The following is a 144,179-nucleotide window of genomic DNA, read 5'->3' as shown; positions in this document are numbered from 1 at the left end:
TCCTCTTGATTTTTTCGACTTTTCCGTCGTTTTTCTTCGAGCTCGGCTTGCGTGAAGGCGTCGCGACCGGTTTTCCGCGACGATCGCGATTGGGCGCGGGGTGCGTTACGCGGAAAAAGGTTTTTTCCGAGCAGTGCGGTTTTCGAACAGCGGCCAAGATGGCGGATCTTTGTTCCGCAAACGAGTTTTTTTGAAGAAGTGAAGTGGAAGGAAAAGAAACAAGAAGATCAGATTAAGAGCATAATTGCCGAAGGAGAGTTTTTGTGAAGGGGTTTAAAAAAAAAGTGAAAAGTGGGGGAAGTCTAGAGGGGGGTATTTTATAAAAAGGGCAAAGGAAAATCTAACAAATGAGCGCAGGAAAAGCAAAGAGCCAGCCAGCTGGGAGCACAGATAAACAGACCATGGTGACAAGATCCAGAATCCGCGTTCAACCTGGTGTCTCGAATGGCAAAGGAACGGTTGGGCAGCAGAGTTCATCATCCGCTGGTGCGAGTGGAAAAAATTCGGCTGCTAAGGTGATTGCCACAGGGAGCGGACCAGCTGCAGGGCAGAGCGGGCGTGGCGCCAAAGGAGCGGCGTCAAAAGTCGCCTACCTCGAACCGATCGACTTCGGGAAGGAGATTCCAACACAGCCCGCTGCTGTCGGCAAGCTGTTGCACGGAGCCGGTTTCGACAGATGCGAAGAAATCACCAAGATTGGGAGGTTCCGATACAAGGTGGATCTCAAGAGCGGGGAGGACTTCACCAGATTGTCGAAATTGAACCTGACCTCTGCCAACTTGAAGTTCTTCATGCCGGCAAGCCAAACGGAAACAATCTGCTTTGTGCGGAACGTTCCTTTGGACTTCGGAGATGAAGAGATGAAAGAGCAGATGGAGTGCGAGTTCCCGATCACCAAGGTTGAACGCATCATGCGGATGGGAAGGAATCAACAACTCGTCAAAACATCAAGCCTCAAGGTCACCGTCCAAGGGAAGGAAGTTCCGCGCGCGATAAAGATCTACGGCTGTGGCTTTCGGGCGGAACTCTACATCTTTCCGGTGAAACAGTGTTCTCTGTGCTGGAAGTTCGGGCATACCAAGAAGGTTTGTCGAGGGGAAGCAGCGTGCCAAAATTGTGGTGCTGTTGATTGCACCGATGAGTGTCCAAATCAAGCACGCTGCCGAAACTGCAAGAAGGGACACGGAGCTGCCGACAGGAACTGTCCAGAAAGAACCCGGAGGAAGGCAATCGTGCAGGAAATGGTCAAGAAGCGTATACCTTTTGCGGAGGCGGAGCAGGCCCTCGTCAAGACATCCAACGGGTTTGCGGCTCTGACGGAAGTGACGGCTCCTGGGATCACGGAAACGGTAGAAGCTGGCACCTCGTACTCGAGCGCGGTCAGGCGGCACGAGCGGCGTCAATCCATCTCCCGAGACTCTCGTTCGGACTATGATGACAGCTCGGCATCAGCCATCGGCGCAACCAAACAAACAGGCGAGGGAAGTCGATCTGTGGTCATGTTGGAGAATGTCCACAAAGCCACAGAATTCGAGGTCTTCATCGATCAGCTAAGGAAGCTCTTTCTCCAACACCAAAAGACCAAGGCGTGGCTGGCTCCTTTGATCCACCTACGAGACAAGATCACCAACACACTGAAAAACGGCACAACAGGCATCGAGTTAGACGCACTCCTAATACAAATCAGCACAGAGCTCAACAACATAATCGAGAACGAATCCAACAACATCGACGAACACAGAATAGAGAACCACAACAACAATGGGTAATAAAGTCCTAAATATCATTCAAATCAACATCCAAAGTCTGAGACCAATCGACAAAAAGGAAGAGCTCTACGCAAAAATAGTAAAGGATAAGGTCAACGCAGTTCTACTACAAGAAATCTGGCTGAAAGAGGCGGAGAATTTCAAGATGAAGAACTTCAAACTCGTCTCCAAAAGGCGTAAGGAAGGATACGGAGGAGTAGGAATTCTGCTGGAGGAAGACTTCCGGTACGAGGAGATCGACTTCCCGGAGCTTGGTCCCATGGAAGTTGTTGGAGTCAAGATCAAAAGTGGGTTTGATCCAGTAAATCTTGTTTCCGTTTACATTCCCCCAACAAGGGCTTTTTCCGGGGAAGTCAGAGATTCGCTCACGGGTTTCTTCGAGTTTCTTTCGGATCTGGAGGGAGAGTGCATTATCGGAGCAGATTTAAATGCACACCACGAATCTTGGAGCCCTAGCTTCCCACCATGTGCCAGAGGGCGGTTCTTGAAGCAGCAAGTTGATTTGTCAGATCTCGTCCTGAAGAACGACAAGTCGCCAACAACCATTCGCGGGCCGAATGAGAACGACTCTGCTGTAGACATCACTTTGGTGTCACCAAATCTGGCGTGGAAAACAACGTGGGAAGTCTTGAAGGAGGAGAATTTCGGCAGCATTCACTGTGCCATCGGAATCACTGTCAGCAGCAACATCCCGGTTGCTAATCGGACCACAAAGCGCATTAACAAATCAAAATTGGTGGAGCACCTGAGCACCATTCGGCCCCAGTTCATCTACTCCCCCGAAGAGATGGTGGACATACTCGATGAGGCGGTGGAAGCGTCGTCCTTCGTTGTGGCCAACAAAAAAGTCAATTTTTTGAAAAAATGGTGGAATGACGACATTAACAAGCTTTATGAAATCAAACGCCAAGCCCTGGCCAACTACAACGCGAACAAGACCCGCACCAACTACATCCAGGTCCAGAAAACGAGAGCGGAGTTCAAGAGGGAAGTTCGTCGAGTAAGGCGCAGGTACATCGCAGATCTCACGGACAAAATTGACGAAACAACGCCCTCCAAACACCTGTGGAACATCATAAAGGGTATCGACACTTCGCTTTCTGGATCACCCAGTAGGGCAGGAGTGCTGACGCTGACTAAGGGGAAGGAATTTATGAATCACTATTTTGGAGGTAAGCTCAAGTCCGTTGAAATGCCCGCAGCTGGGACCCCAGAGCTTCTGGAAGGATACGGCATGGCGCTTCAGGACGGAGAAATCTTTGGTGCGCTCCGAAGAACGAAGAAGTCCTCGGCCCCGGGAGAAAACAAGATCTCCTACGACGTTTTGCGACAACTTCCCCTCGACCTGCAGCTGAAGATCTCCGAGATGCTGAGCCGGGTGTTCGTGAGTGGGGAAATCCCGCCAAGGTGGAGAATAACGGACGTTAAACCCATACCAAAGAAGAACGCGGATCCGGAACTCCCAAACTCACGAAGGCCAATTGCCCTCATGAACGTGGAGATCAAGCTGATAAACGCGGCGGTCAAAAACCGGCTCGTGGAGATTGCAGAAATCAACAACCTCATCCCGGAGCTCTCTTTCGGTTTCCGGAAAAACAGGTCCGCCTCTACGTGTGTTGCGTACGTCGTCAACTCGGTGCACGAAGTCAAAGAGAACAACGAGGAGGTCATCGTAGCTTTCCTAGACGTAAAAATGGCTTACGACTCCGTCAACACTGGAAAACTGCTGCAGATTTTAGCTGAGATGGGGATACCTAGGAAGCTGGTGGCCTGGCTGTACGAGTACTTGAGGCATCGGGTCATGCGACTGGAAACTGAGGAAGGAGTAATAGAAGAGGTCGTCTCGGAAGGGCTTCCCCAGGGTTGTCCGGGTGCGCCGATCATGTACAATCTGTACACCGCGGCCCTCCACAAACTCAGCGGCGAGTCGTGCAAGCTGGTCCAGTTTGCGGATGACTTTGCGGTAATCGCAAAGGGAGCATCACTTGAACTAGCCGAGCAGCGTCTGAACACGTTCCTGAACCAACTAGCCTCCAAGCTGAGAGAGCTCGATCTCGAAATAAGTGCCCCAAAATCGGCCGTGATTGCGTTCACGGGCAAGCGCACCGATCACCTGAGGTTCAAAATTGAAGGTCAAGCAATCGAAGTCGTCAACACTCATGTCTATCTGGGCTTCACCATGGACCGGGCGCTCAGACACCGAAAGCACATTGAGATGGTCAGAGACAAAGGCGCGGAGAAACTTGGCCTGGTGAAGATGCTGGCTAGGAAAGCGGATGGCGCGAATCCGGAAACGCTGATCAAAGTGGGGAACGCGATGATCAGAAGCAGAATGGAATACGGTGCTTCCACCTACGGCAATGCGGCGAACACACACCTGAACAAGCTTCAAGTGCTCCAGAATTCGTACATCCGAGTGGCGATGAAGTACCTAAAGAGCACTCCGGTCCACGTACTGCTGGCAGAGACGGGGCAGTTACCGATGAAGCTACGGGTCGAAGCCTTAGCCAAAAAAGAACTGATCAGGAGCCTGTATCACCGAACCCCACTGCTGAAGATCTTGAGCGGTACTTTGGACAGAGAAATTCCAAACGGATCGTACCTCACAGAACTGGCTGACAAGCACGTTGACCTCGTGTACCAAGTTCACCCAGCCGACCGAGCGATTTCGAGAGAGACAAGGATGCGGTTCTTCACAAACTTCAGTTTGCGAGACGTTGTCTTCGCCGACCTCGGTGAAAAAAAAACGAAAAAGAACGAAACCAGCAGAGAGCAGTGGCAGCAGATTTTCAACGAGGTCGCGGCGACAAAGTACAAAGATCACAAAAAGCTCTACACGGACGCATCCAAGTCAGCTAGTGGCACTGCTCTGGCTGTTTTTGACGCTGAGGACAACACAACAACTGCGGAGAATATCAACAACAACTACTCGATCACGAACGCGGAACTAAGGGGAATACTGGATGCAGTGGTGCTGGCTAAGAAGAAGAAATACAAGAAAACCGTTATATTCACTGACTCAAAAAGCGGGTGCCAAAGCTTGACTAACAGCAAACTTCTACACGAAAACTTTATCATCTGGGACATCTACAAAGAAATCGAAAAGGCTCCTCGAGGCGCGATTAAAATCCAATGGGTTCCCAGCCACGTGGGAATCCGTGGGAATGAAGCAGCAGACGCAGCAGCACAAGGAAAATGTAACGACAAACAGACTGAGTTTATGGGCATAACGATGGGCGATGCTTGCGTCGCCAGCCAGAAGGAGATCTGGGAGGATTGGTCGCGAGAGTACAAGACAGCTTCTGAAACAAAAGGTCGATGGCACTACCAGCTGATGGAATCTCCAAGCCCCAAGATCTGGTTCAAAGGCCTCCTGCTAGGTCCCGCCCAGATCAAGCTGTTAAGCAGAATCCGCAGCGGACACACACTAACCAAAGATCGACGAGCGCTGTGGCGCTTAGAGGATGACAACCTGTGCGAACTGTGTCTTGAAGTTGAAGATCTTAAGCACTCACTATATTACTGCCCAAAGTACAACAACACACGTAGCAAGCACCATGTACTGGAGTACATGAAACCTTTGGAAGAAATATTAAAAGAACGCTGTGAAGAGAGCATGAAACAGATCTACAATTTCATCAAAGAATGCCGAATCCAAACATAACCAACTCAACCGACGACGCAAAACTCTGACACAAACCAACAACAACTAACAAGCCAACGGCGGCCAGATGGACCAACTGTGGTCTTAGCCTGTCTTTTGACAACCACAAAAAAAAAAAAAAAAAAAAAAAAAAAAATGTCAAAATGTTAAAATGTTCTGGTTTTTTTTGGGTATTATTTGTTATGTCACATTTTGACATTTTGACATTTTGACATTTTGACATTTTGACATTTTGACATTTTGACATTTTGACATTTTGACATTTTGACATTTTGACATTTTGACATTTTGACATTTTGACATTTTGACATTTTGACATTTTGACATTTTGACATTTTGACATTTTGACATTTTGACATTTTGACATTTTGACATTTTGACATTTTGACATTTTGACATTTTGACATTTTGACATTTTGACATTTTGACATTTTGACATTTTGACATTTTGACATTTTGACATTTTGACATTTTGACATTTTGACATTTTGACATTTTGACATTTTGACATTTTGACATTTTGACATTTTAAACAATTAAATTTAATTTATTTTAATTTAATTTTTCAAGCAATTAAACAATTAAACAATTAAACAATTAAACAATTAAACAATTAAACAATTAAACAATTAAACAATTAAACAATTAAACAATTAAACAATTAAACAATTAAACAATTAAACAATTAAACAATTAAACAATTAAACAATTAAACAATTAAACAATTAAACAATTAAACAATTAAACAATTAAACAATTAAACAATTAAACAATTAAACAATTAAACAATTAAACAATTAAACAATTAAACAATTAAACAATTAAACAATTAAACAATTAAACAATTAAACAATTAAACAATTAAACAATTAAACAATTAAACAATTAAACAATTAAACAATTAAACAATTAAACAATTAAACAATTAAACAATTAAACAATTAAACAATTTAACAATTAAACAATTAAACAATTAAACAATTTAACAATTTAACAATTTAACAATTAAACAATTTAACAATTTAACAATTTAACAATTAAACAATTAAACAATTAAACAATTAAACAATTAAACAATTAAACAATTAAACAATTAAACAATTAAACAATTAAACAATTAAACAATTAAACAACTAAACAATTAAACAATTAAACAATTAAACAATTAAACAATTAAACAATTAAACAATTAAACAATTAAACAATTAAACAATTAAACAATTAAACAATTAAACAATTAAACAATTAAACAATTAAACAATTAAACAATTAAACAATTAAACAATTAAACAATTAAACAATTAAACAATTAATTGTTAAATTGTTAAATTGTTTAATTGTTTAATTGTTTAATTGTTTAATTGTTTAATTGTTTAATTGATTAATTGTTTAATTGTTTAATTGTTTAATTGTTTAATTGTTTAATTGTTTAATTGTTTAATTGTTTAATTGTTTAATTGTTTAATTGTTTAATTGTTTAATTGTTTAATTGTTTAATTGTTTAATTGTTTAATTGTTTAATTGTTTAATTGTTTAATTGTTTAATTGTTTAATTGTTTAATTGTTTAATTGTTTAATTGTTTAATTGTTTAATTGTTTAATTGTTTAATTGTTTAATTGTTTAATTGTTTAATTGTTTAATTGTTTAATTGTTTAATTGTTTAATTGTTTAATTGTTTAATTGTTTAATTGTTTAATTGTTTAATTGTTTAATTGTTTAATTGTTTAATTGTTTAATTGTTTAATTGTTTAATTGTTTAATTGTTTAATTGTTTAATTGTTTAATTGTTTAATTGTTTAATTGTTTAATTGTTTAATTGTTTAATTGTTTAATTGTTTAATTGTTTAATTGTTACATTGTTACATTGTTACATTGTTACATTGTTTAATTGTTTAATTGTTTAATTGTTTAATTGTTTAATTGTTTAATTGTTTAATTGTTTAATTGTTTAATTGTTTAATTGTTTAATTGTTTAATTGTTTAATTGTTTAATTGTTTAATTGTTTAATTGTTTAATTGTTTAATTGTTTAATTGTTTAATTGTTTAATTGTTTAATTGTTTAATTGTTTAATTGTTTAATTGTTTAATTGTTTAATTGTTTAATCGTTTAATTGTTTAATTGTTTAATTGTTTAATTGTTTAATTGTTTAATTGTTTAATTGTTTAATTGTTTAATTGTTTAATTGTTACATTGTTTAATTGTTTAATTGTTTAATTGTTTAATTGTTTAATTGTTTAATTGTTTAATTGTTTAATTGTTTAATTGTTTAATTGTTTAATTGTTTAATTGTTTAATTGTTTAATTGTTTAATTGTTTAATTGTTTAATTGTTTAATTGTTTAATTGTTTAATTGTTTAATTGTTTAATTGTTCAATTGTTTAATTGTTTAATTGTTTAATTGTTTAATTGTTTAATTGTTTAATTGTTTAATTGTTTAATTGTTTAATTGTTTAATTGTTTAATTGTTTAATTGTTTAATTGTTTAATTGTTTAATTGTTTAATTGTTTAATTGTTTGATTGTTTAATTGTTTAATTGTTTAATTGTTTAATTGTTTAATTGTTTAATTGTTTAATTGTTTAATTGTTTAATTGTTTAATTGTTTAATTGTTTAATTGTTTAATTGTTTAATTGTTTAATTGTTTAATTGTTTAATTGTTTAATTGTTTAATTGTTTAATTGTTTAATTGTTTAATTGTTTAATTGTTTAATTGTTTAATTGTTTAATTGTTTAATTGTTTAATTGTTTAATTGTTTAATTGTTTAATTGTTTAATTGTTTAATTGTTTAATTGTTTAATTGTTTAATTGTTTAATTGTTTAATTGTTTAATTGTTTAATTGTTTAATTGTTTAATTGTTTAATTGTTTAATTGTTTAATTGTTTAATTGTTTAATTGTTTAATTGTTTAATTGTTTAATTGTTTAATTGTTTAATTGTTTAATTGTTTAATTGTTTAATTGTTTAATTGTTTAATTGTTTAATTGTTTAATTGTTTAATTGTTTAATTGTTTAATTGTTTAATTGTTTAATTGTTTAATTGTTTAATTGTTTAATTGTTTAATTGTTTAATTGCTTGAAAAATTAAATTAAAATAAATTAAATTTAATTGTTTAAAATGTCAAAATGTCAAAATGTCAAAATGTCAAAATGTCAAAATGTCAAAATGACAAAATGTCAAAATGTCAAAATGTCAAAATGTCAAAATGTCAAAATGTCAAAATGTCAAAATGTCAAAATGTCAAAATGTCAAAATGTCAAAATGTCAAAATGTCAAAATGTCAAAATGTCAAAATGTCAAAATGTCAAAATGTCAAAATGTCAAAATGTCAAAATGTCAAGATGTCAAAATGTCAAAATGTCAAAATGTCAAAATGTCAAAATGTCAAAATGTCAAAATGTCAAAATGTCAAAATGTCAAAATGTCAAAATGTCAAAATGTCAAAATGTCAAAATGTCAAAATGTCAAAATGTCAAAATGTCAAAATGTCAAAATGTCAAAATGTCAAAATGTCAAAATGTCAAAATGTCAAAATGTCAAAATGTTCTGGTTTTTTTTGGGTATTATTTGTTATGTCACATTTTGACATTTTGACATTTTGACATTTTGACATTTTGACATTTTGACATTTTGACATTTTGACATTTTGACATTTTGACATTTTGACATTTTGACATTTTGACATTTTGACATTTTGACATTTTGACATTTTGACATTTTGACATTTTGACATTTTGACATTTTGACATTTTGACATTTTGACATTTTGACATTTTGACATTTTGACATTTTGACATTTTGACATTTTGACATTTTGACATTTTGACATTTTGACATTTTGACATTTTGACATTTTGACATTTTGACATTTTGACATTTGGACATTTTAAACAATTAAATTTAATTTATTTTAATTTAATTTTTCAAGCAATTAAACAATTATTCAATTAAACAATTAAACAATTAAACAATTAAACAATTAAACAATTAAACAATTAAACAATTAAACAATTAAACAATTAAACAATTAAACAATTAAACAATTAAACAATTAAACAATTAAACAATTAAACAATTAAACAATTAAACAATTAAACAATTAAACAATTAAACAATTAAACAATTAAACAATTAAACAATTAAACAATTAAACAATTAAACAATTAAACAATTAAACAATTAAACAATTAAACAATTAAACAATTAAACAATTAAACAATTAAACAATTAAACAATTAACAATTAAACAATTAAACAATTAAACAATTAAACAATTAAACAATTAAACAATTAAACAATTAAACAATTAAACAATTAAACAATTAAACAATTAAACAATTAAACAATTAAACAATTAAACAATTAAACAATTAAACAATTAAACAATTAAACAATTAAACAATTAAACAATTAAACAATTAAACAATTAAACAATTAAACAATTAAACAATTAAACAATTAAACAATTAAACAATTAAACAATTAAACAATTAAACAATTAAACAATTAAACAATTAAACAATTAAACAATTAAACAATTAAACAATTAAACAATTAAACAATTAAACAATTAAACAATTAAACAATTAAACAATTAAACAATTAAACAATTAAACAATTAAACAATTAAACAATTAAACAATTAAACAATTAAACAATTAAACAATTAAACAATTAAACAATTAAACAATTAAACAATTAAACAATTAAACAATTAAACAATTAAACAATTAAACAATTAAACAATTAAACAATTAAACAATTAAACAATTAAACAATTAAACAATTAAACAATTAAACAATTAAACAATTAAACAATTAAACAATTAAACAATTAAACAATTAAACAATTAAACAATTAAACAATTAAACAATTAAACAATTAAACAATTAAACAATTAAACAATTAAACAATTAAACAATTAAACAATTAAACAATTAAACAATTAAACAATTAAACAATTAAACAATTAAACAATTAAACAATTAAACAATTAAACAATTAAACAATTAAACAATTAAACAATTAAACAATTAAACAATTAAACAATTAAACAATTAAACAATTAAACAATTAAACAATTAAACAATTAAACAATTAAACAATTAAACAATTAAACAATTAAACAATTAAACAATTAAACAATTAAACAATTAAACAATTAAACAATTAAACAATTAAACAATTAAACAATTAAACAATTAAACAATTAAACAATTAAACAATTAAACAATTAAACAATTAAACAATTAAACAATTAAACAATTAAACAATTAAACAATTAAACAATTAAACAATTAAACAATTAAACAATTAAACAATTAAACAATTAAACAATTAAACAATTAAACAATTAAACAATTAAACAATTAAACAATTAAACAATTAAACAATTAAACAATTAAACAATTAAACAATTAAACAATTAAACAATTAAACAATTAAACAATTAAACAATTAAACAATTAAACAATTAAACAATTAAACAATTAAACAATTAAACAATTAAACAATTAAACAATTAAACAATTAAACAATTAAACAATTAAACAATTAAACAATTAAACAATTAAACAATTAAACAATTAAACAATTAAACAATTAAACAATTAAACAATTAAACAATTAAACAATTAAACAATTAAACAATTAAACAATTAAACAATTAAACAATTAAACAATTAAACAATTAAACAATTAAACAATTAAACAATTAAACAATTAAACAATTAAACAATTAAACAATTAAACAATTAAACAATTAAACAATTAAACAATTAAACAATTAAACAATTAAACTATTAAACAATTAAACAATTAAACAATTAACAATTAACAATAATAATAATTAAACAATTAAACAATTAAACAATTAAACAATTAAACAATTAAACAATTAAACAATTAAACAATTAAACAATTAAACAATTAAACAATTAAACAATTAAACAATTAAACAATTAAACAATTAAACAATTAAACAATTAAACAATTAAACAATTAAACAATTAAACAATTAAACAATTAAACAATTAAACAATTAAACAATTAAACAATTAAACAATTAAACAATTAAACAATTAAACAATTAAACAATTAAACAATTAAACAATTAAACAATTAAACAATTAAACAATTAAACAATTAAACAATTAAACAATTAAACAATTAAACAATTAAACAATTAAACAATTAAACAATTAAACAATTAAACAATTAAACAATTAAACAATTAAACAATTAAACAATTAAACAATTAAACAATTAAACAATTAAACAATTAAACAATTAAACAATTAAACAATTAAACAATTAAACAATTAAACAATTAAACAATTAAACAATTAAACAATTAAACAATTAAACAATTAAACAATTAAACAATTAAACAATTAAACAATTAAACAATTAAACAATTAAACAATTAAACAATTAAACAATTAAACAATTAAACAATTAAACAATTAAACAATTAAACAATTAAACAATTAAACAATTAAACAATTAAACAATTAAACAATTAAACAATTAAACAATTAAACAATTAAACAATTAAACAATTAAACAATTAAACAATTAAACAATTAAACAATTAAACAATTAAACAATTAAACAATTAAACAATTAAACAATTAAACAATTAAACAATTAAACAATTAAACAATTAAACAATTAAACAATTAAACAATTAAACAATTAAACAATTAAACAATTAAACAATTAAACAATTAAACAATTAAACAATTAAACAATTAAACAATTAAACAATTAAACAATTAAACAATTAAACAATTAAACAATTAAACAATTAAACAATTAAACAATTAAACAATTAAACAATTAAACAATTAAACAATTAAACAATTAAACAATTAAACAATTAAACAATTAAACAATTAAACAATTAAACAATTAAACAATTAAACAATTAAACAATTAAACAATTAAACAATTAAACAATTAAACAATTAAACAATTAAACAATTAAACAATTAAACAATTAAACAATTAAACAATTAAACAATTAAACAATTAAACAATTAAACAATTAAACAATTAAACAATTAAACAATTAAACAATTAAACAATTAAACAATTAAACAATTAAACAATTAAACAATTAAACAATTAAACAATTAAACAATTAAACAATTAAACAATTAAACAATTAAACAATTAAACAATTAAACAATTAAACAATTAAACAATTAAACAATTAAACAATTAAACAATTAAACAATTAAACAATTAAACAATTAAACAATTAAACAATTAAACAATTAAACAATTAAACAATTAAACAATTAAACAATTAAACAATTAAACAATTAAACAATTAAACAATTAAACAATTAAACAATTAAACAATTAAACAATTAAACAATTAAACAATTAAACAATTAAACAATTAAACAATTAAACAATTAAACAATTAAACAATTAAACAATTAAACAATTAAACAATTAAACAATTAAACAATTAAACAATTAAACAATTAAACAATTAAACAATTAAACAATTAAACAATTAAACAATTAAACAATTAAACAATTAAACAATTAAACAATTAAACAATTAAACAATTAAACAATTAAACAATTAAACAATTAAACAATTAAACAATTAAACAATTAAACAATTAAACAATTAAACAATTAAACAATTAAACAATTAAACAATTAAACAATTAAACAATTAAACAATTAAACAATTAAACAATTAAACAATTAAACAATTAAACAATTAAACAATTAAACAATTAAACAATTAAACAATTAAACAATTAAACAATTAACAATTAAACAATTAAACAATTAAACAATTAAACAATTAAACAATTAAACAATTAAACAATTAAACAATTAAACAATTAAACAATTAAACAATTAAACAATTAAACAATTAAACAATTAAACAATTAAACAATTAAACAATTAAACAATTAAACAATTAAACAATTAAACAATTAAACAATTAAACAATTAAACAATTAAACAATTAAACAATTAAACAATTAAACAATTAAACAATTAAACAATTAAACAATTAAACAATTAAACAATTAAACAATTAAACAATTAAACAATTAAACAATTAAACAATTAAACAATTAAACAATTAAACAATTAAACAATTAAACAATTAAACAATTAAACAATTAAACAATTAAACAATTAAACAATTAAACAATTAAACAATTAAACAATTAAACAATTAAACAATTAAACAATTAAACAATTAAACAATTAAACAATTAAACAATTAAACAATTAAACAATTAAACAATTAAACAATTAAACAATTAAACAATTAAGCAATTAAACAATTAAACAATTAAACAATTAAACAATTAAACAATTAAACAATTAAACAATTAAACAATTAAACAATTAAACAATTAAACAATTAAACAATTAAACAATTAAACAATTAAACAATTAAACAATTAAACAATTAAACAATTAAACAATTTAACAATATAACAATTAAACAATAAAAAAACAATTTTGCATAATTTATCAAATATTTAATTGGGTAACGTAATTTTTGAATGCCCTTTTTCACATAATCGCTGAATGCGAGGCTTATGCCGATATCCGCCGCTTGGGGCGCAACGATCTTTGGATGAATTTGGGGTGAATTCTCGTGTACGATACAATGTTGAATTGAGAGATTCGACAGAAACGTGCACGCATCCTGGTGGCGAGTAGAAGCACTACGCAACGATGTTCGGAATGACAGCGTGCTTGGAAATATTATTTTTTTTGCAGTTTTTGATTTTTATTTCCTTCAAATATTTTTTAACGTCGATGGAAGTTATTGTAAAGTGTTGCAATCGCATAAACGAATCGAATGATGTATAAATCATAGAGGCTGAGTTAATTTTTCATGTTTTTTCCTCAAATTTACCAAAAAGATCTTTTGAAAAATTGATTTAAATAAGATTTATTTGATTGATAATGCTCCTTATGTTTGTATTATTGATCGAACAAACTATAAGAGTCATATTACAGCATAATTACAATAATTTTCTCAAAAAATTGCTAGTTATTCGAATTTTTCCAAAAATTTCCAAAAAATCACCAAAATGCCTTTTTGAGGTCAATATTTTGGTCAAACGGGAAGAAAAGTAAAGTTTAAACACTTTTACATAATATTTCATCATTACTTTTAACTTTTGCAACATTTAACTCAAGTTATCCAAAATATCGATAATCTTTTCAGAAAAATCGTTTAAATAAAATACCAGTCACAATTAATCACTACAAATCACCACGCATTATGATCGTTAGCGAAATTGCCACACTTTGCAATACCCCACTTTTCTGAAAATGCTTGATTTTTCATTATAAACGCGATTTTTCCCTAAAAACTGCTCAAACTGTATGGGGGCTGTCATTCCGAACACCGCTGGAACAACAGCGAACCTAGCGGAAAAAACGTCGTCGAATTCTTCAATTGTGTATGGTAACTTTGGTTGCCTTTCCACCGAATCCGACTCCAAAAACAACTCCTTTACCAATGTTGATGAAAATTCGCCGACTTCGATTCGATATTTTGAAAAATCAATTTATTTCACATGAACAATAAACACGAAATTTAATTCTAGCATGATTTTTCCATGATTTTTATTCGTTTTGATAGTTTTTAACATATACTTAAATCACAGTTGCTAAACTTACTCTAATGTAAAATCACGTAAAATATCTTCTATTAAGAGAACTTAATTTACACGGTGATTGTTTTGTTTGTATATGGGTGGTAGTTTTTATGCTCTGAATTTTTGCTCTAATTTCTCTTTGTTATAGTATAGTGAGACACGCTGATTTAAAACCTGTAAATGAACTGAACATAATAGTTGCTTATACTTGATGTTGCGAGCGATTTTGGTTTTCGCTATTGGAGCTATCATGAGAGGTTGTACAATGTACATGCTTTAAATTCTAGGTTGTCATTTAATTTGCTATGTGAGTTATCTACACGTTTAGACATAATTAATGTTATTTTTATTGAATGAACTTGAGCTCATTTCGAATAAGTGTGTGCTTCTATGTACAGAAAATCTAGACTAAACAATCTTTTCTCTTATGTAGTTTATTTTGTATAATTATACAGCAATTCCCCACGAAAACAGTATGATCCGAAAAAAAAATTCTCCGATCGGGCTCATTTTTTTTCTGGGAGTTCCTTGGCCGAAATTATTAGACTCGTATTTTTTTGTTTGGCCATTAGGGCGACCAACGCCGAGTTAGGGTGGTCCGAAAAATGGCTATTTTTGTCGATTTTTGCAAAAACCACATTTTTTTATTCAAAAATGAAAAAAAATGAAAGGGTACCGTCAGTGGGGTGACATTGGGTCAAAGTATTTTTTTTACGGATTTTACCAATTCTTAGGTACTTCTCAATGAAACTAAATTATGTTAAAAGGGACAAGGGACACTTTAAGATGACTTTGCTGAAAAATTCTCGTTCCTAGTACAAATCCTGTCATTTTAGCAGCTGTCTAAAGATGAGGTACGTTTTTGACCAAAAATGACCTCTCGAAAACCCAACTTTTTTAAATCTTTGTTGGAATTGATCTAAGAGTACAGTCATCCCACATATTCGGAACACCCACAAATTCGGAACACTTTTGTGGTAATTTGTCAATAACAAGCCAAATGCAGCTTTTCTGTCGACCCTACTATTTTTAGGACCATTATTTGGACATTCTCTTGCTATTTCTCTAGTAAAAGTAGTACTTTTTGAACAAAAAACCTTATTTCAAGACTATGTTATCCAGAGCAGAAAAACTCTGCCTCCAAATTGCCTGTTCCATGATTGTGGGATGTTATTGTGCCTCCCACAATTGTGGAACACCTGAATTTAACTGATATTTTTTTACAAAAAAGTTATCAGACCATGGTTAAAACATCACTAAGCTTGAGTTTCATTGGTTTCAGTGTGTGAAGACATTATTTTGTTACAAATATGGACTCCTGGAGAGAACTAAAGTTTGTTTACATCCGTAAGAAAAAAGTGTTCCGAATTTGTGGTTTTCAAGGGTCAAAGTTTTTCTTCAACAGCATGATTTAAAAGTAAAAATACTGCAAGTTTGATACAGCATTCGAAAGATCGCAAGAAAAGCTTTCAAATAAAGGTAGAAGCGAATCATTAAGTTAAATTATCGATTTTCTATGATTTTTTGAACATTGGCCGATCTGTAAACTGTTCCGAATATGAGGGATAACTGTACCCAAATGATTGAAAATCTCTACTTCAAACATTTTAGCATGTCAATACGATTCTCTCGAACAAGAAACACTGTTGGGTGACTTGTTTTTACAAAAAAACAAAAACAAAAAAGAAAAACAAATTATTCGCTCTACAGCATAGCCTTGGCGTTCTCGATTGCGAGATTCCTTTTCGGAACTAGGTGTCCGAAGAATGTTGATTGTTCAGACAATTGAAAACCTTCTTTTACACCTTAGCTTCCATCCACCCCGGGATTCGAACTGACTTTTGGTTTGTTAGTCCAACTGCCTACCAGCGACTCCACCGAGGCAGGACTCAGGGAGACGACTTCTACACCTGGAGTGAGCTAACGACCTAACCTTTTTTAGGTTAGTCCGGGGCCAACATGTACATGTGGGTCTCGTGGCGCAGGGGTAGCGGCTTCGGCTGCTGATCCCGATGATGCTATGAGACGCGGGTTCGATTCCCGCCTTATCCACTGAGCTTCTATCGGATGGTGAAGTAAAACGTCGGTCCCGGTTTCTCCTGTCTCGTCAGAGGCGCTGGAGCAGAAATCCCACGTTAGAGGAAGGCCATGCCCCGGGGGGCGTAGTGCCAATAGTTTCGTTTTTTCATGTAGGGGAGAGTGGGGAGACTTGATCCCCTTTTTTTTGTATCGCACATAACTCTGTCAATTTCTGACAAAACTATAAACTTTTTGCATGAATTGAAAGCTTAAACATTCATCTATGTTTGGCTAATAAGGATATTTCATCAGATGAACTCTTCGAATCATGCCAAGCGTTTTAAAAAAATATTTTAAACCGGCATTTTAAAAATGTTAGGGGTAACTTGATCCCCCTTTCAACATTTTGAAGAAATCTTAAGCAAAATGTTTCTTATTCATCCAAACTTTTTATTTTCTATAAATTACAGCAATTTCACATAAAACCTGTACGTTTGTGTTCAAAATATAACAAGTTTATTATGTTAAATATTTAAAAACTTAAAATTTTCTTTTTTAGACCAAAATTGAGCATGTTTACAAAAGCTGGTCATTTTTGTTTACAAAAGTTTTGAAAAATGGTTCAAACTGCAGTAAGTTATGTACAACTATACTAAAGGAAACTATGTATGAAAACCCAGCTCAATTAATTAATCTTGAGGCTGATTCCAGTGACTGTAAAAATGCAGGAACCAAGTCTCCCTAAACGCACTTTTTTAAACAATTGATTGTAAAAATAGTATGACGATAAATTTAACATCAAATGCGTAAGGGTTTTGGAGTTGATAAGTTTATCAAACAATTCATGTATAAAAAATATTTTTTTGAATAATTTTTGAGTGTTTTCTATACATATCAATACAAAGAAAAAGAGATCTCTTGGAAGTTTTTTGCAGCTCGTTTTAGAAAAATGTGTGTAACTGAATCTAAACATTTTTTAAATTTTTTCTTTGTTTTCTACAATGAGTTTTAGTTGATTTCGCACAACTTTCTAGAACAAAGCTAATTGTTTTACCCACATGCTGACGAGATACAGGCTTGGGATCAAGTGTCCCCGGGGATCAAGTCTCCCCACTCTCCCCTACTTCCCGTCCGACGGAAGGCGTGATCAGACAAATCTCGTCTCGGAAAATGCCACCGGGACCTTCTGGGATCGAACCCAGGCCGACTGGGTGAGAGGCAATCACGCTTACCCCTACACCGCGGGTCCCGGTTTTTACACCCAACCGGCGGTCGCATGATTGTGATACATGGCGGCATGAAAGTATATCAGAATCTGCATGAAATCTGTCCTCGTGCACTTTTTGCGATATAGGGGTATGACATTTTTGCCCGTTACCGACAATTATCGACATTACCGACGGCTGAATGATTGTATTGCAGAAAAAAATCTTAACAGAACGAGGATTGACCCATCAACTTCTAGGTTGCTGATCCGACACGCTACCACCGCGCCATGGACGCTTGATGAATTGTGAGAGACAGAACGCGAACATATTGTTCTCTCTGGAGTGTTGCTCGAGGACGCGCCAGCGTTATATGCAATTAACTGCAGATCGCTGACATGTTTACACGCGGGCAAAATTGAGCTTTGAGCTTGCTGCAAAATCTGTTATAAAATGTAACAATTTCTGCAGCAAATCCACTGTTGCAGATTTTGAGATATATTTTTCGTTTGGGTGTAAAAAAGTAGTAATCCAGCTGCGTGTAAAAGGCCTGGGTGTAAAATAAATATTGCATTATTTTATGCAATTTTATGTAATTTTACACCCTAAAATATGTAGCCCATCAGTATGGGAAACATACTTGACCGAAATGTCAAGCCCATATATGCGTTCATCCTTTCAGCTTTACATCGGTCTGATGGCCGAGTGGGCTAAGGCGCCAGTCCTTACTGTTGGTGCTAGGTTTGAATCCCATCGGTTGCAACTTTTTTTTTGCGTTTGCAAAAGTTGTACATGTAGTGTGTAATATTAAGTGTTTATTTTGACGAAGGTGATGTGCACGCTTTTGTATGCGATTTTACCATCGGAATTTTTGCTGTGTAGCAAGCGAGAACCTGTATATCGCTTGTGCGTACTATTATTTTTCAACACAGTTTAAAATTCAAGTGTTTGGCTATTGAAATTATTTGATGGCAAAATACCGCAATTTCGAGTGTTTTGCGATTGATATTTGAGTGCTCTGTACTGCAGGGTCAGATCATGTGCGAAACACTTCGATGCGCTGTGTGAGTTTTGCTCAGTGTAATTCATACAAACTAGTGACAAATCAGCTGGGAGCAAACCGGGAAACAAAGTTTAAAGGTTTAAACTGCCGTTCTACGTATAATTGTCCCACGTTCAAAAAAGTGCAACTGAGAAAAAAGGATTGAAATTTTTCGACCGATTTTTGTGTTTCTACGCATACTTGTCCGCATACTTTTCACATATGGGTCATTCCATCTAAAGCGGAACAGAATTTGAAAATTATTTACTCCGATTCTGCTCAAATTTGGCAGGGCTGTTGATACTATGAAAAACATGCAAGAATCTCGAGTTTTCTACAAATCACCTCCTCAAAAAAAAAAAAACGATTTTTTGGCGATTTTTGAGCGGCGATAGCTCAGTAACCACAAATCTTAGAAGGACGAAGACTCAATTTCGAAGAAAATTGGACGTAGAATCCATTTCTTAGATTAACATATGTTTTCTACCTGTATTGCGCAATTGAAAACTTTAAATGGACGAAGCTCGGGACGTGGAATTGCAGGTCTCTCAGATTTGACGGGAGTATCCGCATACTTTCCGACATATTGAGGGTCCGCAAGTTCAGCATCGTAGCGCTGCAGGAGGTTGGCTGGATAGGCGCGGAAGAGGTACAAGCGTACCCAAGGATTGGCTGTACAATCTACCAGAGCCGCGGCGAAAAAAAGAGGCTGGGGACAGCCTTTATAGTGCTGGGCGAAATGCGCGATCGCGTGATTGGGTGGACCCCGCTCACCGACCGAATGTGCGTGCTGAGGATTAAAGGCCGTTTCTTCAACATTAGCATCATAAACGTGCACAGCCCGCACTCAGGAAGCGAAGATGACGACAAGGACGCATTTTACGAGCAGCTGAACTGGACGTACAACAGCTGCCCAAAACATGACGTCAAAATCGTCATCGGAGATTTTAACGCTCAGGTTGGCCAGGAGGAGGAATTCAGACCGGTGATAGGAAAGTTCAGCGCCCACGTACGCACGAACGAAAACGGCCTGCGACTGATCGACTTCGCCACCTCCAAAAACATGGCCGTACGAAGTACCTGCTTCCAGCACAACCTCCGAGACAAGTACACCTGGAGATCACCGCAAGGAACGGAATCGCAAATCGACCACGTCGTAATCGACGGTAGACACTTCTCCGACATCATCGACGTCAGGACCTATCGCGGCGCCAACGTCGACTCGGACCACTATCTGGTGATGGTGAAAATGCGCCAACGACTTTCCCTGGCGAAAAGCGTTCGGTACCGCCGCCCTCCGCGGTTGGATCTGGAGCGGCTTAAGTTACCGGAAGTCGCATCCCGGTACGCGCATTCGCTGGAGGCTGCGTTGCCAGGGGAGGGTGAGCTGTTGGAAGCTCCCCTCGAGGACTGCTGGAGGAGCGTCAAGGCAGCCATCACCAACGCAGCGGAAAGCACCATCGGATTTGTGCAACGAGGACGACGGAACGATTGGTTCGACGAGGAGTGTCGAGCGATTTTGGAGGAGAAGAATGCAGCACGGAGGGCAATGCTGCAGTACAATCTCCGTGATTACGAGGAGGCGTATGGACAGAAGCGAAGGCAGCAGCACCAACTCTTCCGAGCAAAAGTGCGCCACCAGGAAGAGTTGGAGTTTGAGGACATGGAGCAGCTGCATCGCTCAAACGAAACGCGCAAGTTCTACAAGAAGCTCAACGGATCCCGCAACGGCTTCACGCCGCGAGTCGAAATGTGCCGGGATAAAAATGGAGCTATCTTGACGAACGAGCGTGAGGTGATTGACAGGTGGAAGCAGCACTTCGATGAACACCTGAATGGCGCAGAAGCAGAGGCAGGGGTCCAAGGCGGCAGGAGAGAGGACTTCATCGGTACAGCGGGAGAAGGAGAGGAGCCAGTTCCCACGATGAGGGAAGTTAAGGATGCCATCAAGAAGCTGAAGAACAACAAAGCAGCGGGTAAGGATGGTATCGGTGCGGAACTCATCAAGATGGGCCCGGAGAAGCTGGCGTCCTGTCTGCACCGACTGATAGTCAGGATCTGGGAGTCAGAACAGCTACCGGAGGAGTGGAAAGAGGGAGTAATATGCCCGATCTACAAGAAGGGGGACAAGTTAGATTGTGAGAACTACCGTGCCATCACAATCCTCAACGCGGCCTACAAAGTGTTCTCCCAGATCCTCTTCAGCCGCCTATCGCCAATAGCGGAAGGTTTTGTTGGAAGTTATCAAGCCGGATTCGTCATGGGGAGATCAACAACCGACCAAATCTTCACTGTGCGACAAATCCTCCAAAAGTGTCGCGAGTACCAAGTCCCCACGCACCACCTTTTCATCGACTTCAAAGCCGCGTACGACTCAGTCGATCGCGAAGAGCTATGGAAAATTATGGACGAGAACGGTTTTCCCGGGAAGCTGATCAGACTGATCAAGATGACGATGGATGGGGCTAGGTGCTGTGTGAAGATATCGGGTGCGGAATCGGACTCGTTCACTTCACTTGGGGGGCTTCGGCAAGGCGATGGGATCTCTTGTCTCTGTTTCAATGTCGTGCTAGAAGGTGTTATGAGACGAGCGGGCTTCAATATGCGGGGCACGATCTTCAGCAAGTCCAACCAGTTCATCTGCTTCGCCGACGACATGGACATTGTTGGCAGAACGTTCAAGGCGGTTGCGGATGCGTACACCGACTTGAAGCGGGAAGCAGAGAAGGTTGGGCTAAGGGTGAATGTGGCGAAGACAAAGTACCTGCTGGCAGGAGGAACCGAGTCCCTTAGGGCTCGCATTGGACCAAGCGTTACAATCGACGGGGACGAATTCGAGGTGGTGGAGGAGTTTGTATACCTCGGATCGTTGGTGACGTCGGACAACAGCTGCAGCAGGGAAATTCGGAGGCGCATCATCGCTGGAAGTCGTGCCTATTTCGGCCTTCACAAGAGCCTAAGGTCCCGGAAATTCTCCCTACATACGAAGTGTTCCATCTACAAGTCGCTGATAAGACCGGTCGTCCTCTACGGGCACGAGACGTGGACAATGCTCGAAGAGGACTTACGAGCGCTAAGCGTCTTCGAACGTCGAGTGCTAAGGACCATCTTTGGCGGCGTATATGAGAACGACGGATGGCGGCGGAGAATGAACCACGAACTTGCACAACTCTACAACGAACCAAGCATCCGGAAAGTCGCGAAGGCTGGCCGGTTGCAGTGGGCGGGTCATGTTGCAAGGATGCCGGAACGAGCCGACCAATTGAGCCAACGGAACCAGAAGATCAATCCTGCGAAGTTGGTGTTTGTGTCGGAGCCGGTAGGAACAAGACGTAGGGGGGTGCAACGTGCGAGGTGGGTGGACCAAGTGGAGAGCGATTTAGAAAGTGTGGGTGCGCCGCGAAATTGGAGAAATGCAGCCATGGACCGAGCTTGTTGGCGGAGAATCGTGCAGCAGGCCAAGCTAATGGTGTAGCGCCAATAAAAGTAAAAAGTAAAAAAGTAAAGTAAATGGACGTACCGCTAACTGGGGTCAATCGGAACAAATGGGGCGAATTGGGACAGCAGTTTTAACCATGTTGGAGCACAATATTTTGATTTTTCTGATTTTTGAACGGCGATAGCTCAGGAACCACAAATCTTAGAAGGACGAAGACGCAATTTCGAAGAAAATTGGACGTAGAATCCATTTCTTAGATTAACATATGTTTTCTACCTGTATTGCGCAATTGAAAACTTTAAATGGACGTACCGTAAACTGGGGTCAATCGGAACAAATGGGGCGAATTGGGACAGCAGTTTTAACCATGTTGGAGCACAATATTTTGATTTTTCTGGTTGGTTTCGGTTAGAACAGACTCAGGCCAACAAAATGTGTACATCCGTTTCCAAATTTAAAAGCTTTAAGTGCTCTAAAAACTGCTGTCCCTTTTCAGACTGTAGTCCCGATTCACCCCAGATTACGATATCTCAAAACAGCCCATTTTTTATTTGACCTCTCCATCGTATTCCCCTGCGTAACGTGATTTTCGAAATATCCCACTTTGTTTACATCTACAAAGTAGGAGTATGTTCAAGCACAAGCATGACTTTTTTCTTACTGGTAAATGAACTGTTTTATAATCAGTAGTATGTGTTTTATTTTGTCTAGTTTCTTACATTTTTGCAGGAAAATTGTCGCGTTTCGATCGGTTAGAAAAGATTTTTCTTTTTACGGGTGACGAAGAATTGCGGCGAGACTGTAATTCTGCGATGTCGCTGATATATTCCCTGGCTAATTTTTTAATCCTGCAGCTCTTCCTGATCCAGCGAAAAAACATCGCTAATTCTAGCGAAGCTGATCCAACAAACAGAAAGGATTTTCACTAAACCAGGTTTTCAAATGGAATAAAACAATCGAGACAGCTTCTGGATGGATACAACCGCCTCGATTACATAAACAAACTTCCATTCATAATTATAAAAAAAATACGATCTCGCCTTCAATTTTCTTAAGGTCTCTTGACTTCAACCCCAGGTCCTCAAAAGCCATACATTTTGGTGAGATTTAGAAAACTTCAATTTTCGTGTTTCTTTTTTTTAAGCGGCTCTATCTCAGCAACCCGAGGTCCAATCTTCAATGTCTCTTAGACAATTTTATAGTAAATTTTCTGAACTTTAAAAAATAATATTTTTAGAAATGGTCACTCATGGTCACTATTTAAAAAAATTGAAAACCTGCAAATATTTCGCTAAAATCAAACTTTCGGTGGCTATATCTTGAAAACGGAGCCCTTTATCAAAAAATCTGTTGAGTTCTTTTCGATTGCAAATTCAATTTTGCATTAAATAATAATGTCAAATTTGTTTTTGCATGAAATTTCGATTTTTTTTCCAAAAATCACTATTTTTTCAAAAAATCATAACTCGGCGGTAGCTCAAAAGTTGCGGGTTTTTTGTCCCCTAAAACATATAAAAATATCGAAAATCAAAAAATACATATTTTGGGAAATTGAGTTTCAGTAAAAAAAAGTTGATTAAAAAATCTGCAAATTTTTTTCCGTGTACCTATTTTTTTTTCTCAAAAGTCCTCAGTTCTCTAGGATTTCGGTCATTCGATTTTATTTGTATTTTTTAATCCGACTGAAACTTTTTTGGTGGCTTCGGTATGCCCATAGAACCCATTTTGCATCATTAGTTTGTCCATATAATTTTCCATACAAATTTGGCAGCTGTACATACAAAAATGATGTTTGAAAATTAAAAAATCTGTATCTTTTGAAGGAATTTTTTGATCGATTTGGTGTCTTCGGCAAAGTTGTAGGTATGGATACGGACTACACTGGAAAAAAATGATACACGGTAAAAAAAATTTGATGATTTTTTTATTTAACTTTTTATTACTAAAACTTGATTTGCAAAAAAACACTATTTTTAATTTTTTTTATTTTTTGATATGTTTTAGAGGACATAAAATGCCAACTTTTCAGAAATTTCTAGGTTGTGCAAAAAATCTTTGAGCGAGTTATGAATTTTTTTATCAATACTGATTTTTTCAAAAAATCGAAATATTGGTCGCAAAATTTTTTCAACTTCATTTTTTGATGTAAAATCAAATTTGCATTTGAGGTTTTGCAGCGCGACTGCGTTTCAAATGTAGGTGGCGCCAAAATGAGGTTACTTGCCTAAAGTCGTATGCCTTTCTGTCGATTAAAGAACAAAATCGCTTATTTCTCATGATTCCCTGCATCAATCTTCATGAAACTGGTTGCAAAAGACGAGAAAAATTTTTTGCTTTAAAATAATGAACATCAACTTTTGGGCGCGCAAAAATTTGTGACCTTTTTCTTTAAAAAACATGTTTTGGAACACGAAAAAATGAGTTTCTCCGTATATATCAATGAAATAAACAGTTATATAGTTGATAACAGATGTGTTAACGTATATTCAACAATTTGTATTGATTTTTGACAGACTTTCTTGCCAAATAGTCCAAATTACTATCTTTTTCTGAATCTACAGTTTTCTCATAGAAAAATCAAACAAATATTGGAAAGTTATACACCAAATTGTTGGAAATAATTTTTCTCATCCGAATCCGGCATAAGTTTTATAAAAATGTTGATTAGGAAGGAAAAAACACATTTTTTCTAAAAATCATAGGTTTACGCTATTTGTTCATAGGTGGCGACACGCGTCTTTTAGCTTTGCTGCAAATTCTCTATCGAAAAGTACTTTAGTAAAATTTTGATTAAGTGCACCGTTTTCAAGATAAATCCATATTTAGGAGACTTTTTTGAAAATAGTCGCAGTTATTCATTTTTTTAATTAGTGCACATGTTTGCACACTTTTGGAAAAAATATTTTTGAAAAGCTGAGAAAATTCTCTATATTTTGCTTCTTCGGACTTTGTTGATACGATCTTTAGTTGCTGAGATATTGCAATTCAAAGGTTTAAAAACAGGAAAATTGATGTTTTCTATGTCTCACCCAAACAACCCACCATTTTTGAATGTCGATATGTCAGCAACTAATAGTCCGATTTTCAATGTTAATATATGGAACATTTGTAAAATTTTCCGATCTTTTCAAAAAAAATATTTTCAAAATTTTTAAACCAAGACTAACATTTTAAAAGGGCGTAATAATAAATGTTTGGCCCTTTTGAAATGTTAGTCATGGTTTAAATTTTTTGAAAATATTGTTTTCGAAAAGATCGGAAAATTTTACAAATGTTTCATGTATTAACATTGAAAATCGGACCATTAGTTGCTGAGATATCGACATTTAAAAATGGTGGGCTGTTTAGGTGAGACATAGAAAACATCAATTTTCCTGTTTTTAAACTTTTGCATTGCAATATCTCAGCAACTACAGATCGTATCAACAAAGTCCGAAGAAGCAAAATATAGTGAATTTTCTCAGCTTTTCAAAAATATTTTTTCCAAAAGTGTGCAAACATGTGCACTAATTTAAAAAAATGAAAAACTGCGACTATTTTCAAAAAAGTCACCTAAATATGGATTTATCCTGAAAACGGTGCACTTTATCAAAATTTTACTAAAGTACTTTTCGATTGCAAATTTGATTTTACATCGAAAAATGAAGTTGAAAAATTTTTGCGACCAATATTTCGATTTTTAGAAAAAATCAGTATTGATAAAAAAATTCATAACTCGCTCAAAGATTTTTTGCACAACCTGAAAATTTCTGAAAAGTTGGCATTTTATGTCCTCTAAAACATATCAAAAAATAAAAAAAATTAAAAATAGTGTTTTTTTTGCAAATTAAGTTTTAGTGATAAATAGTTAAATAAAAAAATCATCAATTTTTTTTTACCGTGTATCATTTTTTTCCAGTGTAGTCCATATCCATACCTACAACTTTGCCGAAGACACCAAATCGATCAAAAAATTCCTTCAAAAGATACAGATTTTTGAATTTTCATAAATCATTTTTGTATGGACAGCTGCCAAATTTGTATGGAAAATTATATGGACAAACTAATGATGCAAAATGGCTTCTTTGGGCATACCGAAGGCACCAAAAAAGTTTCAGACGGATTAAAAAATACAAAAATTAAAATTGAAGAAAAAAGACCGATTTCGTAGAGAATTGCTCACCTACAACTTTGCCGAAGACACCAAATTGATCAGAAAATTCACTCAAAAGTTACAGCTGTTAGAATATTTACATATCATTTTTGTATGGACAGCTGCCAAAATTGTATGGAGACTTGTATTGGTGAACCAATAACGCAAAATAGTCTATTTGGTCAAAGGGAAGGCCCCCACAAAGTTTGAGTCAAATAAAAAATACAAAAAATAAAAATAGTCGAAATCGGCCGATTTCGTAGAGAGTTGCTCTCCTTCTTAATTGATTTCAACTCTGCAACTAAAAAAGAGGTTTTCCGATGACGAAGATTTATTGTAAAAAGTTCGTTTATAGAATTGAATTAAAAATAAGTCAACGTGTTATCGATTATTTCCTTTTGTTGGGAATACTAATCAAAACAGATGTTTTTATTGCTTTAACTTGAAAATTAAACTAAATAAATCTGATGTTTTCAATGTAAACAGATTGATTAAGTTTAATTTTTGTTAAAGCAATAAAAATATATGTTTTGATTAGTATTGAGGTTTTGCAGCGCGCCTGTGTTTCAAATGTAGGTGGCGCCAAAATGAGGTTACTTGCCAAAAATCGTATTCCTTTCTGCTGGATTGAAGAACAAAATCGTTTATTTCTCATGATTCCCTGCATCAATCTTCATGAAACTGGTTGCAAAAGACGAGAACATTTTTTTGCTTTAAAATAATGAACATCATTTTTTGGGCGCGCAAAAATTTGTGACCTTTTTCTTTAAAAAACATGTTTTGGAACTCGAAAAAATGAGTTTCCCCGTATATATCAATGAAATAAACAGTTATATAGTTGTTAACAGATGTGTTAACGTATATTCAACAATTTTTATTGATTTTTGACAGATTTTCTTGCCAAATAGTCCAAATTACTATCTTTTCCTAAATTTACAGTTTTCTCATAGAAAAATCAAACAAATATTGGAAAGTTATACACCAAACTGTTGGAAATAATTTTTCTCATCCGAATCCGGCATAAGTTTTATAAAAATTTTGATTAGGAAGGAAAAAACACATTTTTTCAAAAAATCATAGGTTTACGCTATTTGTTCATAGGTGGCGACACGTGTCTTTTAGCTTTGCTGCAAATTCTCTATAGAGAATTTGCAGCAAAGCTAAAAGACACGTGTTGCCACCTATGAACAAATAGCGTAAACCTATGATTTTTTGAAAAAATGTGTTTTTTCCTTCAGATTCAACATTTTTACAAAACTTATGCCGGATTCGGATGAGAAAAATTATTTCCAACAGTTTGGTGTATAACTTTCCAATATTTGTTTGATTTTACTATGAGAAAATTGTAAATTTAGTAAAAGATAGTAATTTGAACTATTTGGCAAGAAAGTGTGTCAAAAATCAATAAAAATTGTTGAATATACGTTAACACACTTGTTATCAACTATATAAGTAGTTATTTCATTGATATATATCGGGAAACTCATTTTTTCGTGATCCAAAACATGTTTTTTTAAGAAAAAGTTCACAAATTTTTGAGCGCCCAAAAATTGATGTTCATTATTTTAAAGCAAAAAAATTTTCTCGTCTTTTGCAATCAGTTTCATGAAGATTGATGCAGGGAATCATGAGAAATAATCGATTTTGTTCTTTAATCGGCAGAAAGGCATACGATTTTAGGCAAGTAACCTCATTTTGGCGCCACCTACATTTGAAACGCAGTCGCGCTGCAAAACCTCAATTGGAAAAATGTACACCAAATTGTTGAAAATATTTTTTCTCATCTGAATCCGACATAAGTTTTATAAAAATGTTGATTATGAAGGAAAAAACACATTTTTTTTCTAAAAATCATAGGTTTACGCTATTTGTTCATAGGTGGCGACATGTGTCTTTTAGCTTTGCTGCAAATTCTCTATACTCTCAAACTATTTAATTTGTCCCCAGAATACTCATTGAACAAAAAAAAAAAAATAAAAAAAAAAAAAATACTCATTGAACAGAGCCTTCCCGGTCAAAACTATCCGAATTCTTAAACGGAATCTAATTAGAATCGTACACAAATCCCGTTTCGAACGCAACAACCGGTTCGAATACAGAACCAGTTGTTGCGTTTGAAACGGAATTTGTATACGATTCTAATTAGATTCCGTTTCAGAATTCGGATTGAGTTATTTGGGTTCTAGTGACAAAAAGCTGCACTGTCCCAGTCAAATCAATCCGAATTCTGAAACGGAATCTAATTAGAATCGTATACAAATTCCGTTTCAAACGCAACAACCGGTTCTGTGTTCGAACCGGTTGTCGCGTTTGAAATGGAATTTGTATACGATTCTAATTAGATTCCGTTTCAGAATTCGGATTGATTTGACTGAGGTCTAGCAACGGCAATGTATGGTGGCGCCGCCAATGTTGAATAGAGTAAAAAGCCAAAAAGCTGCGCGTGGCAACACGCACACAATCAAACGAACTGTAAAATTCCATTCAAAGCAAGATGTAAAGGATATGCAGCAAGGCAAAACATGTCGCCACCTATAAACAAATAGCGTAAACCTAAGATTTTTTGAAAAAATGTGTTTTTTCCTTCATAATCAACAATTTTATAAAACTTATGCCGGATTCGGATAAGAAAAGTTATTTCCAACAATTTCGTGTACTGTCTGTCCAATGTTTGTTTGATTTTTCTATGCGAAAACTGTAACTATAGAAGCAAAAAATTGTGAACATTTTCTTTTAAAAACATGTTTTGGAACACGTAACAATTAGTTTCCCAGTGTATATCAATGAAATAAACAATTATATAGTTGATAACAGATGTGTTAACGTATATTCAACAATTTTTATTGATTTTTGACAGACTTTCTTGCCAAATAGTTCAAATTACTATCTTTTTCTAAATTTACAGTTTTCTAATAGAAAAATCAAACAAATATTGGAAAGTTGTACACCAAATTGATGGAAATATTTTTTCTTATCCGAATCCGGCATAGGTTTTATAAAAATGTTGATTATGAAGAAAAAACACCTAGTGTTGAGTAGAAGAACAGAGCGAAGTATGTCGATTGAAATTTTTGCCCTTTGAGGTTATGTATGCGAATTTCGTTTTGTTAAATTCCAGCGTTCAAAACAACATTTGAGCAAAAATTTGAGCTGATTGTTTGTAATCTTTTGATGCAATATTTTTTTTCAACATTATTTTTTTTTTCAATTTTTTTCAAAAGCATCGAAGAATGATGATTCAAATTTTCGCTGTTCGGTTATGTAGGAATGCAAACTTAAAATTGAATTTACAGCTCTTAGAACAACCTTTGAGAAAAAATCAAGTAGTACGAGTGTAAACTTTTTGCCCTCTATTAATTAACGCAATAAAAAGGATTTTGAAAAAAAAATATTGAAAAAAAATTGTTTAAAATGATAGAGCACCTAAAGTGCCAAATTTGAGCTGATACTTTGTTAACTTTTAATGCTCTATCATTTTATACAATATTTTTCTTTCAAATTTTTTTTTCCAAAATCTTTTTTATTGCATTAATTTATAGAGGGCAAAAAGTTTACACTCGTACTACTTGAACTTTTTCTCAAAACTTGTTCTAAGAGCTGTAAATTCAATTTTAAGTTTGCATTCCTATATAGACCCCCAAAACCAAAGCTAAAAACACAATACGCCATCTACATTCAAGTAGGAGAACTTTGGTGGAAGGTTACGTTAACGTTTTTGCGCGATAAGTGCAAAAGGGAGCTTAAACATTTTAAAGATTTTTTCATGAAAAATGATCTTTTGGATTGAAATAAAATCAACAGGAGGTAAGAAATAAAACGTATTATCATAAGACTTTTCGAATTTTTTGCTAAGTTGCCTTTTATTGAAAAGTTTGAGATCGGATTGAAAACGCGAGAGTGAGGTTAGATTGCTAATTTTGAAAATCAATAGAGAATTTGCAGCAAAGCTAAAAGACGCGTGTCGCCACCTATGAACAAATAGCGTAAACCTATGATTTTTAGAAAAAATGTGTTTTTTCCTTCCTAATCAACATTTTTATAAAACTTATGCCAGATTCGGATGAGAAAAATTATTTCCAACAATTTGGTGTATAACTTTCCAATATTTGTTTGATTTTTCTATGAGAAAACTGTAGATTTAGAAAAAGATAGTAATTTGGACTATTTGGCAAGAAAGTCTGTCAAAAATCAATACAAATTGTTGAATATACGTTAACACATCTGTTATCAACTATATAACTGTTTATTTCATTGATATATACGGGGAAACTCATTTTTTCGTGTTCCAAAACATGTTTTTTAAAGAAAAAGGTCACAAATTTTTGCGCGCCCAAAAGTTGATGTTCATTATTTTAAAGCAAAAAATTTTTCTCGTCTTTTGCAACCAGTTTCATGAAGATTGATGCAGGGAATCATGAGAAATAAGCGATTTTGTTCTTTAATCGACAGAAATGCATACGACTTTAGGCAAGTAACCTCATTTTGGCGCCACCTACATTTGAAACGCAGTCGCGCTGCAAAACCTCAATCCAATTTAAATTTCTGAGACAGAGTTTTGCTTTTATGATAAAAGTGACTTAAAAAACATTAGTCCACTTGAATAACTTACTTTCTCAACTAATTAATTAGGTTTTGGTTGATTGTAAAATTTCCTAATTTTGTATCAAATAATAAACAGGCCATCACAAAAATATTTTTGTTTGTATCAATTAAGCTCTTTATTTCTTATTGGTTTAATGTTTTACAAATTTCGTTTTGACGATAAAATAAATCAATTTCAAATTTTAAACCAATTTGCTCTCTTTAGGATACAATGTGAACATCACCCCAAGTTTCAGCGCCCTCTAGTGGAGGGTAATTTTGATGTTTGATCGCCTATAGGCAATCAAACGTCAAAATTACCCCCCACTAGAGGGCGCTGAAACTTGGGGTGATGTTTTCATTATAACCTACAGCGAGTAAGTTGGTTTGAAATTTGAAATTGTTTTATTTCATCATAAAATCGACATTTATAGCAAATTATACCATTTTCAGGTAAGAAATAAATAGCTTAATTGATATAAACGAAAATATTTTTGTGATGGCCGATTTACCCTCTTCATTATCTGATTCAAAATAAGGAAATGTTTTAATCAACCAAAACCTAACTAATCAATTGAGAATGTAGATTATTCAAGTGGACAAATATGTTTTAAAGTCACTTCTACCATAAAAGCAAAGATCTGCCTGAAAAATTATAATTGGATTGATTTTCAAAATTTGCAATCTAACCTCATTCTCGCGTTTTCAATCCGGATCTCAGAATTTTCAATGAAAAAGGCAATTTTGCAAAAAAATCAAAAAGTCAGTCGATAGAACTTTTTATTTCTTGCCTCCTGTTAACTTTATTTTATTCCAAAAGATCAATTTTCTTTTAAAAAACCTTAGAATAGTTTTCACTCCCCTTTGCACTTATCGCGCAAAACGTAAACGTAACCTTGCACCAAAGTTCTTCTACTCGAATGTAGGTGGCGAATAGAGTTTTCAGCTTTGGTTTTGGGGGCCTATACGCGAAAATTTTAATCGCCATTCTTCGATGCTTTGCGCCATCTGCCGGAATTATGGAGCTTTTAATTGCGAATTGAGAGATTCGACAGAAACGTGCACGCATCCTGGTGGCGAGTAGAAGCACTACGCAACGATGTTAGGAATGACAGCGTGCTTGGAAATATTATTTTTTTGCAGTTTTTGATTTTTATTTGCTTCAAATATTTTTTAACGTCGATGAAAATTATTGTAAAGTGTGGCAATCGCATAAACGAATCGAATAATGTATAAATCATAGGGGCTGAGTTAATTTTTCATGGTCTTCCTCAAATTTACCAAAAAGATCTTTTGAAAAATTGATTTAAATAAGATTTATTTGATTGATAATGCTCCTTATGTTTGTATTATTGATCGAACAAACTATAAGAGTCATATTACAGCATAATTACAATAATTTTCTCAAAAAAATGCCAGTTATTCGAATTTTTCCAAAAATTTCCAAAAAATCACCAAAATGCATTTTTAAGGTCAATATTTTGGTCAAACAGGAAGAAAAGTAAAGTTTAAACACTTTTACATAATATTTCATCATTACTTTTAACTTTTGCCACATTTAACTCAAGTTATCCAAAATATCGATCATCTTTTCAGAAAAATCGTTTAAATAAAATACCAGTCACAATTAATCACTACAAATCACCAAGCATTATGATCCTTAGCGAAATTGCCACACTTTGCAATACCCCACTTTTTTGAAAATGCTTGATTTTTCATTATAAACGCAATTTTTCCCTAAAAACTGCTCAAACTGTATGGGGGCTGTCATTCCGAACACCGCTGGAACAACAGCGAACCTAGCGGAAAAAAACGTCGTCGAATTCTTCAATAACCGAACAGAAAAAATTTGATTCGTCATTGCCGTTCAAGAGCCAAACGCCATGCGACACCTAGCGTCGAGTAGCAGAACAGAGCGAAGAATGTCGATTGAGATTTTTGCCCTTTGAGGTTATGTATGCGAATTCTGTTTTGTTAAATTCCAGCGTTCAAAACAACTTTTGAGCAAAAATTCGAGCTGATACTTTGTTAACTTTTGTTGCTCTATAGAGAATTTGCAGCAAAGCTAAAAGACGTGTGTCGCCACCTATGAACAAATAGCGTAAACCTATGATTTTTAGAAAAAGTGTGTTTTTTCCTTCCTAATCAACATTTTTATAAAACTTATGTCGGATTCGGATGAGAAAAATTATTTCCAACAATTTGGTGTATAACTTTCCAATATTTGTTTGATGCTTCTATGAGAAAACTGTAAATTTAGAAAAAGATAGTAATTTGGACTATTTGGCAAGAAAGTCTGTCAAAAATCAATACAAATTGTTGAATATACGTTAACACATCTGTTAAAGAACAAAATCGCTTATTTCTCATGATTCCCTGCATCAATCTTCATGAAACTGGTTGCAAAAGACGAGAAAAATTTTTTGCTTTAAAATAATGAACATCAACTTTTGGGCGCGCAAAAATTTGTGACCTTTTTCTTTAAAAAAAATGTTTTGGAACACGAAAAAATGAGTTTCCCCGTATATATCAATGAAATAAACAGTTATATAGTTGATAACAGATGTGTTAACGTATATTCAACAATTTGTATTGATTTTTGACAGACTTTCTTGCCAAATAGTCCAAATTACTATCTTTTTCTAAATTTACAGTTTTCTCATTGAGGTTTTGCAGCGCGACTGCGTTTCAAATGTAGGTGGCGCCAAAATGAGGTTACTTGCCTAAAGTCGTATGCCTTTCTGTCGATTAAAGAACAAAATCGCTTATTTCTCATGATTCCCTGCATCAATCTTCATGAAACTGGTTGCAAAAGACGAGAAAAATTTTTTGCTTTAAAATAATGAACATCAACTTTTGGGCGCGCAAAAATTTGTGACCTTTTTCTTTAAAAAACATGTTTTGGAACACGAAAAAATGAGTTTCCCCGTATATATCAATGAAATAAACAGTTATATAGTTGATAACAGATGTGTTAACGTATATTCAACAATTTGTATTGATTTTTGACAGACTTTCTTGCCAAATAGTCCAAATTACTATCTTTTTCTAAATCTACAGTTTTCTCATAGAAAAATCAAACAAATATTGGAAAGTTATACACCAAATTGTTGGAAATAATGTTTCCCATCCGAATCCGGCATAAGTTTTATAAAAATGTTGATTAGGAAGGAAAAAACACATTTTTTCTAAAAATCATAGGTTTACGCTATTTGTTCGAAGGTGGCGACACGCGTCTTTTAGCTTTGCTGCAAATTCTCTATAGAAAAATCAAACAAATATTGGAAAGTTATACACCAAACTGTTGGAAATAATTTTTCTCATCCGAATCCGGCATAAGTTTTATAATAATGTTGATTAGGAAGGAAAAAACACATTTTTTTTCAAAAAATCATAGGTTTACGCTATTTGTTCATAGGTGGCGACACGCGTCTTTTAGCTTTGCTGCAAATTCTCTATATTATTTTTTTTTCAATTTTTTTTATTGCTGTAATTTATAGAGGGCAAAAAGTTAAAACTCGTACTACTTGAATTTTTTCTCAAAAGTTGTACTAAGAGCTGTAAATTCAATTTTAAATTTGCATTCCTATGTAACCGAACAGCAAAAATTTGAATCGTCATTCTTCGATGCTTTGCGCCATCTGTCGGAATGTTTGAGCTTTTAATCGCGAATTCTTCGATGCTTTGCGCCATCTGTCGGAATTATGGAGCTTTTAATCGCGAATTGGCGTTCAAGAGCCAAACGACACGTGACACCTAGTTTTTAGTAGTAGAACATAGTCGAAGTATGTCGATTGAAATTTCCGCTCTTTGAGGTTATGTATGCGAATTCTGTTTTGATAAATTCTAGCGTTCAAAACAACTTTAGAGCACAAAATCGAGCTGATCCTGTGTAAACTTTTGATGCTCTATCATTTTTCACAATATTTTTTTCAAAATTATTATTTTTAAATATTTTTATTGCGTTAATTCATAGAGGGCAAAAAGTTTATAATCGTACTAATTGATTTTTTTCTCAAAAGTTGTTCTAAGTGCTGTAAATTGAATTTTAAGTTTTCATTCCTATGTCTCAGTGGAAATTTTAATCGGCATACTTCGGTGCTTCGCGCCACCTGGTGGAATTGTTGAGCTTTTAATCGCGAATTCGATGTTCATAATTACGATAACAATAATCATAGAATTCGCATTGGTTGTTTTGCGTGTACTAAAAACCCTGCCATATTTGAGCAGAATCGCAGAACGTAATTTTCAAATTCAGATGGAATTACCCATTAGGTAATATGGTTGTATGGAAAAAAATAAATTTGTCCAAATCTAATGGGCACAGCAACTTTTTAGTTCATTTTGGGGTCCTAAACAACTCCCCAAAGTTTGGGAACGATTGGTTTAGTCCTCACTTTGCGCAAAGCGATTCAATTTTCTATGGGAATTTGTATGGGAAAAATCATTTTTTTGGTTTGTGGTTTGGTTGAGCGTTTTAGCAGAATGCATTACTATGAATACAAAGAGACGAGTTGTTCCTTTTAATTCCGCTATATATTTTTAATATATCTTGACAGATACGTGTTTCGTCTACTACTTGCAGACTTCATCAGTGTTCTGTTCTCGATTTTTTTGGATTTTGATGTTTATAAATTTCACGTATTTAAACCGGATTCATATGTGGCAGTTCGTGGCCGAATGGTTACGCTGTCCGCTTTGTAAGCGGATGATTCTGGGTTCGATTCCCATCTGCTGCAACCTTCCATCGGATGAGGAAGTAAAATGTCGGTCCCGGCCTTGGTTGTTAGACCGTTAAGTCATTCCAGGTGTAGGAGTCACCTCCATACCATAAGAACAAACAACACACCTAACCAAGCCTACTCCGGTGGAATCGCTGGCGGCGGTTGGACTCGCAATCCAAAGGTCGTCAGTTCAAACACTGGGGTGGAAGGTTCCTTGGAGTAGAAAGAGGTTTGGGTGCTCTCCCCATTCAAGCCTCCGGACTCCTAGGTTCGAGCAGAAACTTGCAATAGAGACCACAAAAGACCCGGGAGTCGTTAATGTAGATGGTTTGATTTTTCATATTCGAATACTCTGAAAGATGCTCTAAAACTTTCCCGTAGAGAGTATGAGTCCTAAACAACTCTCCAAAGTTTGGGAACGATTGGTTTAGTCCTCACTTTGCGCAAAGCGATTCAATTTTCTATGGGAATTTGTATGGGAAAATTTTTTTTTTTGGATTTTGATGTTTATAAATGTCACGTATCACGCTGTATTTAAATCGGATTCATATTCGAATACTCTGAATGATGCTCTAAAACTTTCCCGAAGAGAGTATGGTGTTAACTTGTTCCTATAAAAAGATACAGCGTGTTCGTAACTCGTCTAAAACGTGTTTTTTGCTCGAAAATCACGTTTTAGACGAGTTTTGAGGACGCTTTATCTTCTTTCTGGGGAAGTTAGCACCATACTCTCTTTGGGAAAGTTGTAGAGCAACCGAATATGAATCCGGTTTTAGTACAGCGTGAAACTTGGATTTTTTAAATATTAAAATTCAAAAAAAAAATATTTTTCATATGCAAATTTATAAGGAAAATTGAATGGCTATGCGCAAATTGAGGACTAAGCCAATCATTCCCAAACTTTGGGGAGCTGTTTAGGACCCCAAAAGGAACTGAAAAAATGCTGTGCTGGAAAATCGATTTTGATATTACACCCTAATGACCCATATTCAAGTATTGCGATATTATTTCAATTGAAAAGGGCGAAATTTTCTTATGAATTTTCCCTGCATCAATTTTTCTTGTCACCTTACTGTCCACTGGTCATCTGGGAAAGCCCAGCGACCATTCAAATTTGGAATCAGTTCCGAATCTGCCCTAAACATTTCGTATAGATTGGTACATACATTGTTTTGAATTTAAAAAAAAAAAAAGGTTTCAAAAAACGTTTTAAAAGGCGTCGATTTTTACGTTCTAAAAACAAAACCGACGCTTGTAAATCTAGTGAACTTTTCCGCACTCTAGCTTTTTGTTTTGAAAAGCAGGTTATTTCGTCGTTTGAGATTGACAGGAAAAGTATTTTTTGCGAATCCGTCGTGAAACTACATACTTTTCCTGTCAAACTACTTACTTTTTCTGTCATTCTTGAACGAGTCTACTTTTCTTTACCAAAAATAACAGAATCGCGTTGAAAGACTTTTCAAAATAAGCACTGCAATGGATGCTGAAAAGTTGAACTTTCCAGCACTTGTTTTGAAAAGTAGTACTTTTTAACATTATTTTGATTTAAATTAATCCATCGATTAAATACATGGACATTTTATTTAAAATTCCTTTCAAAGAGTGTTTTTCGGAGCTGCAAAATAGTAGTTTATGCAACAAGTTTCAAAAAGAGGATTTTTCCAGCACGAGCCGTACGATGTTCATCGAGTTGGATAAATACGAAGAATGCTGAAAAAATCAAGTCTTGCAACGATTTCCATACAACATTTTTTGTAATTCCGAAAAACACCCATTGAATGAAATTTTAAGTCAAATTTTCATGTATTTTGTCTATAAATCGTTTAAATCAAAAAAATGTTGAAAAGTGTTACTTTGCGAAACAAGTGCTGAAAAGTAGAACGTTTCAGCATTTATTTTGTAAAGTGTTGATTCTGTTATTTTTGGTACAGAAAAGTAGGCTATTTCGTCGTTCAAGAATGATAGGAAAAGTAAGTAGTTTCACGACGGAATTGCAAAAAATGTTGAATGGAACTCATTGCAAAACTTATTTTTTTCAGCACTCGTCGTATTTATCCAACTCGGTGAACCTCGTTGGATAAATGTTAGAGTCGTGCTGAAAAAATCTACTTTTTGTCCTTATTGCATTAACTTCTATTTAAAACGCATTGCATTGATAGCACCTGCTTTTAAACACGGTTTGAGGGCATATTTTCGCATGCCTCGTTTCTGATCTTAAAAAAAACAGCACCATCTGCTATTCTCATTATTTTTGAACAGTCTCATATAGATTACGTCAAGAGCCTAGCTAAGTGCCAGCATGTAGTCACTATCCGCATCTGAGATCTTTGCTGTACTTGGAATTTCTGTAGTGGAGGTGTTTTGAGTTATTTTCTGTTTTTTACTTTTTCTTAACTTAAGCTTCGTTTTGCTAAGTTTTGATAACTTTTGCTCATCATCGATAAGATCCAGTTGGTCTTTGATGTTACGAATTCGATTATTCTTTTTTGCTATTGGTTTTTGATTTTCTGTCAAAACTGGAGAAGTGTTATTTTTATTTGCATACACAACATATAACTCAGAGTACTGGCCAGCGTCGTTAGATACATTGATGTCAGCGAAATCGCGGAAATTAGAAAATGGATCGCTGGAGTCTGAAGAGGGATACCTAAACTTTTGCACGAGTGGTGATGCAAATGGCCGCTGGTGTCCGTTGCCTACTCCGTAAAGTTCACTGAACGTACGAACCGGATGTTGATCAGTGTCTTGATAGAAGGTTCCGCCCTTTAGAACGCCAAAATCGCCTGAGCCCAGCAGTGATTGCTCGGCGGTAAATTTAGCTCGTCCGGAAGTCGGTCTAAATCGGTCTGCCTCGGAGTTTGGGAAGTAATGCCTGGAATTCCGAAGAAATTGTGGATAGAAGCTCTCGGAAGCGGAAGCTGTGTTCACATCCTCTGCCTCAGTTCGTCGCTTTGTAGAAGCAATGTACAATTGATGGTAAGGATTTACAGAACTCGAGCGCAAAAAGGTCGCTTGAGTAGCAGCATCGCCTGTTTCTCTTTCCAGATCGTCTATACTGATATTTTTATCTGAAATGAGAATACAAGTAGGTTTGAGTAAAATTTGTATCTAAAAAAGTAGTATATGAGTTTTGTAATTAGAGGTTACACACACTGATTAAATTATTCATGTTATTGAACTTGTTGATTATTGGTAGTCGTTGGTTGGTAATAAAATGTCAACATATCGACGTTCCGAGAAAAACGCGTTTAATGGATAAACAAAAACTAGAGCACGCAATTTAAACAATAACAAACACCTTTTGTTTGGCTGACCATTCTGTGCATTGTACCGAAGTTTGGTTGAAGTTGGTTGGTGGAGTCCCGAGTTATTAGCATTAGCATTTTAGGACGCCCTATCCACGGATAGCTCCACAACGCTTATCCCACTGTTTGGTGTGGTTGTGTTAGACCCTCATCCGGAACAATAATCCAACACGGGAGATACCATGTCTTCATCTTTTGATGAGTGTGTAATACAGCCCAGGGCATAAGGGGGTCCTTGCCGGGTCTAAGCTATCCTTTGGGGAGCGGGAGGAATGTTAGTAAACACCTATCTAAAGTGCGCAAGGATCCCTGCGTCACCTTAGTGGTATAGATGTTTGTAGGGAGGTTTTGGACTCAATGTTAGTAGAAAGGTAGGACCCTAGGATATACCTCGAAAGGTATTGCGGGTTGATAAAAAGTGGTTTATGTTTTATGATATTAAACTCATACAGCCGGCTGTAATTAGTAATGTGGATGATTTAAAGATTTATGATTTATAAGTTTATAATAATAGATTATTATACTCAGTCAGCCTGCTGTACTAAGGAAAATAATGATTTATATATTTTCAATTTTACGTTTAAGTAGGTTTTAAACTCATACAGCCGGCTGTATCGAGTAAATAGTAAGAGAAAATTTGGTGTTAAATTAAAATTGATTCATTCTTAGACAGCCGGCTGTGGAAGACTGAATCGCCGGGAAAATATACTGTGCATTTATTATTTTCAGCAATATCTACATTGGTGTCTCTAGCCGAACAATTAACCGAAGAAAAGCAAAAAACAAACAAACACGAGGTAAAACCAGCCTGATGGCAAGATTGTCAAATTATATGTATGGGCCACGATACTCACATTGGTTGGACCGTGGACCCCGCTATTTGGTCGCTTTACCCCTCTGACGCTAAATATAGGGTAAAGGAGCCGGCATATGTGCAATTGAAAAAAGTTTTTTTTTTGTGAAAAATTATTTTAAATTTTGTTTTTGGTGAATAATTTTGAATATGTTTTGTCAAAAAATAAATAACTAGAAAAAAATAAATATTATCCAGCCTTTTGAGGACAAAGTCAATCGTTCACATTTTTTAATGATAACTTATTAACATATTTTAGTGTTAAATGTCAATATTCGAAGAGATAATGTACAGCTTGTAACGATAAACTACTTTTCCTTTACTCAGAAATCGAATCCAGAAGGGAAACGATAACCAGCTATGTTGGTCCGCACCGGGTTCTCGACTCCCATTTACGAGGCGGAAGCGTTACCGCACGGCTCGGTCTTAACTAAAAAATTAATTAGACAAAAAATAACAATTTCAAATTACAAACCTAAATATTAAATAAACTTATTTTCTGATTTACTCATAAATGGCCTGTATACCCTATTTTGTGCAACCAGTTTATGGAGCTTTCACCCTATATGGACTGTCAAAAGTGAGGTTCACTTTTTGACAAGCTTGCCACCAGTCTGGGTAAAACCAACCCTCTGGCACCACTGTAAATGGTTAGAACGTTTGACAGTCACCAAAACCTCGAAGAGCCCACGTAGTAGTATTAGTGTTACGGAAAAAGGTGAGAACTGTTGCTTCCGATTGACCGGGAAGATTTGCCGGGTAGCACTGGACCGGGGACTGGCCAAGTCCCGCTGTTGATCCTTCCGAACAACTCGCTGCAATCTCCGGCAGGGAGTAACCGACCAAGTGCAGAAACATCCGTGATTCCGGTGATTGTGGCGGAGCTGGTCTTTCCGAGCATCATTCGATGACCTTCTCCGAGGACTGGCCCACTCCCGCTGTCGACTCGCACAGGGAATCGAAGGAATCGAAGTTCATCGCGAAGTGGTCCGAACAAATCTGAACTTTGAACTTGCAAAACCGTCTTCATCGCCACTTCGCGGGGCTTTTATCCATAGTCTCTGGCGGATAGGGTCTAGTGGGGGGGGAACTAGTGTTTGGAAATCCGTCCCGTGTCGTTATTTTCTAATGGAAATCATTTCAACATTATGAAATTATGCCTTTTTTTACCACGCGGTTTGTTTATTTTCAAATTTTGACAGCAAATGCGTTCTTCATCTTTTTTGTTGTCTTCATGTTTGCGTCGAACATTTAGGTTTCATAAACATGGCCGTCGTGACAGAGGGCTGGGTAAAACGAATGACGACAACGGAAACCTTCCGCGACGAACGCGACGTGAACTGTTAAAAAGCATAAAAAATAAAAATACAAAAGACGCGGCGTAGTTCTACTTCAAAATACGGGTCATTCCATCTGAAGCGGAACAGCATTTGAAAATTACCCTCTTCGATCCTGCTCAAATTTGGCAGAGCTGTTAATACTATCAAAACATGCAAAAATCCCGAATTTCATCCAAATCGGACCACCCCCTCTATTTTTGTACCTCCCCAAAAAATCGACTTTTTGGCGATTTTTGACCAAACCTCCTAGTTTCAAACGGCGATAGCTCAGGAACCACAAATCTTAGAAGGTCGGTCATAAACTCAATTTTGAAGGAAATTGGACGTAGAATCCATTTCCGTGATCAAAATGTTGATTAATTTATTTGTTCTACCTGTATTGCGCAATTGAAAGCTTTAAACGGCCGTATCTCAAAACACCCCAACTTATTTTTTTTATTTGACCTCACCATCGTGTTCCCCGGCCAATTTTACATAAGAATCACTTATCGACAGAAATGAATATGTTTCGTTCCAGAGATATCGAATTTTAAAGTTTTGTGTTTTCGAGATTACCTACATCAGCTTCATTCGCCGCATCTGCTAAGAGCACGCAAGCGGGCTGATCAATAACTGCTACCTGGTCATTTAATGAAATAATATTTCATCATAAAAAATCTTTATCAAATTGGGCAAAGATTAACTGTATAACACTGTAGGAAACTGGAGTTTAATCACGAATGTTTATCTGCTCAAAAAATGAATGAAGTGACTTTCTGTGCTAACCCACAGAATAGAGCAAAAACGACACACAGTAAAGGGCAGAATTGGATTCCGACGGAGCGAGCAGGAAAATGCAATTAATCTTGTTAGTAACACTGAACAATAAGTGCACTATACATTATTGAGTAAAAAATATGAATTAAAATTTGTTGATACGTTGTACTCTAGTGAAGGACGATCACAAGGAGTAGGAAAAGGATTTCTGGAAAGTATAAAACTGAAAAAAGTTAGAAAATCACAAAGTTTGATCTGCTGCAAAGCGGCTAATTCCCCAAATTTAGTTGCGATGATTTCGACACCGTCCGAACAACTGTGCTTTTTTCTTCTATCATTCTTGGAACACAATAACTACGGCTGCTGTCCTCACGTATAAGGATTTTTTTTTTAATTGAATGTACCTTTACCAAAATCATCTTTTAATCAAATGGAGCTGGCTCACAATATAAAAATTGATTTAATATGGTAAAGTGACAATAATAAACTATAATAATAATAATAATAATAAAGCAGGTTTTGGGGTTTTTGCTGAATGGCACTATTTTGCTACCGCCCATGATAAAGGCCCTAGTCATGGCCTCGGAGGTACTCTAAAATGGTTAGCAACACGTAAAAAAATGGTGCATTCAAAATAACCCAATAATTATTCCTTTCACAAAAATAGATTGATCAAGGTAGGGGAACAGCATCTAATTCCAGCGTTCCTCTAATGTTGCCATATCAGCGCTTTGGCATTCAATTACAGCTGATTAAAAGCGGTTTCAACTGAAATCGAGTGATAAATAGCTCAATAAGAAGTGAACAAGCAAGTTTCTATCAAAAGTTTTGCAAAATTTGTTGTTTAAATAGTGAAAATGAGCAAATTGGACGGAACTAGGAGCGAGGACTTAACCTGCCAAACATACGAGAATTTCCCCTACTAGCCATTTGAATAAATATTTGCGTAAAGTTCTAAAAATATAAATTAAATTAATCTTCTCCCAAAACACCAGGTAGCAGTTATTGATCAGCCCACCTGTGTGCTTCTAGCAGATGCGGCTAATGAAGCTGATGTAGGTAATCTCGAAAACACAAAACTTTAAAATTCGATATCTCTGGAACGAAACATATTCATTTCTGTCGATAAGTGATTCTTATGTAAAATTGGCCGGGGAACACGATGGTGAGGTCAAATAAAAAAAATAAGTTGGGGTGTTTTGAGATACGGCCGCTTAAAGTTTTCAATTGTGCAATACAGGTAGAACAAATAAATTAATCAACATTTTGATCACGGAAATGGATTCTACGTCCAATTTCCTTCAAAATTGAATCTAAGACCGACCTTCTAAGATTTGTGGTTCCTGAGCTATCGCCGTTTGAAACTAGGAGGTTGTGTGTGTGTGTGTGTGGTCCAATCCAATACCCGCTGGCCGGCAGCGAAATTATGGGAAAGAATAGTTTGTATCAGACTTGGTTTATGCTGATACAACATATCTCAGTCCCGGGTATTAGGTGGTGACAGCCCTCGCGCTGCTTCCAATGACCCATTTCAGAATGGCAGAGATCCTAGCGGCCCAATTCCGAGGTCATTGGGCATTGTCTGGCCCCGCCTAAACATAGAACAAGAACCAGACGAGTCCTCGAACTATCTTTAAACTTCCAATCCCATCAGGCAAAACAGGGATCAGCGCGTATTTAATAATTGTTGAAAAGTAGGCAAAATGTGAAAATTTCAGTTTGGATAGATCTCACCAAGTTTCTGGTTTCTAAGCACCCGGGAGTTGTCCCATATTTAGGCCGTATGCGTCCGGAATTCCAGTTGCGCTCACGAGCCTCTATCACGAGCAGCTTGATCCTATTTCTACCGACACGACTCACATCCTCCGCCGTTTGAAACTAGGAGGTTTGATCAAAAATCGCCAAAAAGTCGATTTTTTGGGGAGGTACAAAAATGGAGGGGGTGGTCCGATTTGGATGAAATTCGGGATTTTTGCATGTTTTGATAGTATCAACAGCTCTGCCAAATTTGAGCAGGATCGAAGAGGGTAATTTTCAAATTTGCACTTTTTCGTGCACAGTTGAGATGGAATGACCCATACGAAAATTGAATTTGACACGGATTCGATCTGTGAGTTTGTGACCTCTACTGTGAGTCAACTGTGGTATTCGGGAAGAGAAGCACACACACATACAGCCAATCACTCATTCTCTCACATCGTAATCACGATCATTCGCTTGCTCACACTAACACCATTCAAGACGAGAAACGAGGCAAAACATAAAAGGAACGCTCTCACCGGGTACGGAGCAGTAGCGCCATGCGGGTTTCAAGCTGCAACTTCCTCCGAAATCGCGCCGCCAAGTCAAGCTGCTGTTGTTGGCCGCCTTCGTTACACCAACACCAACACTGTCATACACGCCAGCCTGTTCTCTCGGCTCTCAAGTGCCTTCTTTTCCGGGAAGAGCGAGGAGCCAGGAGCGCGCGGCAAAAAAAAACTGTTTCTCTCTGTACTCTGCTTTTTCACAACCATTTTCGCGAGAGAAAATTATAGATACACTAACACCACTAAGAATTCTCTCTCCGGATGGCGTAGCCCAACAAGTGCTAAAACATGACGACATTTTCCTCCTGCTCCAAATTGAAACAAAAATCACAAAAAATTGCACTTTTTTCTCAAGAATCACTTGAATTCCACATTATTCGTACGTAGAAACATTTTCCGCGACGGATGGATAACTTTTCACTGTTAAGGGTGCACAGCAACGAAGGAAGTTGTTGTCTTCTTATTCCAAAATTGTCAAACTTACGAACCCAATCCTGCAATAACGGGATTGTAAAATTAATCAAACTTTGTTGTAAATTGCTTTGTGGACAGTACTTCAGGGGATGAATAAAAAAATATGTCGATAGTACCCGTAGTTTTGAAGATACTAAAATGTCTGTAACAAAAATCTGGGTGCAAAAGCTCTGGTTGATGTGCACCGTTAAACTTAATATTTTTCACATAGAAATCGTAAAAAAAATATGCCACGACCGACCCGTAGCAGTGCCACTTGCACACTCCGGTTGCTGGAGTCCCGAGTTATAATTACAAATGTTTACATGAGCATGAGCATGAGCATGAGAGATCACCCATGGTTGCCCCTCCGTTGCTGAACAGAACCGTAATATCCTTTCAGCACTACTGATTATAGGCTTCGACGATCTAGTGGTGTTTCCCTTATCAACAGCATGTATGAATGCGCTGAAAAGGTAAAACACCATGATTGCTAAAGCTAGATCAGTTGCGAATAGGTAACAGTCATTGGCCACCAACGGCGCCCGCCATGTCAGTTTGTAGACCTCGATTTTAAGGGACGGGAATGTTAGTTAGCGCAGGTTGCTACTAGGGCAGCTGATTTACTCTGTGCTTACACCCCACGAGCGCCAGGAACCTGAAAACTTGTTAGTAGGATAGGGTGTTTGGTCAGGATTCATCATAGAAGATGATGATGCGACCCAAAATCATAGTGTTTGTTGAAAGGTATTATATATTATTCTCAAGGCAAACAATCGGATGCTGCGGATGAGACATTTCCCGTTTATCGGTTGTTAAATTTTGTTATAATTACAAATGTTTACAGTAGTCTAACTTGTACGTGTGACAAACGCGTTCTGACATGATATCCCTTTGGCCAGTTGTCTCAATTACATCAATTTACAGGGAGTGACAAGATAGCACTACAAGATTGAAACTACGTTCATATGAAGAGCGACAACAATGCAAGAAGTTTTATTTTTGGTTTTTATTGAATATCTCAGGATTGAAATCGTATTTTGGGGATCTGTAAAGGTCAAAAGGTGAGGCGGTATGCTACTGGGACGTGTTATCGATTATCGACGATGGTTCGAAAGCTATGATTCATATTTTTTTAGATTTAATCTTGATTCAGGATGCATCAATCGAAAATGGTTATCAGATTGTTTCGAGAAGCATTTTACGTATTGTGAAACAAATTATCTGGTCTATCTGGGTGTGCAAAGTCTAAAATGATTTTTTCGTTCGTCATTGTAAAGAACAATTTCAAAATATTGGTGTGTCAATACAGTCAAATAAGGAAGTGATCGATCAAGCTTCTATCATAAATTGGGCAAATAATTTGTTTATATAGTGAGAATCTGCAAACTCATAATGTAAAATTCTCAGTACATACATAAATTTTGGCCTGTCGAAATTAGAACTTAGGAAAAAATCTGTTCACTGGTATTGGTTGCACTTTGGTCGTGATAATAATGGTTGCTCAGTTTATTGAAAAGTGTGAATAACAACACACTCGAGGTATCTCTGTGACCTAAGGTGTTACATGACATCTGCCTAGCGATAAAAAAAACCTCAGGTCAGTTCACTGCCGTTGCTGCTGTGACACGGTTTTCTCGTGCAGCTATCATTGAAATCACTGTCCGTTATATACTTCTTTGAAGCTCTCCAAGCTCTCCAAGCGCGTACGCGACCGCGTATTTTACATAATCACTCATTTTAGCTTCCACATTAGGGTGCCCAGAAAAAATGACCCCCTGCTCCACAAGCGGAAAACGTTTTTCTGGGTTATTTTAAGCATCTGTGCAAATTTTGAGCGAAATTGGTTGATATTAACCCATTGATACCCGAGACTAAAGTTGGTGAAAAGAATGTTTTTCATACAAAAATGACTTTTTTAAATCGCTAATAACTTTTCAGGATCAAGTTTTACAGCTTTGGCATGTTCTACAAAGTTGTAGAGCATTAAATTTTCAATAAGAATCTCACTTTTGGGAACATTTGGATGGAAGTAGCGCACCGTGCAGATCAAACCGTAAGAAAGTTGAGTTTTCCATACATTTTTTATTTTTTTCCCATACAATTTCACCTTCGAGTACTAATGGGTAAATGTTGACCAATTTTGCTCATATTTGGCCCAGAGTCCTAAAATAGGTCAAGGAACAATAATCGGCTTGTGGAGCGAGGTTTTGAGAAAAAGTCCCATATTCTGGGCACCCTATTCCACATATTAATCGAGGGGCGCTGATGACGCTTGTTAGGAACCGCTTAAGCATTACATAATGAAAAAAATGACTTTTTTTAAATCTCTTGTATACTATCCTTGTTGCTCCAAGAATATTGTTAATGTAATAGGTAGACTAGTGCATTCAATAAAGACCTTATATCACTAAAGACCTGATAATGATGATTGATGTTATTGAACGTGGAACCAACAAATACCTTGCTTCTGTTCACCGAAAGAATTGCATGATTAAAAAAAAATAAACTTTACATAACTTACTACTTTATTTATATATTTCTTCTATTTCTCATGATTACTTATTCAAAAAATAACCTTAAACAAGCCTGCGGTACAAATATGTGCACTAGTGAGTGAGATACTCTTTTCGTTTTACACTGCGAATGAGATAAAGTTCAAACGTTACGTCACATCGTATAGATAAATGTTGGGCAGCATAACTTGGATGTTTTTTTTGCAAGCGGGACAGCGCGGTTTTCGCGTCAATTGTTTTTCGCGGGAAGGTCAACGCACATTGTGTGCATTCTATGCCTACACAGCACTTTCAGAATAGAACTCAATGAGTTTTTTTTTCTCATCCGTGATTCATTGCCAAGTTTTCTTGGCTGCGTGTAACTGCCATGAATTGAATTCATGAAGAAAAAAGTGACAAATGCAGAATGTAAGGCCAATGCCGGTCTGATCGTCTTGAGGACTAGTACAGCATCGGTACTTCTCACTGAGTTGTGACAGGCATTCAGACCAAGGTTCAAGGTACCGAATGAGGCACTAAAGTAAATATAAACCATGAGTTGTGATACCCATATTGCCAAAACTCGTTGGTTCAGTAAATGTCTTCCCGGGAAAACTTTCTTTTAGGGCACCGGCCACTTTAGGTTTTGGCCACCTTTTTTTTTTCTAAATTGTCATTTTAATTATCAATATCAAAAACCATGGATATTGATACCAATATTGCCCAAAATCGTATGGTTCGGTAAATGTCCTCCCGGGAGAACCTCCCTGAGGGCACCGGCCACTCCAGGTTGTGGCCATTACTGTCAAAATGGCCATTTTCATTACCAGTATTGAAAACCATGAATTTTGATACCCATATTGCCCAAAATCGTATGGTTCGGTAAATGTCCTCCCGGGAGAACCTCCCTGAGGGCACCGGCCACTCCAGGTTGTGACCAATACTGTCAAAATGCCCATTTTCAAACCAAGAAGTTTGATGCCCATATTTTACAGTCTCGTATGGCCTCCCATCGGAACACCCCTGAGGGATCTGGCCACTCCTGGGTCTTGTGGCCAGAATATTCCGGTGGCTCTCAATAATTACGGCTGGCCTGCCTCCAATTGGTCTGCTCCTAGCTCCAGACCAGCTGATTTTCGGCCAACTGCTTCTGGGCCTCCACGCCATCTGCTTCCAGGTCTAGGTTGTTGTTTACTCCTCGGCGTCCAACGATAGAATGATTTCCCAGGGTTGATCGAGCGGGGTTATATTGGCTCAAAATGGAGACGGATGTCGCGCCCCTTCGCGCCAGTTATCCCATTTCTACGTCATTCGCTTTTTGTTGCACTGGTGGGGATGGGAAGTCGTAAAGGCAGCATTTTTGCCAGGTTTGTTCATTCCATCGTCATCGTTCGAACCAACAACATCGTAGCTGCAGCAGAAGTAGCGGAAAAACAACGACTGAAGGAAATCAAAAGCGAGCTCCGAGAAGAAGAAACACGCCAGCGCCAGCGTGTGCGTGAAATTGCTGCCAAAATGGCGTCGAAGGAGAAAAACAAGGCCTACTTGGATGGACGCTCGAGAAGATCGCCTCAAGAATCAACTTCTGCTGCAATTTAACAAAATGGCGCTTATTAGGGCTAACAAAAAAAAATCACGAAAGAGTTATTGCTTCAAATCATTCATGCACTGCTTTTGGTGATTTTTTTGGAATGCTTTTGATGTTTTGCGTATAAATTAATTTTAATATTTCCCCCCAAATTTCCATCAAAATAAAACCCCAGGAAAGGATCATTTCCGTGGATGATTTAATTGGTTGCCACAAATCCATGACACAACACAAAAAACCACCAAAAAGTCTTTTTCAAGTCTTACGAAATCTCACGAAAGAGTCAATCTTTTCGAATTTTAAATTCCATTTCGCCTTATTTGCGCAATTCAATAAATTATTTATTTTCAGGGTTGTTAAAATATCAAAATATCAGCTCTCAGCAACTACAATTATCCCGCCTGAATATTCATGCCTCAAATATAACTGCTCTTCTCTCTTCATTGAAACTCTCAGCGCCGAACATAGCCGAACACGTTTTCGTGTTTACCCACTCGCGATTGACATTTTCCTTTTCTCTCCAATTCCCGATTCCACGTTCATCCTACCACAACAGCGTTTAACCACAAAAGCCGCCACAAAACCAATTTCGCAAACGCAGTTTAACGGGACGTCATGCGTGGTCGGCTCCTAATCGCCTTCTCGCGTTCTCTCATTGCAGTTTTCGGAGAGATTGAGAGACTATGCGGTGAGAGGGCATAGTCGAGGAAAAGGGAAAGAGTGATAGAGAGAGAATGACATCGCTGGGAATCACGAGGCATAAGAAGAGATCTCACAAGCTATAGTGACGGCCACTATACTCTCAGATATTTTTGGAGCAGAGATAATCTATTGATAGCTTTTTTATCACTCATTTGCAACACTGTTTATTTTCACAGCGAAAATTTTCTTCAAGAGCAGCAGACCACCATTTTGTTTTGAGTGTTGGTATTGCAAAGCAAAAATACCCATATTGCCAAAACTCGTTGGTTTCGTAAATGTCTCCCGTGACATGAATGAACATTCCTTAGGGGACTGGCCACCACTTTCAAAATTTCCTTTATCATTTTCAGTATTAAAAACCACGAGTTTTGATACCCATATTGCCCAAAATCGCATGGTTCGGTAAATGTCCACCCGGGACAACCTCCCTGAGGGCACCGGCCACTCCTGATTGAAGCCAATACTGTCAAAATGGCCATTTTAATGGTACTTGGTCTCTGTTGCAAGTTTTTGCTCATTTCTAGGCGTCCGAAGGTTATGTGTGGTGAGTCACCCAAACCCTTTTTGCGCAAATGGACCGACGTTTTACTTCCCCATCCGATAGAAGGCCAGGAGGATAAGGCGGGAATCGAGCTCGCGCCCCATAGCAACATAGGGATCGGCAAAAATCGCTAACCACCGCGCCACGAGGCCCTCAGTTTGATACCCAAAATCGTATGGTTCGGTAAATGTCCATCCGGGAGAACCTCCCTGAGGGCACCGGCCACTCCAGGTTCTGGCCAATACTGTCAAAATGGCCATTCGGATTACCAGTATTGAAAACCATGAATTTTGATACCCATATTGCCCAAAATCTATGGTTCGATAAATGTCCTCCCGGGAGAACCGCCCTGAGGGCACTGGCCACTCCAGGTTGTGGCTAATACTGTCAAAATTGCCATTTTCATTACCAGTCTGAAAACCATGAATATTGATACCCATATTGTCCAAAATCGTATGGTTCGGTAAATTTCCCCTCGGGAGAATCTCCCGAGGACACCGGCCACTCCAGGTTGTGGCCAATACTGTCAAAATGGGTATTTGCATTACCAGTATTGAAAACCATGATTTTTTTAATTTATTTACCGTCTTTTCAGACTTGATTTTATCTTACTAACTAAGTAACAATATTTTACTTCTAAACACAGACTTACTGCACAAATTAAAGTCAAAATGTTCTAAAATACTCGGATGATTAAACTTCCTACAACAAGCGTCAAGAGGGTTGTGATGTCCATGGTCGTGTGTCTCGGTATAGAAAGTAGCTGGTAGTTACGAAATTCTCTTGACGGCACCCGGATGTGTACCTCTTCCGGCAGCTCACTACAGTCGATATTGTTCCGCAAAACGCCAAATACAAACAGTCGTTGAAGAAGATTCCTCCTGTGTTGAAGTGTTGGCAAGCCGACCAGCGCGCACAGATCCGAGTAGAGTGCCAAAGTGCCAGGGTCGTTCCAGGGCAACACTCGAGCAGTAAATCTCACGAACCGACGCTGGATGCTCCCGATCTTTTGCTGGTGGACGGCGTAATACGGTGCCCACACCGGTACGGCGTACTCCAACACACTGCGGACCAGCGAAAGGTACAGGGTTTTCTAGACTCTAAGGTCAGTGAAGCCAGCTGCATTTCCTCGGAGAAAACCAAGCATAGCGTAGGATTTGGCCACGGAGATGAAGACGTGCTTGTTGAATTCCATCTTGCAGTCAATCGTGACGCCTAAGTCCACGATGGATTGAACTCGTTCAAGTGCTGATTGATCCATGTTGTACTCAGCTAGGATTGGCCTCCGGATCCTGTAGAACGAGATCAGTTTGCACTTTTTCTCGTTCACTTCCATTCCATTCTGAGCGCACCATCGAAGCAGCGTGTTGATGTCGTTCTGATGCGCACGAACGTCACCGGCATCGCTAATTTGTCGGAAGATTTTGAGGTCGTCGGCATAGAGTAGCTTACTCGACTGAAGACGGGAGCACAAATCGTTGATGAACAGCGGCCCGAGATGATTTCCTTGGGGAACACCAGAGTGGATATTGTAACCGGACGAGAGGAAACCGGCAACCTTTACGTAAGCGGAGCGGTTGGACAGGTACGAGTTTAGCCAACGTGTAACCCAGTCAGGTAGGCCAAGCGCCGTTAGTTTGGCGATCGTAAGCTTGTGCGGGACTCGATCGAAGGCCTTGGCGAAGTCGACGTAGATCGCATCAACTTGTTGTCGTTTCTCCATCCTCCGGATTATCCAGTTTGTATAAGCCATCAGATTGGACGTGGTAGATCGCTGCTTCATGAAGCCGTGCTGGAATTCCGAGACGATGTTTTTCACGGACGGGTAAATGTGGTCAACAAGCAACTTTTCCAGGACCTTAGCCAAACAGTTCAGTATGGAAATCGACCGGTAATTCTCAATTTTGCTTCGACTACCCGATTTGTGAATCGGGGTTATTGAGGCGACCTTCCACTCCGACGGGAAGACACCTTCGGAAAGCGAGCGGTTAAAAATGCTTGTGACGGGACGGGCAAGCGAGTTGCAACAGTTCTTGACGACGGATGGTGGGATCCGGTCGGGTCCCGGGCCTTTTGCTGCATCCACAGAGCTTAAAGCTGTCTTGACTTCCGCGACCGAAACAGTTAGCAACGGGAGGTTGATGTTGAATGTCACAAGTTCGTTAAGCTGCTCTGCGGTGACCGTGGGTTCAGTCGGGCTGTGAACGGATTCGAAAAACCGTGCAAAAAGGTTGGCGGCTGCCTCCGGAGAAGTCGACTTTTCCTCGCGATACGACATCTCTGTTGGTATTTCACCCACCTGCTTCCTCTCCTTGACATACGACCAGAAGTTCTTTGAATTGGACTGGAGACTGTCCTGGACTCCCGCGATATAGTTCCGGTAGCTAGTATCCTGCTGCTCAGCAAATTCGGTTTCGAGGTAGGAAAGTGTGACCTTGTTCCCCCACGAACTTCGAAGCAGGAACCGTTTACGTGCCTTCCGCAATTGGTTGCGTAAGTTTCGAAGGTGCGCATTCCACCAAGGTGGCGTTCTGGAATGTTTCGAAGTCACAACGATTGAAGTCAAACTCTTGAACAACCTGATCGATCGGTTCGGAACCGGACGGGCGAGCGCTGGTCTCCAGTTTCAGAACGAATGGGGGATGTGGAGCGTCTACTGGCAGGAGCGAATTTGGGGGCTGTAAAAACTCAAAAGCTGCCACATCATTAACAAAAGCGAGATCTAATATACGATCGGCGTTGTTTAGCAGGAAGTTTATTTGCACCAGACCGTTGGACAGTAGGGTTTCGGTGAGAGCCACCTCTGAATCCGACGACGCGTTTGCGGGAAGAAAGCCGCCGACATCTTCATCATCTTTTGATACCCATATTGCCCAAAATCGTATGGTTCGATAAATGTCCTCCCGGGAGAACCTCCCTGGGGGTCAAAATTGCCATTTTCATTACCAGCATTGAAAACCATGAATTTTGATACTCATATTGCCCAAAATCGTATGGTTCGGTAAATGTCCTCCCGGGAGAACCTCCCTGAGGGCACCAGCCACTCCAGGTTGTGGTCAATACTGTTAAAATGGCTATTTGCATTACCAGTATTGAAAACCATGAATTTTGATGCCCATATTGCCCAAAATCGTATGGTTCGGTAAATGTCCTCTCGGGAGAACTTCAATGAGGGCACCGGCCACTCCAGATTGTTGCCAACTATTTCTGGGCCTTCAGGCCATCTGCTTCCAGGTCCAGGTTGTTGTTTACTCCTCGGTGTCCAGCGATAGAATGATTTCCCTGGGCTGATCGAGCGGGGTTATATTGGCTCAGAATGGTGACGGATGCCCCGCCTCTTTGTGCCGGTTATCCCAAACCTCATCATTCGCTTTTTGTTGCAACTGTATGGAAAATTTCACGCAACAGCGCCTTGTTGCGTAGCAGACCCCTTCCCCAGTACCAAGCATGCAACATTTTCGTAACGCGCGTCATTTTTCGTTTTTCTGGATTGACACCTCACCAGAAGGTTTTTAAGCAAAGATGGCACTCGAATGGTGAACGCCCGAAATATCAAAATCACGCAGTGGTACCAACATTACGGAACAAGTGTGCCATGGCATGACAGCCACATTTTTTTTTCTAATGTTGGTGCTACTGCGCGATTTTGACATTTCGGGCGTACACCATTCGAACGCCATCTTCGCTTAAAAACCTGGATAGAGCCCTTAGGACAAAGTTCTTTGTCAAAAGTTAAAGCTCCGATGAAAAGGTCAATAACTAAAAATATGGTGTCTTCGAGAAAAAAAACCGATCCACGTAACGCTGGTAACATTTCTGGTTTTGACAATAGTAATTGTAATTGTAATTGTAATTTTATTGAAACGATATCCTGTTAGTTTACACTGTATATCAGGGCAAGGAGGTAATGTGGATCTGAATTAAACTTTAGGAGCGATTTTTGATGTATTTTATTTTTACCAGCAAACCCAACAAAACAAACCAGCCACATTCACGACCCCCAGTTCTTTTGTGGTCTCTATTGCAAGTTTCTGCTCGAACCTAGGAGTCCGAAGGCTTGAATGGGGAGGGCACCCAAACCTCTTTCTACTCCAAGGAACCTTCCACCCCAGGGTTCGAACTGACGACCTTTGGATTGCGATTCCAAATTGTTTGTACTTATACAGCAATTCCCCACGAAAACAGCATGGAAAAAAACAAAAGTGCTCGGATCGGGCTCAAAATTTTTCTGGGGGTTCCCTAGCCGAAATAATTAGACCCGTATTTTTTTGTTTGGCCATTAGGGTGACCTACGCTGTGTTAGGGTGGTCTGAAAAATGGCCATTTTCGTCGATTTTCGCAAAAACCACTTTTTTTGAAAAATCATAACTCCTCGCCATTTTAACCGATTTCAATTGTCTTATACGCAAATGAAAGGTGATAAGTTGGCCTTTCAAAGAAAAATAGTAAGAAGTTTCAAAAATCTAGCCTAACATATGAAAAGGGCGTATGAAACTTTAAAATGCCGTTTTGGCGGTTTCTGGACCAAAGAGCCCATGTCTGGAAATATTTTTATCGGATTCCCCGGACATTTTTACATAACATACTAAAAAATGGGAGGAGTTCATTAACAGGATTCCGAGATATGATTTTTTGAAAATAAAATCCGTGTTTTTTGACGCGCCGCGCGCAAAAACCGGAGAATGACGAAATTGGCAAAAAATCAACTTTTTTCACTAAAACTGCGATAACTTTAAAATTTCAGCGATGACCTATAGATGTTTGGGTATCAAAAGTTGCGTCTTTTAATTACGAAAATTTTGGTACCCAAACATCTATAGGTCATCGCTGAAATTTTAAAGTTATCGCAGTTTTAGTGAAAAAATTTGATTTTTTGCCAATTTCGTTATTTTCCGGTTTTTGCGCGCGGCGCGTCAAAAAACACGGATTTTATTTTCAAAAAATCATATCTCGGAATCCTGTTAATGAACTCCTCCCATTTTTTAGTATGTTATGTAAAAATGTCCGGGGAATCCGATAAAAATATTTCCAGACATAGGCTCTTTGGTCCAGACACCGCCAAAACGGCATTTTAAAGTTTCATACGCCCTTTTCATATGTTAGGCTAGATTTTTGAAACTTCTTACTATTTTTCTTTGAAAGGCCAACTTATCACCTTTCATTTGCGTATAAGACAATTGAAATCGGTTAAAATGGCGAGGAGTTATGATTTTTCAAAAAAAGTGGTTTTTGCGAAAATCGACGAAAATGGCCATTTTTCAGACCACCCTAACACAGCGTAGGTCACCCTAATGGCCAAACAAAAAAATACGGGTCTAATTATTTCGGCTAGGGAACCCCCAGAAAAATTTTGAGCCCGATCCGAGCACTTTTGTTTTTTTCCATGCTGTTTTCGTGGGGAATTGCTGTATAGCAGGAAGACGACTCCTATACCTGGAATGATTTAACGGCCTAACAATAAACAAGGCCGGGACCGACGTATTACTTCCTCATCCGATGGAAGGCCCAGCAAACCCCTTATGTCTAGGGGCAGGACAACTTGGTCGATAGACTAACAATAGTTCGTTGATATATTAATATTTCGTCAATACTTTAACGCGACCTCACCTGGTTATGTACATCCTTGATCCACCACCACTGTCATATAGAAATGTCAAATCAAATGTCAAAACATGACAAACAATTTCTGCGGTGAAGCATGGAGATTCTGGGGGAAAATTTAGCAGCGGTCGGAATTGGACAGATTATCTTTAGCGCGGACCTTGTTCCGGCGACCAGGATTGCTCAAGTTACAACGCAAAAGAATAAAAATAATCATTTGTCTTAGTAAAACAAGAAAACTGAAGGACAGAATCTAACCACTCCTGTGTACCAGAAGGGCACCGACAAGATATCATTCTACAGCACAAAGGGGCAAAAAGTAAAAGCATTTTTACACAACCTAACCCCAAATTAGAGGACCACAAAGTGAAATATTCCGTATTTCCTGTTTTGGCTAGAGAGCAGAACCTAAACAATCTGAGCAATCGGTATTGCACATCCTTAATTGTCTTCGTCCAGCTCGCATAAGAAAAATGTTAAATCATAACCATGTCCATGGTGGCTACGATCCACTAGGAAATCTTGCAAAAGTCCTGTCCACCGGTAATTTAGCCTCCGTCTCCTCCACCTCAAACCACATCACAGAGCAACGATAGTCAAGAACAATCATTTCCTCTCGCCAACGACATTTCAATCTCCTCCCGTTCGTATTTTACAATACCCGATCGAAACAAATTCGATCACCGAATGCGGCCAAATAAAACCATTCATCGCGGCGGGATGAAAACAAATAGCACAGAGAACAGTTACCATCTTCTTCCACCACGTAACAAAAGAAAATTTAACAAAGCATGGTAGATCCACATAGTTGGTGAAATAACCCGGAAAATCATTCCAGCTGTTGACATAACCTCTGCCTCCTCCTCCTCGAGCCACACCGGAGGGTAACGATTGATCTAAGTGAATCTTTTGCCTATATCTGCTGCCCTGAAACCTCTTCCCGTTTGAGCTCCGTCAAACCCGGTCGAAACAATTCTTAAGTGTGGCGGAAGCTTGCTAAGGCCTGATTTGGCCAATCTGTGACTGGACAGGACTTCTTCTTCAAAACAAATTCCGAACAGTATGCTTCAGGATGGTGAAATTTTCTGCGCCACAATTGTTGTTGTTTTTGTCTGTCAACTGTCAACCAAGGTGTGCAAATGTAGGTCATACCATTTTTCGTCAATAAATTAACTAGTAGATCAACGACAACGTTAATATATTGACGAAATATAATTATTTTGACTCTGTACACCCCCTAGCCTTATGTTTATACACATTTTTTTTGTTGATGTTTGCTCTACACATTTATAGAACATTGTTACACTCAAAAAAATAACCCTGCAAAATAACAAAAAAAACACGAAATTTTAAAATAATTTTTTTGTCGCTTTCGCTATAAATGCTACTTTTCGTGAGTGTTCGCTTAAAATTTCATCATTTTTGGCAGCACTAAGCAGACCCAAAAGAGCGCTGGAAAAAAAAAGAACTAAGCTGAAAATAGAAAAATGGGCGTGGCCCAATGCACTCGACTGATTAGAATGCATTTCGGAAATATTTGTTTTAAATGCTTGTAAAAGGAATAGCATAACTTTTAATAAAAGTGAAAATAAACAGAAATGTTCACAAAAAGTTGCTCTACTCGTTGGTGTACACTCAACCCCCGGTGGTTGGTCACTTTTTCGTTTGACACTTTTTTAGTTTGTACCCCGTTGGTTGGTCAAAGTCAAACCAAAAAGTGACGAACTGTCACTTTTTACAAGGCGCTCACGCACACTATCGAAACAAACGTTTGGTAGTGTGTGTGAACTCCGTGTAAAAGGGGTGTCAAACTAAAACGTGACCCCGTTCGTTTGACAACAGTTGGCGTCGAACCATCGGGGTTTGAGTGTACTTGGTTTTAGTGAATTTCAAGGAACACTCCAGATTATCCAGCATCATTCAAACACGACCGCTTATTAGGCTTTAAATGGGCATATTTCCCCTAGTTTATGGTTGGTGTTTAAATTGTTTTGTTTTCAATTTGTGCACAACCCTGGCAACGCTAGAGCCAGCAACAACCAGGGATGCCAGGTACACAGATTTGTCTGTGTTTCACAGACTTTTGAAGTTGTGTCCAGACATTTTGTGATGCACAGACAAAGCAGACTTTTTAAATCTGACACAGATATACACAGATTTTCCAACAACGGAGCGAAAATTCGATTTTTGAAAGTCAGGATGGTTTTGACAACAGCGGGGGGGCTTGTCCTCGGCGGGTATATGGATCGCGATATTTCGCAGCTGGAGGAACACCTCCAAAACGCGAAAGTACAACCGCGGGAGATAAAGGGGCTCTCGCGCAAGACCACGGAGACAGGTACGCACACGCTGTACTTGTTGTACTTCAACCGCGGTGCCGTCAAGATCCAGGACCTGCGGCGGATTAAAACATTGGACGGGTTTTGGGTAAACTGGCGGTTTTACTCGAAACACCCGAACGACGTAGCGCAATGTCACCTTTCTGAGGTGTGTTCACTGCCACGGAAGGGATGACGCAGCCCAAACCAAGCCGCGCATCAAGTGCGCCAACTGCGAAGGTAATCATACCAGTAATTACCGTGGATGCAGCGCACGATAAGCTTACCTCGAGGAGCAGGAAAAGAGGAAGAAGAAACCAGCAGCGTCCCGCCCTCCTCATCGAAGTTCGTGCACAACCGTTCCTGCAGCTGAGCAGCGTACGGTTCCAGCGAGTAATTTAGCGTCTCCTCCTGGATGGGGACGTTCATTTGCCAGCGTCGTCGCCGCTGGCGGCAATTCGGCGCAGCAAGAAGTAACTGGCGAGGATCTTTTCACCCTGCCGGAGTTCTTTGCTCTCGCGGGGGAGATGCTAACACGGTTCAAGACCTGCCGTAACAAGGCAGAGCAATTTATGGCGCTTGACGAACTTATGATTGAGTATATCTATAATGGATAAATATTTTACTGTGATCTATTTTTAAGCTTTCCTCTCTCACTATCCCCTTTCCTTAGCAAGTACAGATAGTTTTTTTTTTTCCATTTTTCTATCTATTGTTAAATCCTTATTTAAATGCAATTAGAGTTTCCAAATGAACTATGAAATAACTCACAGCTGTAAGGAACCCCAAAACTCTGTAATGTACTTAAATGAACTAATTGTATCATGATTATTCACTAATAAAATCTGAATTGAAATTGAATTTTCAATTTGTGTTTTGTACATTTTCGAATAAAATATAAATCACCCAAATTACAATACTTCCCATCGATTGAACGCCAACTGAAATTTCTTCTGCTCGATAGGCAATCAAACGTCAAAATTACCCCCCACTAGAGGGCGCTCGTGGGTCTCGTGGCGCAGGGGTAGCGGCTTCGGCTGCCGATCCCGATGATGCTATGAGACGCGGGTTCGATTCCCGCCTTATCCACTGAGCTTCTATCGGATGGTGAAGTAAAACGTCGGTCCCGGTTTCTCCTGTCTCGTCAGAGGCGCTGGAGCAGAAATCCCACGTTAGAGGAAGGCCATGCCCCGGGGGGCGTAGTGCCAATAGTTTCGTTTTTTAGAGGGCGCTGAAACTTGGGGTGATGTTTTCATTATAACCTACAGCGAGTAAGTTGGTTTGAAATTTGAAATTGTTTTATTTCATCATAAAATCGACATTTATAGCAAATTATACCATTTTCAGGTATAAGAAATAAATAGCTTAATTGATATAAACGAAAATATTTTTGTGATGGCCGATTTAACCTGTTCATCATCTGATTCAAAATAAGGGAATGTTTTAATCAACCAAAGCCTAACTAATCAATTGAGAATGTAGATTATTCAAGTGGAAAAATATTTTTTAAAGTCACTTCCGAGGTCACTTCTACCATAAAAGCAAAGCTCTGCTTGAAAAATGGTAATTGGAATGATTTTCAAAATTTGCAATCTAACCTCATTCTCGCGTTTTCAATCCGGATCTAAGAATTTTCAATGAAAAAGACAACTTAGCAAAAAAATCAAAAAGTCAATCGATAGAACTTTTTATTTCTTACCTCCTGCAGCGACCTCAAATTTAAATCATTAAATTTGTCCAATTTTCGAACCTCACCACAGTTCTGACCATGCGCGCTTACGCAAGCATAAATAATTTTACCCGTCGACTCGCGTTGCGCGACAAATAATTAAGCTTATGTACAGGTGTGGATCATGAGTCATCCTCACCTGAAAAGCCCTTTATTAAATTTCGCCAATTGTTAGGCAATCAAAAAAATGGTTAAGCTTTCAATTATGAATGTGCGATGTTATTACACAGGGGAAATTGAGGGTGTGGCTTAACCAAATTCATTGGCATGTTTGTTCAATGGAGAATTCGACCTTCTCATTATTGACCAACATTTTTGAGAATGTTTTAGGAACATAATTTTGATATTCCAATAACATAATTTAAAGTTTCACGACAATGGTTCGAACCCATGACTTCCGATTTTGATGTGTACTCACTACACCATACGGAAAGTCATGAAGAATTGCAGAGGTCTGCATAATTTAATTCATGAGGTTCATCGATGCTTCTCATCGAAACGGACCACTTTTAGTAGAACAAAATTTAGTAGAGTTTTCGGGGACTGACTATAAAAACCCCAAAATTCTTGAGGAGGGCAGTTAGTTCCAGCCAGTTCAAGCCCAGTCCAGTTCCAGATCCTGAAGAAGCCCCAGACCAGCCGGACCCGCCAGCAGCCACCAGTAGCAGAGGCCCCAGTCCAGCCGGACTTAGCGGTGGAGGCCGCAGTCCGCCGGGACTTAGCCACCGGGAAGAGTCCGCCGGGACTTAGCCGCCGCGAAGAGTCCGCCGGGACTTAGCCGCCGTGGAGTCAACCAGGGACGTAGCAGATTTCGAGTCTGGCATGGCTCGGCGAAGAGGTCTGGAGGACAAGTCTGGCTTCAACGTAGAGAACTGGCTCGACGAAGGTCTTAATGAAATTAGCAACAAAAAGTTGAGTGATGTGATCGTGCGCGTAAAAGTTGAAAGTGTTACCGCAAAAATGTAATCTTTAAAAAAATGTAATATACAGATAAGTGAAGTTTACTGATCTGTTTTGACTCTACAAGTAAATATCACAAAATTCCTGAAAGCCTAAACCGCTCGGGCCGTTCAGGTGGTGACTAGCGGAAAGCAACGCTGTGTGTGTTTGGACACGCCATTATGATTGGACAAAACCGAGAGTTGAAAATGTGACTATGTGTGAAAGTTAATGAACAAAATGATTTCGCGAAGTAACAAACAGTTAAAATAGTGTCAAAAAAAAAAAAAAACGTTAAATCGAACAAAATGTTATGTGAGGAGTTCTAAGATGGAAGCAAATGTGCAGCAGTACGAGATGGAACCAAAACGGGCTAGACCAATGGCAGAAGCATCGAAAATTTCAAAACCGGCCAACGATGGACAACACTAGGGATTCAACAATGACGAGATCATCTGGATCAACTGGAGACGAAATTCAGCCGCATCGAACACCCAAGAAGACGACCATGGAAATCTGGCAGTTTAGGGTGAGTAAACAAAAGTTATACCGAAATTTGATGTAAATAGTTAAAAACACGCTTGAAAGGGTGCACAGCAACCAAGGAAGTTGTTGTCTTCTTATGCCAAAATTGACAAACTTACGGACCCAATCCTGCACAAATCTGATTGTAAAAACAGGCAAATTTTGTTGTAAATCACTTAGTAGACAGTACTTTAGGGGATGAATAAAACATTATATCGATAGTTCCCGTAGTTTCGAAAATACTAAAATATCTGTAACAAAAATCTTGGTGCAAAAGCTCTTGTTGATGTGCACCGTTAAAGATGGCGAATTTGGAGACGAAGGATTTAATCCAGATTATTCCAGAATTTGATGGGTCATTAGACTCACTGGAGCAATTTTTAATATTAATAGAATATTATGCTGATCAAATTCCTGAAGGCGAAGATCAAAGTAAATTTTTAAATGTTGTTTTTATGAAACTAAAATTTAAAGCAGCAGCACGTATTAACCGAATTTATGCAAGCACTTGGGAAGAAACCAAGGCAAATTTAATTAGAGAGTTTGGTATCAAAACTACTTTTGGTAGTATAATTGAACAAATTGAAACTCTGAAACAAGGACGGGATGAATCATTTAAATCATATGCAGGAAGAGTTCTTGACATAAAATACGAAATCATAAAAATTGATCAAAGTTACAACGAAAATTCATTTACAGCTTATTGCTTAAAAAGCCACTTTATAGTTGGAATTATAAATAATGAAATCAAAGCAATTGCCACTAATAACCGTCATATGAAGTTGGAAAATTTGCTAGAATTTTTAGAAAATGAACGAATTGACAGAGAGTCTTTAAGAACTCTCGAACAAAGGTTACTTGCTAGTACTGAAAATTCAAACCTTAATTTTGACAGAAAATTCAGAAATTTCAGGAACAACAAAAATAAAAAAATTTATCACAGAAATAATTATCAAGCTAACAAATTTTATGAATGTTATAAAACGAATACTGCAAAGAGCACTTTAAAACGAACTTATACAAATAGTCGACGCAATAAAAATCAAATTCCAAATAATTTTAAACTGCAATTTAACGAATACATTCCACCACATGAAACATTAAAAATCAATTTCAATAATGATTCAATATTTTATGCAAATATTGCTACCTTGGCAAATCCAACAAAATTTCACAAATTTATAATTGACTCCGCATCATGTAACAATTTTGTAAGATGGGATGTGGTTAGTAATATGCGTTTAACTAACATTGATTTCAACGATAGAATTTCCATTAGAGGGGTTCATGGAATAGCAGAAGATACAGTAGGATCTGTAAATATGATTTTATTGATAGGAAATTCAAAATACGAGGAAAAGTTTTACATTTTGAAGCATTTTGCTGATGTTGCAATTCTTGGAGCACATTTTCTAAAGAAATACACCTTATATATTAGTCAAAGTTTCGACAACATAGTTTTACGAACGCCTGACACAAATAATATGCAATATAATAATCATGAAATGACCAATTTATTTAGAATCAATGACATTGAAAATATAAACAAAGTAAATATGGCAGGTATTGAAGCAAATAGTTATGACAATTTTAATACAAATTATGATGAAAATAATGGAAATAATTATGATAATGACAATGGCTGCAATGGCAGAATCCAACCGTACATTGAAGAGTATTATGACGATCAAATTGAAATTGATGATGATAACCAAGATTACCCAAAAGAGATGAATTTAGAAAATGATCGGGATTATGATGTGATTGAAAACATGAAGCATGAGAAACTTACAGGCAATGAAAGAATGAGAAAAATTTATGAATTGGTTAAAACAGACCACTTGAAAGGCGATATCAATCAAGAAATTAATAATATTTTGAATGATTTTAATGAAATATTTTATTTAGAGGGTGACGAGTTGACTTATACCAATTTAACCATGCACGATATAGAGACAACAACTGAAATTCCAATTAATAAAAGACAATATAGATTTCCTGAAGCTACCAAGAAACACGTTGAAGAACAAGTGGAAGAAATGCTAAAATTAGGGATAATACGCCCAAGTAAAAGTCCGTGGAATGCACCGGTATTATGCATCCCAAAGAAAGACTTAGACGCCGAAGGCAATAAACGCTACAGAATTGTAGTGGATTTTCGAGACCTAAATACAATTACTAAACCATTTGTGTACCCTATACCGCTTATTAGCGAAATTTTGGACAGTATTGGAGAAGCTCGATATTTCTCAACCATTGACTTGAAATCAGGATTTTATCAAATCCCAATTAACCCAAAGGATGCTGCGAAAACCGCTTTTTCAACATTTTTAGGACATTATGAATTTTTAAGAATGCCAATGGGACTGAAAAATAGTCCATCAACATTTCAAAAATTTACATTCACACTTATTTATGAAATACAACCAGTTAATGCGTTTGTATACTTGGATGATATTATTGTGTTTGGTAGAACTATCGAAGAACACAATGAAAATTTATATAAAGTTTTGAATGCATTGCATGAACACAATTTAAAAGTTGAACCATCAAAATGTAAAATTTTACACAAAGAAGTAAGATATTTGGGTCATATTATTAATGAAGAAGGTATTCGACCAACTAGTGAAAATGTTGATACAATCAAAAACATGAAAAGGCCGCAGACGATTAAAAATGTGAGATCATTTTTGGGAACTGTTAATTTTTATGGAAAATTTATTCCAAACATTGCAGATAAACGTAAGCCACTTAATGCATTACTAAAGAAAAATGTGAAATTTATTTGGACCGAAGAATGTGAAAATGCTTTTGAAGAATTAAAAAACTATTTAATTTCAGAACCAGTTTTAGTTAGACCGAACTATAATGACAAATTTGTTTTGACAACTGATGCTAGCGATTATGCTATCGGAGCAGTTCTTACTAATGAGAAGTCAAATGATCACCCCATCGCTTACGCAAGTCGTGCGCTTATCGGGGCAGAAAGAAATTATTTTACTATCGAGAAGGAACTACTAGCTATTGTTTGGGCAGTAGACCACTTCAAACATTTTATTTATAACCAAGATTTTATCGTTTACACAGATCATAGACCATTGGTAGCTCTATGGCATTTGAAGGAAACATCACCAACTTTGACAAAACTTCGTTTGAAAATCCAAGGCATTGGATGTGAAATTCGTTACAAGCAAGGAAAGGACAATGTGGTTGCAGATTTTCTCTCACGTTTAAATAATGATGAAGATCATGCAGATGATAAACAAGCATCAAAATTAGTAGCAATTACAACTCGTCAACAAGCAAAACAAAATAGACAAAATATTTCAGATAATCAAAACTCAACAAATACTCCAAACAGACAGAATTCATCTAGAAACAATACTAATTGGAATAATAATATGAATGGACTTCAACAAATTGACATAAATTTAGATAATGACGATGATAGCAACGATAAAACATTTACCTACAAGGATTTCCAAGATACAGATATCGATTTTACCGTTTTAAAATTTTCTAAAAATATTATACCATTTGAACAAGCCGAAGCTACATTTATGATATTAAACAGTGTTACGGTACACAAAGAATTGAGTAAATACATTGACCTTCCACATGGTTTTAAGGATTACACCAATGAAAATATATTTGTATTCCCGCAAAAGAAAATTTGGGGTTTAATTTTGAATGGAACATATCGTTCAGCAGTTAAAAATGAAGAATTTTTCGATGGTTTATTTAAAAGTTTTAAAGATTATCCTGATTTTGCTAAAGATGCATCAGTTATACAAATTATTTCTCATAGAATATTTAAAACAGAGTTGGAACTAAACTTATTACGATGTTTTGCAATGAAACTTTCAAAGTCATTTACACTGTATGCAACAGAAAATGAACGAATTTATGTAAAGCCAGAAGACAGAGATCAAGTGCTCAAAGATTTTCACGACGCACCGTTGGGTGGTCATGTTGGAGGTAAACGAATGATTAAAAGAATGAGTCCTCTATTTACATGGGAAAATATGCGAAGAGATGTTTTGAATTATGTAAAGCAATGTGATTCTTGTCAAAAGAATAAAATATGGCCAGCAAATAAGATGCCAATGAAAATTACGACAACATCGTATGAACCTTTTGATAAAATTTATATGGATGTGGTTATGTTACCAATTTCTAATAATGGAAACAATTGTGGACTTGTGATACAAGATGATTTAACAAGATTTTTGATTGTAGCTCCCATGGAAAACCAAGAAAGTACTACTGTTGCTAGAACTTTTGTCGAAAACTTTGTTTGTAAATTTGGTGCTCCTAAAGAAGTTGTAACCGATCGAGGTACAAACTTTGTAAGCAAATTATTGCAACATACATGCAAAATATTGCACATTAAAAAGATCGTTACAAGTGCATATCATCCTCAAGCTAATTTAGTAGAGAGATCAAATAGAGAGTTGAAAGTTTATTTACGAAATTTTATTGGCAAAGATCCACAATGTTGGGATGAATTAATACCATATTTTATGTTTGAATACAACACTACAGAAAATTCATCAACTGGATATTCTCCCTATGAACTTTTGTATGGAAGAAAAGCTATAATACCAAGCACAATTTATAAAATCAATGATTCAGATTTAAATTATGACGACTATATATGTTCAATGAAAGATATATTCAAGGATGCTCATGAAACTGCTAGAAACAACTTAATATTGTCAAAAGAAAAGAGAAAGGAAATTTATGACAAAAAGACAAATGATTGGGTACCAATGTGGGGAGATAGAGTTTTGGTACAAATGGTACAGACAGGAATTGGTCAAAAGTTACAAAATAAGTGGCGAGGCCCTTACGATATCGTTAAATTTAACAGCGATCAAACGACCACTATTAAAAATGGAAACAAATTTGAAGATGTACATAATAATAGACTAAGAAAATATAATGATTAACATAACACTAAATGATAGTTCAGAATGTACCCGTATTAAAATACATTTAACATGTTTTTAACAATATACAATTAACATAATTTAAAATTAAATGCTCCAATACAAGACAAATATTTTGAAGTGACAATTACAGTACAATTAAAATAATGTAAAAAAATAAGCGATTTATGCAATGAATGACATAGTATCATAAATGATCAATATCTAAAGACTGCAATGAATGAAAATATTTATTTTTAACACACGGGATTATTTATGTATATTGAAAAAAAAATATAATAGAAAACTTATTGAATTGATATGATTGATAAATAAAAAAAAATGATTGTTATCAAGAGAACTAAATGAATCAAACAAATGTGTTACAAATACCGATTTTTTTAATATAGAAAAATAAACATGAAAAAAGAATATATGATTGATTTGATATGATAAATGAATTAATGTTGAGTTAAACAAAATATGAATGATTATTACAAAAAAAAAAAAAAAAAATGCGCAAACAAGAATGTTATGAATTGGAGATGAAAGATAATTTTTATAAATGATTGAATTGATGAGATTTAAACAAGAAACAGATTAAGAAAAATACCAGTACTGAGTTGATGCATATTTTTTTTTCAAAAACACGTGAAGCGATTATGATCAAATATAAACATAATAATGAAGCAGTGATGAAACACGTTAAAACAATTAAGAAGCTGTTGGGTTGCAATTTTGGGAATATACTTAATTGAGCTAAAATGGGTTAACAGGGTATTAGAAAAACAATGACGCAATTTTTAACAACAAATAAAAACAAATCAAACGGACTGAACAATAATGAAATTTCAGCGAAAGGCAAATGAAGATGGTGTGATTATTAAATGTTTCAAAAACAACATGTATGCAAGTAAGAATGTGTGTGAGAATAATTGGACAAGGGACTGCAGCCCAGAATGATTGTTGAATGTAAACATGTGTTTTATAATTTACTTAAAAATGGATTAAGAATATATTTTCAGACTTTTTATACGCTAATACGAAGGATTTACAGGAAACCGTTGGAAGACGATCAAGAAGACAACAATTTCAACAAGGACGAATATGAACTACAGCTCAAGGAAAGGTAAAATTTGTGAGTATATCGTGGGGAATTTAAAAAGATCGAAAAGGACGGTAAAAGTTCCGATCTAGGGATACATAAACTGATAAAGCAACGCCGAAGGGATTAAAAAAGTAGACAATTATACTCTATGGGGAGAGTTTTTATGTCGAATAATGCTTCAAAACAGTTGTAATCCATGGGGGGATTCAATATGTTAAAAATATTTCAAAACATTTGCACTTTACGGGGATAGTCAAATGATAATTAAAGGGAATGGATAAATAATGCTTCAAGGGAAAATCAAGGGATAAATAATGCTTCAAGGGATTTTAAGGGATAAAATAATGTTCAAGGGAAAAACACCTTTAAACTGATTAAATTCAGAGGAAAAAAAAAAACAGAACATTATCATAAGACTGAAAATTGAACCAACAAATTTTCTTGCAAAATCAACATTTTATTGCGAATTGCTCAAATAAACAAATTGATTGAATGAGTGTAACAGATTTGAAAACACTGAATGACATACAGATTTCATAAAAAGTTGGAATAACAGAAAGGATATTTTAACATACGCAGTTTTGCAATGACAAGATGATAGGACGTATAGATCAATGAAAAACTTTATAGAGTAATTTTTTTATTCAGGTATAAAAATAATAGTCAATTAGAACTGATTTTTTTAAGTATTAAAAAAAAAATAGAACTTATTTCATATAAAAATATCAACAAGATTTATAAGATTGTAAGTAAATTTGAATTTAAATTTTGCACAGAAATTAACTGATAGATTCCTGAAAATTATAAAATATTGTTCATACGAAGAAAACAAGTAAAACATTTTTGTGGGATAAACAAAATTAGAAACTGAAGTAAAATATGGCAGAGATGAGATACGAGACGACTTGAGATGATCAACGCGTTCGTATGCTGAGAAGTTCTACGCGTTCGTATGCAGAAGTTTGTGATGGCAAGATGGTGAGTGGCAAAGTCATGCGGGAGGTTGAACAGGTAACGGTGTTGATGTTGTTGAAAAAGGTCATATCAATGAGGATCAAGTCGAATTAAGACACAATTCTAGTAACGAGACATTCACGTAAAACAAATTACCAATCAAAATGTGGAATTAAGCGAAGTAAAGATGATTGAAATGCGAAACATCAATTATGGAACAAAAATGCAAGTTGAGATCATACTGCACGTCTGAAACTATTGAAAAGGAGAAGATCATGATAAACAAATGATAACATCATCCGATGTCATTAATTTACAAAAGCCAAAGTTGCAAATTACACGAAAAGACAATTTTGGACAAACAACATTTCCTAAACATTTGAAAAAAGAATTACATCAACCGATGTCAATATTTTGAGATTGTCAAAGATACAAAGCAACTGGAAAAGTCAATTTTGGACAAAAATACTGGATTTACGAACAATTCACAATACTCAGCAAGTGAGAAGTCAATGCACTCTCAAAATTGACCACAGTCAACTCACAGTTGAGTTATGAAGCATAATTCATGATGGAAACGACAATTGCACTAATCGACGAAATTCAACACTTTAGCCTCGAAAACTGATCAATTGACCAAGTCACTGTGGAATGAATAGCCTTACGATAGAGACGATTTTGATGGAAGACGACGACGATAATAACCAGCCGATCAACACAGTTCTACAACAACAAATTTAGCTTACAGTGGGAAAAATGCAATGATTTTTTTTAGGAGAGATAATGAAAATTAATTTCAAATGCAAGTTTATTTAAATCAGTTTCAACGAAAATATTTTTACAAGAGAAGTTCAAAATAGTAGTTCAAGTAATTTAACAGGACAGAAGATCAAAAAAGTAACGCAAATAATTTTTACAGGAGAAAAATCAAAAGAACAATTATATTATAAAGCAATCTACAAGAAAGCACAAGAAGAACAAATTGTAAACCGCACGATCACTACACCCGACAAAATTCTTTCCAGAGATGATCATTTCTTTCAGACGATCATCTAGCTGATAAGTGTGGGGGAGATTAACCAAACCATTTTTTTAAATCAATTTTTTATAGCCAGCCTTTAAAGTATCTTTTTATGAATTTTTGCAAAGTAATTTTTACACAATTTAAATTATTGACTTTGGGAATATTATTTCAACCTACAAATAACTTTCGATAGATGTTCTTAATGCTTTTCAAGAATACAAACATCTAGCTGGTAAGTGTGGGGGAATGCAGCGACCTCAAATTTAAATCATTAAATTTGTCCAATTTTCGAACCTCACCACAGTTCTGACCATGCGCGCTTACGCAAGCATAAATAATTTTACCCGTCGACTCGCGTTGCGCGACAAATAATTAAGCTTATGTACAGGTGTGGATCATGAGTCATCCTCACCTGAAAAGCCCTTTATTAAATTTCGCCAATTGTTAGGCAATCAAAAAAATGGTTAAGCTTTCAATTATGAATGTGCGATGTTATTACACAGGGGAAATTGAGGGTGTGGCTTAACCAAATTCATTGGCATGTTTGTTCAATGGAGAATTCGACCTTCTCATTATTGACCAACATTTTTGAGAATGTTTTAGGAACATAATTTTGATATTCCAATAACATAATTTAAAGTTTCACGACAATGGTTCGAACCCATGACTTCCGATTTTGATGTGTACTCACTACACCATACGGAAAGTCATGAAGAATTGCAGAGGTCTGCATAATTTAATTCATGAGGTTCATCGATGCTTCTCATCGAAACGGACCACTTTTAGTAGAACAAAATTTAGTAGAGTTTTCGGGGACTGACTATAAAAACCCCAAAATTCTTGAGGAGGGCAGTTAGTTCCAGCCAGTTCAAGCCCAGTCCAGTTCCAGATCCTGAAGAAGCCCCAGACCAGCCGGACCCGCCAGCAGCCACCAGTAGCAGAGGCCCCAGTCCAGCCGGACTTAGCGGTGGAGGCCGCAGTCCGCCGGGACTTAGCCACCGGGAAGAGTCCGCCGGGACTTAGCCGCCGCGAAGAGTCCGCCGGGACTTAGCCGCCGTGGAGTCAACCAGGGACGTAGCAGATTTCGAGTCTGGCATGGCTCGGCGAAGAGGTCTGGAGGACAAGTCTGGCTTCAACGTAGAGAACTGGCTCGACGAAGGTCTTAATGAAATTAGCAACAAAAAGTTGAGTGATGTGATCGTGCGCGTAAAAGTTGAAAGTGTTACCGCAAAAATGTAATCTTTAAAAAAATGTAATATACAGATAAGTGAAGTTTACTGATCTGTTTTGACTCTACAAGTAAATATCACAAAATTCCTGAAAGCCTAAACCGCTCGGGCCGTTCACTCCTGTTAACTTTATTTTATTCCAAAAGATCAATTTTCTTTAAAAAAAACCTTTAAATAGTTTTCACTCGCCTTTGCACTTATCGCGCAAAAACGTAAACGTAACCTTGCACCAAAGTTCTCCTACTCGAATGTAGGTGGCGAATCGAGTTTTTAGCTTTGGTTTTGGCTTTGATTGGTACTTTTGTTTTGAGATGGCCGTTCTCTACACAGAAAAAAATATTCCTGTAAATTTACATTATTTATCATGTACCAAAAGGTATCATGTGGATGTATATTTACATTAGGGTTCTTTGGAAATTTACATGAGTTTTGAAAATTTACATTAGTTTTGGAATTTACATTAGTTCAAATCAACTAATTCTGTTTGGCCAATGGGAATGAGAAGCTCAACTTGGATTGCAGTAGGAAAAGGGTGTGGCCTATGTTCTATTTTAAAATGATTGAAGCGGGCAGCAAAAGGAAATTCTGATTTTAAAAAGTTGCTTCACAGGTAGGGGACGCTTTCTCGTCGACGGCCAAGTGGAATAATGCTGGACTGGAATCGAACGGACGACGGGTAGGATGTTCGGTGTTACTGCTGCTACCCGCTGCCGACTGAGCCATCTTCGCATTTTATGAACGAGCGGCTAAAGCATCAACTTGCCCAGGTCGAGGCTCAGGCAGTGGGCCAGCGAAATATGAGAGCAATAGAACCCAGTTAACTCAATCCGAATTCTGAAACGGAATCAAATTAGAATCGTATACAAATTTCGTTTCAAACGCAACAACCGGTTCCGTGTTCGAACCGGTTGTTGCGTTTGAAACGGAATTTGTCTACGATTCTAATTAGATTCCGTTTCAGAATTCGGATTGATTTGACTGGGAAAGAGAATCAAATATAACTATTTTAGTTCGGGTAGTTTTGAAGTCAACGTTTGGCAGAAATACATTGGATATATGATTTACATTAAATAGGAATTTACAGGAAGCTGAACCCGGGTAGAAATTCATCAGATTTGAGTTTCCATGCTCAACGTTTCCATTAGATTCTTGATTTACATTAGATTTAGATTTACATTGGAGTAATTTCCATGACTTTTTACTCTTTACATCATATTTCAACATTACATTGAGTGAGTTTACATAAGAAACAGTAATTACGTGCTGTGTAAATTTACATATTTTTTCTGTGTAATAAGCTCCAGGCTCTCTACCAAAAAGGGGAACGCTCAGTCAGAGAGTGAGGGAAACCAAGAAAGCAAAATCGGGTACACCAACCAACATCTCGATTTGCTCGGGCAGTTGGATTTCTACTCGAGACAGTAACGGTTCGGTTGCTACGCTGCTGATTTTTCTGGTGAGCCGAAATGGACCGGCCTCGAACGAGGCGCGCCACGCTCGACTGGAGGCTGCTAGACGTGGTCGCGGGGCTGCCTGAGGGAAGACTACGGCTCGGAGGAACCGGCGATCACGCCGAACAATCCACCGCCCTGGTGGGGAGCGACAAGCGGTTTTCATCGGTGGCGGAGCGACCAGCGGTGCGGAAGAAGGAAGATGAAGAAGAGGGTGAGGAGAAGAAAGGCCAAGGCGAAGAAGAGGAAGAAAATGACCATTCTTTATTTTGCTATTCCTTTGAAAAAAAAAATTAAGCTGCCGTTATCTTCCTTTTGTAAGAAAGGCTCTATCTCACCGTGTTTTTTTTTAAATTCTCCTTCGACTAATCTTTAAAAAAAACTCGATCTGGCCACAGATGTCTAGGGACCCCATCCATAAACCACGTGGACAGTTCAGGGGGGATCAAAAATGTTACATAACATAAAAAAATAATAACATAATAATCAGCAACCACCACCTATGGTTTATTAGAGCCGTACTTGCAGACTAAGTATAGCCTAGAGACCCTAAATAGGGAGACTGGCCAGACTTTGCTGAATCGTTCTGGCAACGTATGTTTTGTGCTTGCCAACACTGCCAAGTTTTGCTGGGCGTAAAGGCAAATGCTCGTTTGGATACGTCTAACTTGTGTCTGTCTTGGTACGTCAAATTCACTTCGACCAGTCTCTCTTTTTAGGGTTCCTAGTATAGCCAAGAACTCTAACTTACTACGTGCGGGTCTTGCACATCTCCAACCGGATGCAGAGTTCGGTTAAGATTCTTAACAGTTCCGCAGAGCTGTAGAGCGCATCTTTACCTCCTTCTTTCGTGCCGTCAGCGCAAGGGTGTTGGTTTTTCTGTCCTGCTTGTGAGACCGCCCCCGCAGCGGATGGAAATCCGCCAAGTTTACATCCGTCCACTACCTTCAATAGCTCGTAAAACGCCGTGGTTTTCTTCACCACAAGACTGGCCGAGTGCTGGAACCGACGGGGCTCCTCCTGCTGCTGGGCTATCATTGTTGTTGTTGAGCAGATTTTGCTCAACTTTGCTACCGTCTTCTTTCTTTGTTTTGCGCTCGTTCGCCTCCATTCCTCGGAATCAACTGGGTCATTCTCTGCCAACTCCGACTTCTCTTTGATTTGGTATCTGATCACGAATTCGAGTTCCATTTTTTATGTCTGTTTTTTATCATTTGCAACCTGAAGTAGTGCAAAATGGACTTCTATGTACTCAGAATTCCGGGAAACATATTTTTCATCGACAAAAATACAAAAAATAGTTTGAAAAACTCCGTCATTTTTCATTTTATGGGAAATTCAATGTACTTTTCGAATCTGCAGAGTACTTTTGCAATAAAAACAAAAAAAAAATCATTTTTTCGTTCATTAAACGTACTGGCCTTCTGTTGTCATAATTTGGTAAAGTTTTGGGTTTCAAATTTTCATACAATAATAATAATTTCAGGTAGTTTTACGTCAAACTGTGAGTTTCCACAGTCTTCTCTTCGGTGTTGGTTGTTTCGGCTGTGTCGTTGGAATCCACAAAGTCGGCACGTGGCAATCTGACCCGTATGGGTTGCCAAACTGCTAAGGCTGCAAATCGTTACATACAACCGAACAGGCTTAGAGAGCTTCATTTTTAAAACCCGCACACCATTGGGTAGGTCGGGAAAAATGTCTCTCCACACCTCGTCCCTAATCGTAAGCACGTCGTCGTACTGTAACATGGCTTCGGCGATCTGCATGTTGGACATGTCCGGCGGAAGATCGTGGAACCGCACGTCGACGTAGATCAGAATCACGATCTTCTTCGTCGGGCTGATCCGGAAGGCGTGCTTGAGATGATGCTCCGCGGCTGTTTTGACGGCGGCTGCTGGGTCCGTCATCTCAATCAGCACGCAATGGTGGATGTTGTGTAGCTGGATACTTCGAAGGCCGGTGAAATTAAATCCCATGCTCTTTTAAACAAACCATTGCACTGTGTTACAAAAGGAAGTTCTTTCACGATAAAATTTTCCCAGACACAGCGAAATTAGTTTTAACAATTTTATTTTTCCCACCGTTCACAAAAAACATCATTTTCTCAAGGCCTACTTCCTCTTCTTCGCCTTGGCCTTTCTTCTCCTCACCGGCGATCACGCCGAACAATCCACCGCCCTGGTGGGGAGCGACAAGCGGTTTTCATTGGTGGCGGAGCGACCAGCGGTGCGGAAGAAGGAAGATGAAGAAGAGGGTGAGGAGAAGAAAGGCCAAGGCAAAGAAGAGGAAGTAGGCCTTGAGAAAAGATGTTTTTTTTGAGCGGTGGGAAAAATAAAATTGTTAAAACTAATTTCGCTGTGTCTGGGAAAATGTTATCGTGAAAGAACTTCCTTTTGTAACACAGTGCAATGGTTTGTGGAAAAGAGCATGGGATTAAATTTCACCGGCCTTCGAAGTATCCAGCTACACAAACTCCACCATTGCGTGCTGATTGAGATGACGGACCCAGCAGCCACCGTCAAAACAGCCGCGGAGCATCATCTCAAGCACGCCTTCCGGATCAGCCCGACGAAGAAGATCACTGAATGAATCGTGGACCGGTACGGATGCCGGCGGACGACGTAATTCCAGGTTGGTACGAAAATCCAACGAAAAATCTATTCTATCGATACAAAGACCCCCAAAACGGTGGTATACCCACTCCAAAATGTTTATTTAGCAATTCTATGATAATATATTGTCATTTAGTTGAATTAAAAGTTTGCAAAATTAAGTTTAGATAAGTTTTATATATAATTTCCAGAGTTATATAAACTTTTATACTAAGTAATTGGTAAACTTTATATTCAATCCAAATATTTTTTTTAAACAAGGAGCGTTCGTTGCTAAATGGTTACGATGTTCGCTTTATAAGCGAATGGTCCTGGGTTCGATACCCACCTGCTCCCAACGAGAAAATTCTGGACTCATTAAAATTTGAAATAAATGAAAAACTTGAAGCTCAAGGCGGGGTTCGATCCCCTGTCCTTAGGATTGGCAAGCAAAAATGCTTTTCACTTAACCGTGGAGTATTGGTAACTTCAATGCAAGTTGAACATCAGAACTCAAACAAGATTGCGCAGTTGAAATTGAATCGACTGATAGAATTCATCCAATAAGAGATGAGAAGAATTGAAAGCTTTCCCATTAGAAATGAGAACACACGAAGAATTCGAACAACAATGCAACGGTCGTTACCACTCGCCTAGGGTGGCTCCTCAGACCATTTACCTTCAAAAAACCGTCCAACTCCAAGCGCAACTTACTTGGGGACACCGTGGTGACTTGCCCTTGACCCCTTAAACAAGTGGAGCATCAACACTTCCCGTCTTCCAAATCCCTTTCCTTGTCCTTGGTGCGCGGTGGAGATGGGAGCGGCCGGCAATGGACGGCTGCCATGGTGGTGAGAATCTGGTTCAGGTGGAATTGGTTCTATTCCCAATTATAGATTCCTAGGCAACTTGGGCTTAGACAATCATCACATCACATGGCGAAAATCCAGTCTGCAATCCGCTAAAATCACCGTCTCCTAGCCCTCCTAGCCCTCCTAGCGAAGCGAATCCAAATATTTTGACAAAGAACTTTGTCCTAAGGTTTCTATACGTGGTGTCAATCCAAAATTTTCGCGAAGCGAAAACGTTACGTGACGAATTCCCCTCTCGGCAATTTTCCCCTCTTTTTGGTGCACGCTGGTTGGTTGAACAAACGTTTCCCAATCAGTCAATATAGAGACGTGAGATTGATGTATCTAAAATCACCCTCACTCTACCTCATAATTTTTGGATCGTCGACGCGGCAAAAAACGAATAAGGAGATGTAGGAGACTGGGTGCAAAGAGGCGGGGCATACGACACATCAGGAGCAGATGGCCTGGTGGCCCGTTTGTAGACGGCCTGGAGGATCGGGAGCAGATAGTATGCACACGCCAAGACATGCCAGCCGGCATGAGCGGGAATTGATAATTGGAATTGGCCACCACTTGGAGTGCTCAGAGTCCCCGGCGGGTGTTCCGATGGGGGGACATTTGCGGAACCATAAGAGTTGGGGCAATATGGGTATCAAACTTTACGATTTTTGATACTGGACATGAAATTTTACATTTCGGCAGTAGTGGCCACAATACGGAGTGGCCGGAGGCCCCGCGGATGTTCCGATGGGGGGACATTTGCCGAACCATAAATCTGTTTCTGGAAATTTAGAATAACTATTTCGTAATCAGTTAGAGAACTGAAAATGGCAGTTCAGCTCCACTTGCAATTTCCATCCCCTTAGTTCGATAGGATGTTGATATTATGTCTTAAAACTTTACAAATCAAACAGGCTGTTTCAGAGCCACGAAATTGACCACAAAAGAGTTGTCTTATATAATTATAAGGGAATCATGGGGAAATTTGGACCGGACGTACAAATCGAAAATTTCAATAATTATCTGGCAAAGTTCTTTGCCATACTGGTCATGTGTATCATAACCACCTGCACCTTTTTTTAAACAGTCAAGGATGCCTATTTGGAGTTGGGAGACTGGATTTATGGTGATTTGTCAAAAAAATTATTTTATTTATGTTAATTTTTCGAAAGGTGTACAAACTTTTTTTGCACCTTTTTTATTTTTGTAATAGTATTTGTTATATAACTTTTTATAGAAAACATCATTTCATGAGATTTTTGTAGCAAAATGTTTGGCATGAGTTTCTGAACAAAACGTAGTACTAGGTTTCTAAAAAAAAAAACAAAGTAATCCACTTTAACGACCCCCGGGTCTTTTGTGGTCTCTGTTGCAAGTTTCTGCTCATTTCTAGGCGTCCGAAGGTTATGTGTGGTGAGTCACTCAAAACCTCTTTTACGCAAATGGACCGACGTTTTACTTCCCCATCCGATAGAAGGCGTGGTCAGGCAAATCTCGTCTCGAAAAATGCCACCGGGTCCGTCTGGGATTGAACCCAGGCCATACTGGGATTCAGAGGATACCACGCTAACCACTAAACCACCGGACCCGGGTTTCTATCAACATTAAATTGTTTAGATGTTTCATCACAATATGTGCAAAGTGCCCAAGGGGTGTAAATACTTTTTTACATACTGTACACCACATCCAGCGCGTAAAGTTGCACGTCCAAGATAATCCGCTTCAATCTTGGTGGTTACAATTAGCTCACAATTTGCGATGCTCGTAATGTTTCCTGCCTATCGCTAAATTGTTCGTATTCTCTGAGTGTTTTTTACACTTTTCAAAATATCAAGAATTAACGAGAAAACAAAATAATTCCGTCTTGCCCCAGAGCGTTAAAGTGGTTACAAAATGACTGGCAGAAAGTGTTTCCACACCCAAGAATTTGCCGTGTTGTACAAGGGTCCTGATTGTTCAAAATCAACCACTCCATTCGCGAGCACAAATAGCAGGCGACGCGATACTGCCCTGATGAATTCCTACTGTTTGTCACTTTCTCACCATTCGCTCCCGAACACTCTCGCTTCTACTCTCCTTCTCTCTCTGATCGGCTCAGTCTCCGGACGGCTCAGGCAGGGCGAACGTCACCGATCACTCTGAACTGAAAACTTTTTTTTTCTGTGATGCGCTGCGTTATACTCATTCATTTGGGTTGCCTAAAATCAATGTTATCAATTAAATTGTGCATTTATTTTGATTTCATAACATTATAGACATCATTCAAAGAAACTTCCACCAATAAAAAATCAAATTGATGGCAAACTGAGGGCGTGAAGACAAAAAGACTGCCGCGCTGGCATTTTGTGAGAATGGCTCATCGCTGAGCATGCCCAGTAAAACAGCCAAAATCCAAGTCGAGCCAAATTAGTTCGCGGTTTCAAAAAAAGGTGTCGCATGGCTCAAATTATGGCGCCGCCTAGCGGTGAGACACACCAACTGCTGTGAACAGGCTGAAATATTGCTTGAGTGACGTAAACCCGAGCTGTCAGAACCGGACTTAGCCATTTTTGTGTTTGTTTACGTTCCTGCCACGTTTGCAATTTCTCTTGCATAACAAAAAAACATTTTATTTCGGTTTTCGCGGAATTCCTGGGCGTAACGCGGTTCTTTGGTGCCGAGAAAAACTGCCGTTGATTAATTTTGCCAACGGTCCGTAAATTTTGCGCAAAATTTCGGTTTCGCGAAAGTTGTTCCTAAGGAATTCGGCAGCTGGAGAATCCGGACGTTGCCGAACCTGTCGACAACGGGTGTGGCCGTGTCCGGATTTCCATCACCGGAAACATATTTGGTGCAAAGTCGAGCTGGGAGAGCTGAGAAGAAGATAGATGACGAGAAGAATACGTGAACCAAAAAGTAGTTGCCGGAAGAGTGTCGTGTGCGGTAGTGCAGTGTTTCTTTTTTGCCGCACCGGAAAAAGGACTCTGGACTCACGAAAGGAACTGCTTAATCTCCCCCGAGCAAGGCCCGCCGGTGTTCGCTTCCGGAGCTGCAGCGTACTGCGGGACTGGAGCCGCTGCTTGCTGGGGAATTGGTACCGATTCCGTCGAATCCGAACCGGGGAACATACCGGTCATGGTGTGACCGCAGCAGAACCGATCGCAACAACTCCCGCTGTATCGGCAATCTGGGCCATCAGACCAGGTCCGATTCCGCGTGACACAGCAGGTATAGAAGATTTAAACATTGCCCAGTTCCGTTCCGCGCGTAATATTTTGAAAATATTCTTCCGTGAGGGTGAATTCCAAGTCTTCTGCACTCCTGTTGTGCCGCACGGAACCGTAAACGGTTATCCGGTCACAAAATTGCACTGATTTGGTGGGGTGAATATCAGGGCTAAGAACCTTTTTCTGAGGAAAACAAGAAATTGGGATTTACATTTCGGACAAAAGCAAAGAAGAAGTTTATTGGGCGGATTTGGGAAGAGAAAAAAGGAAAGCCGGAAGTGCCAATTTGGTGTGTTTACTGTTGAAAATCAACGTGAAAATAATGAATATGAAAAAAACGAGTTAACAAAACGAAAACCCAGTTCGACTTAGCACTGAGCTGTAATTCTTGTTGTGATTTGATCACCATCAGCCTTCCTGCGGGTGATTTGGAGTCTGCAATATGAAATGCCTCCCGGAGTGTCAAGGCAGCTCGGGTAAGTTCCATGATCATTTTTCAATAATGCGTAAGGCTGGTACAAATATGTTTAAAAGTGTATGACGCTCCCCCCCCCCTCTCCTCCTCCTCCTCCTCCTCCTCCTCCTCCTCCTCCTCCTCCTCCTCCTCCTCCTCCTCCTCCTCCTCCTCCTCCTCCTCCTCCTCCTCCTCCTCCTCCTCCTCCTCCTCCTCCTCCTCCTCCTCCTCCTCCTCCTCCTCCTCCTCCTCTTCGCACAAAAAATTGTTTTCAAAAAACTTCAAATTTCATTGTAAATTTAAATGCAATCAGCTGAAATCAATTTAAACTAATTCGCCTGCGTTTAGAATAATTTTCAGCATGTTTGATTTGTTCGAAAATCTTTAGAATTTAGAAAAAAAAAATCGATGTACAAAACCACAAAAAGTTTTTTTTTGCTTAATTTTTTTTTGTAAATTCTTACATTTTTGAAAACTACTGAATGTAAAACAAGTGAACTTGTGTAAAATACATTTTCAAAAACTATGGCATATTACTTCAAAAAATTTCAAAATAAGGTAAGGCCGTTGCAAATATTTTTTAAAGTTTATGACTTTTGATTCATAAATACTACCAATTTTTTCAATACTTAACCCTTTACTGCCCACATTTTTATATGATTTTTTTTATTTTTCCCTTGTTCAGGAGGTCATTTTGAGCTACTTTCGTTCTATGAAAAATTTTACATCTCTTGTTTTTATTTTTCTTGTTTCATTTTTAGTATTTTAATTTGCATTTATCATGTTAAGTGTATGTTTGTTTTTGGTAGTATTTGGTTTATTCTACCACTTCCTATCATTAGCTTTTGCCTATCTAGTTTTTTCATGTTTTTACCGTCATTTTTTTAAAATTTTTACTTGTTTTTCACATTTTCTGCTATTGAATGATACCATTACCATTTAAAGTACGGTATGCTGATCGGAAGAAATGCGGTCAAGAAATGTTGCGTGTTCTTTTCGTGACCCCCCCAAGAAAAGTTGACAGCTCGGTTGACAGTTCGGTATGAGCGCGATTGACGGTGTGCGCGATTGAGGTTCTTTCGAGGAAAAAATAAAAAGATTAAAAATATTCAAAACTTAAAATTAAAAAGATTAAAAATGTTTATTCAAAAACATTAAACAACAATTATAAACAAAATTAAGAAATCAATAAATAAAAGAAAATTTAGAAATTCTTATATTCTAAAACAAGAAAAACTGAAATAAAAAAAATATGTAATTATGAAATAAGGAAATTAAAAAACTATGAAATTATGAAATAAGGAAATTAATATGTTAGGAAATTAGGAAACCAGGGAATTAGGAAATTTGGAAATTATGATAATAGCAAATTAGTAAAATAAAGAAAATAAGAAAATTAGGAAATTATGAAATTATGAAATTATGAAACAAGGAAATTAGGAATTTGGAAATTAGAAAATTAATATGTAAGGAAATTAGAATGTTAGGAAGTTAGGAAACAAGGAAATGAGCAAATTAGGAAATAAGGAAGTTAGGAAATTAGGAAATTAGGAAATAAGGAAATCAAGAAATTTTTAAAATTAGGAAACTAGGAAATTAGGAAGTAAGGAAATTAGGATATCAGGAAACTAGGAAATTAGGAAGTTAGGATATTAGGAAAATGAGAAATTAGGAAATTAGGAAACTAGGAAATTAGAAGTTTAGGAAGTTAAGAAGTTAAGAAATTATGAAATTAATATGTTGGGAAATTAGGAAGCTAGGAAATTAGGAAATAATGAAATAAGGAAAATAGGAAATCCAGAAATTAGAAAATCGTGAAATAAGGAAAATAATATGTAAGGAAATAAGGAAGTTAGGAAATTAGAAAATTAGGAAGTTAGGAAGTTAGGAAATTAAATTATGAAATTAGAATATTAGGAAGTATGGAAGTTAGGAAGTTTGGAAATTGGGAAATTAGGATATCAGGAAACTAGGATATTAAATTCTTAAAATCTTAAATTCTTAAATTCTTAAATTCTTAAATTCTTAAATTCTTAAATTCTTAAATTCTTAAATTCTTAAATTCTTAAATTCTTAAATTCTTAAATTCTTAAATTCTTAAATTCTTAAATTCTTAAATTCTTAAATTCTTAAATTCTTAAATTCTTAAATTCTTAAATTCTTAAATTCTTAAATTCTTAAATTCTTAAATTCTTAAATTCTTAAATTCTTAAATTCTTAAATTCTTAAATTCTTAAATTCTTAAATTCTTAAATTCTTAAATTCTTAAATTCTTAAATTCTTAAATTCTTAAATTCTTAAATTCTTAAATTCTTAAATTCTTAAATTCTTAAATTCTTAAATTCTTAAATTCTTAAATTCTTAAATTCTTAAATTCTTAAATTCTTAAATTCTTAAATTCTTAAATTCTTAAATTCTTAAATTCTTAAATTCTTAAATTCTTAAATTCTTAAATTCTTAAATTCTTAAATTCTTAAATTCTTAAATTCTTAAATTCTTAAATTCTTAAATTCTTAAATTCTTAAATTCTTAAATTCTTAAATTCTTAAATTCTTAAATTCTTAAATTCTTAAATTCTTAAATTCTTAAATTCTTAAATTCTTAAATTCTTAAATTCTTAAATTCTTAAATTCTTAAATTCTTAAATTCTTAAATTCTTAAATTCTTAAATTTTGAAATTTTGAAATTTTGAAATTCTTAAATTCTTAAATTTTTTAAATTTCCTAATCCTTATTTTTTTTGAATTTATTTATTCTTAAATTTTCATTCTAGATTTTTTAATTTTGGAAGAAATAGAGTGTTTGTCAAGTTTAATTTCACTCTGATTTACTTCATTTTGGTCCCGCGAGTGAGGGTAAATCGGACTTGAATTCAGAGGTAGCTGGTTGGTACTAGCAATAAATTGTTGGTGACACGATGGCCGGCATCTATAAAGACAACTTCTTTGTTTACTCCATTTCGACCAAAAAACTAAATCTCTCCTTTTAGTTTCAATATTCTGTTTTTTGAGATTCGGCGGGAATTTTAAATATTATTATATCCAATTCAAATTTATTAAAACGTTTGTAATTATCAGTCGCATTCAAAAAGAAAAATTACAATTCATTGATTTTTTCATCAAAACATATTACAAACAAGCACCGCGCGAAGAAACGTCAAACGCAATCTTTCCGTTTCTGTTACTTTTCAGCTGCGTACCGCTTAAGAAAAATCTTTTCGTGACCCTTTCCTTGACCGTTTCTTGGGCGTTTTTTTGTATGGAGTTTTGCGTTCCTTCCCATCTGCGTATCAGCCTTAAATTGGAAAAAAAATGCTTATAGGCATAGTCTGGTTCACTACTAAAATTACTACAAACTTATTTTCACATAATATAGGAGAAATGTTGGTAAGGAACATAGCCAAAGTTGACCCCAGAAAAAATGACATTTTTAAAACATCAGCAAAGTCACATGAATCAAGTCACATTTTCAATCTTATAATTTTCTTAAATTTTAAGAGTTCTTCTTTCCAAAAAAAATCAAAAAAATCAAATAATTCGCTCTACAGCATTGCCTTGGCGTTCTCGATTGCGAGATTCCTACTCGAAACTAGGTGTTCGAAGGCTTGATTGTTGAGGCAATTGCAAACCTCTTTTTACACCTTAGCTTCCATCCACCTCGGGATTCGAACTGACGACCTTTGAATTGTTAGTCCAACTGCCTACCAGCGACTCCACCGAGGCAGGACCCAGGGAGACGACTCCTACACCTGGACTGAGCTAACGACCTAACCTTTTTTTTTAGGTTGGTCCGGGGCCAACATTTACTTCCCGTCCGACGGAAGGCGTGATCAGACAAATCTCGTCTCGAAAAATGCCACCGGGACCGTCTGGGATCGAACCCAGGCCGACTGGGTGAGAGGCAATCACGCTTACCCCTACACCACGGTCTTTCCAATGCTTTTTAAAAATCAAACATTGGTTGTACAAGGTTAAAATAGGTACTTGAATTACTTTAAACACATGAATTACTTAAAATGTTTTCGATATTTTCAATACTTTATATAATAGAAATATTTGAAATACTAGGTTTTTTTTATAAAATACTTTAAATATTTTGAATACTTTGAATACTTTAATATTTTGAATATTTTAAATATTTGAAATACTTGAATTGCTTTCAATACGTACAAAAATTTAAATACTTGAAGAACTTTGAACTTTTCCAATACTTTAAATATTTGAATACATCAATTATTTTGAGCTCTTTGATACTTGAATAATTTTAATACTTGAAATACTTGATATGCCTGAAATACTAGAAATACTTTTTTTTAAATACCTTGAATATTTTGAATATTAGAAATTCTTAAAATACTTGAAATACTTGAAATAATTTAAATACCTAAAATATAAATCCTTTCATATTTTTTAATTTTTAACATACTCAAAACAATTGAACTAGTTCCAATACTTAAAACACTTGAAATACTTTAAAATATTTGACACACTTAAAAAAGTTAAATAACATGATTAACAGTTTTGATGTAGTACTTTAAAACCGTAAAATTTTAAAATATATTTTTGACTGAAATATTTGAAGTACCACAAAATATTTTAAACTTTTGATTCATTTTATTTCAAAAATTCTTGAAGTGCCTGAAATACTTTATATGTTTGACAATCATGAAAAACCTGAAGTAATTCAAAACTTTTAATTCCTTTTTTTATTATTAAATACTGTAGATATCAGAAATATTCATGAAACTAGAAATTCATTAAATATTTTGAGTCCTTGGACCACTTTGAATACCTTGATTTTTTTTAAGTTTTCAATATTTCAAATACTTTGTATACTTTGAGTCCTTTGAATGCTTTAATACTTTGAATTCTTAAATTAAATGAAGCACTTGAAATGTTTGGATAATTTAAATTCTTTAAATATTTTGAATGCTTTGAGCCTTTTGAGTATCTACTTTGAATACATGAATACTTGAACATTTTAAATACATTGAATACTTTAAATTCTTTAAAAACTTTGAATATGTTAAATACTTGAAATTCTAGACAAACTTAAAATTTTGCAATATTTGAAATATTTTTTTTTATGTTTATTTCTTTGAATTCGTTTTTTAAGTTACTTTTAATAATTGTTATACTTTTAATACTTTTGTTTTTTAAAAGCAGAGCCTCGTTGGATAAGTGAACTTTTAATACTTTAATTACTCTAAATACTTAAAATACTTTAAATACCTTAAATACTTTAAATACTTATAATACTTTAAATACTTTAAATACTTTAAATACTTTAAATACTTTAAATACTTTAAATACTTTAAATACTTTAAATACTTTAAAAACTTTAAATATTTGAAATACTTGAAATACTTGAAATACTTGAAATACTTTAAATACTTTAAATACTTTAAATACTTTAAACACTTTAAATTCTTTAAATACTTTAAATACTTTAAATACTTTAAATACTTTGAAAACTTTGAAAACTTTGAAAACTTTAAAAACTTTAAATACTTTAAATACTTTAAATATTTTAAATACTTTAAATACTTTAAATACTTTAAATACTTTAAATATTTTAAATACTTTAAATACTTTAAATACTTTAAATACTTTACATACTTTACATACTTTAAATACTTTAAATACTTTAAATACTTTAAATACTTTAAATACTTTAAATACTTTAAATACTTTAAATACTTTAAATACTTTAAATACTTTAAATACTTTAAATACTTTAAATATTTGAAATACTTGAAATACTTTAAATACTTTAAATACTTTAAAGACTTTAAACACTTTAAATTCTTTAAATTCTTTAAATACTTTAAATACTTTAAATACTTTAAATACTTTGAAAACTTTGAAAACTTTGAAAACTTTAAAAACTTTAAATACATTAAATACTTTAAATATTTTAAATACTTTAAATACTTTAAATACTTTAAATATTTTAAATACTTTAAATACTTTAAATACTTTAAATACTTTAAATACTTTAAATACTTTAAATACTTTAAATACTTTAAATACTTTAAATACTTTAAATACTTTAAATACTTTAAATACTTTAAATACTTTAAATACTTTAAATACTTTACAAACTTTACATACTTTAAATACTTTAAAAACTTTAAGTACTTGAAATACTTTAAATACTTTAAATACTTTAAATACTTTAAATACTTTAAATACTTTAAATACTTTAAATACTTTAAATACTTTAAATACTTTAAATGCTTGAAATACTTTAAATACTTGAAATACTTTAAATACTTGAAATACTTTAAATACTTTAAATACTTTAAATACTTTAAATACTTTAAATACTTTAAATACTTTAAATACTTTAAATACATTAAATACTTTAAATACTTTAAATACTTTAAATACTTTAAATACTTCAAATACTTTAAATACTTTAAATACTTTAAATACTTTAAATACTTTTAATACTTTTAATACTTTTAATACTTTAAATAATTTAAATACTTTAAATACTTTAAATACTTTAAATACTTTAAATACTTTAAATACTTTAAATACTTCAAATACTTTAAATACTTTAATTACTTTAAATACTTTAAATATTTGAAATACTTTAAATACTTTAAATACTTTAAATACTTTAAATACTTTAAATACATTAAAAACATTAAATACTTTAAATTCTTTAAATACTTTAAATACTTTAAATACTTTAAATACTTCAAATACTTTAAATACTTTAAATACTTTAAATACTTTACATACTTTAAATACTTTAAATACTTTAAATACTTTAAATACTTTAAATACTTTAAATACTTTAAATACTTTAAATACTTTAAATACTTTAGATACTTTAAATACTTTAAATACTTTAAATACTTTAAATACTTTAAATACTTTAAATACTTTAAATACTTTAAATACTTTAAATACTTTAAATACTTTAAATACATTAAATACATTAAATACTTTAAATACTTTAAATACTTTAAATACTTTAAATACTTTAAATACTTGAAAAACTTTAAATACTTTAAATACTTTAAATACTTTAAATACTTTAAATACTTTAAATACTTTTAATACTTTAAATACTTTAAATACTTTAAATACTTTAAATAATTTAAATACTTTAAATACTTTAAATACTTTAAATACTTTAGATACTTTAAATACTTTAAATACTTTAAATGCTTTTTATACTTTTAATACTTTAAATCATTTAAATACTTTATATACTTTAAATACTTTAAATACATTAAATACTTTAAATATTTAAAATACTTGAAATACTTGAAATACTTGAAATACTTGAAATACTTGAAATACTTTAAATACTTTAAGCATGAGCATGAGAGTCCACCCTTGAAATACATTAAATACTTTAAATACTTTAAATACTTTAAATACATTAAATACATTAAATACATTAAATACTTTTAATACTTTAAATACTTTAAATACTTTAAATACTTTAAATACTTTAGATACTTTAAATACTTTAAATACTTTAAATACTTTAAATGCTTTTAATACTTTAGATACTTTAAATACTTTAAATACTTTAAATACTTTAAATGCTTTTAATACTTTTAATACTTTAAATCATTTAAAATACTTGAAATACTTGAAATACTTGAAATACTTTAAATACTTTAAGCATGAGCATGAGAGTCCACCCTTGAAATACATTAAATACTTTAAATACTTTAAATACTTTAAATACATTAAATACATTAAATACTTTTAATACTTTAAATACTTTAAATACTTTGAATACTTGAAATACTTGAAATACTTTAAATACTTTAAATACTTTAAATACTTTAAATACTTTAAATACTTTTAATACTTTTAATACTTTAAATACTTTAAATACTTTAAATACTTGAAATACATGAAATACTTGAAATACTTGAAATACTTTAAATACTTTAAATACTTTAAATACTTTAAATACTTTAAATACTTTAAATACTTTAAATACTTTAAATATTTGAAATACTTGAATTACTTGAAATACTTTAAATACTTTAAATACTTTAAATACTTTAAATACTTTAGATACTTTAAATACTTTAAATACTTTAAATACTTTAAATGCTTTTTTATACTTTTAATACTTTAAATCATTTAAATACTTTATATACTTTAAATACTTTAAATCAATAAATACTTTAAATATTTGAAATACTTGAAATACTTGAAATACTTGAAATACTTGAAATACTTTAAATACTTTAAGCATGAGCATGAGCATGAGCATGAGAGTCCACCCTTGAAATACTTTAAATACTTTAAATACTTTAAATACCTTAAATACATTAAATACTTTTAATACTTTAAATACTTTAAATACTTTAAATACTTTAAATACTTTAGATACTTTAAATACTTTAAATACTTTAAATACTTTAAATGCTTTTAATACTTTTAATACTTTTAATACTTTAAATCATTTAAATACTTTATATACTTTAAATACTTTAAATACATTAAATACTTTAAATATTTAAAATACTTGAAATACTTGAAATACTTGAAATACTTTAAATACTTTAAGCATGAGCATGAGAGTCCACCCTTGAAATACATTAAATACTTTAAATACTTTAAATACATTAAATACATTAAATACTTTTAATACTTTAAATACTTTAAATACTTTGAATACTTGAAATACTTGAAATACTTTAAATACTTTAAATACTTTAAATACTTTTAATACTTTTAATACTTTTAATACTTTAAATACTTTGAATACTTTAAATACTTGAAATACTTGAAATACTTGAAATACTTGAAATACTTGAAATACTTTAAATACTTTAAATACTTTAAATACTTTAAATACTTTAAATACTTTAAATACTTTAAATATTTGAAATACTTGAAATACTTGAAATACTTTAAATACTTTAAGCATGAGCATGAGAGTCCACCCTTGAAATACTTTAAATACTTTAAATACTTTAAATACTTTAAATACATTAAATACATTAAATACTTTTAATACTTTAAATACTTTAAATACTTGAAATACTTTAAATACTTTAAATACTTTAAATACTTTCAATACTTTAAATACTTTAAATACTTTAAATACTTCAAATACTTGAAATACTTGAAATACTTGAAATACTTGAAATACTTGAAATACTTTAAATACTTTAAATACTTTAAATACTTTACATACTTTACATACTTTAAATACTTTAAATACTTTAAATGCTTTTAATACTTTTAATACTTTAAATAATTTAAATACTTTAAATACTTTAAATACTTTAAATATTTGAAATACTTGAAATACTTGAAATACTTGAAATACTTTAAATACTTTAAATACTTTAAATACTTTAAATACTTTAAATACTTTAAATACTTTAAATACTTTAAATACTTTAAATACTTTAAATACTTTAAATTCTTTAAATACTTTAAATACTTTAAATAATTTGAAAACTTTGAAAACTTTGAAAACTTTAAATACTTTAAATACTTTAAATATTTTAAATACTTTAAATACTTTAAATACTTTACATACTTTACATACTTTACATACTTTGAATACTTTAAATACTTTTAATACTTTAAATACTTTAAATACTTTAAATACTTTAAATCAGTCTTCCCGAAACGCGCGCACGCCGTACAAGTTTTCAGTGCAGATGAACCTCAAACACACCAGGCTACCATGTTCGAGTTCTCCCTACACGGCGCCCTCAAGTTTACACGCGCCGTAAACACGGGGTGCACACCTCGGGTACAACGCCGTGCGAGCGAAGAGCGTATAAAGCAGGGTGGCCACTCAAGTCGGGAAATCGGGAAGGTCGGGAAAAAGTCGGGAATTCGCCAAAATCCGGCAAAAATCGGGAAAAAGTCGGGAATTTATGATTTTTTTTCAAAAAGTCGGGAAAAGACGGGAATTCTGAGCATACCTGTTTTAAAATTATTTTTTAACTCTTGAATAATTTTGTAATATTTTGTACATTTTTCACTAATTTCTGTTTAAGTAACTTACTTAAATTTTAAGGTTCTTTTCACTATTTCAATATATTTGAGTATGGAAAAGCTGTTTAAGACATTCAGAATCTTAACGAATATTGGAGTCTTCGACACAGTTTTTTTTTTTAAATGAATCAAATGATTGCTATTAATTTTTGTTCATCAAACAAGAAGTAAAGTTAATGAAAAACTAATATAAAAATAGAGCCTAATGGCCAGCTTAGAATTATAATTCTATTTCATTTTGTCACACATACTTGAATATTTGAAAACAGATTCCAACTTGAGTTTGGCAATGGTTTTTTTTTGGTAAATATTTTAAATTGTTAAAACTTAAATATCGAATAAAATTCAAAATTGACAAGCTTTTTTACGTTTTGAAAACATAAAGAAAATATTGAAATTGCAAAAAAAATAATCCAAGAAATTTTGAGTTATTGCGAAATTGTTTAAAATAATTGTCTTTTCAAACATTTTGCCTAAAATAAGTGGGAAAACATAAGTCATATCAAACTGAATTTTTATTGAAAAAAAAAGTTAAATACTAACCACTAAATAAATTACCATTGATTAAAAAATTCAATATCAAAAATTACAAAATTAAAAAGGGAACTTGGCAAAAAAAATTTTTTATGAGTTCCTTGACATTTTTCTAAATCCTTTGAATAAATAATAACAGCAATTATGTTTTAATCATTCTTTGACTTTTTGTCATTTCCAGTTGAAACGAAGTTGAAACTATACGTTTGCCAATTTAAAAAAATAACATGGATGTTATAAGTTTTGTTGAATTTTCGATTATTTTTTCAAAGAAATTTGTGTTTCTACTCTGAATCATAATAATGAAATTGTAGTTTTGAAGTTTTGTTTTATTTGTTGTTCAGTTTCTGTATTTACAAAAAATGCCTATATTTGGAATTTTTAAAATTCATTGAGAATTTTTTTTCCGGTGGTTAATTTTGACATTTCTTCTAGAATTTTTTTTGCTTGAAATCATTCTTTAAATAAGAAATGCCAATTATTTGAGCATTCTGGAAAAGTCTGGAAAAAAGTCGGGAAAAAGTCGGGAATTTGAAAATGGAATTTGAGTGGTCACCCTGGTATAAAGAGACGAAAAAAATGACTGCTTCTCATTCTCTCTGTGGCAAACACTGTAGTGTGACTGCAGCGGAGAATGAATCACCACTTTACAGCAGAGGGAGCGTGAGGGAAATATTTTTATCTCTTTTCTGTGTCGTCGGCCTGCACGGGGTTTGTACCCGAGGTGCAAGGTTCGGTTTAAACTTGAGGTTCGTGTACGGGTACAGCCTGTACACGGCAGAGTTTAGGTTTGCTTGTACGCGTGCACACGCGGTGCTGGTGTTTGATCGAGTACAGAAAACAGAGAACGCGGTTGAACGCGGTGCACGGGGATCACTGCTTTAAATACTTTAAATACTTTAAATACTTGATATGTTAAAAATACTTGACACTTTTGAAATACCAAAAATACTTTTAGTTTTTTAACTACTTTAAATATTTTTGATACTTTTAATACTTTGAGTCCTTTGAATATTTGAATACATTGAATTAAATACTCTGAATCATTTAAAAACAAGAACATGTTGAAATACTCATAATATTTACCATATTTTTAGTAATAACCATATATTATAATTATTATTAAAATACTAAATATTAACTTTCATTTAAAATATAAAGTATTAACTTTCAACATTTATAAATTTTTATGAATAAATGAATTCATAGATAACTTTTATTTTTTTAAACATTATACATTTTTACTACTTTGAATAGAATGAATAATTTGAGTTCATTGAACGCTCGAATATTTTTAATACTTTGATTGATTTGATTTTTTAAATAAATGAATCACTTGATACATATTAATATTTTGAATGCTTTGAGCCCTTTCATCATATTGAATATTTTAAATGCATTGCATACTTTGAATTCTTTTTAAACTTTGAAGACCTTGAACACTTTAAAAACTTTTAATATTTCTTGAAAATCTTGCAGTACTTTTAAAATATTTGAAATGCTTGAAATACTTTGATATTTTAACACTTTCAATACTTTGATTCCTTTAAATATTTTGAAAACTTTCTATGAATACTTGAATTTCTTTAAATACTTGAAATACTTCAAATAATTGGAATACTTGCAAATATCAGAATTTTCTAAATTCATATAATATGTTGAATATTTTGAGTCCTTGGAATACTTTGAATATTTTTATTTTGTTTTTCAATATATCACATATTTTGTATACTTTGAGTCCTTTGAATGCTTACTTTGAACTTTTAAATTAAATGAAGCACCTGAATTTTTTTTTCAAATAATTTTAATATTTTGAAAACTTTGAGCCATTTGAGTACTTTGAATACGTGAATACTTGAATATTATAAATACATTCAATACTTTGAATTCTTTGAAAACTTTGAATATTTGAAATACTTGAAATTGATTTTTGTGGGTTGGCGATTGTCCACGCTTCATACAAAAAAGATTTTATTTGTATGGAAATTGTGGGAGGGGGAGGTTTGAGATTTCCAAAAAAAAGTGTCTACGTGGTTTGTGGATGGTCCTTACCCGAAATTCTTTAAAAACTTGAAACATTTAAAATACTTTAAAAACTTACACTACTTTCAATACTTTAAATTCCTGCAATACTCGCAATTCTTTGAATTTTCAAAATTCAATAAATGAATAAAATGAATATTTTTATTTTTAAAAATTTACTGTTTTTTAACTTTTAAAATTTTGACTTCTTTGTATACTATGAATTCTTTGTGTCCTTTGAATGCTTGATTTTTTGAATACTTGATTACTTTAAAAACTTTGATTTTTTTAAATAAACGAATTAAAAAGAAACTTTGAATTCTAGAAAAACCACTTCTAATAATAGAAAACTTTCAACACCCTAAAATAATTGAAGTAGCTACTTCAAATACCTAATATGTATTTAAAAAAAAATTGATGAATTTAATATTTTGAAATTTTGAGTCCTTGAATACTTTGATTTTTAACAAACTTTCAATACTTTGAATACTTTGAATATTTTGAATTCCTTTGAATGCTTATAAATTCCTTATATAAATGAAACGCTGGATAATTTTTTTAAATTTTTAAATGCTTTGAATATTTTGAATTCCTTTGAATGCTTATAAATTCCTAATATAAATGAAACGCTGGATTATCTCTTGTTTTTATTTTTCTTGTTTCATTTTTAGTATTTTAATTTGCATTTATCATGTTAAGTGTATGTTTGTTTTTGGTAGTATTTGGTTTATTCTACCACTTCCTATCATTAGCTTTTGCCTATCTAGTTTTTTCATGTTTTTACCGTCATTTTTTTAAAATTTTTACTTGTTTTTCACATTTTCTGCTATTGAATGATACCATTACCATTTAAAGTACGGTATGCTGATCGGAAGAAATGCGGTCAAGAAATGTTGCGTGTTCTTTTCGTGACCCCCCCAAGAAAAGTTGACAGCTCGGTTGACAGTTCGGTATGAGCGCGATTGACGGTGTGCGCGATTGAGGTTCTTTCGAGGAAAAAATAAAAAGATTAAAAATATTCAAAACTTAAAATTAAAAAGATTAAAAATGTTTATTCAAAAACATTAAACAACAATTATAAACAAAATTAAGAAATCAATAAATAAAAGAAAATTTAGAAATTCTTATATTCTAAAACAAGAAAAACTGAAATAAAAAAAATATGTAATTATGAAATAAGGAAATTAAAAAACTATGAAATTATGAAATAAGGAAATTAATATGTTAGGAAATTAGGAAACCAGGGAATTAGGAAATTTGGAAATTATGATAATAGCAAATTAGTAAAATAAAGAAAATAAGAAAATTAGGAAATTATGAAATTATGAAATTATGAAACAAGGAAATTAGGAATTTGGAAATTAGAAAATTAATATGTAAGGAAATTAGAATGTTAGGAAGTTAGGAAACAAGGAAATGAGCAAATTAGGAAATAAGGAAGTTAGGAAATTAGGAAATTAGGAAATAAGGAAATCAAGAAATTTTTAAAATTAGGAAACTAGGAAATTAGGAAGTAAGGAAATTAGGATATCAGGAAACTAGGAAATTAGGAAGTTAGGATATTAGGAAAATGAGAAATTAGGAAATTAGGAAACTAGGAAATTAGAAGTTTAGGAAGTTAAGAAGTTAAGAAATTATGAAATTAATATGTTGGGAAATTAGGAAGCTAGGAAATTAGGAAATAATGAAATAAGGAAAATAGGAAATCCAGAAATTAGAAAATCGTGAAATAAGGAAAATAATATGTAAGGAAATAAGGAAGTTAGGAAATTAGAAAATTAGGAAGTTAGGAAGTTAGGAAATTAAATTATGAAATTAGAATATTAGGAAGTATGGAAGTTAGGAAGTTTGGAAATTGGGAAATTAGGATATCAGGAAACTAGGATATTAAATTCTTAAAATCTTAAATTCTTAAATTCTTAAATTCTTAAATTCTTAAATTCTTAAATTCTTAAATTCTTAAATTCTTAAATTCTTAAATTCTTAAATTCTTAAATTCTTAAATTCTTAAATTCTTAAATTCTTAAATTCTTAAATTCTTAAATTCTTAAATTCTTAAATTCTTAAATTCTTAAATTCTTAAATTCTTAAATTCTTAAATTCTTAAATTCTTAAATTCTTAAATTCTTAAATTCTTAAATTCTTAAATTCTTAAATTCTTAAATTCTTAAATTCTTAAATTCTTAAATTCTTAAATTCTTAAATTCTTAAATTCTTAAATTCTTAAATTCTTAAATTCTTAAATTCTTAAATTCTTAAATTCTTAAATTCTTAAATTCTTAAATTCTTAAATTCTTAAATTCTTAAATTCTTAAATTCTTAAATTCTTAAATTCTTAAATTCTTAAATTCTTAAATTCTTAAATTCTTAAATTCTTAAATTCTTAAATTCTTAAATTCTTAAATTCTTAAATTCTTAAATTCTTAAATTCTTAAATTCTTAAATTCTTAAATTCTTAAATTCTTAAATTCTTAAATTCTTAAATTCTTAAATTCTTAAATTCTTAAATTCTTAAATTCTTAAATTCTTAAATTCTTAAATTCTTAAATTCTTAAATTCTTAAATTCTTAAATTCTTAAATTTTGAAATTTTGAAATTTTGAAATTCTTAAATTCTTAAATTTTTTAAATTTCCTAATCCTTATTTTTTTTGAATTTATTTATTCTTAAATTTTCATTCTAGATTTTTTAATTTTGGAAGAAATAGAGTGTTTGTCAAGTTTAATTTCACTCTGATTTACTTCATTTTGGTCCCGCGAGTGAGGGTAAATCGGACTTGAATTCAGAGGTAGCTGGTTGGTACTAGCAATAAATTGTTGGTGACACGATGGCCGGCATCTATAAAGACAACTTCTTTGTTTACTCCATTTCGACCAAAAAACTAAATCTCTCCTTTTAGTTTCAATATTCTGTTTTTTGAGATTCGGCGGGAATTTTAAATATTATTATATCCAATTCAAATTTATTAAAACGTTTGTAATTATCAGTCGCATTCAAAAAGAAAAATTACAATTCATTGATTTTTTCATCAAAACATATTACAAACAAGCACCGCGCGAAGAAACGTCAAACGCAATCTTTCCGTTTCTGTTACTTTTCAGCTGCGTACCGCTTAAGAAAAATCTTTTCGTGACCCTTTCCTTGACCGTTTCTTGGGCGTTTTTTTGTATGGAGTTTTGCGTTCCTTCCCATCTGCGTATCAGCCTTAAATTGGAAAAAAAATGCTTATAGGCATAGTCTGGTTCACTACTAAAATTACTACAAACTTATTTTCACATAATATAGGAGAAATGTTGGTAAGGAACATAGCCAAAGTTGACCCCAGAAAAAATGACATTTTTAAAACATCAGCAAAGTCACATGAATCAAGTCACATTTTCAATCTTATAATTTTCTTAAATTTTAAGAGTTCTTCTTTCCAAAAAAAATCAAAAAAATCAAATAATTCGCTCTACAGCATTGCCTTGGCGTTCTCGATTGCGAGATTCCTACTCGAAACTAGGTGTTCGAAGGCTTGATTGTTGAGGCAATTGCAAACCTCTTTTTACACCTTAGCTTCCATCCACCTCGGGATTCGAACTGACGACCTTTGAATTGTTAGTCCAACTGCCTACCAGCGACTCCACCGAGGCAGGACCCAGGGAGACGACTCCTACACCTGGACTGAGCTAACGACCTAACCTTTTTTTTTAGGTTGGTCCGGGGCCAACATTTACTTCCCGTCCGACGGAAGGCGTGATCAGACAAATCTCGTCTCGAAAAATGCCACCGGGACCGTCTGGGATCGAACCCAGGCCGACTGGGTGAGAGGCAATCACGCTTACCCCTACACCACGGTCTTTCCAATGCTTTTTAAAAATCAAACATTGGTTGTACAAGGTTAAAATAGGTACTTGAATTACTTTAAACACATGAATTACTTAAAATGTTTTCGATATTTTCAATACTTTATATAATAGAAATATTTGAAATACTAGGTTTTTTTTATAAAATACTTTAAATATTTTGAATACTTTGAATACTTTAATATTTTGAATATTTTAAATATTTGAAATACTTGAATTGCTTTCAATACGTACAAAAATTTAAATACTTGAAGAACTTTGAACTTTTCCAATACTTTAAATATTTGAATACATCAATTATTTTGAGCTCTTTGATACTTGAATAATTTTAATACTTGAAATACTTGATATGCCTGAAATACTAGAAATACTTTTTTTTAAATACCTTGAATATTTTGAATATTAGAAATTCTTAAAATACTTGAAATACTTGAAATAATTTAAATACCTAAAATATAAATCCTTTCATATTTTTTAATTTTTAACATACTCAAAACAATTGAACTAGTTCCAATACTTAAAACACTTGAAATACTTTAAAATATTTGACACACTTAAAAAAGTTAAATAACATGATTAACAGTTTTGATGTAGTACTTTAAAACCGTAAAATTTTAAAATATATTTTTGACTGAAATATTTGAAGTACCACAAAATATTTTAAACTTTTGATTCATTTTATTTCAAAAATTCTTGAAGTGCCTGAAATACTTTATATGTTTGACAATCATGAAAAACCTGAAGTAATTCAAAACTTTTAATTCCTTTTTTTATTATTAAATACTGTAGATATCAGAAATATTCATGAAACTAGAAATTCATTAAATATTTTGAGTCCTTGGACCACTTTGAATACCTTGATTTTTTTTAAGTTTTCAATATTTCAAATACTTTGTATACTTTGAGTCCTTTGAATGCTTTAATACTTTGAATTCTTAAATTAAATGAAGCACTTGAAATGTTTGGATAATTTAAATTCTTTAAATATTTTGAATGCTTTGAGCCTTTTGAGTATCTACTTTGAATACATGAATACTTGAACATTTTAAATACATTGAATACTTTAAATTCTTTAAAAACTTTGAATATGTTAAATACTTGAAATTCTAGACAAACTTAAAATTTTGCAATATTTGAAATATTTTTTTTTATGTTTATTTCTTTGAATTCGTTTTTTAAGTTACTTTTAATAATTGTTATACTTTTAATACTTTTGTTTTTTAAAAGCAGAGCCTCGTTGGATAAGTGAACTTTTAATACTTTAATTACTCTAAATACTTAAAATACTTTAAATACCTTAAATACTTTAAATACTTATAATACTTTAAATACTTTAAATACTTTAAATACTTTAAATACTTTAAATACTTTAAATACTTTAAATACTTTAAATACTTTAAAAACTTTAAATATTTGAAATACTTGAAATACTTGAAATACTTGAAATACTTTAAATACTTTAAATACTTTAAATACTTTAAACACTTTAAATTCTTTAAATACTTTAAATACTTTAAATACTTTAAATACTTTGAAAACTTTGAAAACTTTGAAAACTTTAAAAACTTTAAATACTTTAAATACTTTAAATATTTTAAATACTTTAAATACTTTAAATACTTTAAATACTTTAAATATTTTAAATACTTTAAATACTTTAAATACTTTAAATACTTTACATACTTTACATACTTTAAATACTTTAAATACTTTAAATACTTTAAATACTTTAAATACTTTAAATACTTTAAATACTTTAAATACTTTAAATACTTTAAATACTTTAAATACTTTAAATACTTTAAATATTTGAAATACTTGAAATACTTTAAATACTTTAAATACTTTAAAGACTTTAAACACTTTAAATTCTTTAAATTCTTTAAATACTTTAAATACTTTAAATACTTTAAATACTTTGAAAACTTTGAAAACTTTGAAAACTTTAAAAACTTTAAATACATTAAATACTTTAAATATTTTAAATACTTTAAATACTTTAAATACTTTAAATATTTTAAATACTTTAAATACTTTAAATACTTTAAATACTTTAAATACTTTAAATACTTTAAATACTTTAAATACTTTAAATACTTTAAATACTTTAAATACTTTAAATACTTTAAATACTTTAAATACTTTAAATACTTTAAATACTTTAAATACTTTACAAACTTTACATACTTTAAATACTTTAAAAACTTTAAGTACTTGAAATACTTTAAATACTTTAAATACTTTAAATACTTTAAATACTTTAAATACTTTAAATACTTTAAATACTTTAAATACTTTAAATACTTTAAATGCTTGAAATACTTTAAATACTTGAAATACTTTAAATACTTGAAATACTTTAAATACTTTAAATACTTTAAATACTTTAAATACTTTAAATACTTTAAATACTTTAAATACTTTAAATACATTAAATACTTTAAATACTTTAAATACTTTAAATACTTTAAATACTTCAAATACTTTAAATACTTTAAATACTTTAAATACTTTAAATACTTTTAATACTTTTAATACTTTTAATACTTTAAATAATTTAAATACTTTAAATACTTTAAATACTTTAAATACTTTAAATACTTTAAATACTTTAAATACTTCAAATACTTTAAATACTTTAATTACTTTAAATACTTTAAATATTTGAAATACTTTAAATACTTTAAATACTTTAAATACTTTAAATACTTTAAATACATTAAAAACATTAAATACTTTAAATTCTTTAAATACTTTAAATACTTTAAATACTTTAAATACTTCAAATACTTTAAATACTTTAAATACTTTAAATACTTTACATACTTTAAATACTTTAAATACTTTAAATACTTTAAATACTTTAAATACTTTAAATACTTTAAATACTTTAAATACTTTAAATACTTTAGATACTTTAAATACTTTAAATACTTTAAATACTTTAAATACTTTAAATACTTTAAATACTTTAAATACTTTAAATACTTTAAATACTTTAAATACTTTAAATACATTAAATACATTAAATACTTTAAATACTTTAAATACTTTAAATACTTTAAATACTTTAAATACTTGAAAAACTTTAAATACTTTAAATACTTTAAATACTTTAAATACTTTAAATACTTTAAATACTTTTAATACTTTAAATACTTTAAATACTTTAAATACTTTAAATAATTTAAATACTTTAAATACTTTAAATACTTTAAATACTTTAGATACTTTAAATACTTTAAATACTTTAAATGCTTTTTATACTTTTAATACTTTAAATCATTTAAATACTTTATATACTTTAAATACTTTAAATACATTAAATACTTTAAATATTTAAAATACTTGAAATACTTGAAATACTTGAAATACTTGAAATACTTGAAATACTTTAAATACTTTAAGCATGAGCATGAGAGTCCACCCTTGAAATACATTAAATACTTTAAATACTTTAAATACTTTAAATACATTAAATACATTAAATACATTAAATACTTTTAATACTTTAAATACTTTAAATACTTTAAATACTTTAAATACTTTAGATACTTTAAATACTTTAAATACTTTAAATACTTTAAATGCTTTTAATACTTTAGATACTTTAAATACTTTAAATACTTTAAATACTTTAAATGCTTTTAATACTTTTAATACTTTAAATCATTTAAAATACTTGAAATACTTGAAATACTTGAAATACTTTAAATACTTTAAGCATGAGCATGAGAGTCCACCCTTGAAATACATTAAATACTTTAAATACTTTAAATACTTTAAATACATTAAATACATTAAATACTTTTAATACTTTAAATACTTTAAATACTTTGAATACTTGAAATACTTGAAATACTTTAAATACTTTAAATACTTTAAATACTTTAAATACTTTAAATACTTTTAATACTTTTAATACTTTAAATACTTTAAATACTTTAAATACTTGAAATACATGAAATACTTGAAATACTTGAAATACTTTAAATACTTTAAATACTTTAAATACTTTAAATACTTTAAATACTTTAAATACTTTAAATACTTTAAATATTTGAAATACTTGAATTACTTGAAATACTTTAAATACTTTAAATACTTTAAATACTTTAAATACTTTAGATACTTTAAATACTTTAAATACTTTAAATACTTTAAATGCTTTTTTATACTTTTAATACTTTAAATCATTTAAATACTTTATATACTTTAAATACTTTAAATCAATAAATACTTTAAATATTTGAAATACTTGAAATACTTGAAATACTTGAAATACTTGAAATACTTTAAATACTTTAAGCATGAGCATGAGCATGAGCATGAGAGTCCACCCTTGAAATACTTTAAATACTTTAAATACTTTAAATACCTTAAATACATTAAATACTTTTAATACTTTAAATACTTTAAATACTTTAAATACTTTAAATACTTTAGATACTTTAAATACTTTAAATACTTTAAATACTTTAAATGCTTTTAATACTTTTAATACTTTTAATACTTTAAATCATTTAAATACTTTATATACTTTAAATACTTTAAATACATTAAATACTTTAAATATTTAAAATACTTGAAATACTTGAAATACTTGAAATACTTTAAATACTTTAAGCATGAGCATGAGAGTCCACCCTTGAAATACATTAAATACTTTAAATACTTTAAATACATTAAATACATTAAATACTTTTAATACTTTAAATACTTTAAATACTTTGAATACTTGAAATACTTGAAATACTTTAAATACTTTAAATACTTTAAATACTTTTAATACTTTTAATACTTTTAATACTTTAAATACTTTGAATACTTTAAATACTTGAAATACTTGAAATACTTGAAATACTTGAAATACTTGAAATACTTTAAATACTTTAAATACTTTAAATACTTTAAATACTTTAAATACTTTAAATACTTTAAATATTTGAAATACTTGAAATACTTGAAATACTTTAAATACTTTAAGCATGAGCATGAGAGTCCACCCTTGAAATACTTTAAATACTTTAAATACTTTAAATACTTTAAATACATTAAATACATTAAATACTTTTAATACTTTAAATACTTTAAATACTTGAAATACTTTAAATACTTTAAATACTTTAAATACTTTCAATACTTTAAATACTTTAAATACTTTAAATACTTCAAATACTTGAAATACTTGAAATACTTGAAATACTTGAAATACTTGAAATACTTTAAATACTTTAAATACTTTAAATACTTTACATACTTTACATACTTTAAATACTTTAAATACTTTAAATGCTTTTAATACTTTTAATACTTTAAATAATTTAAATACTTTAAATACTTTAAATACTTTAAATATTTGAAATACTTGAAATACTTGAAATACTTGAAATACTTTAAATACTTTAAATACTTTAAATACTTTAAATACTTTAAATACTTTAAATACTTTAAATACTTTAAATACTTTAAATACTTTAAATACTTTAAATTCTTTAAATACTTTAAATACTTTAAATAATTTGAAAACTTTGAAAACTTTGAAAACTTTAAATACTTTAAATACTTTAAATATTTTAAATACTTTAAATACTTTAAATACTTTACATACTTTACATACTTTACATACTTTGAATACTTTAAATACTTTTAATACTTTAAATACTTTAAATACTTTAAATACTTTAAATCAGTCTTCCCGAAACGCGCGCACGCCGTACAAGTTTTCAGTGCAGATGAACCTCAAACACACCAGGCTACCATGTTCGAGTTCTCCCTACACGGCGCCCTCAAGTTTACACGCGCCGTAAACACGGGGTGCACACCTCGGGTACAACGCCGTGCGAGCGAAGAGCGTATAAAGCAGGGTGGCCACTCAAGTCGGGAAATCGGGAAGGTCGGGAAAAAGTCGGGAATTCGCCAAAATCCGGCAAAAATCGGGAAAAAGTCGGGAATTTATGATTTTTTTTCAAAAAGTCGGGAAAAGACGGGAATTCTGAGCATACCTGTTTTAAAATTATTTTTTAACTCTTGAATAATTTTGTAATATTTTGTACATTTTTCACTAATTTCTGTTTAAGTAACTTACTTAAATTTTAAGGTTCTTTTCACTATTTCAATATATTTGAGTATGGAAAAGCTGTTTAAGACATTCAGAATCTTAACGAATATTGGAGTCTTCGACACAGTTTTTTTTTTTAAATGAATCAAATGATTGCTATTAATTTTTGTTCATCAAACAAGAAGTAAAGTTAATGAAAAACTAATATAAAAATAGAGCCTAATGGCCAGCTTAGAATTATAATTCTATTTCATTTTGTCACACATACTTGAATATTTGAAAACAGATTCCAACTTGAGTTTGGCAATGGTTTTTTTTTGGTAAATATTTTAAATTGTTAAAACTTAAATATCGAATAAAATTCAAAATTGACAAGCTTTTTTACGTTTTGAAAACATAAAGAAAATATTGAAATTGCAAAAAAAATAATCCAAGAAATTTTGAGTTATTGCGAAATTGTTTAAAATAATTGTCTTTTCAAACATTTTGCCTAAAATAAGTGGGAAAACATAAGTCATATCAAACTGAATTTTTATTGAAAAAAAAAGTTAAATACTAACCACTAAATAAATTACCATTGATTAAAAAATTCAATATCAAAAATTACAAAATTAAAAAGGGAACTTGGCAAAAAAAATTTTTTATGAGTTCCTTGACATTTTTCTAAATCCTTTGAATAAATAATAACAGCAATTATGTTTTAATCATTCTTTGACTTTTTGTCATTTCCAGTTGAAACGAAGTTGAAACTATACGTTTGCCAATTTAAAAAAATAACATGGATGTTATAAGTTTTGTTGAATTTTCGATTATTTTTTCAAAGAAATTTGTGTTTCTACTCTGAATCATAATAATGAAATTGTAGTTTTGAAGTTTTGTTTTATTTGTTGTTCAGTTTCTGTATTTACAAAAAATGCCTATATTTGGAATTTTTAAAATTCATTGAGAATTTTTTTTCCGGTGGTTAATTTTGACATTTCTTCTAGAATTTTTTTTGCTTGAAATCATTCTTTAAATAAGAAATGCCAATTATTTGAGCATTCTGGAAAAGTCTGGAAAAAAGTCGGGAAAAAGTCGGGAATTTGAAAATGGAATTTGAGTGGTCACCCTGGTATAAAGAGACGAAAAAAATGACTGCTTCTCATTCTCTCTGTGGCAAACACTGTAGTGTGACTGCAGCGGAGAATGAATCACCACTTTACAGCAGAGGGAGCGTGAGGGAAATATTTTTATCTCTTTTCTGTGTCGTCGGCCTGCACGGGGTTTGTACCCGAGGTGCAAGGTTCGGTTTAAACTTGAGGTTCGTGTACGGGTACAGCCTGTACACGGCAGAGTTTAGGTTTGCTTGTACGCGTGCACACGCGGTGCTGGTGTTTGATCGAGTACAGAAAACAGAGAACGCGGTTGAACGCGGTGCACGGGGATCACTGCTTTAAATACTTTAAATACTTTAAATACTTGATATGTTAAAAATACTTGACACTTTTGAAATACCAAAAATACTTTTAGTTTTTTAACTACTTTAAATATTTTTGATACTTTTAATACTTTGAGTCCTTTGAATATTTGAATACATTGAATTAAATACTCTGAATCATTTAAAAACAAGAACATGTTGAAATACTCATAATATTTACCATATTTTTAGTAATAACCATATATTATAATTATTATTAAAATACTAAATATTAACTTTCATTTAAAATATAAAGTATTAACTTTCAACATTTATAAATTTTTATGAATAAATGAATTCATAGATAACTTTTATTTTTTTAAACATTATACATTTTTACTACTTTGAATAGAATGAATAATTTGAGTTCATTGAACGCTCGAATATTTTTAATACTTTGATTGATTTGATTTTTTAAATAAATGAATCACTTGATACATATTAATATTTTGAATGCTTTGAGCCCTTTCATCATATTGAATATTTTAAATGCATTGCATACTTTGAATTCTTTTTAAACTTTGAAGACCTTGAACACTTTAAAAACTTTTAATATTTCTTGAAAATCTTGCAGTACTTTTAAAATATTTGAAATGCTTGAAATACTTTGATATTTTAACACTTTCAATACTTTGATTCCTTTAAATATTTTGAAAACTTTCTATGAATACTTGAATTTCTTTAAATACTTGAAATACTTCAAATAATTGGAATACTTGCAAATATCAGAATTTTCTAAATTCATATAATATGTTGAATATTTTGAGTCCTTGGAATACTTTGAATATTTTTATTTTGTTTTTCAATATATCACATATTTTGTATACTTTGAGTCCTTTGAATGCTTACTTTGAACTTTTAAATTAAATGAAGCACCTGAATTTTTTTTTCAAATAATTTTAATATTTTGAAAACTTTGAGCCATTTGAGTACTTTGAATACGTGAATACTTGAATATTATAAATACATTCAATACTTTGAATTCTTTGAAAACTTTGAATATTTGAAATACTTGAAATTGATTTTTGTGGGTTGGCGATTGTCCACGCTTCATACAAAAAAGATTTTATTTGTATGGAAATTGTGGGAGGGGGAGGTTTGAGATTTCCAAAAAAAAGTGTCTACGTGGTTTGTGGATGGTCCTTACCCGAAATTCTTTAAAAACTTGAAACATTTAAAATACTTTAAAAACTTACACTACTTTCAATACTTTAAATTCCTGCAATACTCGCAATTCTTTGAATTTTCAAAATTCAATAAATGAATAAAATGAATATTTTTATTTTTAAAAATTTACTGTTTTTTAACTTTTAAAATTTTGACTTCTTTGTATACTATGAATTCTTTGTGTCCTTTGAATGCTTGATTTTTTGAATACTTGATTACTTTAAAAACTTTGATTTTTTTAAATAAACGAATTAAAAAGAAACTTTGAATTCTAGAAAAACCACTTCTAATAATAGAAAACTTTCAACACCCTAAAATAATTGAAGTAGCTACTTCAAATACCTAATATGTATTTAAAAAAAAATTGATGAATTTAATATTTTGAAATTTTGAGTCCTTGAATACTTTGATTTTTAACAAACTTTCAATACTTTGAATACTTTGAATATTTTGAATTCCTTTGAATGCTTATAAATTCCTTATATAAATGAAACGCTGGATAATTTTTTTAAATTTTTAAATGCTTTGAATATTTTGAATTCCTTTGAATGCTTATAAATTCCTAATATAAATGAAACGCTGGATTATTTTTTTAAATTTTTAAATGCTTTTAATTTTTTTTAAATTCTGGACATACTTAAAATACATTAAATAGTTTGATTATTTAAAATGCTTTAAATATTTTTAACACCTGAAATATTTTGAGTTTCTTGAATTCTTAGTGTAAGGCAGTTGCAAATATTTTTCAAAGTTTTTTACTTTACTTATTTAATTTAAATAGTTTTACTTATTTCTTTGTTCTTGTGATTGCCGTTGTAAAAATATAGAACGCTATTTTTGTTATAATTGTTTAATTTGGTACTAATTTTTCCTTCTTTTTTTATTCTTTTCTCTTCCATCGAGCTTTAAAAAATGGTAATTTCGGTCAGCATATCCCAACCAGCCCACGTGTTCCGAGTCCACCAGAGTCCAGTTCCAGATTGATTCCGCGGAGAAAGCTTCAGAGTAACCGCTCAGAAACACATGTTGGTCATCTCACCATCCATCACTACAGCGAGATCCAAACGTAAGTTATTTAAAAAATAAAAAGAAATAAAACATATTAAAACCTTGATTTTTTTTTTCAGCGGCTTGGATCTCCCCGAATAAACTACACTGCCATGATCATCGTCCGTCATCGCGCACTTCCACCACGACCACGGCGAAGCTTACCGACTGGTGTCCAAGATCGGTGGCACCGACTTCCACAAGGTCGACCAGCGCTGCATCTACATCAAGTCGACTGCCATGTCGATGCTCTTCGAGCCACGAAGCGGTGTTCATCATCAAACAGCGCTATAAAGACTGTTCCGAATTAATCTAATCGACCGGACACGTGGACTTTTCGTCTGAGGCCTACATGCCCGGGGAATGCTTACAGACCGTGACCTTGCTCTGCTGGACCATCGCAGAGCGGATCAAGCCTACGCTTCTCATCAAGCAAATGGACCACGCGATGCTGAAACTGCAGCTGGACGCTGAAGATCTGTACGAGGCCTTATATCATATCGTGAACGTCATCACCACCACGGACAAAATCAACGGTGGCCCGATGCGGGATGTGCGTGTCCACCCGAGCAAACTTTCGAAAACAAGCCGACGGATCACGAAACTGATGGTTACGTGGAAGTTGCCGACTGAAAAGCACTGCTTCAGATAATAGACATCTGCCGACGCCCGTGTTCCTTCTTAAGCACCGTGCGAAGGCCATCATGCCGATGAAGCCACCGTTGCCGTCGCCGTCGAGTTCCGCGCTTCTGATGTCCATGTCCAAAATGGTACCTACCTCCAACATGACGTATTACGGAATGGTCCGACTGCACCCCGGAAAGCGCGATTACTTGTCTGGACAGTGTCGATTCTAGTCAAGACCATCTCGACTTTCAAGGCTGCCCACAACACGAAGGTGTGGGATTTCTCCATGTCGCCTGCCGCCCTGGTTGACATGGACAATGTGGTCCGACATGGTCCGCTCGTGGGGCCAAACACCGGCGACCAGACGGTGCTTTCTGCTTGTCGCGGTCAGCAGTACGGCAAGAATCGAACTGCCAAGGATTTCTCACTGTCGGAGAAACTAAATGACCATCACGGATCACGGATTCATCAAAAGTTAGTGATTGTATGTCTGAATAGAAAATATAACAGAAAGCTATAGTTTAATTTTTCTTTCAGCGTGAATTCGGCTTCCCGAAACAGCCAGAATGTTGTAGGAAAGTTGCCGGAACCGGTTTCGGTGGCAAGGGAATGTCCTACCGACAAGACCGATGGAGTGGAACTCGTCAACATGCACGTCCGCTGTGGATCGCCATGCGAAGCGAGCACGTCAAGCCGCCCGCTGCCTGCCCCGTGCCGAGAAGTTAAACTGAACCGTCTACGTCCTCCTTCCTTCCGGTTCCCGTCGAGATTCCAAGAAATCGTCCAAAAAGCCCGTAGAAAACAAAACATTGAATACCAAATCAATATGTCTTGTAAATTTACTTTTTAATAAAACTCACCGTGTTTGGTAATTTTCTTTCCATTTATTTTAATAGCCTGATTTATTAAAAGGGCGTGTTGGCTTTCAAAAGTCAATTCGCCCTTTTAATAAATTAGCCTATTTTTCTTGAGAAACCAAAACAAAAACAAACCCATAATTCTATAACCGACCACCAGGGGTCGCATCGGTCGGCTTATCTGAGAGCGACATCTATGTGTGAACTCTGAACTACTTGAAATAATTCCTGAGATGCGAGTGAAATATTTCTTAGCTCGAGTGGCGCGAATTTTTTGTGTCAAAAGAGCTCGAATTCGAGGCAAATACACGCCAAATTCGAGGCGAATTTGCCTCGATTCGAGCGAGATTCGGCTCGAGTTTGGCGAGCGGTTCGAGCCATTTCGGCTCGAGTCTTTCTTACTGGGTGGTAGTGTGTGAGTGTCGTCGAGTGACGGAGTAGGCAAACATTTTCACGATGTATTTGTTCGCTGAGTGAACAGTTCGGGCCACTCGCTGTCTGCTTGCGAGTATCATTCGCTCATGAATGCTAGCGGGCTAGAATAGGTGACGACTGGATAGGCGATGAGTGAGTGGTTTCTGTTCATTGAGCATGAGCATGAGCATGAGCATGAGAGATCACCCATGGTTGCCCCTCCGTTGCTGAACAGAACCGTAATATCCTTTCAGCACTACTGATTATATGCTTCGACGATCTAGTGGTGTTTCCCTTATCAACAGCATGTATGAATGCGCTGAAAAGATAAAACACCATGATTGCTAAAGCTAGATCAGTTGCGAATAGGTAACAGTCATTGGCCACCAACGGCGCCCGCCATGTCAGTTTGTAGACCTCGATTTTAAGGGACGGGAATGTTAGTTAGCGCAGGTTGCTACTAGGGCAGCTGATTTACTCTGTGCTTACACCCCACAAGCGCCAGGAACCTGAAAATTTGTTAGTAGGATAGGGTGTTTGGTCAGGATTCATCATAGAAGATGATGATGCGACCCAAAATCATAGTGTTTGTTGAAAGGTATTATATTTTATTCTCAAGGCAAACGATCGGATTCTGCGGATGAGACATTTCCCGTTTATCGGCTGTTAACTTTTAATTGAAAAGGTTTAATCTTAGACAGCCGGCTGTGGAAAGATAGAACCAAAGTTGTTGGTAATTACATGATGAAGGATTTAACAGTCTGACTTTTTAATTGAAATGTTTTTACGAGTTTTACATGATTCATGTTTAGTGGGGTACTGATTAACGAAGCGAACGACGAGTTATGATGTTTATCGAGCTGAAATGGTATGATAAGGTTTTGTTGTTATTGCACACCGACGACGAACGCGAAAAAACCCTGCGACCCGACCGAAAGGCATCGCAAATTAGACTGGCTCAATTGTCATCGATGACAACCAGAGCCAGCCGCATCTTTACACACAAACACGCACGCGAAAAAAAAAAAACGAAAAACACACCGACGACGAACGCGAAAAAAAAAACACGACCCGACGGAAAGGCATCGCAATTCAAACTGAGGAAATGAAGAGAAAGAAGATAACATTAAAAAATAAAACCCAATCACCTAAAACCTAATCACATAAAATCAATCACTCCATGTAAACAAATAGCGACACAAAAGAGACGAAAATTATCACGAAAAAACAGGACTGCGCGTCCCAAGAAGCACTGCACTTTTGATGGCATTATTCAATTATTATGCCCAATCACCCCATGCACACAAAGAGGGACACAAAAGAGACGAAAATTATCACGAAAAAACAGGACTGCGCGTCCCAAGAAGCACTGCACTTTTGATGGCATTATTCAATTATTATGCCCAATCACCCCATGCACACAAAGAGCGACACAAAAGAGACGAAAATTATCACGAAAAAATAGGACTGCGCGTCCCCAGAAGCACTGCACTTTTGATGGCATTATTCAATTATTATGCCCAATCACCCCATGCACACAAAGAGGGACACAAAAGAGACGAAAATTATCACGAAAAAACAGGACTGCGCGTCCCAAGAAGCACTGCACTTTTGATGGCATTATTCAATTATGATGCCCAATCACCCCATGCACACAAAGAGGGACACAAAAGAGACGAAAATTATCACGAAAAAACAGGACTGCGCGTCCCCAGAAGCACTGCACTTTTGATGGCATTATTCAATTATTATGCCCAATCACCCCATGCACACAAAGAGCGACACAAAAAAGACATGAGTGGTTTCTGTTCATTGAACCGAAAATCAGGACCCTTGGTTGTAAACGGTAAAGCCGCTTAAAAGTTCTTGAATGCTTTGAAACGCCTACTGGAATTCACTAAACTGACATTTAGGCGTTAGGCAAAATTGTGAGCCAGAAAGTTATGTAGTATGCATTAAGGCGTTTTTGGGATTGGGAAGCATGCTGCGACTGAGCGCTCGGTGAGACTTCACTACGGCAAACGTAAACGTACCGAATGAACCCTTGGCTCATACGCTGGGTTCATTGCTGACGAGTCGACGCGTGTCTTGGCGCTGGTACGATTAATCAAAATACTAACACACAAATAGGCTCGTACCGAAGCTAGAAAACCAAACCCGCGATGTGCGTTGTCAATGGCACATGGGAAGCTTGGACGCTCACCAGAAATTCGTTCACTCAGAGATCGATCAGAAAATGAGCAAGACAACAAAGAAAGGCAAAAGGATGAGCATGGGGCTTCAGAACGGATAGCTGCTTGCGTCGTGTTTGCGATCACTGAAGCTTAGCATAGATAATCATGATAGGCGATGTGTGATGAACGAGCAATCGATAGGGCAACTTGTACAAAAAGGGGGTAATCTAGTACCAAAACTCTATGCGCGCCAGCATCACGCGTCAGAATTTCTCGCGTCTGCATGTGAAGCTCAACTTGACAACTTGTCGATGAGGCGACGAAAATCGATCGTCCATGATTTTTTGCAGATTTTTCGAATAAATATTTCTCAAGAAACGAATGGATTACAAAGCATGATTTGGAGTCGGAGCCAAAAACAAACCCTATACCTTTCTTTAGTAAGAAAGGCAAAAATGGAAATGTTATAAAATCTGAATGGTAAATCCGAACGAGGACAAATTTGTTTCAGAACCTCGATTATGATCTAGATTATGGAGAAAAACAATAGATAAAATGCCAAAGGAACAGTTTTGGCACTTGGTGAAAAATGGGCTTTTACCTTTTTTAAGGGTTTTTTTCCCCTCACAGTGAATTAGCCCAACAGTTGTTAAGCAAGAACCACATTACCAACATGGATGGAAATTTGGGAGGATGTAGGGCTCGAAAAATGCAATTTTTCGGATAAATAAACGATTTCAATATTTCAATTTTCGACCGAATTTTTATTTGAAAACCGCCAGATCAGGTGAAAACATACTCCAAATATCAAATCAAATTATTCGCTCTACAGCATTGCCTTGGCGTTCTCGATTGCGAGATTCCTACTCGAAACTAGGTGTCCGAAGGCTTGATTGTTGAGGCAATTGCAAACCTCTTTTTACACCTTAGCTTACATCCACCCTGGGATTCGAACTGACGACCTTTGGATTGTTAGTCCAACTGCCTACCAGCGACTCCAACGAGGCAGGACTCAGGGAGACGAGTCCTACACCTGGACTGATCTAACGACCAAACCTTTTTAGGTTAGTCCGGGGCCAACATTTACTTCCCGTACGACGGAAGGTGTGATCAGGGTGGCAGCCTTAGGTTTATGTTCAGAGGTAGCAGCAACCGCATGAGTATAAAACGGTTGCTTCACGTGCTCTTCAAGCATGTGATCGACCTTAGGATATTCCTTCGCGCCTCTTTCCCAAAATACTTTCCTCGTGTCTTCGCATGTAAATAATGCCCAGCCGATCGGTATTGCACTGCAGTCCAATCGCATTGTCCAGATCAGAGCAAAGGGAACACCGCAAATATAGCACCACAAAAGACAACTGTCTTTACAAGACCCCACGCGGCAAATAATAGCTGCTGGGAAAAGCTTGAAAAATGACACGAAAAAATTGTCACCGCGGTTCTAGCGATACATACATAGCGGACAAGGAAAGGAGTTTACAGCATCTGGATGGAACAGCACTTTCCTTCTCAATAGGGACCGTGTTATAGATTTGGAAATGCTTAATAACAGTAAAAATGGGTAACACGCTACAATAGTTCTCGTAATTAGGATTCAATCAAATCAAATCAAATTATTCGCTCTACAGCATTGCCTTGGCGTTCTCGATTACGAGATTCCTACTCGAAACTAGGTGTTCGAAGGCTTGATTGTTGAGGCAATTGCAAACCTCTTTTTACACCTTAGCTTCCATCCACCCCGGGATTTGAACTGACGACCTTTGGATTGTTAGTCCAACTGCCTACCAGCGACTCCACCGAGACAGGACCCAGGGAGACGACTCCTACACCTGGACTGAGCTAACGACCTAACCTTTTTTAGGTTAGTCCGGGGCCAACATTTACTTCCCTTCCGACGGAAGGCGTGATCAGACAAATCTCGTCTCGAAAAATGCCACTGGGACCGTCTGGGATCGATCCCAGGCCGACTGGGTGAGAGGCAGTCACGCTTACCCCTACACCACGGTTCCCGGAAAACATACTCCGAGTCCCCTAAATCCATAATGTGGGCTCTGAGAAACCCCCTACCACAAAATTGAGCACTTTTTTACCACACACGGACGTCACGCGTGCTCTACGGTAAATTGAGCGCCAAAATTCGGATATTAGAATTAGACCAACTCTGTCATTGTCAACCTTTCGGGCGTCGAAAATCGATCATCCATGATTTTTTGCAGATTTTTCGAATGAATAATTCTCGAGAAACGATTGGATTACGAAGCTTGATTTGTCGGAGTTGGTGCCAAAAGCAAACCCTATACCTTTCTTTAGTAAGAAAGGCAAAAACTTGAACAACATGTTCTAACCTAACGGAAGGCTGTTTAATTCACTCTTATGTTATTTTTCAGCTGTTCTGGTAGTCAACAACTTATTGAAAGGTGTACCGTCAACTGGGCGAATCGGGACACATGGAGCGAATTATGACAGCAGTTTTAACCATGGAGGAGGAGCCCAATATGTTGATTTTTCTGATTGGTTTCGCTTAGAACAGACTCAGACGAACAAGATGTGTACATCAATTTCCAAATGTAAAACCATTAAATGCTCTAAACACTGCTGTCCTTATTCAGACTGTAGTTCCGATTCACCCCAGATGACAGTACAGCCACTTTTTTCTTACGGATGTAAACAATCTTTGGATCTCTCCTGGATATTTGCAACAGAATGATGACTTCACACACTGGAACCAATTAATTTAATTATTTTTTTTGAAAATATCAGTTAAATTCAGGTGTTCCACAATTGTGTGAGGCACAATAACATTCCACAATTAGGGGACAGGCAATTTGGAGGCAGTGTTTTGCTGCTCTGGATAAAATAGTCTTGAAATGAAGTTTTTTGTTCAAAAGTACTACTTTTACTAGTAGTGCAATCGAGATATTAAAAAGAGAGATGTGAGCCGGTAACATGGAGTGAAACTTTCGCAGCTGTCATGGTAAACTTCACAGCAGCTTGACAGAAAGTTTAACTCCATGTTGCACTTTTAATTTCTCGATAGCGAGAGAATGTCCAAATAAAGGTCCTAAAAATAGAAGGGTCGACAAAAAAGCTGCATTTGGCATGCTATTGACAATTGATCACAAAAGTGTTCTATATTTGAGGGTTTTCCGAATATGTGGGATGACTGTACCGTACCTTTACCAAACAGGCAGGCAGTTGCCTTGAATGTCTGAGCGGAAAGCGAAAGGCGGTGGTCATTCTAGCGAGCAAATTGGAAACTTCTGAGTAAAGGTTCTAACAAAACGAGTAATTGTATTGAGGTTATCGGACCAAATATTTTTGTATGTTTATATGTGTAGGGTAGAGAACCTATAACACAAAGAGTTGTAATGCTCCACCGCCTAGTGTATACGATTCACAACATAAAAACTCGAAATGATAGATTGTACTTTAATTTGTCCCAAATAACTTGTCCTGCATATGTTTTTCTATGAATAAAAAAATGACATTATCCTTAGTGGCACTGGTCACCCTATAGGACACTTTTCATTTCCGCGAGTGCGTAAAGTTGTTCATCAACTTTTGCTCAAGAGAACGTGAAAAGAGAATGTTAAGGAGTGCCGTTGAAACGCCCGGTAGAATTGGTTCACTGGCAGAATTGGTAGAATTTATTGAATCACCAAACGTAGGCAAGGTTTTGCTTTATTCGCAACAATCAGTTAGCTGTATACAAGGGTTGTGTTAGAACAACATTTAAAGTATTTAAAGGAGTTAATTTATGGATTATAAAATATAACAAAACTTGTTTGTTTCCTAATCATGAGGTATTTAGCATACAGACATCCAAGATATTTCAATATTCTTGCATCTAATTTGTTTAATTGGTGTTTTTATGCTTACTTTCATTCACGCTTGATTTACACAATATATTTATTGAAAGCATAGCTACAGTAGCAAAATTTCGAAAATTAAAACTAAGCGCCAATTTCAACATATCGGTGTATATCGAAGAACCGAACCGCGCTTCTACGGTTATTGAACGTTATGAAACGAAGTTTGCACAATAAGTTGGCAAGCAAGCACAATGGAGGATAGGATTGAAGTAATCGAAATATTTTTTTTTTCAATCAATTGTTCTGAGATGATGTGTTTCTGATATATTTTTAATATGAAAATGACTATAAATTCTATTAATAAGAATCAAAGCAATATTAAAAAAGAAACTTTATATCAAAGTGTATGCGTTTCATTTCCAAAATGATTTTCAAGTAAGTTTTTTTTCATGTAATGTGGGAAGATATTTCATTTTAAAAAGTCATATAACTTTAGATTAGAAAGCAAATCACAAGCCTCGTTTTTTTTAAACTTGATTGAAAAAAGACCGAATGTAATTTCTCCCGTTGTGCAGCGAAAAACAAGTCATTCAACCGGCAAAAACGAACCACACTAGGCTGGATTTTTGTCTTACGTTTTTTGTAGCTTATCAAAACATTCGTTGGCCTACAGACACAGAAACACAGCTGTAAACGAGACGCAGTGAATTGATTAGTGAAATCGTTGATATTTTGTTATGTCAGGTCTTCTTAATTTGTATGTACTAATAATGGAATAGCGTATATTATTTGCTTCTCTAGGTTTTATAAGCATATACATATGTACATTAGGGTGCCCAGAATATGGGACTTTTCCTCAAAACCTCGCTCCACAAGCTAAATATTGTTCCTTGGGCTATTTTAGGATTCTTGGCCAAATAAGAGCAAAATCGGTCAACATTTACCCATTGATACTCGAAGGTGAAGTTTGTATGGGAAAAAACGAGAAATGTATGGAAAACCCATTTTTCTTACAGTTGCACGGTGCGCTACTTCCATCCAAATATTCCCAAACGTGAGATTCTTATTGAAAATTTAATGCTTTACAACTTTGTAGAACACACCAAAGCTGTAAAACTCGATCCTGAAAAAGTTATTAGCCATTTAAAAAAGTAAATGTGGCTTTTTCGACTGTGTTTATTAATTTGAGATGGATTTTCGGCTTGCAGTCGTTGAAAGCAGCTCAAACACTTATTTGTGTACTTTATCCAACGTTTCGATTTTTATTAAATCATCTTCAGGGAAACTAAAATTTGGTTTTTGGTTTTTCCGTTAATTTTTGTGTGTTTTGTGTGTTTGTATGTGTACTTACTCGTACGTAGGTGTTCGGTTGTCTTGGTTCAGTTTTGTAAAATTTGTAAAATGTCGGTTTTGTGGCGTCGAGAAAACTATAAAAATTGAATGTTTGTTCATTGGTCGATATTTTTGATCGGGAGTGTATGGATTTGTGTTGTGGAGACTTACTGCATTGGTTTGGTAATGCTTTTGGGGATTCTCTTTTTCGCCTAGATGTCGTTTCTAACTGTTTTTTGGTCGTTGTTGTTCGGAGCTCTATCGTGTGCACTTTTATCTTGTTCACTTTGGTTGTGTGTTTGTGTGTTTTGGGGAATTGGAAAGGGACTCGTCTAATTTTCTGTTGGGTTACTATCGACAGTGACATTGTTGTCATGTCTGTGTTTGTTATGACATTTTAGGTTGTTTATAATGCCAGCATAAATGGGATTTAACTGTTCGGTATCTGTATGTTTGGTTAACTGTGTTTGGTGTAATAGAAATGTGAAGCATTTCGAGGATGGGCAAGGCTGATTCTATGTTGTGTCGGTCTAGAATTTTTGTGTTTTCAAAAGAAAATGTGTGGTTTAGTTGGATGCAATGGTTCAGCAATGCTGTGCGTTCGCTAAGTGTTGTTAGTTGGGGATCATCTTGGGGGATACCTGTTTGTCGTAGTCGTTCCAGTGTGTTGAGTGTTGATTTGTGGCCTGATATCCTGGTTCGGAGTTTGTTTGTTGTCATTCCTATGTATTGTTGGTTGCAGTCGGTGCAGGGTATGCTGTAGATGACATTTTTGTGGTCCTCCTTGTGGGTGGTGTCCTTCATTTGTGTGAACATTGTTTTGGTTGTTTTGATGTTCCTTGTGGCCAGTTTTATGTGTGGGTAGTCCTTTTTCAGCTGCTTTTTGACTTGATCAGTCAATGTTGGGATGTATGCTATGCTACGGTAGGTGTGTTGCAGATGTTGTGTGGGTGTAGTCTGGTCATTCTGGACTGGATCAACAGGGGGGTTGATACGGCGAGTGTTTCTGTGGTTGATAAGCCGGTTGCGGAGAGCTCTGGGGTAATTGTTGATTTTCAGCTGGTTGTCCATTATTTTCACCTTCTGCTGGTCGGACAAGTTTGTAGAGAAGGTGTTGATCCGGTTGATTAGATTGGTAGCAGTGTTGAGTTTTTGGTTCAAGGGGTGGAACGAGTGAAAGTCGAGGAAACGACCACTCGCGATGGGCTTTTGGTACCATTCTGTCCTGATGGTTTGGGTCTCTGTGCGAACTAGCAGCATGTCGAGATATGGTAGTCGGTAGTTGTTTTCTAGGTCATAGGTGAATTGAAGATTTTCGTTGTACGAATTGAACACTTCCATCACGTGGTCCAGCTTGTCTGGGGGAATGGCCGTAACGATGTCATCTACGTATTTTTTGAGGAAAGGTAGTTGGAAGTCCAGTTTATGGACGACAGATACTAGGAGGTTTTCCATCACTAGGTCTGCTACCGTGGAGGACAGTGGGTTCCCCATGGCCGTGCCGAAGATCTGCTGGTAGTGCTGCTCATTGAACTTGAAATAGCTCGCGTCGATGCAGAACTCGATCATCTCTAAGAAGAGGTCGAGATTGATGTTGTTGGCATGCTTCTTGATCTCCTCCCACCCATATATGACGTCATGGACGACTAGTAGCTTAGGTACACATGTGAAGAGCGAGACTACATCAAGTGAGATCAACACGTGTCCAGGTGGTAGTGTGACAGTGTTGATAAACTCACAGAATTCGAAAGAATCCTTGACGTTGTACTGGCTGTTGATCGATTTACGGATCATCTGTCCAATGTACTTAGACAGGTTGTAAGATGGCGCTGTTATGTTGGGAACCACTGGTCTTAAGGGCAATCCCTGTTTGTGCGCCTTTGGTTGACCGTAAATCCTCGGGCATAACGCGCTGTTGGTTTTCAATTTGTACGTAGTTCTCAAGTCGATCAGCTTCAGTGTGTGTAGACGTTGAACGAGATTGTTGTTTAGTTTCTGGAAACGCGAGGTGGGGTCACGTGTTATGGGATGGTATGTTTGGTCGTCCTTCAGGAGGTCTAGCATTTTTTGTTTGTACTCCTCGCTGTTCATGATGACAGTTTTGTTGCCTTTGTCCGATTGTAAGACTGCTAGGTTTGGGTTTTGTTTCAGGAAAATTTTGGTTTTCTTTTCCGCAACGTCGCAAAACCGGAGGAGTGCATCTTTGCACTGTGGGCTAGTATCTGTCGTCCATAAACTGGACTTCCAACTACCTTTCCTCAAAAAATACGTAGATGACATCGTTACGGCCATTCCCCCAGACAAGCTGGACCACGTGATGGAAGTGTTCAATTCGTACAACGAACATCTTCAATTCACCTATGAACTAGAAAACAACTACCGACTACCATATCTCGACATGCTGCTAGTTCGCACAGAGACCCAAACCATCAGGACAGAATGGTACCAAAAGCCCATCGCGAGTGGTCGTTTCCTCGACTTTCACTCGTTCCACCCCTTGAACCAAAAACTCAACACTGCTACCAATCTAATCAACCGGATCAACACCTTCTCTACAAACTTGTCCGACCAGCAGAAGGTGAAAATAATGGACAACCAGCTGAAAATCAACAATTACCCCAGAGCTCTCCGCAACCGGCTTATCAACCACAGAAACACTCGCCGTATCAACCCCCCTGTTGATCCAGTCCAGAATGACCAGACTACACCCACACAACATCTGCAACACACCTACCGTAGCATAGCATACATCCCAACATTGACTGATCAAGTCAAAAAGCAGCTGAAAAAGGACTACCCACACATAAAACTGGACACAAGGAACATCAAAACAACCAAAACAATGTTCACACAAATGAAGGACACCACCCACAAGGAGGACCACAAAAATGTCATCTACAGCATACCCTGCACCGACTGCAACCAACAATACATAGGAATGACAACAAACAAACTCCGAACCAGGATATCAGGCCACAAATCAACACTCAACACACTGGAACGACTACGACAAACAGGTATCCCCCAAGATGATCCCCAACTAACAACACTTAGCGAACGCACAGCATTGCTGAACCATTGCATCCAACTAAACCACACATTTTCTTTTGAAAACACAAAAATTCTAGACCGACACAACATAGAATCAGCCTTGCCCATCCTCGAAATGCTTCACATTTCTATTACACCAAACACAGTTAACAAACGTACAGATACCGAACAGTTAAATCCCATTTATGCTGGCATTATAAACAACCTAAAATGTCATAACAAACACAGACATGACAACAATGTCACTGTCGATAGTAACCCAACAGAAAATTAGACGAGTCCCTTTCCAATTCCCCAAAACACACAAACACACAACCAAAGTGAACAAGATAAAAGTGCACACGATAGAGCTCCGAACAACAACGACCAAAAAACAGTTAGAAACGACATCTAGGCGAAAAAGAGAATCCCCAAAAGCATTACCAAACCAATGCAGTAAGTCTCCACAACACAAATCCATACACTCCCGATCAAAAATATCGACCAATGAACAAACATTCAATTTTTATAGTTTTCTCGACGCCACAAAACCGACATTTTACAAATTTTACAAAACTGAACCAAGACAACCGAACACCTACGTACGCGTAAGTACACATACAAACACACAAAACACACAAAAATTAACGGAAAAACCAAAAACCAAATTTTAGTTTCCCTGAAGATGATTTAATAAAAATCGAAACGTTGGATAAAGTACACAAATAAGTGTTTGAGCTGCTTTCAACGACTGCAAGCCGAAAATCCATCTCAAAAAAAAAACATTTAAAAAAGTCATTTTTGTATGAAAAACATTTTTTTCACCAACTTTAGGCCCGGGAATCAATGGGTTAATCTCAACTAATTTCGCTCAAAATTTGCACAGATGCTTAAAATAATCCAAAAAAACAATTTTGGCTTGTGGAGCAGGGGGTAATTTTTTCTGGGCACCCTAATGTACATATGTTTTTCGCATGCACATTTTATTTGTGTTGATTATTTATTTGTACCTCAAGATGCCTTATTTCATTATAGAAACAACAAGAGCAAAACTTCGATTGCCTTTGCCTCTAAAGACTCATTATAAGCAAGAGTTGCATAACATATTTGTGATGTGTGAAGGAGGAAATAAAATTAACCCATACTATGGAAAGTGTACGTAGGTACTTCTACGTTCAAAGCATTCACATGTAATGCTCTTTACTAACCGAGAGCAGATGATAAAACGCATCAAACCGGTCATATCTATGAGCTGCGTGTTTACTAGTACAATCAGCGCTTGGTGTAAGACCATGCGAAGCTGCGAACCTGTTAAACTTGTATCAGACATTTCTCTTACTGTCAGCCATGTGGCTTAATACCGAAAACTATGTATGATTGCGATGGGAAGCTTATGTCTCTCCTGGACCTTTTTCAGAGAGTGAATGGAAACTACTACGAATTAATCATAATTATATAAAAGCTTGTTTTAGGTAGTCACAGGGTTTTGAGTTGTTGTTTTCTTCATCTCGATAGAGTGAAAACATTCGCCGCTGTTTGCAGTAGAAAATGTACCATCTTTACGGATTTGTCCGTATACAGTGGACTCTCTCCTTGTCGATATTGAAGGGGCCGTCGAGAGCGCGATGTATCAAATTATAGAACGAAGAATCAAAGCACGCTACTGGAAGGGACTGAACAATTTATTGACTGCAGGAGCAAAATTAATATCGAGAAGATCGAGAGCCAACTGTAGTACGGAATATTGCTTTCGGTTCTTTAAACCTTGTCCGTATGGATCAATCAGACCGCGCACTGGAATCACATCCAGAGTTCGCCGGTTTGAGTACTGCGGCGGGTACCATAAAAAAATCTATTTGTAAATATGGGTTTTCGGCGCCACCGGAAGACACTAGTGGTTGGTACTAGCAATAGTGACCGAGAACTATAAAGTAAACTTCGTTTTTGTTTCTTATTTTAAGCCTGTCAAACTTAGTAACACGTAGTAGTGTTTTTTGGCTTGTTGTAGGCGATGTTATATACACGCACAGAAATTCTGTAAGTTTGAATCAACAAACAAGTTTCTTAACACCAGCAATCATGTTTTATCAAGGCAACAAACCATATTTACCAATTTGATAAACATATTTTACCGACGCTACCATGATTTTTATCGGTTTAACAAACTGGTTTGCCATTTGTGCGTTTCTTTTTTCAAGCGTGTAGCCAAATTTTACAGTGTACTTGTAAAAACTTTTCACTGCTCAGATCAATATGGCGGACGAAAGTGACTTCAAAGACGGCGTTCAAAGAAGTTGGATTAGTTCTGACTCATTTTTTTAAGCAAATCGTTATACACATTCTTCTCTACAGGTTATCGAGCGGTCGGTATTGGAAGTTTGGTCCAGCCACCTTTCTTGGAGGATGGTAAAACGGCCAAAACGTTCTTTCCAGTGGTCGATCCGGAGACGACGGCACAAACCGCCGTCTACCGAGAACATTGCACGGCCATGCCTGCTTCAAACACCTCAAAGGACAACCCATCGGAACTGATGTTTCTAACCCGGAAGGACCGAATTGCGGTTACAATGTTATGGTCAAGTTCTCCTACTGGTTATCGGAATAAGTTTCGGAAAGTTTCTCCAGTGCAATTATTCAGCTATTCCGAATTAAAGGCGCTTCTATAACTTCACTCGACGGCAACTGCTCAGAAGGTAAATAGTATCATTTTGAACCCGAAAAGAACAAAAATTTACAGTTCTTCATTTCAGGTGTTAAAAATATCACCGTGCTATCGCTGCCGAATCACTCTTCATCGTGCAATCATCCGGTCGGCAAGACTGCCAAATCCAAACCCTAATTTACCATTAATTTACACACGTTAAACAGTAAACTGTACTATCGATATTATATTTTAATGTGAGCATCAACTGAAAATAAAACAATTAAATCTATTTTTTATTGCAAAACAGCTAAGAAGGTTTATTGAATAAACAATTCGGATGTTTCATTTAACCCCACATGTTTGTAGGTTCAACAAACATGTTTGTTACACTGACCATAATGATTATTGGAATTACAAATAAGCTACGTTTTAATGGCAACTACCTCGTTTATCAAACCCACAAACTTGTTAGGTTGAATTTGATAAACATGTTTGCTGGCCCTGAGATGACAATCATGTTTGTGGGGAAACCTCAACATTTTGCTGGCTGTACTATCGGATTTTTCTGCGTGTATACCTATACACTCTGTAACACACGGTGTATTTTTTCGAGACCTCAAAGATAAAAAATTCGGTAGGGTAGAGTAGTCATCAACACAGCTAAAAAAGTAGTAATCCAGCTGCGTGTAAAAGGCCTGGGTGTAAAATAAATATTGCATTATTTCATGCAATTTTATGTGATTTTACACCCTGAAATATGTAGCCCATCAGTATGGGAAACCTACTTGACCGAAATGTCAAGCTCATATATGCGTTTATCCTTTTAGCTTTTCATCGGTGTGATGGCCGAGTGGGCTAAGGCGCCAGTCCTAACTGTTGGTGCTGGGTTTAAATCCCGTCGGTAGCAACTTTTTTTTTGTGTTTGCAAAAATTGTACATGCAGCGTGTAATATTAAGTGTTTATTTTGACGAAGGTGATGTGCATTCTTTTGCATGCGATTTTACCAACGGATTTTTTGCTGTGAATGAGACACGGGGAACAATGATAAAATGGCTCTCACAAGTCGTAGTTTCAACCAATCAGGCTCATATTTGGGGGAAAGGTGTGTCTACTGGATACACGTCTGCCATATTAGTGGCTTTGGTTATGGACGCTCCCTTGAAAAGTAATTCATAAATGTTTGATTCTGGGGTGTAAATGTAAATTATGGACAAAAAATACTTGTTCGCTCGTAGGCTGCCATTCACACCAAAACTAATATTTCTTCAAATTTCTTTCGACGTTCTATAGGGATTAAGTTGGGCTACAATGTCCTTTCATTAGATTTGGCCAAAATTTAGAATATACCCAGAATCCAGGGCTGTCTCATTGTTCCCCACTCATTTCAGCCCATGGGTAACAATGAGACACTTTGATTTTTCTTCAATAAACTTTTCAAAATCGATGGAAATCTTTCAAAACATGAATTAAAAGTGATTTTTGGCATATTTACAGAGTTTAAACTTCATTTAACCAAAAATACAAAGTTATTTGGTATTAATATATGGATTTTACAAAATTGAAATACTTTTTAGTGTAACTTTTGTTATTAAAAGTTTCATGTTGGCAAAATTGCTCTAAAATGTTCAAGGCATGTCACCTGCAATGGAACAATACAAAAACATGATGTTTTGCTAGAAAAATGTTGATTTTCGTAGAGTGTCTCATTGTTCCCCAGCTGTCTCATTGTTCCTGCCAAGTGCGTCTACAATGAGACAGTTGAATAACTCTGGTTATAGATGTCGGATCGATCTCATATTTTTGTCAATGTTAGAACAAACTAAAAGAATGATAATGCAACTAAAAGCTCATTAAAACATGCTGATGAAAAAATTAGAAAAATCGTTGAAAGTTGAAAACCAAAAGTGTCTCATTGATGACTACCCTACCCTATGTCTGATATTTGGCACCGTGAAAGAAGGGCTCTTTCCCGACATTTTGCGGGGTATACCGAAATATTTCGTCGGGGGGTCTAGAGCATCTTTTTTTTTGAAGATTATTTTTCGATTTTATTGGATATTTGTTCAAAAAAGTCACAGAAAATCGGTGCATTCATGTTGATATCACTCAAATTTCTTATTAATATGCCTTGGGGACTCTAACAAACTACATTAGATCAATATTTGACCTCCAATAAACAAAAATTCGAAACAAATTTACCAGATTTCTAGCTTTCTTTGAAATTACCCCAAAATCCAAGCTGGAAACCCCGATTCGACCGAAAGTAAATCTTTTCTTTGTACAATTTGTCATGAAATTACAGCAACACATTGCCTGGATACAAATTTGAGCATTTAACAATGCAAAACATAGATTATTTATTTAATAATGCTGTTTATTACCCAATAGGTTCCGAAAATTATTTTTTCAATCCTCTGCCACATTACACCATTACATTTTTAAACATTTTAGAATCAATCACATTGTAGAAAACAGTTTTCTGAACAAGTTCCATAAAAAAGATTCAGTTTTGGTTTAATATAAGCAGAGATATGCCCAATTTCCTGAAATAAATAGTGCCTTTCTCCAAAATATCTTAATTTAATTACCTTTCACATGATGGGCACTGCCTACTAAGTTTTGTAATGAATGCTATAGAATAATTTTCATGAATTTCGTCAAAACTTGTTATAATTTCTATGTTTTAATAAAATATTATCATCATAAAAAATATCTTAGTAGGCAGTGACCATCATGTGAAAGGTAATTAAATTAAGAAATTTTGGAGAAAGGCACTATTTATTTCAGGAAATTGGGCATATCTCTGCTTATATTGAACCAACACTGAAACTTTTTTATGGAGCTTGTTCAGAAAACTGTTTTCTTCAATGTGATTGATTTTAAAATGTTTTAAAATGTAATAGTGTGATGTGGCAGAGGATTGAGAAAATATTTTTTTGAACCAATTGGGTAATAAACAGCTTATATATTTAATAATCTATATTTTGCATTGTTTAATACTCAAATTCGTATCCGGGCAATGTTTTGCTGTATTTTCATGACAAATTGTACAAGGAAAAGATTTACTTTCGGTCGTATAGGGGTTTCCAGCTTGGATTTTGGAGTAATTTCAAAGAAAGTTAGAAATCTGGTAAATTTGGTTCGATTTTTTTTATTGGAGGTCAAATATTGGTCAAATGTAGTTGGTTAGAGTCCCCAAGGCATATTAATAAGAAGTTTGAGTGATATCAACATGAATGCACCGATTTTCTGTGACTTATTTGAACAAATATCCCATAAAATCGAAAAATAATCTTCAAAAAAAAATAGTTGCTCTAGACCCCCCGACGAAATATTTCGGTATACCCCGCAAAATGTCGGGAAAGAGCTCTTCTTTCACGGTGCCAAATATCAGACATACCGAATTTTTTATCATTAGCTTGTTTTAAAATACACACCGTGAACATTCTTCAGAGTAGACAAATCTCTTTAAACTCTTCGGCAAAGGTGTTCCCTAGAACATGAACTGTACACTCAAAATCAGTATATCCCTTAAAAGGGTACTTTCTATCCTACTATATATAGGTACCTATGTATATAAAATCTCTTGAAAGGCCCCGTGGCGCGGTGGTTAGCGGCTTCGGCTGCCGATCCCTAAGTTGATATGGGGCGCGGGTTCGATTCCCGCCTTATCCTCCTGGAGCTTTTCGTTCAATGTTTGTCCTAAAAATATTAGTATTCAGTCTGCAAAGACGGTGTGATTGTCTTTTTAATTATTTGCTCTACAGCATTGCCTTGGCGTTCTCGATTGCGAGATTCCTACTCGAAACTAGGTGTTCGAAGGCTTGATTGTTGAGGCAATTGCAAACCTCTTTTTACACCTTAGCTTCCACCCCGGGATTCGAACTGACGACCTTTGGATTGTTAGTCCAACTGCCTACCAGCGACTCCAACGAGGCAGGACTCAGGGAGACGACTGCTACACCTGGAGTGAGCTAACGACCTAACCTTTTTTAGGTTAGTCCGGGGCCAACATTTACTACCCGTCCGACGGAAGGCGTGATCAGACAAATCTCGTCTCAAAATTTGCCACCGGGACCTTCTGGGATCAAACCCAAGCCGACTGGGTGAGAGGCAACCACGCTTGCCCCTATACCACGGGTCCCGGCAAAACTGACCTATGGAGGGGAAAATTGGGATTACGTGATTTTTCACGTAGCATCTACGTGTGGATTTTTTTTGAGTGTAACCACGGTAGCTAGTATGTATGAAAATCCCAATTCCTTTGAGTGCATTATGGTGAAGCCGTTGATCATTTTCGAAGAAAATGACTATAAAAGATTGTGTATTAAATTCAATTTATCAAAATATTGGAAGCGACGCAAAATTTATATCTTTGAAGGAAAAATCATGACAATGATGGATGTATTCACGTTATGCTGTATTTTTGTTGCAAATGTACCACACAAAGAAGAGGCTGAAGATTTGAACACTCAGAAACGTCATCTTCCGTCAATGTTGTTGCAATTAGCTCAACCTTGGTATCGAATCAAGACGCAGACTTAGAGAGGCAATAAAAACCGCTCATTTGCGTTCCATCATTACAGACACATTTTCCTGATTTAGTAATTTCCGAGTGTTGGCCATTGGAAATCATGTGCTACACTGTAGCATTACTTATAATGTAAGATAATCCTTTGTCTGCAGATAAAATTCAAATCTTAGTCAAGAGATTAAAACTTTAGCTCAATGATCTAGGCTATATAGCTCGAGAGAAGATTTTGTTTATATATACAGCAATTCCCCACGAAAACAGCATGATTCGAAAAAAAAGTTCTCCGATCGGGCTCGAAATTTTTCTGGGGGATCCTTGGCCGAAATAATTAGACCCGTATTTTTTTGTTTCGCCATTAGGGTGACCTACGCCGTGTTAGGGTGTTTTGAAAAATGGCAATTTTCGTTGATTTTCGCAAAAACCACTTTTTTCAAAAAGTCATATCTCCGCGCCATTTCATCCGATTTTAGCTGTCCTAGACGCAAAAGAAAGGTGATTAGTTTGGCTATTTGGGAAAGATAGTAAAAAGTTTCAAAAATCTAGCTTAACATTTAAAAAGGTTGAATGAAAACATAAAATGCTGTTTTGAAGGTCTCGGGACCAAAGAGCCTTGTCTGAAAATATTTTTATCGGATTCCTCAGAATACATAACAAAAAATGGTGAAGTTATGTTTTCGATACTCTGAGATACGATTTTTTGAAAATAAAAACTGGGGTTTTCGACGCGCCACGCGCAAAAATGGGAAAATGACAAAAACGGGAAAAAATCAACTTTTTTCACTAAAACTGCGATAACTTTAAAATTTCTGCGATGATCTATACATGTTAAAATACCAAAATTTTTGTAATTAAAAGACGCAACTTTTGGTACCATAACATCTATAGGTCATCGCTGAAATTTTAAAATTATCGCAGTTTTAGTGAAAAAAGTCGATTTTTTCCCGTTTTCGTCATTTTCCCATTTTTGCGCGTGGCGCGTCGAAAAATCCAGTTTTTATTTTCAAAAAATCGTATCTCAGAGTATCGAAAACATAACTTCACCATTTTTTGATATGTTATGTGAAATTTTCCGAGGAATCCGATAAAAATATTTTCAGACATAGGCTCTTTGGTCCCGAGACCTTCAAAACAGCATTTTAAGTTTTCATACGACCTTTTCAAATGTTAAGCTAGATTTTTGAAACTTTTTACTATTTTTCCCAAATAGCCAAACTAATCACCTTTCTTTTGCGTCTAAGACAGCTAAAATCGGATGAAATGGCGCGGAGATATGACTTTTTGAAAAAAGTGGTTTTTGCGAAAATCGACGAAAATTGCCATTTTTCGAACCACCCTAACACGGCGTAGGTCACCCTAATGGCCAAACAAAAAAATACGGGTCTAATTATTTCGGCCAAGGATCCCCCAGAAAAAAATGTAGCTCAATCGGAGACCTTTTTTTAATCATGCTGTTTTCGTGGGGAATTGCTGTATATACAGCAGTTCCATATGAAAGTTAAAGAAAAAAACGTTACTTAATCCACTTTTAGGTGGTTGGTGCCTTCCTCATACTGTAGTATATAAGGTCATGTTTACAAAATTGTTTGTATAAGAACAGCACAACTCCCCAACATTTGAGGACGATTGAATTTGTTTTGGAAAAATCTATATTATTTAAGAAAATCACTTTATACCCTACTAAAGTAAAGATCTTTTGATACCTCTTTAAAAATATATTTCAAGACGGGTTTTGTTACAAAAACCGTGAAGGTGAATGTGAAGGTGGGTCTAGGACGCCGGTTCCTGCTAAACCGCGCCAAATACTTCCGCTCAACTTCGCGCCGTCGGAACGATTTTTGACGGATAGTAAATAAACAAACTTTGAATTAAATGAGAAGTGATGTCAGTTCCGCAAGCCTAAATTATGTAAATGTACGTACAAAAAAAGCAAAGCAATCCACTTTAACGACCCCCGGGTCTTTTGTGGTCTCTGTTGCAGGTTTCTGCTCATTTCTAGGCATCCGAAGGTTATGTGTGGTGAGTCACCCAAAACCTCTTGTTTTATTGATTCAAATATGTCTTATTTTTCTGCGTGTATACAAAAAGATCTGGCCGTATGAGGTTATGCCAAAAAATCACCCTTTTTGTGTCTACAAAAAACTTATTCATAGGATAGCTTTTAAAATACTGAACATTGTTCCTTGACCTATTTTAAGACTCTGATCCAAATTTGAGCAAAATCGGTCATCATTTAACAATTTATACTCTGAGGTGAAGTTTGTATGGAAAAAATCGAAAAAATGTATGGAAAACCCAAGTTTCTTACGGTTTGGTCTGCACGATGCGCTACTTCCATCCAAATATTCCCAAAAGTGAGATTCTTATTGAAAATTTAATGCTCTACAACTTTGTAGAACATACCAAAGCTGTAAAACTCGATCCTGGAAAGTTATTAGCCATTGAAAAAAGTCATTTTTGCATGAAATTTTTTTTTCTCCGACTTTAACCTCAGTTAATAATGGGTTAATCTCATCCAATTTCGCTTAAAATTTACGCAGATGCTTAAAATAACCCAAAAAACCGTTTTCCGCTTGTGGAGCAGGGGGTAATTTTTTGAGGATGGCAAAAATAAAAGTGCTTCGATTTGGCTCAATTTTTTTCTAGGGGATCCTTGGCCAGAAAAATTAGACCCGTATTTTTTTGTTTGGCCTTTAGGGTGGCCTACGCCGTGTTAGGATGGTCCGAAAAATTGCCATTTTCGTCGATTTTCACAAAAAACACTTTTTTCAAAAAATCATAACTTCGCTCCATTTCAACCAATTTTAGCTGTCTTGGGCGCAAACGAAAGATGATAAGTTTGACTTCCAAGAAAAAATAATGCGCAGTTTCAAAAATTTAGCCTAACATTTGAAATAGTTTCATGAAAATATCAAATGCCGTTTTGACGGTGTCTTGAGCAAAGAGCCTATATCTGAAAATATTTTTAACGGATTCTTCGAACAATTTTACATATTAAATACAAAATGGGTGAGGTTCATTAACAGGATTCAGAGAAATATTTTTTTGAAAATAAAATCCGAAATTGCGAAATTGACGAAATCGGCAAAAATCATTTTTTTCACTAAAACTGCGATAACTCGAAAATTTCAGCGATGACCTATACATGTTAGGGTACCAAAGGTTGCGTATTTTAATTACGAAAATACGGGTCATTCCATCTGATACGGGACAGCATTTCAAAATTACCATCTCCGATTCTGCTCAAATTTGGCAGAGCTGTTGAGACTATCAAAACATGCAAGAATCCCAAATTTCATCCAAATCGGACCACCCCCTCCAATTTTGTACCCTCCCAAAGAATCGACTTTTTGGTGATTTTGAGCGAAACCCCTATTTTCAAACAGCGATAGCTCAGGAACCACAAATCTTAGAGGGTCGGTCTTAGGCTTTATTATTAAGGAAATTGGACGTAGAATCCGTTTCCGTGATCAAAATTTAGATTAGAATATGTTTTCTACCTGTATTGCGCAAATGATTTTTTTTCTTGAATTGCCATTTTTGGGACCACCCTAGCACATTGTAGGTCACCCTAATTGCCAAACAAAAAAAAATACGGGTCGAATTATTTTGGCCAAGGAACCAAGCGTGCGGACTTCATCCGGAGGCGCCAGCAGGCGTCGAAACCGAAACCGCCGGCAAGTAAGGCGGAGAAGCAGAGTCCAGTAGTTCCGGCGTTCACGCCGGCGGAGTTCACTCCGCTGCCGGGCGCAGTTCCGGACGGAAAAGCGAAGGATCGCCCTCGACCCGCAGGAAGCACCCAAGGTGGCTCCCGAGGCGGTGGAGCCAAGGAGGAGGAAGCCGGGGAGGTGCTTTGCAGTTCGGCCGAGTTGTGGGGCATTTTCTCCGAGTACATCGGCAGGTTCAAGACCTGCAAGACCCGCTTGGACCAAGTAACGCTTGTCAGTTATATGATCTCCAAGTACGAGTTATAAGGAGTTATTTTTGTTGTTATTATATATTTGTTTTTAAACTGATCCTCGGTCCTTATACCTGGTCGCAATACCTAAAAGAACCTAATAAAAATAATTTATGAATAAAAAAAATCTGCCTCCCCGAGATGCCGAAGTCCGGCTGGGGCCGTGACAGCTCGAGTGCCCCGAGCAGACGGAAATAACGCGGGAATAACATTTTTTGATATTTGAAAATACTAGGTCAATAACATTTTATGTTATTTATAACAAGATTTGTTATTCGCCGTTATGACTTTTTTGTTATTGGATTGTTATTGTAATAACAGACTAATAACATTTGAAGTTATTCTTCGAGCAAATCTTTGTTATTATTTTTTGTTATTTTAACAACTAATCCGATCATCCCAATAACAGTTTGAGGTATTCTTCCATAACAAAAAATGTTATTCTCAAATTGTTCTGGCTTTCAATCAATATCAGACCGATAACAAATTTTGTTATGTTAACATAATGACGGCTGTCCGCGGCAGGATGTGAAAGTCATCATTGGGGATATGAACGCTCGGTTTGGGAGGGAGGAAATGTATCGGCCGACAATAGGCCCAGAAAGCCTGCACTCGGTCACGAACGACAACGGCCAACGCTGCATTGACTTTGCAGCCTCCCGTGGAATGGTGGTCAGGAGTACCTACTTTCCTCGCAAGGCCATCCACAAAGCCACTTGGACATCACCTGACCAACGGACGAAAACGCAAATCGACCACGTCCTGATCGACGGCCGATTCTTCTCGGACGTAACGCACGTGCGCACCTTTCGCGGTGCGAATATTGACTCGGACCACTACCTAGTTGGAGTTGACATGCGCTCAAAGCTGTCGACGGTGTTCAACCAACGCCGAAGCCGGCGGGCCCCTCCGTTCAACACCGCATGTCTGCAGAACGGGGAAGTAGCCCACAGTTACGCGCAGCAGCTGGAAGCGAATCTGCCAGGTGAGGAGGAACTTGGCGCAGCCTCGCTCGAAGATGGTTGGAGCCGTATTCGCTCTGCCATCGGCAGTGCAGCGGAAGCCACACTGGGTAGTGCGATCCGAGTCAGTCGGAATGATTGGTACGACGACGAGTGCTAACGGATTACCGCTGAGAAGAAAGCAGCTTACGACAGGAAGCTGCACAAGGCGACGAGAGGGAACGTGGAACGATACAGGCAGGCTCGGAATCGGCAGGTCGCGGTCTTCAAGCTCAAGAAGCGCCAGCAGGAAGACCGGGATTGCGCAGAAATGGAGCATCTATTCCGAGCTAACGAGTCGCGAAAGTTTTACGAGAAGGTGAACCGGTCCCGCAAAGGCTTCGTGCCGCGAGCCGATGTGTGCAGGGACAACGAGGGAAACCTGATCGTGAACAAAAGCGAGGTGTTGGACAGGTGGAAGCAGTACTTCAACGAGCACCTCAACGGCGATGAAGCGGACGGAGACGGCGTTGGAGTCAACCTTGGAGCGCCCGCAACTGATGAACAGTTCCCGGCGCCTGATCTAGAGACGGTGAAGAGGGAGATCAGGAAGCTGAAGAACAACAGAGCTGCCGGCAAGGATCGGTTACCCGGTGAGCTCTTCAAATATGGAGGAGAGAAACTGGCGAGGGCGCTTCACTGTGTGATCTCCAAGATCTGGGAGGAGGAGAAGCTACCGGAGGAGTGGATGGATGGTGTCGTGTGCCCCATCTACAAAAAGGGCGACAAGCTGGACTGCGGCAACTACCGCGGCATCACGCTTATCAACGCGGCCTACAAAATCCTCTCCCAGCTCCTCTGCCGTCAGCTGTCACCCCATGCAAGGAGGTTCATGGGGCCCTACCAAGCGGGCTTCACTGGCGCGCGCGCCGCCACGGACCAAATATTTTCCTCGAGAAATGTCGTGAGTACAACGTGCCCACACGTCACATCTTTATCGACTTCAAGGCGGCCTATGATACAGTCGACCGCGATCAGCTATGGCAGATTATGCACGAAAACGGGTTTCCGGTTAAACTGACTCGACTGATCAAGGCTACCTTGGATGGTGTGATGTGTCACGTGCGTGTTTCGGGGGATTTAGCGGAACCCTTTGGATCACGCCGAGGGCTGCGGCAAGGTGATGGCTTATCCTGTGCGCTGTTTAACATCGTCCTTGAGCACGATCATGAACAGGTCATACCAGCTGCTTGCTTTTGCCGATGACATCGACATTGTGGCAAGAAACCTGGAGACGGTGAAGGATGTCTACACCCGACTGAAGGTACAAGCAAGGCGTGAAGGACTTGGCATGAATACGACGAAGACGAAGTACATGAGAGGAAGGGGTTCGAAGGACGTTGGCCCCCCATGTCTCACCCCTCTAGCTGTGGATGATGATGAGTTGGAGGCAAGGGGTAGGACACAGAGTAACTGAGTGACTCAATTTTACAAAATTACTTAATGTGGCTCAAAGTTACTCAATCTTCCTCATGATTTTTTTTTCATCGAGTTGCGGAATTTGTGAATAAACTTGACCACGTTGACATAAGAGCGTGTTTACAAATACATTAGAAATATTTTCACGCCACGATGCTGCTAAAGTTCGTTGACGAAACCGGGAACAAACTATTCCGCCCGACGACGACGTCGATTCCGCCTGTTACGGATTGTGCCGTGTTGATCGTCGCCGCCGGTACCGGTGAATTCGATACTGGTATTATCTAAATCCGGATGGCACGGAGATAACATGCTGGAACCGTCCACCAAGATGTACTTGTTTCAAGCAGAGGCCATCAAGCGCAAGAGAGCCAGGCTGACGGAAAGTGCCCAACGGACCCCACCGACAAGCCCCTGCATCTGCCCCCCGGGACTGAAACCGGTGAACAAGCCCGGTATCGCTATCGTCTTCGCCCCGGTCAACCTGGCCGCTGAAGTCAAGTCCGTCCGCACGAAGAAGCCCTGCTGGACAACGCCAAAAATGTGTCCGTCAAGGAACTGCGTCGTGGATACGTCGCCGGTGACTCGAAGAACGCCCAGGTCATCGTGCTGAACCACCCCGGTCAGATCTCCAACGGATACACCCCAGTGCTGGATTGCCACACCGCTCACATTGCTTGCGAGTTCAGCGAGATCAAGGAGAAGGTCTTTCGTCTTTCCGGCAAGTCGAGATGGACAGTGGCCCGAATCGATGGCGGATCGGATCATGATCTTGCAGCAGGAGGTTTGAGCGGTTCCAAAAGCCAGCGAAGTGCCAGCACACGGAAATCGTAGTCGTCACGAAAATCTCTAAGAGTTGCTGTATCATCCGGTTGCATCCCTTCTAGATCTAGGAGAAGAAAATTGTCGTGGGACTGGAGGGGGGCATCTGAAGCAGTCGCTCCGATCTTTTCTTATTTTTACCAGAGACTAAGCGAATGATGCGTTTTTTATTGTGTGTTTGTATATACTTATTTATTTTGCTCCAAAATAATACCTAGACCCCTGGCAGAGTTGTGGGTCTCGTGGCGCAGGGGTAGCGGCTTCGGCTGCCGATCCCGATGATGCTATGAGACGCGGGTTCGATTCCCGCCTTATCCACTGAGCTTCTATCGGATGGTGAAGTAAAACGTCGGTCCCGGTTTCTCCTGTCTCGTCAGAGGCGCTGGAGCAGAAATCCCACGTTAGAGGAAGGCCATGCCCCGGGGGGCGTAGTGCCAATAGTTTCGTTTCGTTTTACCCCTGGCAGAGTGATGACATGAATCTTAGCGGTACCCTTCTGCACCTTGGCCTCGATGGCCTTCTTCTCACCCACGGTGGCGGCTACCTTCTTTGTGGCGTGCTTCTTTGCGGCAGCCTATGTTGCTCCGGCAGTTCCCTTCTTCTTGTGGACAGCAGCTCCAGTGTCACTGGCGGCTTCTTTTTCAGCACCTTGCTGACAATCTCCAGATTGCGTTTCTTCTCGCCCGGCAGCGCGCTTTTGCTTCCTTCACGCCGATTACGCGGTCCTTCGTTGGTCAGCTTCTCCTGGAACTCTCCGGTCGACGCCTTGGCGACGTTGGCAGCAGTCACCAGCTCTCATCCGGGCGATTTCGTTCATGGCATACCTGTCAATGCGCAAATATCGCTTCGTCCTTGTTGGGTTCCGCATTCTGGGGCAACTCTACCACCCAATCCTTCTCCTTTTCGGCCTTGAACCGCTGGTAGCTGTAAGTGGGAACCGATTTGTCCAACACCCCGTCGTACCTTCTCGTCGCGGGCTCTTTTTTTGCGTTTGCAAAACCTCGTTAACGATGTCCATTTTGCCACGTTTTGAACGAAATTACTTGGAACCATCGGCACCGGCGGCACTCTCTTTGGAAACGGCTTCTTCGGGGCTGGCTTCTTGGCCTTGGCGGTGGCAATAGCAGCCAATTTTGGCTAAAGCCACCGTCGGAGCCTATTTGCCAGCAGCGGCACCGTTTCCGGTAGCAGCAGCATTCATCCCTTTTTGGCCGGTTCGGTATTTGGGGCAGTGGCCAAGCCTTCTTGCCTCCCTCAACACCTTTCTGGCAGCCGGAAAAATTTACGCTCCCGCTGTTTTTGTGTTTTGCAAGTTGTCAGTGTCAGCGTTGAAATGTCAATGTCAAAATTTGTTACGTCGTTTGTGAAAATCATGGTGAAGATTGAGAAACTCTGAAAAACGTGCGTGGCTCAATGTTACTCAATTCTATTCAAATTTTCTCAAAATCACTCACTGTCCTACCCCTTGGTTGGAGGAGGTGAGCGAGTTCGTGTACTTGGGATCGCTGGTAACCGCCGAAAACGACACCAGCAAAGAGATCCGGACTCGTATTTTTGCCGGGAATCTTCGGATTCCCGTACTTCGGATTACGGAAGACTCTCACATCAGATCGAGTGCAACGCCGCACGAAGCTGACGATGTACAAAACACTGATTAGACCGGTAGTCCTCTATGGCCACGAGACTTGGACGATGCGGCAGGAGGACGAACGTGCCCTTAGAGTTTTCGAACGGAAGGTGCTACGAACGATCTACGGTGGAGTGCAGGTGTCTGACGGAGTGTGACGAAGACGCATGAACCACGAACTGCACGCGTTTCTTGAAGAACCGACCATCGCCACCCAGGCGAAGATCGGGAGGCTCAGGTGGGCCGGCCATGTCGCCCAAATGGACGAGAGCCAGCCTGTCAGACTGCTTTTTGACCGCGCTGAACCAGCTGGCGGAACAGGCAGAAGAGCAGGGAAACCGCGCGCACGGTGGGGAGATCAAGTGAATGGTGATATCCGGAAGATCTGTAACCTGGGAAATTGGAGAGTAGCAGCTCAAGATCGAGAAAGATGGAAGCGTCTTCTTGCTACAGCACGCGTACCTGGTGCGCTATGCTGATTGGTATGGTATGGTATGTTAACATAACTGTTCTTGAACAGAGAAAAGGAAAATGGTAATCGCGAGTGTGCAAACACGAAAACGTGTTCGGCTATGTTCGGCGCCGAGAGTTTCAATAAGGAGAGAAGAGCAGTTGTATTTGAGGCATTATTATTCAGGTGGGATAATTCTAGAGTTTTTTTTTGATTAGGTCCTATAAACATATGAAAGACAATAGTTTATTGGTCCTTTAAAAAAAAAACTCTGGAATTGTAGTTGCTAAGAGCTGATATTTTGATAATTTAACAGCCCTGCCCATAAGCAACCCGTACGAGAGTCTCAGCGGGGAAGACGATGATGATGACGATGACACCAGCAGCGACGACGACGACAACGAATCTCAACGCAAGAAGGAGAAACAAAAAACACGTCCGAAAGAACGAAGACCACCGCCAATCCATTGTCTGGGCCATCTCGCAGACGATGTAGACGAGCTCCTCGAGGGCCTGCAATATTGTTTGAAATTAGGCAAGACCTCGATCCAAGTGTTCACACACGACAAGAAAAACTTTGTCGATGTGTTAAAGACCCTCAAGCAAAACGGGATAAAGCACTACACCTTTAGCCACGCTGAGGACACCCCCGTAAAAATCGTCCTCGGTGGGTATCAGGATCGGCCAATTTCGGACCTGGAGGAACACCTCCATGGTGCGAATGTGCGACCGCGGGAGATTAAAATTCTCTCGCGAAAAACCACGGAAACAGGTACGCACACCCTGTACCTGCTGTACTTCGACCGCGGCACCGTGAAGATACAGGACCTGCGGCGGATTAAGGCGTTGGACGGGTTTTGGGTGAACTGGAGGTTCTACGCAAAACACACCCCGAGCAGACGGAAATAACTTGGGAATAACATTTTTTGATATTTGAAAATACTAGGCCAATAACATTTTACGTTATTTATAACAACATTTGTTATTCACCGTTATGTTTTTTTTTGTTATTTGGTTGTAATTGTAATAACAGACTAATAACATTTTCAGTTATTTTTCGAACGAATCTTTGTTATTATTTTTTGTTATTTTAATAACTAATCCGATCATCCCAATAACAGTTGGAGGTATTCTTCCATAACAAAAAATGTTATTCCAAAGTTGTTTTGGCATTCAATCAATATCAGACCAATAACACATTTTGTTATGATAACATAAACTGTTATTAAATCCTTATGCAAAAATGCTTCGCGCTCTCAGCGAAACATGAGCGCAACCGTTCCTGCAGATGGACAGCGTACGGTTCCAGCGGATAATTCTGCGTTCCCTCCTGGATGGGGACTCTCTTTTGCCAGCGTGGTCGCTTCTGATAGTGGCAATGCGGCGCAGCAAGAAGTCACCGGTAACGATCTCTTCACTCTGTCTGACTTCTTTGCTCTCGCGGGGGGATGATGCCGCGGTTCCAGACCTGCCGTAACAAGGCAGAACAATTGATTTTAAGCTTTCCTTCTCTCTCTATCCCTTTCCTTAGCAATTTAGTAAGTTTTTTTTGAACTTTTCTTACTTTTAATTATGCCTTATTTAACATTTCCAATGGCTCGAAAACGAATTATGATGCAAAACACAGCTGAAATGAACTCAAAAACTCTGTAATGTACGTAAAACTAACTTATTGTAACTTGATTATTCACCAATAAAACTGAATTGAAATTGAAAAAAAATTAATACAATTTGGAAATTAGATGGAGAATTCAGTAGTATTTTGGTGAAATACTCCTTATTATTATAAATGATATCATTTTTATTCGGCAATTATTTGACGCACCTTTATGGACATTTTTTGAACAGGATAGTTTTTTATTCGCTATTGATTGAAAATCTTCCAAATATCCAATCCACTCCTTGAATTGAACATTATAAGTGTGTGAATTTCGGTTGCCTTTTGATTTTTTTTCGTACTAGGTTGATGAAAAATGAGCTAGTTTTATTTTTCCATTTTGATTTATTTCCAAGAATTTCATGCTGATTGCTTTAAAACTAAATCAAAAAAAAAAAACAATGCATCATACAACTGATTGATCAGATTGATCAGTATTTTTGAATCTCAAGGATCGAAATAGCTTTAAAACTCAAACAAAAACTGTTTTTTTTACTTAAATGTACTCAAATGTATATAAGAATGAAGAAATGGAAAAATAAACCAATGCTGCTTCGCAGTGGAATTGCGGCAATCGTATATGTTCTGCAACTGTGGTCGAAAAATTAACATGGATTTTTTGAATCACTTTGTTTTTTTCTGCTTTGTTGTTCACAATTCTTTTCGTAGACGATCGATCGAGTACTTTCAAGCAATTATCTTTAATGGCATAGAGCACAGAATGATGCTGTGCCCTCTTCGTAACAATGAAGACTTATTGATCTCTTCTTCGAAAAGTAGGGAATCTTCGCTAATTGTAACCTTTAGTGAATTTCCATTCGAAAAGCAAATGATCTGGGCTACAGGAAACTGCTGTTCAGTTAATTTAACTGATACATGTATCTTTTTTTTTTTAAATTGAGTTGAAAAGTACCAAAACTGGGTCATTTCCCCTAGGTTTACATTTAAAAGGTTATGCCAAGCTCTACTGTAAGAAACTGTGTCACCATCGTGGAGAATGGGAAGAGACTAACGAAGAATGTACCTATTCTGATCGTCTACGCAGGCAATTATTGAGATTTCTTGAAGTTTGCGCACGATCACTAAGGCTTTAAGCATAATTCACGAATGCAGCAACGCTGCGATTTTGGCTTAGCCTCGACTAGCTTACGTTATGCAAATGTTAAAATTTCGCATTGAAAATGCTTTTCTATGTTGAACATTTCCAGTCAAACATTTCACTAGGGCGCATCGACATTCTAAACTGGCAGCGCGTTCTGCTCACACCTTATTCAACCAACCATGTGAAAGAGAGAATTGCACTGTTTGTGGATAATTTCGGTGTGCCCTGATGAAATGTTAGGCTAAATTTGATAACTTGCGAAACGGCGCGAAGCAAACCTTGACGCGACTTGGCTTCGGCGTGATGCATAAAGCCAATCGAACTTAATTTCTCAAAACCTTGGGAAATATTGCGCTAGTTCTGCCCATTTAGAATAGATCAGTGGTGGTTGAAAAATTGGTTCAAGATTGGTAAACCATCTATTAAATATATTTTTTGAGGAATCAAAAGCCTACCGATTTATACTACTTAAACTTTGTTTTCACCGAGTTTGGTACAGAAGCAGTATATGCACTGTGATGACTCACCATATGCCTTTCTAGATGTTGGTGTTCCAGTATACCCATTTATGTTTACTAGAAATAGTACAACTGACAATAACAGCCTTATCTCCATGTTGATGCTTAACATGTGTTGCGACAACGTTATACGATTTTCACATTCACTCAGGTACACACATGCATGTATATGTAGACCTGTTTGAACAGAACATATAAATTAATAGAATATCTATCCCATTTGCAATTTTATTCCACCTGCACAATTTGCAAACTCCAAGAATTACAAAACAAAAATTTACTTAAAATTGAAAACACTTCGCGCACAATAGTTAGCGACTATAAACCGAGTAAGCTACCCAGCCCCCTTGTGCGGCCCGACCGATCTCGTCTCAAGATACAACACGACTGATGTATGCTGCCTACGAAGAAGTATTTTGGCTCAACGCCCGCTACAATAGTCGTTGCAACCGAGACGGGCTTCCGAGCGAATGGATTCGACTAAGACAGTGATGTGAGTACCTTTGACAAAAGAAAATATAAACGAATCGGGCACAGTGGGCCATCCACAAAACAATTAGGAAATAATATTTTTATGAGTTTTTTCCTTTCTTACAAAAGAAAGGTTTAAGGTTTACTTTTGGAAAAACGCTTTTCTCAGAAATCTTGAAAAATTCGTGCACGACGGGGAATCGTCCTAGAAAAAAAATCCTATTACAAATTTGAAGGTTTTGATGCGCTGATTTTTGAGAGCCCTTTTTCTGAAATACTTGTGCGATGTCTGTATCCGCTCTTAAAAATGTGTTTCTTCCATCATTGGAAAACCGCTCGTAAAACCCACAATTTTTATTATTCAGATTTGTAGCCGTGGGGTCGGAGACGAACATATTATTTTTCGATTCACAATTTTCGACCAGTAAATATGGCCAAAGACATTTTTAGAGGTATTTTTTGGACTATTTTACAGATAACACTATTAAATTAAAAGAGTTCAGTTTCAAACAAAAAGCCATTCGAAAACATGCATCATAAACTGCTTGGGTTCAAAATTTGAAGCTTTTCCAAAATGTATTTCCAGAGATATAGCCATATTAGTGTTTTACGGTTTTACGTCTTATTTTTACCCTATTTTTTCCTTATAAAATTTGGGTTTTATACAGAATCATATACTGAACATCAAATTCGAAGTCCCGGCTCGTTCTCGCTCGAAATATCGACAAGTCGTCAAGTCGAAGCAAACACGTCAGCAAATTTGAAATTGAAATTAAATATGTCTTTATTGAACTTTCTTATAATAATTACATTTCATTCACATTCTAAGTGGTATGGCTATATGCTCTTCATCTTTATTGTACTTTTCGTTTAATTAATAACTGTTCACATTCATTTATTTATTTCAAATTGTTTTACATTTTTGCATTGAATCGAATACATTTGGGTAAAAAAATCCCTTCAACAACTAATCCTAACTTAAAGCTAAAAAACTAAATTCATTGAAAAATTCAAAATTATTAGAACGAGTAAACTACGAACTGCATTTTAAGATGAATGCTCAAAGGGTTCTTACTAGTTCCTGGCGAGTTTTGCACCCACGCAGAGTTGTTGTCATCTCGATGAAAATGTTCAAAAGTTCTTGTGGTGAAAACAGGTCACTACTGCCTTCACCCGTTGATGTTGGTTGGTTTTCCCTCGGTTGCTGACTGAAGCCTGGAGGTGTTGTATTCTCTGCAACTCTTTGCCGCTGATTCAACGGCAATGGCTGCAGATTTGGAACCACTCGAACAGATCCTGCTCCTGGTGACGCCAAAGCAGGAAAATCCAAGTCCGTGAATGCTGGTGGTGTTTTGCGACGATTTGGTTGGTGCCTCGTCGTCGCTTGCTGCCGAATTTTTACAAACTCAGCTCGTTTTGGGCAGCTTCGTTTCTTGGTAGAATGGTCGCCGCCACAATTGAAGCATTTGGCTTCGATGTTCTCGTTGATTGTATCGCAAGCTTGAGTTTTGTGCTCACCTCCGCAGGTTGCACAACGACTCTTGATGAAACAGTTCCTTCCACTATGTCCAAACTGCAAGCAGTTCGAACATTGCGTCACGTCACGATGCACAGGACGATAACGTTCCCAAGTCACGATGATGTTGAAAATTGCCCGAACTGCTTTCAGCTCAGACGGCGTTGTCGATCCTTTCTCGAGATGAACCAGGTACAGTTGATCACGATACTTGATGTCCTTGTTGTGTCTCGTCATCTTGAAGACTTCGATCACGTTCAACTTAAGAGTTTTGAGCTCTTCTTTCAGCACACTCACATCCATGTCGTACAGGCCTCGGAGGACCTGTTTCATGGGGCTTTTACCTGGATCGTCAAGGCTGTAGTATTCAATCTTTGTGTTGTTCAGGAAATCCCGAACGTAGTTGAGCAATTCTCTGAGATTTCGATCATTCGATTTTTTTTGTATTTTTTTATCATGCTGAAACTTTTTTGGTGCCTTCGGTATGCCCAAAGAAGCCATTTTGCATCATTAGTTTGTCCATATAATTTTCCATACAAATTTGGCAGCTGTCCATACAAAAATGATATGTGAAAATTCAAAAATCTGTATCTTTTGATGGAATTTTCTGATCGATTTGGTGTCTTCGGCAAAGTTGTAGGTATGGATATGGACTACACTGAAAAAAAATAATACACGGTAAAACAAATTTTGGTGATTTTTAATTTCACTTTTTGTCACTAAAACTTGATTTGCAAAAAAACACTATTTTTATTTTTATTTATTTATTTTTTGATATGTTTCAGAGGACATAAAATGCCAACTTTTCAGAAATTACCAGAATGGGCAAAAAATCTTTGACCGAGTTATGATTTTTTTAATCAATACAGATTTTTTTTCAAAAAATCGAAATATTGGTCACAATATTGAATGTTTGGCCCGTTTGAAATGTTAGTCTTGATTTTAAATTTTTGAAAATATTTTTTTCGAAATGATCGGAAAATTTTACGAATGTTTCATATTTTAACATTGTAAATCGGACCTACAGTTGATGTGATATCGACATTAGAAAATGGTGGGTTGTTTGGGTGAGACTTCGAAAACATCAATTTTTCTGTTTTTTAACCTTTGCAGGGTAATATCTCAGCAACTAAGGGTCGTATCATCAAAGTTCAATAAAGCAAAATATAGAGAATTTTCTCAGCTTTTCGGAAATATTTTTTATAAATGTGGGCAAACATGGGCACTAATTTAAAAAAAATGAAAAACTGCGACTATTTTCAAAAAAGTTACCTAAAAATGGCTATATAACTTGAAAACGGTGCACTTTATCAAAAATTCACTATAGTACTTTTTGGTTGCAAATTCGATTTTACATCGAAAAATGAAGTTAAAAAAATTTTGCGACCAATATTTCGATTTGTTGAAAAAATCGTGAAAGATTTTTTGCCCATTCTGGAAATTTCTGAAAAGTTGGCATTTTATGTCCTCTAAAACATATAAAAAAATGAAAAAAAATTAAAAATAGTTTTTTTTGCAAATCAAGTTCTAGTGACAAAAAGTGAAATTAAAAATCACCAAATTTTTTTTACCGTGTATCATTTTTTTTCAGTGTAGTCCATATCCATACCTACAACTTTGCCGAAGACACCAAATCGATCTAAAAATTCCTTCAAAAGATATAGATTTTTGAATTTTCACATACCATTTTCGTATGGACAGCTGCCAAATTATATGGACAAACTAATTATGCAAAATGGCTTCTTTGGGCATACCGAAGGCACCAAAAAAGTTTCAGCTAAAATTAAAGAAAAAAGACCGATTCCGTAGAGAACTGCTCAGTTGTAATCCTTTCTGGTAGGTAGCAGAATTTTGAGTCCATCAGCACACAAGCGAATGGAAGCTCGTAAAGCACCAGATTTGATAAACCCGGTCAGCCACTTTCGCACCGAATCCGATGACGATGTTTTCACAAAAATGGGTGGCAACTTTTCCCGTCGTTCAAATTCTTCCTTCTCGCTCACGTCCACAGGGAGGGTAGCGAACTGGTTTGCAGACGAATTTTGAGCGTCCTTGCTCAAACTGCCTGGCTTTGCAGGTAGCGCTTCGGCATTCTTTAGCTTCTTCAAATCTGCCGATCCTGCTGGTGAGGACCGCCTCTTTTTCTTGCCGTGAGGCATTTTTGCAGGGACGCACGTCTGACTCGCTGCTCTGCTGATCGCAGACTCATAAACGTCAGCACATTTTCGCTTGCGCGTGTTCTTTCTGGCTTCTCATAATAGATCGACAAAGTGCAATATCGATACATTTTTTTTTAAGTTTATCATAGACTACACTCAAAAAAATGAGTTCGCGTAAACGTGAACAGCCTTCATGCCAACGGGAACCAGGAAGAAAACTGTTCAAATTTTATAGTGCATTGTGGAGTAATCTCAAGCGAGAAGGCACCCAAACTTCGTACAAGCAGTGCGTTCTTCCGCTGACGGGATCGATGCGGACAAACTCAACGGCTTTTTTCGCAGAAGGTCGCCGGCGACGCAGGCCGCGACAGCACCGCACCACCAAGAGTACTGAGTCTCCGGACAGTGGTCAATCACGGAGCGAACGAGTTTAATTCCCGACGCACAAACGTTGGCGAAGTCTTCCTGAAGATATTCATACACAAGAATGCCGCGGGTTCAGACGGCATCCCGATCTCGTTCGTTAAATTGCTGTGCCCCTTTCGTGCTCCCTATTCTGTTCCATCTCTTCAACGCCATCATCTCAGCCCAAGCCTTTCCAGCCTCGTGGAAAACATAGCCATTATCAAGCGCATCACCAAGACTTCAGCCCAGTTTTGCTGAAGGACTCTAACCCCATTAGCGTCCTTCCTGCAATCTCGAAAGTTCTGGGGAAGATCTTGCTGGATCAGATAGCCGACCACCTGGGCAACCCAAACACCCGCCTACTGGTTCGTCATCAATCTGGGTTTAGAAAAGGATATGGGACCACAACAGCCCTGGCGATGATAACCTGTTTGTTCATGTCCTGTGTTGACCATCGCCTGCTGGGGCAGAAGCTCAACGGAAAATTTCACTTCTCAAGATCGGCTTATAGACTTGTCTCATCATTTCTCGTGCAGATATCACAATCCATGCACCACCGGGATACCGTATCCTCGGTTCTTGCAGTTCTTGCGGTCGGTATCCCTCAAGGCGGCGGCGGCGGTATCCCTCAAGGCTACTGCATGAGCGCGCTTTTGTTCAGCCTGTATATTAACAGTCTTCGTTCTGCGTTGCAGTTATCAGCCGTACGAAGACGACCTGCAGATATACACATCTGGGCCGGTGTCTGAAATCAACGAGCTGGTGAAAAAGATCAACGAAACCCTTGAAGTCATCATACGCTGGTCGAAAGGACATCTGCCTCTATCCTAATCTTAAGAAAACACAAGCAATTGTCTTCTGTCGGAATGTGACGGTTGAGTCACAAGAAGACATTGTCTTTAGCGGGAAATTATGCACCTATCCAGTCGGTGACGGCTTCCAGATGGACAGGAACATGACGTGGACATCTCAAGTGAACAGCGTTGTGCAGAAAGCCTTCAACACGTTGAGAACATTTCGGCGCCTCGTTACAGTTCTTTCTACGGCGACTCGACGCAAGCTAGTTCAAGCCGTCGTGATGCCCATCTTCAAATACTGTGGCGTTGTGTACCATCACGACCTCTCCACGGCGCTGGAAGAGCAGCTGAATCGCTGCTTTAAATCGGCGGTGCGCTTCGTGTGCAACCTTAGGCTGCTTCATTAAACGAGGATATTACGGCAATCTACCAGATTATCTAAAAGAACATCTCGTACACAGTTTTCGTCTGACAGCCGAAGACAGCGGTTGTTTTTTTTTTCAGCCAAGCCAAGTTACAAGCTGATTCCGTTTGGAATCAAATTGCTGTGTATCTGAAACCGCGGGAGCCCACTTAATTGCGAACAACGTGGAGTTCTATACCCACGAGAAACGAAGCGAGTGGCAACTCCGCGTCGTTTTGAGAGGACTTCCACCGGCTTCACCCGAATACGTCAAGAAGAAACTCAATGAAGCGCAAAACCTGGATGCTGTGGAGGTGCATGCCATCAAGAGGAAGGGAGAGTTCGCCTCGCCAGAGGAAACCCCGTACATTGTTACGTCCCCAAGGGGTACACCAACCTGAAGCAGCTGAGTAAAATCAAGCGCTTGAGGAGATTTCACATCCAGTGGGAGGCCTACCGGAACAAGCGGCCGAACGTGACCCAGTGCAGGAACTGCTTGCAGCTGGGTCATGGAACCAGGAACTATCACCTCAAGGGGAGGTGCAACAACTGTGTGGGTCCCCACAAGACGGACGAGTGCAAAGTCCAAGAAGCCGAGCCGAAACGGTGTGCCAACTGCTCTGGAGCCTACGAAGCCACGGACCGCAGCTGCCCCAAGCGTGCGGACTTCATCCGAATTCGCCAGCAGGCGTCGAAACCGAACCCGCCGGTAAGGAAGGCGGAGAAGCAGAGTCCAGCAGTTCCGGCGTTCACGCCGGCGGAGTTCCCTCCGCTGCCGGGCGCAGTTCCAGACGGAAAATCAAAGGATCGCTTTCGACCCGCAG

General features: G+C 35.6%; 3 protein-coding genes and 1 pseudogene across 6 annotated transcripts; 2 read left to right on the top strand and 2 right to left on the bottom strand.

The window, feature by feature from the left end:
* Positions 1 to 39,171: 39,171 nt before the first annotated feature.
* LOC120427198 (uncharacterized) lies at positions 39,172 to 122,546 on the bottom strand. Its single transcript, XM_052706605.1, has 3 exons — positions 115,015 to 122,546; positions 114,863 to 114,938; positions 39,172 to 39,308 (listed from the first exon to the last, which is right to left on the bottom strand). Exon 1 carries the CDS (start codon positions 117,133 to 117,135, stop codon positions 115,231 to 115,233), a length of 1,905 nt encoding a protein of 634 aa, XP_052562565.1. The 5' UTR covers positions 117,136 to 122,546; the 3' UTR covers positions 39,172 to 39,308; positions 114,863 to 114,938; positions 115,015 to 115,230.
* Positions 73,881 to 74,364, bottom strand: LOC128092333 (uncharacterized). The gene is made up of 2 exons (XM_052705972.1): positions 74,064 to 74,364; positions 73,881 to 74,002 (listed from the first exon to the last, which is right to left on the bottom strand). The coding sequence occupies exons 1-2, from the start codon at positions 74,362 to 74,364 to the stop codon at positions 73,881 to 73,883; spliced, it is 423 nt and encodes a 140-aa protein (XP_052561932.1).
* On the top strand, positions 78,051 to 107,108 carry LOC120427195 (uncharacterized). 4 transcript variants are annotated; one of them, XR_005606831.2, is made up of 5 exons: positions 78,051 to 79,040; positions 79,207 to 79,515; positions 105,484 to 105,646; positions 105,708 to 106,728; positions 106,792 to 107,108. XR_005606831.2 is itself a non-coding variant. In XM_039592057.2 (3 exons), exons 2-3 carry the CDS (start codon positions 106,541 to 106,543, stop codon positions 107,102 to 107,104), a joined length of 501 nt encoding a protein of 166 aa, XP_039447991.1. In that variant the 5' UTR covers positions 105,088 to 105,646; positions 105,708 to 106,540; the 3' UTR covers positions 107,105 to 107,108. The 4 variants fall into 4 exon arrangements, 1 of the variants encoding a protein (XP_039447991.1); XR_005606833.2 differs by having other exon boundaries at positions 78,054 to 78,524; positions 79,452 to 79,515; XR_008211870.1 differs by having other exon boundaries at positions 78,055 to 79,515.
* Positions 122,547 to 131,564: 9,018 nt separating the features above from the next.
* On the top strand, positions 131,565 to 135,346 carry LOC120427194 (elongation factor 1-alpha-like; annotated as a pseudogene).
* Positions 135,347 to 144,179: the final 8,833 nt, after the last annotated feature.

This window comes from Culex pipiens, chromosome 1, assembly GCF_016801865.2.
Source record: "Culex pipiens pallens isolate TS chromosome 1, TS_CPP_V2, whole genome shotgun sequence".
Taxonomy (NCBI): Eukaryota; Metazoa; Arthropoda; class Insecta; order Diptera; family Culicidae; genus Culex; species Culex pipiens.
Note: the sequence above shows the minus strand (reverse complement) of the source record. Positions and strands in the feature narration are given on the sequence as shown.

Excerpts from the sequence above, each read along its gene's own strand:
- LOC120427195 (XM_039592057.2), top strand. The coding sequence starts at position 106,541 with ATGTCGCCTGCCGCCCTGGTTGACATGGACAATGTGGTCCGACATGGT. Across the intron at positions 106,729-106,791 it reads GGATCACGGATTCATCAAAA|CGTGAATTCGGCTTCCCGAA; the intron begins GTTAGTGATTGT and ends TTTTTCTTTCAG.
- LOC120427198 (XM_052706605.1), bottom strand. The coding sequence starts at position 117,135 with ATGGCCGTAACGATGTCATCTACGTATTTTTTGAGGAAAGGTAGTTGG.
- LOC128092333 (XM_052705972.1), bottom strand. The coding sequence starts at position 74,364 with ATGGGATTTAATTTCACCGGCCTTCGAAGTATCCAGCTACACAACATC. Across the intron at positions 74,003-74,063 it reads TTTTCCCGACCTACCCAATG|CCTTAGCAGTTTGGCAACCC; the intron begins GTGTGCGGGTTT and ends AACGATTTGCAG.